Here is a 126882-nt window from a genome sequence, read left to right as displayed (position 1 = left end):
AAGGTTGTGGCCATGGGAAAGAGAAATTGGGAATGAGGAGACAAACTGGAGAGCGAGAAAGAGATGTAGGGAACAGGTCAGGTAGGACAAATGGAAGTTTCATGAGCGCAGAAGGGATGGTTGTTTCAGTGAGATTCCACAACTGGGAAGCAGTGGAGTGGTTCTTTTTATGTCCTGTTGATTATGGCCAGGTGTTTGTGGTTACAAATATCATATTGCGACAAGTATGAAAAAGTGCAAATACATAAAAAAGTGAAAATTTGTGAATGGATTTGTAAAACTGGCTAACAATTCACTCAGCATATGATCATAATCATACTTGTTCTCATTGACTTATGTTTAGCTTTTAATGCAAAAAGGTTACTTATTCATACACACACACCGTCGGAACTGCTTGTCCCATACGGGGTCGCGGGGAGCCGGAGCCTACCCGGCAACACAGGGCATAAGGCTGGAGGGGGAGGGGAGGGGACACACCCAGGACAGGACACAAGTCCGTCGCAAGGCACCCCAAGTGGGACTCAAACCCCAGACCCACCGGAGAGCAGGACTTGGTCCAGCCCACTGTGCCACTGCACCGCCTACTTATTTATACACACACACATTGTCTGAACCGCTTGTCCCATATGGGGTCGTGGGGAGCCGGAGCCTAACCCGACAACACAGGGCATAAGGTTGGAAGGGGAGGGGACACACCCAGGACGGGACGCCAGTACGTCGCAAGGCACCCCAAGCGGGACCCGAACCCCAGACCCACTGGAGAGCAGGACCCAGCCAAACCCACTGCACCACTGCACCCCCTACTTATTTATAGGAAATAATAAATATTATATGTAATACAATGATTACATTAACATTTAATCAATGCATTTCATTGAAGTTGTACATGTAACTGTGTTTAATTAATCAAAATGTGATCATCTTGGTGTAGATTAATCATAATTTATGGAAACTATGTTTTTTCAGAGCACAGCAAATTTACTCAAATGTCATTATTTCAAAGGACCTCAAGAGGGCGCAATGAAATCATTCAAAAATACACGTTATTTCTCACCCTAATATTCATCCATTCCTCACAAAACTGAGATAATTGCATGAAATCAATGCCCGTTTTCACCACTTCTTGCGTAAAAATATAATCTGTTCCCAGATGAAAAACATGTCATGAAACATCAGAGAAGGCCTTAGGTGGCAAACTCATGTGAGGAGGTTTACTTGGACACGTTATTAGTGATGCAACCTGGAGTCAGTAGGTGTTTCAGTGTCAAACACCTTCATCTACGAGACCTGGCCAGGGTTGATCAAACACCAGGATGTGCTATTTTGAACCCACGGCTCACCTGTCCTGATCTGCCACCATCTAGTTGCTTTCTCTAGAGCCTCAGTAACAACTCTGGTGGTCCTCCTCTCACTGCCAGTGACACACAACATACTATAGGTCATATAGACAGATATCCCTGCAAAGTCCTGCAGCCTACAGTGGTGGACTCACACCTTGTCCGACAGTCCTTTGGACAGTGCTGCTCCACCAGTCACCACGGGGATAACAATAAAGAGCTATAAACCCACCCGGCACTGAAACATGTCTTTGGCTTGTTGGGGGAAGCTGGAGTACCTACAAATTCTGCAAATATCTCAGACACAACTACAATAAATCTTTTTTTTTATTTACTTTAAATTTTTACAGTTATTCTTATGCTCACAGACAGCCAGTATAGTTTAAATACTGGCCTTTCACTGTCTTTCCATGATTCTGGAATAAATAAACATATTCTGATCCATTGTGAAAACTTGCAGATAATCAGTTTTTTCACAGCTACACTGTCAAAATCTGCCTTAAAAATAAAAGACTAGATTGTCTTAATCTAGAGGACGTCCAAGAACACGCTGGCTGGACATCATTAAGGCCGACACAAACATTCCCTTGAAAGAATTAAAAGACATGGTCAAAAATTGTAAAGCATGAAGAATGATGATCCATAAAGTGACCGAAAGTCGGCCCCGACTGAACAGTTAAACCATCATCAGATTTTTCAGATATTTTTCAGATATTTTCAGATATTTTTCAAATGCATCCTTGGTAACAGCCTTTTGTGTCACTGTCATGAACTCAACATGCCCAGGTTTGTATCTCTCCTCCTGCTGTTACACCCTTGACTACAACACTTACCTCCAATTGCTCCCAGAGAAACAACCCAGCTGTAAGTAGTTTCCCACTGTAAGTTGCTTTGGGGAAATGTGCTAGCCAAATGAATAAATGATATTTTTCAAATGGTATAGAAATAGTACCATGATACCAAAACTATACATTTTTTTTATAGCTGAAGTAAGCAGCTATAACGACAACCAGGTTCTTCATGTCTTAACATTTTTAGCTGGTGATGTTAGTGTTTCACGTTCTTTTGTCCCTCAGCTCTAGATGCAATTATATCAGCCTCTGATTTATATTACAGTAACTAAAAAGTCTGAAGCATTCATTCAATACACGGACATTTGACATTATGACATTTTTCTATCATATATTTTATTTTGCAGGGAGCAAATATGCAGAATAGACTATTAAACTGCCATGCTTAGATCTAGAAAGAAAAAAAGACACATTATTACTAAAAAATACTTCACTACCTAAATCTTTACTAAAACAGTTTCTCTACTTTGCCTAGAGAGAATTTTACTTGAAGTTTTCAACAATGTTGTTTTTGGAAAGATAGTAACTTGGTTGTTTCAAGAACACTTTTCTAATTTTATTTAATGCATTGATTTGTTATTAGCAACCACTCCTAGGGTTGTGGTTCTCTGGATCCTATCCTGGAAAGAAAGGGTACGGGGCACTGTGGATAAGACCCCAACACACCCACGGCTGTCATACATGCATTCATATACTGTGAGCAATTCAGAATCACCAGTTCAACTGAAATGTATGTTTTTGGACTGTGGGAGGCAACCAGAGCACCCAGAGCAAACACAGAAAGAACATGCAAACTCCGCACAGACTGAGAGCATTCAAATCCATATCCAAACCCACAACCTTGGAACAGTAAGACAACGTGACTGCCTGCTATGCCCCGTGGTACTTAAATTCTAATAAACATAGATTACTTCTGGTTAAACGTTATCAAAACAGACTGAGTAACATTATTACTCATGATTACACAGAAATTTTTAAACAATCAACAACCTACAACACAATGACAATGCCAGTGACAGCACAGAAAGAGAAAGATCTTCAATCACCATTTTAGAAGTCAAGGTAGAGCGCAAAAAATGGGAGTACGATTAAATCGGAAGAAAAGTAAAATCATGACATTGCCCCACTTACAATGACACGTTCCTCTTAACCCGAATGCTACCGGCAAGAATATGTGTCAGAAGGTCTGTGCAGACATAGCAGGGCCAGCAGGTAGTCTAATGGTTAAGATTATTAACCTTGTGATCTGAAGGCCCCTGGTTCAAAGTCTGCTTGGTCTGTATTATTCTCAGCTAAGGTACACACACACACACACACACACACACACACACTTTCTGAACTGCTTGTCCCATATGGGGTCACGGGGCAACTCAAGGCGTAAGGCTGGAGGGGGAGGGGACACACCCAGGATGGGACGCCAGTCCGTCGCAAGGCACCCCAAACAGGACTTGAACCCCAGACCCACTGGAGAGCAGGACCCGGTCCAACCCACTGCACCACCACGCCCCCTTTGACTAAGGTATTTACAGTGAATTGTTCCAGTAAAAATTACCCACCTGTACACAGTAAATGAGTACACCATTGTAAATGTGTTCCATTTTAAGTCACCTTGAAGAAAAGTGACAGATAAATAATAGCAATGGTAAGGATTTGTTTCTACATTTAACTGACCCTTTTCTTCAGAACAACTTACAATGTTAATCTACCTATAGTTACTCATTTATAGAGCTGGGAAATTCTTACTAGAGTAAGTATATTAATAAAGACTAGAAGACCTAGAGGTGAGATTCAAACCTGTAACCTTTGAGTACAAAAGTAGCAACTCTAACCACTGTGCTACCAGCAGTCCTTTTAACATAAAAATTACATGAGCTTATATTGAAATGAAATCTCAAACTTTTTGTGGAGCTGGATTCATTTGTCAGGTCTGTTATAATACTTGTCAAAATTGCCCTACTTTACCTGAACTCACCCCCTTTGATGCAAGGTTTGGGACAATGAAGTGGTTAAAAGCCATTTCCACAAAAAAAATGTGCAGGAATTGATTTTTCTTTCAAAGGCAACATAGCAGTGACAAGTAGCTCAGGTGACTGTGCCCAGAGCTTCTTTCCTGCACATTCAGCCCTTTTTCACAGCATCCCGCCTTTCGGTGTTGCAACGGTCACCATGTTTCCTTTTTGTGCAACTTCAGAGAACGTGCATTGTGCCACATCCGTTTTCCTTTTGCAACAATGGAATCTCCAGCACATGATTAAAAACTGTGTCACAATTCTAAGGCAGAAGGTACTATTAAAAATTGTAACTTTGATCCACAGATTTTGTCTCCAATGGCAAAGTAATGTAATGTACTAATGAACTACTAGACAAGAGAAGCAAGTTATATCAGCTGTGAGGCTTCAGATTTCTCACTTTTCCATTTTGGCCTTGTGTACAGATCTCAGAATTTGCAAGCACACTACACAACCTAAGATCATCTCACAGTTCTCCAACTTTCCTTGGATGGGTGATTTGCAGTTACAAGCCTGCAAAAACAGAATTATGGTAACTTGGTAACATTTTTATCGTTATTGTTATTAGCTAATGCCATAATGCGGTGATGCAGCTTAAGTCAACAGAGCACTTGTGGTGAGGTAGACAGCGCAGTGATTTTCCATCAACAGTATTCAGCCTTTCGCTGTGGGTGGAGTTCACATGTTTGCATGTTCACCCGACAAGCACAGGCTCCATCCAAGAAGGTACCAGTGGATGACAGAGGAATGAGACTCTACTAGTTTTTGATCTATATTTTTATGTGTTCCTCTCCAGTTAGGCAGTCAGGAAAAAGAGTAACGTAGCAGAATATGATGGTAAGCCCATAATATTTTCGGTACATGATCATCATCTAAACTGACTTTTTTTATTTATTTTGGGAGAGTGAACGTAATCTACCGTCCAACACAGCACCGGACCACGTGCTGCGCTCGTGCCACCGAATCCCGTCGGCTAATACGGTCGCGAACCTTTCGTGTGCTTTGATTGGCTGACGCTGCTCACGTGATTTCCCCGAAGGTCCCCTCCCCCCTCTGTTCAAAATTGCTTTCCAGTAAATCCTTTAAAGAGAGGTGACTCAAAGCGGAACAGGCTTCCTTTTAATCACTGTGCGCTAAATAATTGCTGTGCTTTGACGTGTGATGTGTTTTTCCTTTCATACAGTACTCGATGTCTTGTGTTAAGTCTTAAGAGCTTGATCACTAAGACGACGCGTTGTAGAAAGCTACAGTGACACAGTGCTCAAAGGGTTAACTCGAGACAACGTAATAAAGTACAAGTACAATTTATACACACAGCGTGGCGTGAAGTGCAAATCCACGTAAAGCACATTTTGGTTGCTGTCGCTCAGTGTTAATGGACCTTTCTCTCTTTCCAAGAAGCAAAGACTGCGCGTGTGCCCTCATTCAGACACAATATCTGTACGGAATAACCGTAATACCTCTATATAGTTATTATATAGTTCTATGTAGTTACAGAGACTCGCCTGTGTGACCTTAACGTGCCTTATATGCACCGTAAAGTTACAGGTGGCCACAGTTTGTCTGTAATCACTGTCTTTTTTTTCTCCGTAGGCCTGCGCGTGCGCGCTGCGTGATAGGAGTGCGCAAGTGAAAAGTATTTACGTTTTCTTTCATAAAACAATTTTTTGGCGAGAGAAACTGACGAGTTCCGGAGACAAGTCGAGTCGCCGACTGCGACTGAAGCCGCACATTCCCAGCAGTGCGCTTTTTCACACTTGTACAGCGGCTGTGTACGTTGCCGTAACAGTGTAAATCGCGGTGGATTATGGGGTGTCACGAGCTGATAATAAGTGATAAGTTAAGTGCGCTGGGTGTGTGTTGCTGAAGCGCCGCAGTTAGTAAGGGTCCTCTGCTCCGTACAGCCGGAGCTCCGACTGCCGCTTTTTTTTTTTTTTTTTTTTTTTTTTAAAAAACCTCCTCTTTCTATTGAAATTCATGGCGAGCACACTTCATGTACGACCACAAATCTCAGTTGTATTACAGACAAAAGACGGAGTGGCTCAAGTGAAAGCAGGGTGTTTTAATCATGTGCATTTTACACTAACCCCGTGTTCATGGTGAAACGGGGAAGCGACAGCGGTGAAAGACGTAGTAATCTTTTTTTTTGTTGTTGTTTTTTTTTTTAAATTTTTTAAATAAAAGATAGTGTTAACGTTTCATTTCTGTTTTATGGAGAAAAAAAAAAACCATTGAAAAAGTCTCGGAGACAAAACAAAAAAAAAAAAAAACCCGGCTGAGGTTTTTTAGTGAAGTGTTTTTTTTTTTTCGCGTAATGCTTCCTCTTTTGCGTTCATGTGAATGTTGAGACAAAGGACGGTGCCACACTCCTCCCTGCAATCTGCCGTGCTACTTCACTTCAGATTAAAACATACACGTATGCACCTCAAGTCCTGAAACATCCAACCATACATGTTAACTGCTAATTACAAGAGTTTTTCCTCTGAAGTGTGTTCAAATTATCTTCGTTACATACCAATATCTTCGTCTGCATTAGTGGCTGTTTTCTATAGGCGCTCAATTTAAGGACATTGACTGTTGGGTGTTTAAATCAAGAAGGATGAGACCCCTTTACATGATAAATACACACGTCATTTCATATGCCTTGTTTACTTTGTGATATGTATCTTATATTATTATTTTTAAAAAAATTGGTAGGAGGGTCTTGGGATTTGTCCATCCTGTGTTTTATGCACCTACTTGAACGATGAACCTCGGTGCAGCAAGTGGTAGGTAACAAACTAGGTTTACTTGAGTCACATGTCTGCAGCTTTGTCGCTTTCTCTTAATGTAATGCATAAATTGAACTTTTGCTGAGATGTACGTCGCTTTGGACAAAAGCATCTGCTAAGTGAATAAATGTAAATGTAACGTAATGATGTGGATTTTACAATGTGTGGTAAAACTCTGAAGTTGTATCAGTTTCATTTTGTTTTTATACCATGAATTTTTCTTTCCTTATTGTGTATTGCCTAATTATAATCACGAAAGATTTTTTTAAATGATATTTCTTCTTGGTGAATAAGATGTCAGACAACACATAATGCAAAAATCTTAATGTAACATATTTTCAGCATAAATCTGATTCAAATAATTTGACAGTTCATGGTGCTTGAAATATTTTTTCACCAATAAAACACTCCATATACAGTTGTCTTTAGTTATAAAAATACTCCAAAGAATATTATGAATATACTACTTTAAAAACAAATAAATAAATTTCCAACTTCCACCACACTTTGGTGATCTATTACTAAATTAAATAAATGCAAATATTTCTAGTACCATATGTTCCAAATCCCTAAAAAGTATGTTTAAACATGACTCACTCACAAATGTTTAGATTCACATTTTCATGATGTTATTAATTCTATTAGCAACAGAGCCACATTAGCTCATGATCATATTTTTTACTGTTTAAATGTTTCACGTTTGTTTTACTCCATTCGACCGTTAAAATGTAGATCTGATCAGTGTTGATGTGTCATTAGTATATCACACAGCACTGACAATTGGCTCTACGGATGAAAATTGGAGGTTTAATAGTATTTACCCTAAAGTATATTACTTTACATGGTATTACGTGTGCATTGCACAGGACTAAACTGACTAAATATCAGACAAACTGATATTTTATCAAATAAACATCAAGAAATCAGCACTGATATGGTTTCATCACCATCAGTCCTACAAGTCTTTAAAACTGAAGCAAAACATATTGGGTACTTTTGGGTATATTGGGTACTTTATATTTTTAAATATTTTTTATCCCTTGCTCACATACTCTATCTTCTCATCTGTGTCTTGTCACTGTCATTCTGTCTGTGCTGTGGTAGTTCCTGTCACCAAGACAAATTCCTTGTATGTGCGAACATACTTGGCAATAAAGCTCGTTCTGATTCTGATTCTGATTCTGAAACATTTAAATCATTCTCTTGGCAATTAAATGAGTGCACAAATTTCAATCTTCAGTTTTTCAGTCATATGTGCCATTCAAGACTAGGTTGTGAGAATTACGGATTAAAGCAACATATTTTTTGCTAAAAGTTTGAAGACAATGCTGAATAATGTAGAATGGGTAGGTAACCTCTCAATGGTTTGTCTGCAGTCTGTGCATCATTCAAATGGACCTAATGAAAAAGCTTTCGGTGAGTCATCAGAACAATGAACAAATCCCATTTTGTGGTGACCAAAACATAAGATGTGTGTATCTATGTCCATGGGAACCATGACTGGTGTAATGTGATCAGCTGAAAAGCATACCTCAGGCAACCAGATGTTTAAAAAAAATAAAGTCAGCTGTATACTTAAGTCTGAAGAGAGCTACCTCCTGTTTTGCAGTTTTAAAATTGAATTGGTCATTTTGGAAAACTGGCCATATCTATTAGCCTTGTTTGGAAGTTTTCGTAACCAAACGATTACAGGACTATAAAAAAGCAAAGAGAAATAAAGTTACCTTCTCTCAACTTACTCCAAAATAAATCTGATGTCATTAAAATTTAAACGTTATTCATTGTCCCTATTATTAAATTCCATGTTTAAGGCACAGAAAACATTGTCCCGTTAGCTGGAGGATCTTATATATTTTGTCCTTTTGCTTCAGCAGAAAAAACAGAATATTTGTTGTTATATAGCTGGCATTTTTATTCAAATAAATGTATACTTTGACTCCTTCATAAAGTCACTTAATTGGAAAAACTAAGGTTCAGTGTCTTGTCCATGGGTACTCCAGCAGGTTGCCTCTCAATGCTTGAAACTTCAGCCTTCACATCACAGATCTATAACACTAACCATTATCCTTCTTGTTCCAGTTGATCACATGTGCTTGACCGGTGAAAATAGCATAATGTAAACAGAAGTGTCTTCAGAGTTTTGGGCCTGAACATCAGAAGAAGGCCTCAGCATCAGTCTACTCCCCCCCACTCACCTTCCCTGGCCTCATCACCAGTCTGTGCTTTTATGCAACGGAATGAATGTAAATTTAATCCATAGGATTTCAAATTTCAGGTGTATAGGCTCTGGTGTTCACCTCTGTTTGGGAGCAGAGCAATCAGAGCAATCATTTGAAGGGTGAGCAACTGTTCAGACTGATCTCAGTTGCTTCCTGCCTTTTGTGCCTTGTCCAGTCTGGTACAGTGACTAATCGGATTCCAGACGGGCCGGCACTCTGTATGCCTTTGAACAGTGTTTGCATTTGTAAATGTCTAAGGAGAGTGATGCATTACACAGTGGTTCCTGGCTCTGAGTTCATCTAGTCTGGCACATCACTCAGTAACAGGAACAGGATCCATTTCGGCTTTCATTCATTAGGAACCAATACCCCCCGGCTCCTCTTGTAATTTCCTGCCCCGAAGACCCAGTAGTGGGCATGTGTCACGAAGCCCTCAGACCTCCATGCAGACGCTGCTGGCCTCAGCATCAGTTCACCCCCCACCCACCTTCCCTCACCTCATCACCAATCTGTGCTCCCTGTGTGGCTCAGATGGGGGGTGAACAGTCATGCGGTGACTGTATTGCCTCATGAGGTCTGTCTCCATTTTGACCATTTTCTCTCTGCTTCTCTTTCCTCAGAGATGATCTGTTATTGCAGACCTCAGCAGGCACGCCTTGGCCCAGATGGAGGACATGATGGGGTGAGTAATACTGAGTGCAATGTGGCTATGAACTGTATAAATTAAGTAAATCAAGGGTGGCCTTCAGACAAGCATGAAAGAGTTAATTGAAATTGATTTAGAAATGTGGGCATCAAAGAGATGTAAACTACAATGTTTAGTCTAATCTTTTATACCCCCTTCCTCAAACATAAGCAAAAAACTAATGCTGAGGTTGTCACTTTGCCCAAGATCTCGATTTGGTGGTCTGCCTTGGTCCTGGAGAGCTACAGTGTGTTTTGATAATAATAATAATAATAATAATACACACCACCTCAGGTGAAAATGAAGGGCTAGTTGAAATGTGCTCTCTAAATCCTGCTGGACGGTAGCCTTCCGGGATCTGGCTTGGTCACCACTGCAGTAAAATGGACATCTAGATGAGAAATACTTTGACCACCGTTAAAGCAGTTTGAATTTGCCATTCACATTAGAGCTATTTGTATTTGCTGCTACTGGTTCTGTCTTGGTCTGTAATTGTCGGCGACCTTGTTACAGACCAAAAAAAACAAAAAAACAAATGGGCGAAGGAGTGCAATCCTGCAGTCGCATAAAAAAAAGAGACAAATATCCCATAATAAGATGAGGGAAGTGTCTTTTTGTCTGGACCTTAACAGCAGGGATTTTGGAACTTTTTTGTGCAAAGGTCAGACCCAACTTCATGTGATTACCTGAAAGCAACTCACATGAAAGGATAATTAATAATCTGATATTATAACAAGGTAATGGGCACAACCCACCATTGGGACACATAGTCTTCCAGTCTTTAAAGATGTTTCTTTTATCAACCAGTATCGCTGTCCCCCCGCAGTGTGCTATACCTAATAAAACAATCAGTTTTAGATGGAGTGCTAACAAGATAAATATTGTAGCTGTAGTGCATATTAAAAATGACTGGAATACAGGAACTGAAGGGGAAATTTTTGGAACTGAGATATACATTGTAAGAATCATTAATGACAAGAAACACATCTGCCTCCCTGCATTTCATATAAAGGTGATGGGACTAGGCACCATAAATGTTGTGTATCTGCAGTTGAGGAAGCCTGGCATCATAGTTATGTTTCACATATTGACAAACCATATATGGGTTAATTCTTACATTCTTTTCCATTTAGCCTATATTGTGTTGAAACGTCAGCACAGTTTATCAGTCTTGATCATGTCACCAACATTTCATGCCAGGGGAACTCTGCGAAATAGCAGCAACAAAAAAGTGTCACATCTGACTGTCACCTGACCACAGAGACACTATCTGAAAGTACAAGTACCTCATTGCGGCTCTTCCAAAATGCGTCAACACAGGTCTGTGGTCTGCGTCTGCATCCCTCGCCTGCAGGAACTTCCTTTCTTTGGAGAACACAGTATAAGCCACTGTTGTTCCTGATGACATACCTTATACTGAAGGCAAACACAGTGGAGTGACCATGCTCCATAGTGATAAAACAAATATGTGGGAGCGAAAAACCTGGACCTTTGCTATTTTTCAGTAAGACTCAAATTTTACCCTTTCTTACCATGCCTGTCAGTGTATGCGAGGATTTCTAAGAGGAAAAAAAAAGTTCTTCCAAGGCAATTTATTTTGTGAAAACAGAGGGACAAGCGACGATAAAAAGTGCGATAAAAAATTACTTGAAAATAAACAAGCACAATTAAGAAATAAAATCTGTAAATAGTGAAAATGAATTGAACAGAATTTAATATATTTCATTGTATATGTATTTCTACATATACAATGAAATATATTAAAGTCTGTTGAATTCATTTTTCAAATTCTGTTGAAAAGCTGGATATCTTACATCAGTTAACTTCTAACATCACTCAAATCTAGCAACTATGAAAAGTACCAGAATATTTTAAAAATATTAACATAATTGGTCATATTAGAAATGTTACCAGATGAAGTTATACACACATATTGGGAGAGGGGCAAATTAAGATTTCTTTGAACACTAGGGAAAAATAACCCCGTTATGCCTACGAAATGTAGCACTGTAAAAGACTTATTTCAAATTAAGCACATTTATGGAAACTGAAACTAAGTGACAGATTACAAAAACACTTGAGCAGGAAATAAAAGAAAATGTATGTGTTGATGAAATGTAAATGTGAATTGTCAAACAACGAGCTGACAATGTAAAATAACATCCCCTTAGTCCTTGATCAATCCCCCAGTATATGCTCTCGGTGACAGATTACATTTCATTCATTTTCAGTCATTTTATGTCCTTTATTAAAATAAAGTCCCCTACCAGGCCAGTAATATACATTAGCCTGCTTTGACATTAGACTGCTTTTTATTCATTAGACATTGTTGGCATTTCTCTTTGAAAACGGTCAAGGGTTACTATTACAGTTATGTTCTAATAATATCTCAAATATGAGGTATTATTTTACCGTGAAACATTTCTGTTAATAGCATTACTTTCCCAATCAATGGTTTGTGTTAAAACCTAGGTAAATGCTATGCTGAAGTCCTAAAGTTCAAGTTCATTGTCTCTTGTTACAAGTCTATACCTGATATGATTATTGAAGGATGTTGAATGATATGAAATTTAGGATGGAATCTAGAGCCACAAGGCCCTGCTCCTTTACTATGCTTAGTCTAACATACGGTTCTTCCATTTTGTCTCCTTCTACATGATTTGTTAAGCATTGTGTCGTACCTGGCAGTGCGCGTGTAAATTTTTCTTCACTGTTCTCAGGCATGGCTTATATCTGTTTGGTCTTGTGTAATGATTCAGTGTTTTAGAGCAGTCTTTGTGTCTGTCTGTCGTTTGCTCCAATGAGTCGACCTTTGAGTCATCGGCGTTTCTTCCGTCAGTTCCCTTTATCACTTCTCCGTGGCTTCAGCTTGCGTCTTTTCCCTGTAGTCTTATCACAAATGACTCTTATTTTTTGGTTCCATCTCGCCTAATCTGTTCACATACAGTACTTGATTCATCCCCTCCCTTCTTTGATATGATGCAGTTGTCAGCCGACTAAATGCTTAAACAAGAGCTTTGTGTGTCAGTTCGAGGCTATAATCAGTCTGGCCCTCTCACTGCCCTGGTTTCTATGACTCTCTGCCCCATCTGTTTAAACCAACTGAATGAGCAATATGACAAAGCTGATTCCAATATCGAGCTGATTCTAATTATTCTCTGACTTGTAATTACTGTACATACGCCTGGGTTTATTTTTGTTTTCCCATAGCATATTTTTACCACAAAAGTGAATGCTTTCCTGCATTATCAACTTTGGCTCTCTTGTTTGTTGTCTTGGCTCAAGTTTTGGAAAGAGTTCCAGGGGTGAGGAGTCCTATTTATTACTCACTTGGTAGTTTTACTGATTTCTAGAAAGTCTGAAAGGAAGCACTGCGTTAACAGGAGTTAACTTTTCCATCTTTCGGCGCTCTTCTGTAACAATAACATAATGACAGGCGGCACAGGGGCACAGAGGGTAGCACTGGTGTCGTCCAGATGCAAGTTTCCAAAATGTTTATATGTTTTCCTTGCATGTCTATGTGTTTCCAATGGATTTTCCAATTTCTTGCCACAGTGCAAAGAAAATGTGTGTCTTGAGGATTGTGTGTGTTATTATGTACGTGTGACTGAATGAGTAGGTGAAATCCATTCAATTCCACCACTGTAAGTGCTGTTAAAACGTATGAGCAAAGTTACATATAAGCTGTACGCGTTTTTCTAGTGAATCACCTGGTGCAATTGTGGAGGCACACAGAGAGAGACATTCGGATATTATTTCAAGTCAGGTCATGCTGAGGGTATGTAGCCTTTGTTGAACAAGAACAAAAATTTGTGGAATTGATAAATAAAGTGATGAAGTATTACAGTCCATAATTAAAAAAAAATCAAGGTCATAATGGAAAATTTTCTACCAAAAACTTCAGTTTTGTTATCATAAATATTTATTTTTTAATCATAATTATTTCTTTAGTTTCTTAAATGTCTGTAACGTAGAATCTTTTCTTGGACGTGCAGCGCGGAGGATATTGTTGCTGTCTCATAGCACCTCGGCTGATGGTTTGAATCCAGCTCATTCGGTTTGGAGTTTGCATGTTCTTTCAGTGTTTGCCTACGTTTCTTCCCGTAGCTCAAAATATGTGTTTCATGTGGAATGGTCACTCTAAATTGCCCTTAAGTGTCTGTGGCTATCTGGTATTGAGTGGTGTTCTGTCAAGGGATTTCTGTGAGTTGCCTGGTACCCTGTGCTTCGGAGATAGGCTCCTGACTGCTGTGTCCTTGACTTGGCAAAGTGGTTAATGAAAGTGAGTGTAATTTTATTTATATTCAAATTAATACAGTGAAGCCAATTTTATATCACATAAAATTGGACAAACTATAACAAGCTGTGTGCTGCAGTGGCATAGGTTCCCCATAGATGCCATACAATGCTGCATATTGCAAGTTTGCAATCTTGTGTCATGAATTGTGTGACTAAAATAGCTTCACAAAATTCAAACCATAATTTCATATTTCTCAGGCTAGTATGCTTTCCTTGATCACTACATTGTCAATGCCCTACTTTGGAAATTATATATGGATCTAATTATATGTGACTGCATGGCAAAAGAGCAGAAATAACTACACACACCATATTTAATGTGGCTGTGTATTCTGATGCAAGAACTCTTTATGTCACAAAATGTTACTGTTTTCTACTTTAGTACATTTAAATGTTCACGAAACAAAATTCATAAAACTCCTGCTATGGTCTCGGGGCAGGAAATGTAATATTTAGGGACTGCAGTACCTTTGATCAAGGTTCTTATCTGTAATTGCCCTGGTAAAAAATTCCCATTTCTATAAATCTGTTAAATGTTGTCATTGGGTTTTAAATCACAAACTGTTGAATATTATTAGTGTTATTTTCACCCTGTAAATAAATATCCTCTAAAATCATCTGAGGAGATGAATAAAATAATTTGAGGAAAATAACAATGACATTCAATTTCTTACCCACCTTACCCATTTTCATACTAGTAGATGACATGAACAGGTTTATAAACCAAACCAATATATCGGTTAATAATTAAATATGTATGTTTGCATAAAATGTTTGATTAGTGCTTTAAGGATTATAACAAATGCCAGTACGTTATCATCCAATATTATGTGTAGCTTGTGTAGTCAAGTCTGATTTTGAAGAAAACAGGTTAAGAATTGTTACTATTCATATCAGGTATGTAAAAATTATTTTAGAAACTTTTGCTACTCAAAGGAACTAATAACAGCTAAAGGCTTTCACTACCGACTTGGCTACGGTTATTTTTATGAGGTAGATTGTAACTGTGGTGCTGCACAACATAAAATATGTATTTTCAAATGATTTTGGTTTATTTATATTATTTGTTATATTAGTCATGTCAAAAATCTGTTAGAAGGCAGTTTTTTTATTAGCAATTTCTTACTCATTACTGCCAGCTGATTCTAAATGTGATGATATGAAGAGAGAAGTCAAACTTATTGTAACACAGTAATGAGTCTCTGTGGCCAGACATAATACTGCTGTCTGAAACCTTTGAGTCATCTTGGGTTCCTTGGGAAGAATGGATAGAAGAGGTTAATGAAAGAAAGATGGTAGGGAACAAGGAACTGTTGTAGCAGTGCTGCTTGAAAGGCCGGAGGGCAAGGTGTGTGCTCATTGCAGTCGGCTGCAGGGGCTTTGCAGGAAGGTCATTGTAGTAGGAGTGTGTAGTACGTTGGCTATAACTGGTAGTGAGAGAGGAGGACGATGAAGGTTGTTACTGAGGCTGCAGAGAGGGTACTGAGATGGCTGTGGATCAGGAAGTCCACCCTGGTTTGGTTGCCAAGAAATCAGTGTCTGATGCTGAATGAGCCGAAACACCCAGTGCCTCAAGGTTACATCACTGATGATGCACCCAGGTCCATTGTAAGGTACACAATATGAATCTTATTGATATGCTTTTAGTCCTAATTGAATTTAGTGTCTGATAAAAATATCTACCAGGAAAAATATGCAATTTCTTACAGTAAAATGGCTAAATAAATTTAGATTAAAAGACAGCAGTACTGGTGTTTTCATTATATTTATAAAAGAAAGGAGATTTAATACTTGCCCTTACAAAAGATGTTGCCTGTCTGCCAGTTGTAGATGTTTTGACTCGCTCTCAATCATCAGAGCAAAATTTGATGATCAGAAAACGCAAACACCATGTGATTTGTCGTGTTTTTTTTTTTCCATTCTCTTGGTTTTATCCATAAATACTTTAATTCAGTTCTTAATTATGTAATTTCACATAATAAGCTACTCCATTGCTGTGCTGTTTGAAATATGCTGAATTATGTGACAGCACATCCTGATCTTCATGAGGCTTCATAAATGAGTTATTCACACGTGTCCTTGTGCCCGTATCATTACTTGGTAAAGCTGACAGTGGAAACAACAAAAATATATGAATCTGAATAAAGATAACAAGCCTGATGAAAAATGAAACAAAGGTTAGAAGAACATCAGTGGCAATACACTGGCTTATGAATACTACTGGGACCAAAAATCTGTTTGTTACATGTTTTGTTCATAAGTCCAAAGTCACTTTTACCACTATGTCACAATCAATAAAAGCTTAATAACAGACATTCCTCAGTTTATTCATAGGCTGACTTCTGCTAAAACCTCAGATAAAACTACAATGAATAACTTTTAAAATTAATTTTATGAAGAGAATTGGCAAAGCAACATAAAAACAGAAACAGCCAATCAAGAAATTGCAAGTATTTCCACATATGTAAACAAGGACGAAAAGTCAAAAGGTTACAATATTTCACATATGTGATCACATTGCCCTGTCTAATAATTTCCAGAAGGGTGTCCAGACATTCCCGAATCTCTGTGAATGCAGATCGAATGTTAATTTTTCTAGCTGAAGGAAGTTAAACATTTTGGTGATCCACATATTTACAGAGAGAAGTTCAGGTGCAGACCACAACGGTAAAATACATTTCCTTAGCAAGTATATAAGCGTAATCATCTTAATTTCCATATCTTAGTCAAAAAAAGAATTTGGGTTGTGATTTAAGAAGAAAATACATGTGAATGAAACAAACTTTTTGTGAATGGTTGAGTGAACCCTAGTCCTGCACACCTCAGTCCTATCACATCCATAGAATAAATTTGTCAAAAATCCTGGAATGGCCTTACATTTAAAACACAGCTGAGACACCCCTGGGAACAAGTTGTGAAGGTGCAGTAAGGTAGATTCTGTGAATGAGATTTAAGTTTTGTTGCTGGAGGCATGGGAAGATGCAGGTAGAGAAGAATTGACTATACAGATCAACATTCATAATCACTGTAGACAAGTTAGGGTCGTGTTCCCGTGTCTCCGCGCATCATAAGACCCAGTATCAAAGTTAATGACTTTCACTTATTCCATGTACATCAACCACAAATTCATCAACCAGCATTTGTTTTTCAGTGGTCCAGATTCTATCCTAGAAACAAGGCAGGGACAACAGTCTGTGCATCTATAACGTAATTTATTATCTTCATGAACCTGAAACGACATTAAAATTGCATCTGCTTTAAAATTACCAAAAAAAACCTCAGTTAATCTTAATTCATCCTATAAACATGTGCAATGTTCATCAGGATCTGGCCACTTTCAAATTTCTTTGTCTACAGTCAATAAAACCTTAATAAGAGAGATATAACTCGCTAGGTAGGTTCTGTAAAAGTCTTGGATGTAGCTGTAATAAATAAAACCATGCTGTAAGAGAATTATAGTAACATTTCTCTCCACTTTGAACTACATTAAAACTAAACTAAAATGATGAAATGCATTGTCTCCACAAACTTCAATTGCATGCTAACTGTTTCATCCCCATCACACAAGAAGACCAGTAAAGAGCTGTAAACGCAGTGGAAGCGAGGTGAATTAATCCAGTCTCACATTCCTACTGTGTTTTACTGTCAACTAACAGCTGGACATAGAAACACAGGTGATGTTCACTCTGCATTCTTTTTTTGATAAATACACTTGTGAAAAAAATATCATTACAGACAAACTTTAAAAATTCTGATCTTCAGAAATCCATGACTGAAACTTTCATGACACTAGAACACATTGTATTAGTTGTGTAGCCTAGGGGAGCACATCTGATGACTGAATATGTGTGAAAAGGTTAGATTCCAGAGTTCATGTCGACTTAAAGAGGGAAACCTTGGTGATAGAATGGCTCATCCTAGGAGGAACGTATTAATGCATTCCTCTCTGCTCGTGGGGGGTTGATGCTTAAGGGTTTCCTAATATGGACTATGTTTTTCAGAAACGCCTTTTCCTGATTTTTTTTCTGGCGAAGAGGGTTGGGCCACCTCTTTTTAACCCAGTGATGACACAAGAGCGACTCATTTCCTCGTGCATTGGCCCAGACTAGTTCTTACAGGAACTGCAGCCGTTAAATTGGAGAGCTCTGAGAAGTCATTCAAGCTCTCTCCCTACTGTGAGCAGGAAGGCCACGAGCTCAGAGGCGTGGCTGCCAAAATTATTTTTTTGAGCACTTAGTGATTATCCCATGCCTATATTTATTTGTGTGCAGCGCTGCCACTGGGGCCCAGTGTGCCAGTTCATAGCTCCTCTGCTGCCCATCCTGTAGGCGGGACGGGAGCGTAAGCTGCAGTGAGAGGTGGAGGGTGGAGGTAGGTTGGTGGTCTCCATCCAGTGTGTGCGGTAAGTAAACCTGATGGAACAATGGTGTTTCAGGGATTCCTGCTCCTTTTCTCTTTGTGGTTCAGGGCGTCTCTGTACCACAGGCTGCGTGTGCTGTTGCAGTGGGGGCTGGGCGGGAGGGGTGGTTCGAGAAGCTCAGGAGAACCCTGCGAGCCCACGAGGGTCAAGATAGCTAGAAGAGCTTGGTCGTGCACCACAGACAGGCTCCTTTTTTGTAGTGCACGTACAGTAGTGGAAATAAAACATGGAAAGTGTTCACAGATTTTAAACAATAGACACCGGGGTTTCCAAAGCTATGTCTGTTGATGCGCAATGTCTTTTGGGAACAGTTGTTTTCTTTGGGAAATACTACTTCTTTGTGTCAGTGCTATAAAATCCATACTTTTTTTAAATTCTAAGAAACGCATAATTTCTTTCACATTACAATTACAACTGAATCGCAACTGCAGCAGACGGCATACTGTTCGTTGCCTTGCGATGTGAAGGATCCCAGTTGTAATCCTGCTCCTGCAGTAAAACCCTTGAGGAGGGTATTAACCCTGAACTAGTACAGTAAGTAACACCTGCAGTGTAAATGTGTACATTATTGTAAAGCTCCTCATGTAATATTATAATTACTTTGCTTTGGATGAATTAAACGGCTAAAACGAATAATAGTTCATTTCAAATGTTTTACAACATATGCGATTTTTGTGTATGTTTTACAGTGTAAGGACTAAATGTTAAACCACTATCTTGACCATATTAGTATGGAATTTTGTATTACTTTCCTTTTCAAAATCAATCTTTGGTGTTATATTGTTCACAAAATGTAGGACATTATTTAAAAGCCCATGGCTCCATAATTTTAATTATTCCCAACTTTGAAATATTTTACTTTTGTTGTGAAAATGCCCCTTATTTGGTCTCTATCCAGAGTCTGCAAAAGAGCATGGAATAGATTTGTTAAGTGATTAAAGACAGACATCCCTGTTTTATTGTTACTTTTTTTCTTAATAAGCTTCTCACATCTGTCTTGTAATGCTCCCATTTTCCTTGCATTCATCTCTCTCAGCCACCGGTTCTATGCAAACGTAGACTGATGAGCTGCAACAGACTCACTTGGGAAATGCCCTTGCATTATGTTCATGGATGAAAGCCCAGAACCTTTGGCTTGGCCACCTTGATGGGTTTGCGTCTGGGATTGTTCTACCCTCATGGGACTCTGACTGGACTCCGAAGCCTACAGTATGCTGGACAATGGGTTTGCCCCGTTTTTTCCGACAGTCTGGCAGACTCTGGCGAGCTCTAATCAGGTGCATGTGTGCGTGAGGAGTGTGGATGGAAAGTGTTGAAGCTGTCGAGTGTGAACGATTTTCCTCTAAATACGTTCGGTGAGATTGGTGACTCTCCCTCGCCGGACGGTGTGAATCTGTTCTGAGGAGGAACCGTACTGCTTTCGGCATCGTGGCCTTCAGGCCGAAGGAAACAAAGAGAGGCGCCTTCTCCACTCATCAGCAGCAGCTCACACAACCTGTAGTGTACCATCCAACTTTTTCTTTTTTCTGTGTTTATCACAGCTCATGGTTTCCAGCACAATTTCCACAGTACAATAAGGGCATTAATACTGCTTTGGGTAATTTTAGGAAGAAGGTAGTAGCTTCCAAACGTGGTCAAATGCCACGTGAAGCCTTGCTGAAGGGCTTACGTAGGTTTGCTTAAGAAAATATATTTGACAGTACATCCACTTCCATTAAAATGACAAATGGATGCACTTTAATTTCTACTTAAGCTACACAAAATTTTTGGTGCAGTGCTTACGCTTGAGGCATCTTCTCAAGTTTTTGGAAGAACACATTTCATTACCTTGTGAATGAAACTGAATCATGAATGTTTATAACTGTACTGTTTTGCTCTTCACATTTTACTCCCTTTATACAGCTGGGTGTTTTACTGTAGTGATTCAAGCATGTTCTTTCGAGGTGCTGCAGAAGGTCCCCTCCTGGATCTTACGCTAACAACCTGCTACAACAGCCTTAAAACAAGACATTTAACCGGTAATTTTCTGCTTGCAACCCTGTGCTTAGATGCTTCTGAAAAAGATCTGTCTGGGTTTGTTTAGAGGTTCAGAGGCTTCTGAAGAAGAGTCCCTGTCAAAAAAAGCGATACGCCCGCTCCACTTGGCGTGGTTGGGAAATATGAGGAAACACTGCATTTCCTTTCTCTGGGTGAGCGTATGAGGGTGCTGCCCACCTTACTTGAATTTTATGGCCCAATCCCACACCAGTAATGGGTCCTTACAATATAGACTAAAACCTCGCACCTCCAGCTTGTCGGGTAGCTTATCAGACTAGTGTTGGCTGTTGTACCACATGGCAACAACAGTCTGTAAGCTGGCTGACATGCTGGGCACCATCGTAGCACACAGTTTACTCTTTTCCTCAAATTTTGTCTTCAATTCCCATTTTCATTGTCTCAGCCTTGTATAAGTTCCTCTTTGCCCTGATGCATGAAATCCAAACTGATAATTCACTATAAACAGGAAAATGCTTACAAATTTGGTGGATGTATAATTTGTTTTTGGTGTTTGGAACATTTGTGATTGTTTGCTTTCCAGTACGGTGGATGATATTCCTGTCCTGATTTTCCATGCAGTGTTACATTTCTGTAACCCATTTGTGCTTTATAGTTGTGGCTTTTGCTTCTGCTTGCTTTTCATAGGAATATGAAAAAGCATGAGATTGCACCATCCCCAGGGTGCTACAGGAACCGCAGTACAGATGCAGGAACATGCTTTCTTCCTTATTGTCTGATTTGCTGGTTTCACTGTTGCCAAATGCATCATGTTGTCTAAAAAAATCCCATAATTTGAGATCATTTTTCCTTATAAAACATACAACAGATGGTTTGGCATCACCACAGTCTGTTATAGGGAACACCCTTGTCTGGTACGGATACCTGTGGAGAAACTTATTTGGACATTCCGGAAAGCACGCTAACATTGAGAATTTATTAAATTAAACTCAGTTGTGGAAGAACCTGTTTTGGAAATACGTTTTTCTCGGAAATTAGTGGGATGATCCATTGCACACAGAAGTGTTCTTATTTGCAGCATTTGCATAACAGCAGAAATGTGTGAGCAACGTGCCTTTGGTGTGTCTGAATAACGCATTCTTTAAAATGTATCAACGTATTTACCAAAATAAATTACTATATTATAAATAGAAGCCTCAGTTGCATTTTTTTTTTCTGAAATAAGCACACACATACATAAAGTCCAAAGGACTGACGATAAAGAATGACATTTTACAAAACGAGGGATTAGCCAAAATGTTTCAAAGTCAAGACTGTTAATTGCAGCTCTTTGGCACTGCACTTTATGCGCTTCGACAGAACACTACCAGATTGCAGCGGAAGACAGCTGCTAACTAAATAATTTAAGAGGGTTTTAATGCAGTATGAGATCGAGGCCTGCTACTGACAACCACATGGTTTACACTGCTACTCTCCCTCACATGTATGTCTTTACTGCTGGGGCTGGAGCTGTGCAGGTTTTATTTCTTCCTAAGCACTGAAGTTGATTTCACTAAATAGTCCCATAATTGATCTCAATATGAGACTTGTAGTGGGAACAAAAGCACACAGTGCAGTCCTCCACTGAAACATGGAACGCATGCAGGCTCAGACCCTTCATGTAATGTTCAAAGGTTGATAATTCCAATATTCACTCACATTAAGAAAAAGATTTCTAAAATTCTGGGGAAAAAAAGGCTTCGAACATCTATCCATTTTCATAAAGCACTTGTCCTGGTAAGGTTCATGGGGGGCCGGGACACCAGGTCCATCGCTACAGGCTGTGAACACATTCTTATTTTAATAAACTAATCCATCTCTCCATCATTCTCAAAAATCTGATTTAAATAGTATCTTTAATTATTCCCTACCATTAAAAAAATATGACGGCATGTATCATAATCCACATTAGATGTAAATTCCTTCATACCACAGTGATTCTATACAAAATACAGGGAAGATGTACAAGATGGTTTTGAATCCAATTGTTTACAACTAATGGCTATTTCTACTGAAAATTTCCTGTCCAATCCAGCCCATTTAAATAACGATTGCACAAGTACTAGTCATGTGCACCTCATGTACACACATCTTGCTTTTGAACAGGGTAATAAGTAGATATTTTGTAATTTCTGTACAAGAGGATGAACTACACCTAAATTTCTGACACATTTGGGGGGTGAAACAGTAACCTGAGCAATGCAATGAGAAATGACCACACCCTGACTATACCACAAGTATGCATCATACACTCTTTTTCCCAGGGAACTGATCATCAGTTTCAACACAGTGATTTACGTCCACACAATTACAAAATATCTGCTTTCACAGTGTGCCTGCTTTCAGTAGAATTTTTGCCAATATTCTGACAATGTGTGTGTGTGTGTGTGTGTTAATTTTGTGTAGAAACAACAGAGGACCACTCTACCTGGTTTTTTCCCCACACAGGTGGACTGTTCTACCCAGAGAAAAAAAATGACAAAGTCAACTACCTGAAAAGCATTTAATTACAACAAAAACGCCCTTTACTTTTTCTTTCAGAGACCCTGCGGATGGCTCAGTGCAAGCTTCAATGAAATATGCAGTTTGCAATACATATCTGTAGCTCATCTTCATTGTGTTAGACCATTACATGAATATCTCTTTGAAAAGGGCTCATCAGTAAAAGGAAAAAAAAGAAAAAAAAAAAAAAATTAAAATGAACTCCACAGGACAGTGGTGGAAATGGTTTGATTTGCTGGTACAGCACTAGTAAGAACAGAAATATCCTGCATGGCTAAGGACAAACGCTGGCAATAAGGATTTCACAGAAATGAACTGCAGCTGCTCCATCAAAACCATTTCTAAAAAACTATGTAGTATCACAATGACCATGCATTCAGTTAATTTCAACTGAAAAACAATTACCTTAAAGAGCAACTGAGAAATGGACACTTGGTCATAGCTAGTACTTCCAGTTGCTAAAATAGTAATTTTCTATAACCTGCATGACATCACCCTCGAGGATGAATATTTCCACCGTGCTCCTAGGGAATTATGAAGGACTCTATTCCACAAGTAGCCTGAACAAGTATCATAAAGAGATGAATCAGATTTTTTTGCTTAGCAAGATTTACTTCACATGGCTTTCAAAATATCTTTCTTGCAATCTGTTACACAACAGGTCACAGGTGCCTGTGGCTGGAAATGACCTGCTCCAGTGTTGTGAAGCTGTCAAGGAAACCCTCTTCAGAGCTACCAAACTTGGTATACTGATGAAAATAGGCCCTGAAAAACCAGGGTTGACAGCTAAAGCCCTGCACCAAACCAGCAATGATCTCCTACTGTTAACTCAATTCAATTCAGTTTATTTTTATAGAGCGCTCTTCTCATGCAGTGCTACAGGAGTGATGCTGCTGTGCATTTTTGCAGCCCTAGTCTAGAGCAGTATAAAAAGAAGTGGGTAAGATGAACAAACTGCAGCAGTTTATTTTGTTCTTGCTTTTAAAAATTTTTTTATGTGCAATAAAAGAAAAGTATATTACCTTTGGGCCAGTCTGAGTTACCCAGTGTCCACATGGGGGAGAAGGTAATCATAACTCTTTATTGCCAGTATTTAGCATACTGGAACTGGTTGTGGTTTTGCAGCAAAACACGAAACATGATATAACCAAATACAGATGATGGACAAGACAAAAAGACAGTTTGTCATTCTATGCAATACAATGAAATTTAGTGTGGCAACCCTCAGAAGAACACTTGAAATAAATACATGAATTGAATTGACGACTGTCATTGTACTACTGTGCAATACAACAAAATTACAGTGGTACTCCCTGAGTTCTTTACACAGCCACATAAAATAACAGTGTAAACACAAACACTTAAGGATAAAAATAGAAAATTAAATTATTTAAACAAAATAATACTGTAGACCAGTGAGACAGTAGGACAGACAAAGACAAAAGAGACTATAAAGTGCGTGTATAGTTGCATTTATTACGTGTGTATTCGGGGGGGGGTTTTTTTAAAAAAAAAAAAAAAATCAAGCAGAGTTCAACTGTTTCACAGCTATAGGGGAGAAGCTTTTTTTCATCCTTGTGGTGTGTGAGTGAATTGTCCTGTATTGCCTGCCAGAAGGGAGCAGTTTAAAGAACTGGTGTGCAGGGTGAGTGGAGTCCCTAATAATTTGGAGGCTCTGCTCTGACACCTGAACGGATTAATGTACATATGTGTGCCAGTGATGTTTTGAGCTGTCCGGATGACCTGTTGCAGAGCTTTCTGGTATTCTCTTGTGCAGCTGGTGTACTATGCTGTAATGCAGTACATCAGTGCACTCTCCACTGTACATTGACAGAAATTCATGAGAAGATCCTGAGGCAGTCTCGCTCTCCTCAGTCTTCTCAAGAAATAGAGTTGTGCCTTTCTGATGACAGTAGAGGTGTGTGTGGCCCAAGAGAGGTCTTCTCTAATGTTCACCCCCAGCAATTTGAAACTGGGGACTCTCCACAGCCTGGCCATTTATAAGCACAGGACTAAGGTCAGGTCTCCTTTTCTTCCTGAATTCCACCACAATCTCTTTTGTCTTACTGGTGTTACGAATGAGATTGTTGGCAGAGCATCAGGCTGTCATGTTTCATACCTCATTGCTGTATGCAGTCTCATCATTGTTTGTAACCAAACCAATGACTGTCGTATCATCTGCAAACTTCATAATGGTGTTTGTTGAATGGAGTATTTTTCTTGTAATCTGTAACACAAAATTCAAAACTACATTCTAATATACAGTTGTATTTCAAACAACATATTTTACATATTATATTCTAAGCAGCATGTTGGTGCAACAGGTAATGCTCGTGCCTCACTGTGCCTGGGCTGTGGTTTCAGATCTAGGGTTCGATCCCTGCGCAGTCTGTATGAAGTTTGTTCTCTCCGTGTTCATGTGGGTTTTCCACAGTGAAAAAGACGTGTGGAAAAAGGCAACAGCAAACCACTTCCACAGCTTCCCCTACCTTGGAACCTACAGGCTGGTCACTATGAGTCAGTCCCACCAACCCCACCCTTATATATTACTGAAAGATTAGCAGTTGGTGTTCCAGTTCGCTATTTAATTCTTTGTGATGGGACTTTGCACCCATTATTGAACACCAAGAAAGAGCCATTTCACTCTCCTGCACAAAACACAGACACATTCTGCATGGACAGCAAAGCTGAAAAAAATCTTGGCCTAGCTGTTCTTGTTGGTCTGCTTTAATGCACTCCTGATTAAATTATACTCCAGATGTATTCAGTGTTGGTACAATACCATTAGTCTTTTTTAGTCAACGATAATGCTGCACTGCAGTCTCCATATTGAGTTGCTATCCACTCCAGCTGCATAAGGCACCACTGCGATATGGCCTAAATGAGGAGGAGGCAGACTTTTGAAGCCAGGATGCTGCATGTCCTGATGGGATGCCACATCACTTGTAATCCAACAAGACAATGACAGTGACAACAGGTAAACTCACCAAACAGTGCCAGAATCACAAGTGCAATGTTAGCTGTGGGTCACAGGTGCCTGTAGCTGGAAATGACCTGCTCCAGTGCTGTGAAGCTGTCAAGGAAATCCTCTTCAGAGATGCCAAACTTGGTATACTGATGAACATAGGCCCTGAAAAACCAAGATCGACAGCTAAAGCTCTGCACCAATCCAGCAATGATCTCTTACTCTTGATTCCAGAGCAGAAGTGATGCTGTAAACACAACTCTACATTGAGTGTGGGATTACATCAAGTTATGAAACAGCATTAAAAGCATATTTCACTGAAGTACACTCACTTCAGTCTGATAGCAAGGCATCCATAATTTATTCAATCACATCCTCAGACATTTACATAGTAGTGCTTCAATTTAAAAACGTTAATGTCTTCCACATCATTCTAACAAATAGAGAAGCAAAAATTATATCACTAAGAAAATTAAATATAATTAGTGCTCCTGCCACTAAAAAAAATAAGTAATTTGTTTACCAATGAGTACATAGGCACCTCAGTTGATGCCTGTACACAAACTAGCATGACCTATATAAATGTACAGTACAAATAACTGATCTTGGTAATACCACAGTAACAAATGCTCACTTTGAAGCAAACATGTTCCATGCTTTTCCCACAATATTATCCAAAGGCTTAAGGAGGGACTGGCTGTTGCTGACCAGGGTGGCAGATTTCTCATAGCCATTGAAGGGAACTGGTGAACGCCATGTGCTGAAAGCGGTCCCTGCTGGTAGCCAGGAGGAGTACAGTCCCGGGTGCAAAAAGGCTTCTGCTCCAAACACAAACACAGCATTAAACTCCAGCTGTGAAGTTCCTGAAAACCACCAGTATTTACCTACATACTTATACTGGATTTTCACATGTACATCTATAGCCTCCCAGCCAGCCATCTATGACACAAAGATCTAGAAAACAAGTTTGCCTCACCTGGATCAGCACCAGACACATCCTTCCCTCGCAGTATCAGCACGTTTGCAAGTGACTTGTTGAAACCCTGTTTCGTCTTTTCTGCCATCCGTTCAAGTGCAGGTTGTCCATTAAGTGGCACACGGACCTGCCAATCAATTCCTACAGGGGCAAAACATATACAATAACTAAATATTACAGTGTACCACAGCTAGTATACTGGCCAGAGGTGCCACCCTGCACTTGAAGTACCAAGGTGTTTATCCTAAATTGCTCAAGTAAATATTACCCAGCTGTATAAATGGGTAAATCATCAAATTGTTTTGGAGGAATTTCTCAGCTAATTCAATAAATAACCAGAAATAACTAAATAAAAGTATGAACTATAATACTGACTTCATTCATCTTCAATTTTTCACTAAAACTTCAACTTAGCTCCCACTGTAGGGGAAATAAAAAATTTCCAACTTGCCTTCCTCCATCCTGGCATTAGCGACAAGCATCTGCCGCAGATGCTTAAGCAGTCCTGGCCAAGTGAAGGAACTGTAGGCCAGGGAGGAGCTAGACATCTGGGGGATGGTGCTCAAGCTCAACAGTTTGTACTCCGAGTGACACACTAGATTTTTCAGCAGCTCTCCTGGGTATAAAAGTAAGCAATGTCAAGGACACAAAGAAGCAGGTGTTTTCAGGCTACAGATGGGATTGTGAATTAATTTGAGTGTCTGTATGTTCAACAACTCAACAAGTCTGTACAGCTGATGTCTGTACAAAGGTCACAGGTTCAAGTCTCACCTCCAGCTGTAGTACAAGATAATGACCCCAAATTGCTCTAATAAAATTACCCAGCTGTATACAGGGGTAAACAACTGTAATATCTTGACATTGTAAGTCACTTTGGAGAAAAGTGTAAGCTAAACAAATAAATGTAATGTAAATGTACACACCCACTGGATTCCTGGTGTAGTGACCCAGTGTTCCTACTGTATCAGCTGGCTGCAGCATGCTGCCCAGCTGGTGAGCGATGATCTTATTGACATCACAGAAGGAGATGTGCTTGATATTCATGAGCTTGGCACAGATTTTATGAACGGTGTCATTTTCATGGACAAGTATGGCATCAGACCACTGGTATAGATGAGACAGCGTCAGCACAGAGTTATAGTTCTGGACAATCACCTGGAAAGGAAGAGAATGAAACTGCAAAATAACTGCCTCTGCTGAAGGTACTACAATACAACGATGTAGGTTTCGGAGGTAAATTTGCTGATAGAAAACTAAAGTACGTCCCTTTAATGTGAGCTTTTCTTTTTTTTTTTTAAAAAAAAAAAATACTGCCATCGTCTGGCCACTGATAACATAGCAAGACATTTCCTTAAAAAATGACTGACAGCTGGTCGCAATCAAAATTAATCTAGTGAGGTTTTTTGCGCCATATTTTTATTCACAAATTACATACGATGCACCCTTGTCCTTCAGACTGGTATCAAATTAACAAGTGGTTGAACAGAGATATAAAATTTGTAAAACAGTTGACTTGGGCTCAGCCCTCCTGCTATGTGAAAAAAACTGGGTAAAATTTTCAGCCCCCCAGGCAAGAAAAGCAAGCATGTGAATATGATAGTGTGTGGAGACAATGTCTGCTCTAATACTACTATTACTTTCAATGCACGTATCACAGATGGGTCGATGTCATAAAAAAATGTTCCATACCACACGTGACCTTACATAGAGCAGCTGCAATCTTGGACTTCTGTCACTGTTTCTTCTTCGTCGTTTCTTATGAATTCTGCTTTGGGAGCAGTCAGCTCCATAAGGTCCTGATCTGCTAATTGCTCAATGTTGGTTTCGAGCAACTCTTCGCCTTCCCTTTCATTCATATCCTCAAACTCTTCCCCACCCACCTTCCTCGCCAGTCTCCACAACGTTCAAAAGCATCAAGTTCACTCGCTCTGGAGCGTTTTCCGAAGCCTCTTATAAAGCCAGAAAAAAGTCGCACATTCTGGCCAAACTTTCTTCCAGCAAGAGGCTACTGTCTCTGACTTGATAGCTTTTGGGGCCCCTTCAGCGATATTTACGGCATCAGCAATAGTGTACTCCTTCCACATGTTCATTATGTTCTCTTTGTCGGGGTCTTCCTCGATACCATCAATTATCCTCTTCATCGAGTATCATGTATAGTGTGCCTTGAACACCCTTATTACTCCCAGATCGAAAGGCTGGATGTGAGACGTTGCGTTGGGGAGCATGTACACGATTTTTTTTAATTAAACGATAAAATGCATTAATATTATACATATACACCATTCAGCCAAAACATTAAAACCACTGACAGATGAAGTGAAAAATGTTGATTATCTCGTTAAAATAGCATCTGTCAAGGGGTTTGATAGATTAGGCAACAAGTGAACAGCCTGTTCTTGAATTTGATGTGTTGGAAGCAGGGAAATGGGCAAGCGTAAGGATCCGAGTGACTTTGACAACGGCCAAATTGTGATGGTTAGATGACTGGGTCAGAGCATCTCCAAAACGATAGGTCTTGTGGGGCATTTCCAGTATGTAGTGGTTACCTACCAAAAGTGTTCCAAGGAAGGAACATCAGTGAACCGGAGACAGGGTCAAGGGCACCTAAGAATCACTGCTGCACGCGGGGAGCGAAGAAAAGCCGGTCTGTTCCGATCCTAGAGAAGAGCTACAGTAGCACAAATTTCTGAAAACTTTTATGCTGGCCATGTATAGAAAGGTGTCAAAACACACAGTGCATCACAGCTTGCTGCGTATGGGACTGCATAGCCACAGACTGGTCAGAGTGCCCATTCTGACCCCTGTCCACTGCTGAAAGCGCCTAGAACAGACATGTGAGCGTCAGAACTGGACCGTGGAGAAATGGAAGGCGGCCTGGTCTGATGAACAACTTTTTTTTTTTTTTTTTTTAACGGTCACGCGGACGGTCAGGTGCGTGCGTGTTGTTTACCTGGGGAAGAGATGGCAGCAGGATGCACTACGGGAAGAAGGCAAACTGGCGGAGGCAGTGTGATGCTCTGGACAATGTTCTGCCGGGAAACCTTGGGTCCTGGCATTCATGTAGATGCTACACCCCAACCAGACCACTTCGCTCATCTACTTCTGCCCGCTTGGTGGTCCCGCGCACAAAAGGTAAAGCACGGAGGTTCTCGGTTCTAGCTGTTGTAGTGGAATAACCTCCTCCTCAGAACTGCTGAAACTCTGTCCACATTTAAGAAGGGTCTGAAAACTTAGTTCTTCCGGACTCACTTTGCCCATGATCTCTTAAGCTCATGTAATGTGTAAAAGTTCATGCACCATAACTTTATGATCATGCCCAGATAAGCCTTTACACAGTCGCTACTCCTGTGTTATACGGAAATGTTTGTGTACCTTAAAAAAAAAATTGAAGGAAGGTGATCAGGAATCATCTATTCTGAGTTTTATGCACCTACTCATGCGATGAACATCGGTGCATGTAGTGGAAAGAAACTAACTTTATTTAAGAATCACACATCTGCAACTATGCCTCTCTTTCTCCTAATGTAATGCACAAATTGTACTTCTCTGAGATGTACGTCGCTTTGGAGAAAAGCATCTGCTAAATGAATAAATGTAAATCTAGTGTTACTTCGACATGTACCACCTACCTAAACATTGTCGCAGACCATGCCCCATTATGGGGACGGTATTCCCTGATGGCAGTGGCCTCTTTCAGAGAGAGAATGCACCCTGTCACACTGCAAAAACTTAAAAAGTTCAACGTGTTGATTTGGCCTCCAAATTCCCCAGATCTCAATCCGATCGAGCATCTGTGGGATGTGCTGGAAAAACAAGTCCAATCCATGGAGGCCCCACCTCACAACTTACAGGACTTAAAAGTATCTGCTGCTAATGTCTTGGTGCCAGATACCACAGGACACCTTCAGAGCTCTTGTGGAATACATGCATCTATGGGTCAGAGCTGTTTTGGCGACACAAGGTGGACCTACACAATATTAGGCAGATGATTTTAATGTTTTGGCTGATTGGTGTATTTTATACATTCATGACTTACTAAACTTTTTTACGTTTTCGGTTGCTACGCACGTCGACTGTAGCGCTACAGTGTCCCGCACAAGGCCTCAAAGCTCCCAAAAAAATCCCAATTAATTGTTTGTTGCCGACCCGCGAACAAATCAAAGCCGCAATGCGGGAGGGTCAACTGTACATAGTGAACTGGACCATCATGTGGTATGTTTACATTTATTCATTTAGCAGACGCTTTTCTCCAAAGGAACATACATCTCAGCGACATACTGTTTACAGTAGAGACAATGGCTCTCACCTCTCCAGTACCGTAGGGCCAGGTCAACTGATTGAGTATGAAAGAGTGAGGGTAAGAATCTCTCAGACACTGGGTAATGTAGGTGCCCATGCCAGAGCCCGTACCCCCCGCCACACTCATCATGGTGAGTATACCCGCCAGCCGGTCACAGCGCTCCACCTGTCTCCGAATGAGGTCACTCACAGCCTCCTCGTGACGAGGTCCGTGAACACAGAACCTGCAGATAAAATCACATACTGTTGGTCTCCAATATGCAAAACATGAGATAAGGAAGAATAGATCCGATGGGCTGCCATGTATTTTTTTCACTTCAGGAGGATATTAATGACGGCGTCATTAATTAATTTCAAAGCTGGGGCAGCACAAGGTGTAGCGAATACAGTCTTTACTTTGTAATCTAAGGACTGCACCATGATTGAAGCTTTTTCAAAACCCACTTGGGCAAGAAGTCTAAAGCCTCAATTATTGGGCCACCATTACAGATGTCCTTACCCATTGGCCCAGTTGTTTCCTGAGCCCTGCTTCTGGCAGAAGTACGACCCATCTTCATACTTCCATGTGCTGGATTTGGCTGCTGTTGCGACAGCGTGAGTGATGACTTTGGGCTCCATGTCAACAAGAACTGCCCTTGCATAGGAAGCTGTGCAGAAAAATAGGTGCACTCACAGGTGTAAGCAATTATGTACATAGCCAGACCCAAAAACAAACACAGTGAAAGGTGGACAGGTATATACTGCTGTTCCCAGTCTACTACAAAGGATATACACTCAGTTATGCACATGCTAAATTAAAAGACAGAGACTTTTTCTCTTTTTTAAAATCACCCATTGCGATGCACATGGACACATCATCAGAAACATAACCTGGGGCCATAGGGTGATTGAGGACTTTCAACGTAAGACACCAGACACTTTTGCTCAAGTGACACAACCACAGTTGATCAAGTCCCAACCTGTATCCAGGTAGCCCCACCTTGAACCCGCAGCTCACCTCTCCTGATCCACAGCTATCTAGGTGCTTCCGTCACAGCCTCAGTGACAACTCTCATGATCCTCCTCTCACTACCAGTGACACCCAACATATTATAGACCGTATAGAGACTTCCTTGCAAAGGCCCTGCAACACACAAAACAGCACACACCTTGTGCTTCAGCCGTTCGAGCGCCACTACTACACCAGTTTCTCATACCTCACCATCTATCTTTCGTTACTCTCCTCCATCTGTTATGCGCAAGGAACTGTAAGCTCCAACCAGATGGCATGCCTAGAACGAAGGTAGGCGGTTACAGAATCCAGAGACATCTCCGAGATCAGACATCTTGTTGCTGTCAGAAGTGACAGCAACAAGATCACTGATCTCGGAGATGTCTCTGGATTCTGTAACCGCCTACCTTAATCAACCATCAGTTGTCAGTGTTGCAGCATCACCAAGGATGTTGAATAGGCAAGATGTGCTGATTTTGTGCTGTTTCCTTCCTTGACAAATGCTATTGTCTATTTTCCCAGCCGCCACGTTCCTATTATCCCCACACCGATGGATTTTGGCAGCACCTTGAGCATCTGGTTGTGGTAGCAGCAATAGCGGCCCTCGCTCGGCGGTCTTAGGCAGGTGCTGATGATGCCTCCCTGTTATGTGCTCCTCTCTTCAAACATAATGGACATGATGTAAAGTCATCTTTCCTCCAGCTGTACAGGTTAGACAGAAAAGGGAGTACATTGCGAACTGTCTGGATCAAATCCTGAATGTCTCCAGAGCTCTGCCCACAAGACTTTACGTTCAAGTGCTTGTTCCCACCTTCCTTATCCACACTCCATACCGCTGCATGCATCCCCGTCATGATCCGTTCATCCTCCATCACTGAGCACTCCTCCTGCATCAGCTCGCACCTCTACTTGGCCTGGGCCTTGCTGGATCGCCATGATGAAGACTCTGCTGCCCAAACCCGCCTTTCCAGTAGCACTGTGTGCAGCACAACACCCTATCCCAGAGTAGCAGGGCAGTGTAACACACACAGAGGTAATTCAGAGCCCCGATACCGTGACTACCTGAACTACTTATAATTACAACTGATATCTGTACCCTACGGCACGTGCGATCTGAAACACAGTGCGAGCTCGCGTGCACACACACACACACACACACACACACACACACACACACACACACACAGAGAGAGAGAGAGAGAGAGAGAGACCCGCGGGGCGCTGCTGCTGTACCTTCATTGTGCTCCCTGAAGAACCTCTCCAGGCTGCAGTCTCTGTAGGCTCTGCCCGGCTCTCCGCGACACTGTCTCTGGGCTTCCAGTGAGTCGCTGATGAGGACGCTGAAGAGCTCCTGACCGACCTGGTTGCCACATTGTCCGAGCTGTACGGTTACGATGGACATGACATATCATGTCATGTCTGTCTCCACACACACCGCAAGCTTTTCGTCGGATGAAATAATGACGCGCAAGGAGTTCTATCCTTCTACAATCTCGTTTCTCTGCTATTAGAACAGTTCGACGCTTTTACAAACACAGCTGTCGCCACTAACAACCCTCCCGCTGGATTCAAACTGTCACGCGCGCGCCGGAAGCTCTTCACTGCGCAGACTCTGCACAACATCGCGCACGGGCGCCCGCCGTTCTAGCACAGATCTCAATGCGTAGAGGATTGACCAGTTTTCTGCTTGCAGCCTCGAGGATTTTTGTCTTGTTGAGAAATTTTATAAAACTTTAAGGCGATCGGGCCGCGATGGTGACATTAATAATTGTTACGGCATGTTTGGCACCGTTAATTGAGCGAATTAAGTAATGCTCACTTTTAAATGATTATAAAAACATGTCTACAACTCAACTGCATGACATTTCCTGCCCAGGCCATGGTGACATCCCGTCTGGATACTGCAACTCCCTCCTGTGTGGCCTTCCTACTACTGCCATCAAAGCTCTACAGCTGATACAAAAAACTGCTGCACGAAGTGTTTGACTTGCCAAAGCGTTCTCATGTATCTCCTCTACTCATTTCTCTGCATGGTTTCCTATGCCCGGATCAAATTCAAGACCCCAGTTATTGTCTACAAATGCATCAATAGAACTGCTCCCAGCTATTTACAGGCCTTAATCAACCACTACACCCCAGCCAGACCCCTACGCTCGTCTACTTCTGCTCGCTTGGTGGTCCCACGCACAAAAAGTAAAGCACGGAGGTTCTCTGCTCTGGCTCCATTGTGGTGGAATGACCTTCCCCTGTCACTCAGGACTGCTGAAACTTTGTCTATGTTAAAGAAGGGTCTGAAAACTCACCTTTTCTGGACCCACTTTGCCCATGATCTCTTAAGCTCATGTATGGTATAAATGTTCAAGCACCGTAACTTCATGATCATCCCCAGATAAGCCTTTACACAGCTGCTCCGGCATTGTATGTGAATGTTTGTGTACCTTATTAATAAAAAAAAAAAAAAATTGTAGGAAGGTTATCAGGATTCATCTATTCTGTGTTATGCACCTACTCAAGCGATGAACATCGGTGCATCAAGTGGATGGTAACAGACTAGGTTTACTTGAGACTCATGTTTGCAGCCATGTCTCTTTCTCTTAATGTAATGCACAAATTGTATTTTGCTGAGATGTACGTCGCTTTGGAGAAAAACGTCTCCTAAATGAATAAATGTAAATGAAAGTCCTGCAAAAAGGCGTCGACCGCAGGCTGCCCATGTAATACATTTCCATCGAGGACAAGAGCGAATTTTTCAACAGAATTTACTGCCTGTGTTTATTCCTTCTTCATTGCCTCTGTGGGCAATCAGCTATATTAATTCAGGCAGGGCACAATATTTTGTAATTTTCAGACCCTTTTAACACAGTCTGAGATTAAATGTTATTTAGGTTTTTAAAATGTTCTATTGTTTCCATGATGAAAATGTTATTCTGTCATTTTAGGTCTGCTAACGAACCTAAAGTAAGCTCATATTTGGTATTTTACCAGGGTAACAGGTGGTGTCTGAACTCAGATTGCAAGTTCGAATCCCACCTCTTACTCACCTGCAGTTCAGTTGAGCAAGGTACATACCCTGAATTAGTCATCTGTATAAATGGCAAATCATTGCAAGTCCTCTTGGAGAAAACCAACATCTAAATTTAGAACATGAACATATTGAAATTATTACATTTATTTACTTAGCTTCTCCAAAGCGACTTCCAATGAACTCTATGTAGTGTTATCAGCCCACACACCTTATTCACCACACTGCTAGATACACTGCTTACAATGGGTCACTCATCCATACATCAGTGGAACACACTCTATCACTCACGCTATGGGTGAACCTGAACAGCATGTCTTTGGACTGTGGGAGGAAACCAGAGCACCCGGAGGAAATCCACGCAGACATGGGGAGAACATGCAAACTCTACACAGACTGAGCAGGAATCGAACCCATGCCCTCTCGCACCACCCAGGCATTGAGACAGCAGCGCTACTCACTGTGCCACTACCATAATTATTACTCTTATTATTATAGTAGTAGCAGCAGCACGGGCCTAACAGGGAAGGCTGAGACTTCCTTAATGTTGAAGCAAGCCTAATGTTTCCTCTCCCCCCAAATAATCTCCATAAAATATTATTGCTAATATCCTTTGTCCTTCAGTATCTGGCAAATTGTTACGCTGCTGCTGAATGGCTTTACTGCTAGTTTCACTAATGCCCAGGAGAGAGGTGGTCACAAAGTTGTTCTGGGAAATGTGTTTCTCCTATACCAACTTTTCCAATTTCATGCCCTTTTCCTTTGTTACCTTCTGGCTACTTTAACAATGTGTTCTTGTAATTTTTACTCATGGTGATTGGTGCGCGTTTTTCTGTGTTAGAACGCGTATTATTATCCGTTAAATTATGTGAAGTAGTAATTTTGTAGTTTAAATTCCCACTCCGCGTCTTCTCATCATCCTCAAGACTTCCGGTTGGTTGACGGTCTTATGCGCATGCGCACTATTACAGCCGGTTATGGCGGCTGAAGCTGTGCCCATGAGGTAGAGCAGCGGACAGCGGTATTCATTTCACCGGAGTGCGAGGTGAATGAAATAGTCACGAGCCATGGCTGGGGTGTTCGACATAGACTTGGACCAGCCGGAGGAAATCGTGTCTGACGACGAGCTGGAGGAAGTAAGGGGCCGTTTGTGTAATGGCGTGCAGTGCGCGTGTCTGTGGAGGCCTGGTGCGCGCGCTCTGCTCCTTCTCTCTCTCTCTCTCTCTCTCTCTCTCTCTGTGTCGGTCGGTCCCACTGGAGAGTCCCGTCAGCACTCCGCCGTCGTCTGTGACGTGTAGTTATGTGACAGAGTGTGTACTATTAGAGTCGGCTCGACGCGGGTGCTGTTCTAAGTAAACAGTTCCTTCGCTTCGGGTTACTTACTCTTGGTACATGATGTTACTTAAGCTACTCAACTTGTCTTGATGATGTGACCAGGCAGCTGTACCGTACGAAGGTAACTTTTCTTCCACTATTAGTTATAATTTAATTCGGATAGCCCTGTAGCCACCATTAGTTAATATGAAATAGCTGTACGACCCGCCCATCCACTACTGATTTATATTAGTTAACCCTACTCCCCCCCCCCAATACAGTTGGCACAGGAAGGCTGTTCATAACTCTGTTTGTTCATACATCCAAAGTCCCTTATATCACTGTGTCAGAATCAAAGTCCCTCAATTGATTTATTGATTTCGCGGACACCTTTCTCCCAGCCACGTCCACTGATGTTGAACGTGCCTTCACGGCAGCGGAAGGACTTTCCATAGACCTATGATTCTCCCACCTGTTAGTTTGTCCCCGTTTGTACACGAGTAGCCACCTCTGGAGTCGGATGAGAAATGCAAAGATGATCGGAACGATGTGATGGATGGGCCTGTGAAGTCGGTCCGAAAGAGATGCGTTTTGAGATGCTGCTTCAATCAGTGCCAGTTGTCAACCAGTTCATCCCATAGACACATGCTGTGCCTGTCAACTTATTGATCGCCAACGTTCAGCAGGACCAGGCAGAATCTGTGCAAGTGTGTTGAATTAATCTGATCCCACACACCTATTCTGAGTGCAATCTACTGTCGTCTAACAGCCGGGCATGTAAATGCCAGACGCGTTCACTGGAACACACAAGTTTAAGAAAAAAAGATAAGTGAAGGAAATATATTTAACTGCAAATATATTTTAAAATCATATCTTCAGAAATTCATCACCTGAACTTTCCTCCTAAAGGATCCAGTGTAGTGTGGTACTTGCTCATGTGCTGTGTCACTTTTTACCTTCCACTTTGCTTTCTTCCCTTTTTTTGTGTACTTTTTTACTTTTTTATTTAATTGTTGTGGTTAATCTGTTTGAGCAATCTCTGGCACAAGGATTTCCTTTGGGATGAATAAAGTTCTATCTTGTTTGAAGTGGCAATACATCATTAATATTAAAGTACACACACATTTTCTGAACCGCTTGTCCCATGCGGGGTCGCGGGGAACCGGAGCCTGACCCGGCAACTCGGCGTAAGGCCGGAGGGGGAGGGGACACACCCAGGACGGGATGCCAGTCCGTCGCAAGGCACCCCAAGTGGGACTCGAACCCCAGACCCACCGGAGAGCAGGACCCAGTCCAACCCGCTGCGCCACCGCACCCGCTTTAATATTAAGTAAAACCCCTCAAAATATTCCACTCTCGCTTTCCAAAAAGTATAGACATTTTGTGTGGGCTTACAGGTACCAATTATTTATTATTTTAGCAGATGCTCTTATTCAAAGCGACATGCAAACTAGTATTTAGCACACAGTTGTTCAGAATGGTAGATGTGCTAAGCTAAACTCCCAACAATCATTTATAGCAGAGTAATATAACATAGACTCCCACACAAACACAGCCCGGGCAGTTTCAGATTTCCTTATTCACCCGAAACGCCCCTTTGATCTGTGGGAGGAAACTAGAACACCTAGAAGGGTACCGAGCCGAAAGTTAATGTATTCGTGAATTTTATTTTTTTTGTGTGTGTGCTTTGTGTACATTGTTGGTATTGCAGTGAATTGCACATACTAGTTGGAGGCAAAAAAAAAAATCCAATTGTATGAAACACGGATACTGTCTTTCTGTTTTTAAGACCGTTTTCAAATGAAACACAAATAAGTAAAATAACTTTGCTCACTTGAAAATGCATCCCTCTGTGTGTGTGGCAATGTATCTGTAGGTGAAAATATTTTATAGCGAGACAAGGTCACAAATAAGGAGTGACATATTAGTGCAAAACAATGTATGGTACAGATCTGCTGTATGTTCATTCATAAACAACTATGTGTAGGCATGTACCACAGTGATTTGGTTGTGATCTTGTAATCGGATGGACCCTGGTGCACTTTTCGGTTCCTGCAGTCATAACCTTTGTCCGGGTACTTATACTGAATTGATACAGTAAGAAGACTCTGGTGCTTAAATTGACAGATTATTGTAAAGTTAAATACTTGACGCAAATAGCCTTCACAAAGATCTGTTAAATAAAGGTGGTTTTTGTCATGTAGTAGTTGATTTTATCCAAAGCAAAGTATATATTGGCACAGTGAGTAGCGTTGCTGTCTCACAGCACCTGGGTAGTGTGAGAGAACGTGGGTTCGATCCCCGCTCAGTCTGTGTGGAGTTTGCATGTTCTTCCCGTGTCTGTGTCAGTTTCTTCCATGTGCTTTGGTTTCCTCCCACAGTCCAAAGACATGCTGTTCAGGTTCACCCATAGCGTGAGTGACACAGAGAGAGTGTGTTCCACTGATGTATGGATGAGTGGCCCATTGTAAGTAGTGTATCTAGCAGTGTAAATCACCTTGGTGAATAAGGTGTGTGGGTTGATGACACTACATAGAGTTCATTGGAAGTCAGTTTGGAGAAAAACATCTGTGAAAATAAATAAATGTACAGTATACAGTAAAACAAAGCAATGTTTCTCCAGGACCATGGTGCTACATAGAAACAACTGTTACCTAAACAATAAATATAAATTTACATTTATTCATTTAGCAGATGCTTTCCCCAGAGCGACGTGTATATCATAGAAAATTTAATTTCTGCATTACGTTAGCAGAGTGGGAGAAAGAGAGAGAGAAGGACATAGTTGAGATGTGTGTTTCTTAAGTACAGTTAATTTTCTTCACCATATGCACTGGTATTCATCACAGGAGTAGCTGCATAAAACTTTACCAGAATATTGCTGATTCGTAATGGCCTTCCTAGGAGTTTGTTTTTTCCCCCCAGATACATTGAAACATTTACGTTACATTGCAGGAATGGTCCTGTAAAGGATTGATTTGAGCATGATCATGAACATGTATACCTATATTTTTTATATATATATATATATATATATATATATATATATATATATATATATATATATATGTGTGTATATATATATATATGTAAACATAATTGCATTTGAGAACTAGAACAAGAGGTTCTGTCATTTATTGAAATCTTTTAATATTCCTCAAGCCAGTCCACACACACTCTGAGTGACATTTTATCTAAACATTATTTTATTACTTTTTTTCAATATATGCTTAATGAAGGACCTTTTTGTGAATAGCTCAGCATTACCCTGTAGACTCAGAACGTGTGCTGTGTTGGGGGTCGTGAGATCATCATCAGAATCAGCAGTAAGGGAACCAAGATGAAAAAAGAAATTGTAAAATAACAAATCTTGAATACTATTGATTATATTAAACTTGCAGCTAAAACAGCCATATTGGATACTAATGTTAGAAAATTTATAACATTGTAAATATTGTTTGTGATGAACAGCTTCTGTAACATGAATACCTGTATCATTAATAAAGTTTCCCTTGTGATTTACGAGTCAAAGGTGACACTGATGTTCTAAAAATTGTCCATGCTCTTGCACAATTAATCACAATTTATGGTCCCAGTTTTAATAATTTGGGTAAGTGATAGAATCAGTAACGTTTGTTGCAAATGCTATATGTTGGTGTTCTTGCTGTCCAAAACACTGTTTTGGTTAAATCTTTATTGTAACTGATTTTAAATGAAGAACCAATTATATTTTTCTCCCATGTGAAATAATGGGAAAGAGTGCCCCGGGTAACAATTTTACGGAAAGGGTGATTTGATGGAACACATTAACCCCGTAAGGCGAAACATGCATGTATTCATCTGATACCTATAATTAAAAATATACCCCTGGTGTAGATGAGCAGTATGACAAATGGAGCAAATATGTTATCGCTAAGGAGAAAATCAAGTGTTTAAGATGCATGCGTGATATTGTAGCATGACAAATCTTGTCCGTCCGTGTACTTTGCGTTCGTTTTGTTTTTGATTCGAAATTTAAAAACAAAATGTGAATTACAATGCCTTCATTCATTTTTTGATTTAATATGAAAAGCAGAGAAATGAGAACTGCGTTTTATTGTTTCTGAGCGCACACACAAAAAGAAAAGGACTTGTTTACTAATTTTGTCTTTTCATTTTATCATACAAAGTGTAGAAATCAAAATCTCACAATACTGCATATGATGAATGTCCTAGAATGCACAATATTACCAATCTAACAAGTAGCCTAACTTAGAACTAGAAGCTAGAACTTCAGTGTTTTTTACATCTGCGCTTAATTAGCAATAAGATTCTTAAGAAGTAGCACCTGGAAAATCCTGCCGATTTTTGGTGGACATGTCATCCTCCCTTACTGTCACTCCTCTTTTGAAAAGCACCTAGTGATCCATATTAAACTCATGAAAAACTCGGAGCAACACCAGTGCATTCGATGAAGCTACTGATGGATTATGTGCAGTTTGTTAGTTTACATGTGGGTTGTTCAAGAATACCAAAAAACAAAATAACTGCCAAAAAATAAAACGGCAAGAAACTATAAATGAGGCATATTTTATATTTTGAGCAAAAAATGTTTTTTAAACATGGTTCATTCATAACTTGTTTTTCATTTTTAAAACAAAAAAACGAATGAAGGCATCGTAATTTGCATTTTGTTTTTCAATTTCAAATCAAAAAACGAATGAGCGCAACGTACATGGACCCTTGTCTTCCCAAAATATCTGTTTTTTTTTTTAAACAGTTTTAAGAGAAAACAATGTGTGCGTGGTTTTGTATATTGGACACTGAATCATTTAGCACAAAGTTCGGTGCTTCACTCCGTTTATATTCTTAATCGGAATTTATCATCATGGCAAAGATCCCTTTCATCTCTTAAGCTTTTTCACTGCATGTCAGAATATCAGACCCACATATGATGAACATAGTACATGTGTGGCATTGATGTGGTCTGATGCGCGGTGTTACTTTTGTTTTGCAGACTCAGCACAGTGAGTGCATGGAGCAGTGCAGTGGTTTTGAATTGTGAGTATATGCATCCGTGGAGTTAAATTTACCAGTAATGACTAATTTCTGTCTGCTGCTAAGCAGAAAGTAAAAGGAAACATGGAGCATTATTTCAGTAATGCTTATTTTCTCTTTCGCTATAAAGTTTATTACTTTTGTATTCATGGGTCAGCGAAGCAGTAAAAATGTTTTGTCATGATATTAATGATCATGGTAACTTTGCTGCCATGAAGATGTATGCGCTTAAGATTATTATGATGTTTCCCAGCCCATTTTCACGAACATTTAGGTACTCTTTTACAGTTTATAGAATTTTATAGATTCCAGTGACATCTAACTTAGGTTAGATTGTTGCAGTGTCTATCATAATGCTTGCCTGTTTTATCACTCATCGTCTTAATGACTGTGCTGTTACGGTATGTTGTATTTCTAGTAACATGGATGACTGTGAGAAGTTTGAAATCTCGGAGAACAGCGTGAACAAAGGAACTGAAAGCATCCGGCCAGATTGCTTTGAGCTGCTTCGGGTGCTCGGCAAGGGCGGTTATGGAAAGGTGAGATGAGCGCTCTTGTTTTGAAACGCTAAAGGACTCTTTCACTTATTGAAAAGGGATACATGAGTTTCCCCCCCCCCCTTTTTTTTTTTTTTTTCGCTCCCAGGTTTTTCAAGTTCGAAAAGTCACTGGAGCTGCATCTGGCAAGATATTTGCCATGAAGGTCTTAAAGAAGGTGTGTTTCCTGCTTTGTTTATATAGTGTTGCTTGAAACTATCTGGACTCCTTGTGTTCCTTAGTTTTACCATGAAAAAGTTATTTAATCAAAACCTTACGTGTGTGTGGTTATCAGTTCCATATTTTGGTTTGGAGTAAATCATGCATGTAGCATAAACACAGAACTAGTGCAGGTGCAAAGATAAGTGAACTCCAAGTTGCAAGGTAAGTAGAATCAGGTGTGTAAATCAATTTATTCATTTAAGTGTATTTAAATATTTTATAGAAGAATAACCATCCCTGTATGGTCCATATACTTTCAAGCAGCACTGTAGTTTTTTTTTTTTTTAAACTACAGTTATACCTCAAGATATGCCTATTCAAGATAAGGCAGTTTGATTTCACAAGGAGATTCATTTAAAACCTCTGCTTAAACCTGCAAACTATTTCTCTGCGCTTATAAGGACAGATTTTTTTTTTTTTTTACACATTATAATGCTACTTGCACTATACTAAACTCCTATAATCATTCACCCCTTTATGCAGCAGAGCAATGTAATAGTCTCTCTCGCTTACACACACACAGATTCCCACACGAGGCAATTTAGAGTGCCCATTTCACCTGAAACACATCTTTGGACTGTGCAAGGGAATCCAAGCACTTTAAGTGTACATAATAGCTCCAAAATAACCAAATGAGCACAAGTAAGCAGCCATACAGTATTATAGTAATTACAGCGTAATACATTTATTCATTTAGCAGCCGCTTTTCTCCAAAGCAACGTACGTCTCAGAGAAAGTTTGTGCATTACATTAGGAGAGAGAGACAATTTGACACACACACATACACACAGACTGAAACTACTTCTCCTGAAATGTGATTAAGTGAACTTAGTTTGTGTCTTTACACTTTATGCACTGATGTTTATCACACAAGTAGGTGCATAAAGCATAAAACTCAGACGAATTCTGATCACCTTACTACTTTTTTTTTTTAAAAATAAAAAGGTACACAAACATTTACATACAATACAGGAGTAGCGGCTGTGTAAAGGCTTATCTGGGCATGATCATAAAGTTACGGTGCACGAACATTTATACCATACGTGAGCTTGAGAGATCATGGGCGAGTCCTCCGTTCTTGACTTTTCGTGTGCGGGACTACCAAGTGAGCAGAAGTAGACGAGCGAAGGGGTCTGGCTGGGGTATAGCAGTTGATCAAGTCTTGTAAATAGCTTGGGAGCAGTTCCATTGATGCATTTGTAGGGAATAACCAGGGTCTTGAATTTGATCTGGGCAGCTATAGAAGCCAGTGCAGAGAAACAAGTAGAAGAGATACATGGGAACGCTTTGGCAAGTCAAACACAACTCGGGCAGCAGCATTCTGTATCAGCTGCAGAGGTTTCATGGCAGTACCCCCACCCTCGTCAAACACTTCAGCTCACGTCCACCCTTCGCAAGATGTGGAACCTCCCTGAAGATGCTTCCAACATGGGAAGCGAAATGTCGGAACCAGTTTCCTATATGACGCGGTCTCATCCAGAAGACTTAGAACCTCAGTCAGTTGACACTGGCCGTGGAAGCCTACGTGTTTTGAGAATGTATTTTTTGTTTACATTCATTTTAAAATTAGTTTTAATGTAGCTCAATGTTGGTAAAAATATTAAATGCAAAGTTTTGGAGAAAGTATTTTTGTTGTGTGTAGTTATGTCCAGGATCTTTACAGGAGCATACCAGTCAATATCTATTTTATGAAGCTTTCATTGATTATGTAGATAATAAAATTGAAGGTAGCTAGAAGCCGACAATACACATGGTTAAGTGAGCAATGAATAGAAGATGAAGCATTTTGATTTTGCCTAGCTTTGAGTTTTAATGTAGTTTTGGAGTTAATTACTAATAAAACTGTTACACTGGAAACTTGGTAACGTCACATCGCAAGTTGCATCCACTCACATTCCGTTTGCACTCCTGCATTGCTTTTAATCTATTATAGTTTTGTGCAAGGTTTTTCAGCCCCAAACCCGTTACAATTTCACAGATATCTTTTGTTAAAATTTTACTGATTGTGACATGGTAAAGGCAACTTTCAAGTTACAGACAAGTTTAAGAACAGTTTTTCTCTCAGTTGTGTTTGTAAGTTGAAGTCCAAGTGTATCCTTGCAGCCCTAGTCTAGAGCAGTATAAAAAGTGGGTAATATGAACAAACTGCAGCAGTTTATTTTATTCTTGCTTTTTAAAAAATTTTAAAGTGCAATAAAAGAAAAGTATATTATCGTTGGGCTAGTCTGAGTTGCCTTCTTCCCCGTGTGGACATTGGATAATCGTAATTCTTTATTGCCGGTATTTAGCATACCAGAACTGGTTGTGGTTTTGCAGCAAACATGAAACACAATATAACCAAATATAGACGACGAAAGACAAGACAAAGACGCTTTATTGTCATTGTATGCAAAACAATTAAATTTTGTGTGCCAACCCTCAGAAGAACAGCAGCAGAAAGAACACTTGAAATGAATAAATTAATAAATAAATGAGAATTAGCTGGAAACTTTGGAGTCCCCAGTCTTTAGCAGCTTTGGGGGGGGAGTAATGATAGTACTTCTGTGATCAGTTTTTTCTGGTTAGGCAGGGAGGGTGTAATGGAGACCACAGCTCTGGGAAAGAAGCTGTTCCTCAGTCTGTTGGTGCGGGATTTTATTGTCCTGAACCATTTGCTAGGCGGCAGTGGTTCAAACGGAGTGACTGGGATGTGTGGTGTCCTTGATGACATTGTACAAAAGACAATAGGACAAGACAAAAATATGCAAAAAATCACAAGTAGTAAATAAACGATGGCATTGTGGCACAGCTTGTTGTCTGATGGCAAAATATACCCCCATTCTTTCATTGTACTGTTTGTATAAAAGAAAATGTGTTTATCTTTGTGCTTTGTGTTTGTCAGGCCATGATCATTCGTAATGCCAAGGATACGGCTCACACTAAGGCAGAACGCAGCATCCTGGAGGAGGTCAAACATCCCTTCATTGTGGACCTCATTTACGCCTTCCAGACGGGCGGGAAGCTGTACCTCATTCTCGAATACCTAAGTGGTAAGTGACCAAGATGTGATCCTTAAAAGTTGTATTAAGAAGCATGTATTTTTTTGGTTTCATCCACCTACAAATGTCTAACCAGTGGAAAAATTTCTAAATAGTCCACTACTGAAGGATTCCACTTCAGAGTTTATCTGTCCTTTAGAATTTAAAGCAGACTTATAAAGGGCACTTTACAGGTGCTTGAAATATGAAAATGCCTAGACAGGTTTCATATGAAATGTAGATTGCACACTGTAAATAAAGTGCAGTGTATAATTGCCAGGTTTTTGGGTCAAATTATGGGTCAAAAATAGTCCTTTTTTGTAAACTAGATTTCTTAAGGGTGCCCCTTAATTCACAGGTGGGGAACTCTTCATGCAGTTGGAACGAGAGGGGATTTTCATGGAGGACACTGCATGGTAAGGCTTGAATGCAATCAGGCAAATGTCAGGTACATCAAATTCTGAAGTTCAGAATTTGATTGTTGGAGCAGAAACATCTTGAAACTTAGAGCTCAAGTATTTTGCAGAGCTTTGCTTTATCGGACCTTGAAATATTTTAATTTTCTCCCTACACCTAAAGCACTAAATTAGCCATGAAAGTAGACATTCACAAATAGGCTCTGAAAAGACTTTACTTGCAGCTTTTATCTAGCAGAGATTTCCATGGCTCTTGGCCACTTACATCAGAATGGCATCATCTACAGAGACCTGAAGCCAGAAAACATCATGCTCAACAGTCAAGGTAATTCATCCTTGTCTTTAAACATTGTGCTTTCCCTCCTCTTTTCCCAAGACTGGTTAATACACTTTGTACAGCTTAGGTAGATAGCTTATACTGTAAATACTACACATTCATTATGTAAAGGTACAGTTGTTGAAGTTTACAAAACAGAACAAATAAACAATCAGTAGGGAAGAACAAGAAATGGGTCATCCCACAGTGAATGTAACATTTGCAGTAGGAGCAACAGGTAGCGTAGTGGTTAGAGCTGTTGCCTTTAGACCCAACAGTCGCAGGTTTGAATTTCACCTCCAGCTGTAGTACCCTTGAGCAAGATACTTAAGGTACACCATATATTGCTTCAGTAAAATTACTCAGCTGTATAAATGGGTAAATCACTAAGTAACTTTGTCAGTCGCTTTGGAGAAAAGTCAGATAAATGCTTAAATGTAAATGCTCTCAAAATATTAAACTGAGTAAGCACAGAATACAAAATGCTATGTATTATGCATGTGTGTATGTATGTAATCAGAATGAGTTTTATTGGCCAAGTGTGCTGACACACACAGAAGGAATTTGCTGTGGTTCTCGATGTTTCCAGTATTTACAGACAACAATCAGCTGACACTGTAATCAATCTTTGTACAAAGGAATAGTGAAAATACAGAAGTAACTAAAAATTGTCACAGAAACACTGCAAACAAAATGATTAAGGAAGCACTTAAGGATTTTAATAATAAGGACATGGTACCAGAGTAAATAAATCGTTATTTTCAAAGTCAGCCAGGCATTCCCACTACTCCTGTAGTATGTTTGGTCAAGGTTGTTCTCGTGAATTGATACTATAAGGATACCTTGCTGTAAAAATGGATAAATGTCACACCGCCTTGGACAAAATGTTCACCTTTAATAATGGTAAATGCTGGATAAACTGTAGCTCAGCTACTTTAATTCGCATCATTGCCACGTGGCCAGTCTGCTTGGATTTACCTTAAGCCAAAGCTGATTGCAGAAGACCTTTTTTGATTTTAATCATGGGCTATGTGTTGCAGCTTGGGTAAATAATTCCTACAATAAACAATTCACACAAGGAAGCTATTGTGACTTTTTTAAAATTTTTGTCAGCACAATTAAAACATATTATATTGTAACACAAGCATTTCACTGTAGTTATGACATACTGGTTACCACCACAGAGCTATCGAACATACCTTCCAGCTTGCTGTCATCCATATGCTTGCGTCTCACACCTTAAATCAATGTCTCACCTGCACAAGAAACACCAACAAAAAGGATTAAATTCAAAATTGGGTCCAGGGGAGCTTTTAATTTGTTTTTGGGATAAAAATTCCCCAAACGATTTCCTGAAAGTTGCCATGTAGTAAAATGTTGTTTTCACTTTTCTGTTGACTGTTGTTTTCTGTTGACAACTGTTCATGCCCCCCCCCCCCCCCCCCCCCATGACAGGTCATGTGAAGCTGACAGATTTTGGCCTTTGCAAAGAATCAATCCATGATGGAACAGTCACCCACACCTTCTGTGGAACCATAGAGTACATGTAAGTTTCACAATCTACTTGTTTTTGCTTCTTTTTGCTTGAGACGGGGGCGCGGTGGCGCAGTGGGTTGGACTGGGTCCTGCTCTCCAGTGGGTCTGGGGTTCAAGTCCTGCTTGGGGTGCCTTGCGACGGACTGGCGTCCCGTCCTTGGTGTGTCCCCTCCAGCCTTACGCCTTGAGTTGCCGGGTTAGGCTCCGGCTCCCCGCAACCCCGTATGGGACGAGTGGTTCACATGGTGTGTGTGTGTGCTTGAGACAGAATGTAAATACATAATCTCTATCCTAGGGCTCCAGAAATTCTGATGAGAAGTGGACACAACCGGGCTGTGGATTGGTGGAGCCTGGGAGCCTTGATGTACGACATGCTGACGGGCGCGGTAGGTGTAAGATTCCTGAGATCAGGGTTCATTACATCTTCTGTTTTTTTACACATTAGCTGTGCATCTAAAGAGTTGTGCTTCCCATTTTAGAAATGCACTTTTATATTGAAGCTTTGCTACAGAGAATTGTTCCTGGTCTGATTTCGAGCAGTACAAACCTTTAAAAAGTAGTTTGAGCCCAAAAGATCTGCTTGAATCAAGTTTATTTAAAAGCAGATGTAGGAATTCAGTTGATGATGATGTTTTTCCCCTTCCCTAGCCACCTTTCACAGGTGAAAACAGGAAAAAGACTATAGACAAAATCCTAAAGGGTAAACTGAACCTCCCACCCTACCTCACACAGGAAGCCCGGGACCTTCTAAAAAAGGTATTGAGTACTCTTTTGCAGTAATAGTTATCGGTGATTCTATATTCCTGGTGTCTGTTACAACTGCTTTTTGTCGTGCGCTGTGTCTGGTTTCCTGCAGAGTACTGATTTAAGAACTCGAGCTGAGGCAGCCATTGAATACTAAGCCCCTCGTTTTTCCAAATTCAGGTGCTAGTTTGGACCCGAAACTCAGTATTGTGTGTTTGTTTTCACCAGTGACTCTGGGCCAGCGTGCCTGTGTCATGTGTGACTTAAGGACTTAAGTGTTGAATTGGATTTTTCTTCCCTTTTTCTTCTGGCTCAGAACTCCCATCTAGGTGAGCCTTTGGACATTCATTGGCTGCTCCAGATCCAAAAGCCTCCTCCTTTAGCTTGGTTTTTTTTTTTTTGTCGCAGCTAGACTGTTCAGAATAATTGAATATTTCGCTTAGATTTATCTGGTGAATGAATGAATTCAAAATTTTTATTAATCTTGGAAGGAAATTCACTTTGATTGCAACAGAATACAATATGCAGCATACATGCACCATTCTGTATGTGTGTGCATATTGACACACTTGTAAAGTAACCAAACATATAAATATGTTTAAAAAAAAAAAAAAAGTGAAATGAGTTAAAAATGTTAAGTGAATGGAGGAACATTTAAATGGAAAAGAGGAGATTGAAGTGAGATTTGCAGGATGTGGTGGGACACAGAGAAACCTCAGTGCTGCTAGGAATTGAATTAATTCCATGATTCAAATTATGTTGACTTGGATGTGTTAGAAGTCACATATTTAGTCATTTGTTTAAATTTATAACAGCTGTCATAGAGCTAGTTGTCTGGTTATAATATTCCCCCTCTCTATTTTCTGAGAGCCTTTGAAAAAACTGAATTAGTTTAAAAGTTCACAATCTGTTAGCCTGTAAAGTACAGCTCTCTTAATTGTCAAAGGCACAGTAATAACAAAATGCACCAACTCTTCAACTTACAACTGATCAAGTCACATTTACCACTAAATCACTGTTGCTCAAAGGATAAAAAATGTAATCTGGAAAAATACACCAAAATTCGTGACACCATAAAAACTGTTTAATACAGACGCCTCCAATTCGGCATTTAGCTTATCATTACATTTTGTGGTTTTAATACAGCTTTTCAGTCAGGTGTCATTTGAAACAGAACCCAGCATACGTTTTCAACTGCTATTTGTGGGGTTTGACACACACACACACACACACACACACACACACACAAGCTGTAATTCTGCAGTTGTGCTCACCAGTTCTTCCTGTCTCACAGCTGCTTAAAAGAAACGCCTCTTCGAGGCTGGGGGCCGGACCAGGTGATGCCTCAGAAGTGCAGGTAAGGGCCACACAGTGATGATTGTGGGATGTGGGACTGATCTGCCATTTAGTCCGGTTGCAGTTCTAAGCACGTTCTCCTTTCCCAAGTTGGGACACGGTATTTATGGATCACTCGGGAATATGCTACTTCTGTTATACATTCTTATATATTACCAGCTTAATCGTCACAGAGAGACCCAGAGGTCGGCATGGTGCCATCTCATTGTAAGTGGTGTAATCATGAGTACCCCCCCTTTATTTTCAGAGCCACCTCTTCTTCAGACTTATCAACTGGGAGGACCTCCTTGCCCGCAAAGTGGAGCCCCCATTTAAGCCAATGCTGGTAAGCAGTGTTGCGATGGGACCCTTGAGGACAGGCTGTCCCCACCAGCTCAGAGCCCTGTTGAATGGCTTGTCCCCTTGTGCCCCTTCAGCAATCTGCAGATGACGTGAGCCAATTTGACTCCAAGTTCACCAGTCAGACTCCTGTAGACAGCCCTGACGATGCAACGCTAAGTGAGAGCGCCAATCAGGTCTTCCTGGTGAGGCTCTTAATTCATGTTTCAATAACATACAGGATTTTCAAACTGAAACAAGCTTGTTTTTATTAATACACTGGCTTGTCAATTTATGAACACTTTATAGCTGGGACCTGAGTTATATTTGTCATTTGATTTGTTCAAAAGTCCAGCGAGCACATCACATCGATAAGAGTAACAAATTAGGTGTCCCTCGCTTTATTCACGTGTAAAGGTCTATAAAAACTGATAATTGTAATTAATTAATTTGAATGTTCAGCATTCATCAGCATGTAGCTGTTTTGTTTGCTTCATTATCTATACAAATCAGTTAAAGTTTAGTAATATAGATGTAGCTCTGTTTACTTACTGGTTAGGTTTTAAAAAAAAAAAAAAAAAAACCTTAGCTATAATAAAACATGCTTTTAGGCTTCAGAATAGTTGGTTCCTGTGTGAAAAATGTCACCTACAATTAATTAAAATGCCAATCTTAAAGGTGTTTTTTTTTTTTTTTTTAAAATGCATGGCAATAACACTAACATATTTTGGGCTGTTTGTAACAAAATACTGTGTAAATGGGTAAAAAATTGTAAATAGCTTAGTATTGAATCTGCCAGTTCAAGTGTTTATATTTACTTGAATGATTGTGAGCAGTTAAAATTGTTGGTGTGAGGAAGTAGGAAGTGTATACAGTCCATGGTTTTGTTATGGAAGAAGTATTAAAAGTGCGGAGTCCAACCACATCCATTTGAACCCCTCTTGTACGCTATTGGTGTTTGTTTCCAGGTAGTGTAGGGGTTAATACTCCAGATTTAGACAGAAAGTAGCTGAATTGGCACCACTGAAGGACAAAACCGTTTTGGTTTGGAGAGACAACGTGAGTATATGTGTGTCCAAATGTGATACATGCAACGATGCTGCTGTGCAGGACGAAATACCTGTTAAGTGACTATGAAAAATACCGCTATACTGACCATCAGCCCCACGTGTGGTTAAAAAAAGTGTGTATATATCTTTTCACAAGCCTTTTTAGCAGTTTTTCATTTTATAGGACATTTATATGAGGGATGAATGTAGTGTTCAATAAATTGTAAACATTCTTTAAAAAATTGATGGCATCAGTGTTCATGGCACAAGGACCCAGCATACGTTTACATACACTTTAACCATCTCTGATTTTGTCATGCTGTATTGTATCACAAATACATTCAAAGAAAACTTTTTGTTCCTTTATGTGTTTTTTCTCTGATTCTCAGGGTTTCACTTATGTTGCCCCTTCTGTATTGGAAAACATGAAGGAGAAATTTTCATTTGAGCCAAAAATTAGATCACCTCGACGATTTTTGGGGAGCCCAAGAACTCCAGTGAGGTATATATATGTTTTTTCATAATAATAATCGTTTGTTTTCAGGTACAAACTTTTTTTTTTTTTGCTTTGTTCAGGCTTTTGAATATAATTTGGTGAATGCTGACAAACAAAAGTGCAATAAAGCTGTCAATCACGTGGTTGGGATGTGATGGAGCTGATCAAAATCTGCATTTGTCGAATGTGGATTTAAACTTCATAAATCCACACATAAGGTTTTTAATGAAAAAGAAAAATACCTTTTATAATCTGCATGCACATATCAATTAAAAGATAAGAAATTTATTTGGTTTCAACTTTACACACAGGAGTGTTTTTTAGCAATTCAAAAAACATTGGTTTATGTTCAAATTAAAAATTAATAAAAAATGTAAGCGTTCATTTATATCAGTAAGAGTATTTCTGTTTAACGTGAAACAAGCTGCATAAATGTGAACTTACGCAAACCATCTTGCACTATGCAAAAGACCACAATGGCATACACGGTGTGCAAAGTGCTACAAAGTAGGAATAATGCATTTTGCTGTGTAATCAATATGCCAATATAGGCGCAAATCATTGAGATGTGATTTGCATATAAGGGTGTGCATCAGTGCACATGTAGTGTTGTATAATCACTAATTGCCACAGTCTCACTCAAGTGCACCTAGACTTGCGGACAGCAACGCATACACATATAAATTAAAGCTTATTAAAACTCTGTTGTTTTCCCTACCTTTTTTCCCCACATTGAATTCATATCTGCCATATCAAAAAACGTTGATAAAACTTGACGGTTTTCACATCTGCCAAAAACGTTTTTCAAACTTCATCACATCCCTAAATTTAGTTTAATTCTAATTAAGGTGTCGTTCTCAGTTGATCTTGTAAAGAACGGAGACTGTGGGACCACAGTATGCGTAGGTAAAGGCATTGTGTGTCCCTTGTTTGTCTGTAGGCTGTGTTCTCGCCCACTGGCTTAAATCATAAACTACCAGGCTGCACATTTTCATTTTCTTAGAATATGCTGGTGTGGATGTTGGACACATGAACATTGCAAAGGGCTTATTTTTGGTAATGCAGTAGTCTACAATTGTTCATGTTTCAAACCAGTTAGGTTGTGTTGTCTCTTCCTGTTTCATTTATATGGTGTTTAAATGGGTTACATAGCCTAAGCCTGTTTTAAAGGCTTCGTTCCATGAAAAGCACACTCCTCTGGTGTTTTTGAAAGCATATTATTTTTTTGCAGTACAACTCAGCTGCATTTATATAATGTGCTTTGCATGTTAATACTTCTGTGAAAATATTTGCTTATCTGCATAATCCTTATCTCCGTTTGTTTACATTCCTGACTTTTGTAGCCGAGTAGTGGTTTATTCTGCCCAAATTAGAGAAATAGTTAGTCATCATTTATGAAATAAACAACAGTAAAAAATAATGCATGTTTTAGTCTTGCAGAAAAGACTATATGAGATATCTGGTTTCCAGGCCTTGTTCTGCTGTACATCTGTATGGTTTTTCTCCCCCCCCCCCGAGCTCAGTTCATTGGCGTTTAGTGAATCACATCGCTGAAATCTTGTTGAACTCAAAGCTCAGGACCTGCTATAATTATCTACAAACTGACCCCCCCCAAAAAAAAAGTGTACATTGTCAGTTATGATATATTAATTGCAGTAATTAATTGGTATCTTACTGTTTGCCTTTTGATCAGTTAATCACTTTTTACATTCTTACATTAAAATTGAAACCAGGTATGAATATAATGGCAGTTCCTTAAAACATTAATGTATGGTATCAGTCAGCAGCTAAGGCAAAGTTTTTACCCTGAATGGTTCCAGTAAATATTACCCAGCTGTATAAATGCATCAGTAATTGTAAGTAGCTTAACTTTGTAAGTTGCTTTGGAGAAAAGCCTCATAACTGAATCAATGTAAATGTATAGTCAAAAACAGAATACACATGGAATACATAAGAGGATTGAAACTACTTTGGTTTAAATGTAAAATAGTATTCTGAAAGTCAGCGCTTTAGGATTTAGTATGCAGCTGTGTATTAGATTTGGGATAATTATTGCACCCAAATAAGTTACCATTTGGAAACCACAGGTGATGTCGCACATTTGCCCTCAGTACTCGACCTAAGAGAACAGTAATAATGTAATAATCATTGCGTGTGAGTTTTATCATCTTTTATTAGTGAACACATAGTGGTACTTGTGTGCGCCTCGAGACCTTTGTCTCAATTAATTCAGCTGGTTCTGTTCTGCTCCTCAGTCCTGTGAAGTTCTCTGGTGGCGACTGCTGGACCCGATGCCTCAAGCAGCCCACTGCTCCATCGCTGCTTTCTCCCACAGAATTGGCCATGGAGGTGTCTTCTGTGGAGAATATGGAGGTGATGGCCAGTACTGAGGCAACGGCCCCACTGCCCATTCGCCAGCCTGGTGGCATTGGTTCCACACTGAAAACGCAAGCATATCCCATGATGGCCAAGAGGCCGGAGCACCTGCGCATGAATTTATGACCTCCCACCAGGCCTTTTTGTTTTTTTTTGTTTTTTTTTTTTTAAACCCACATCATAGGAAAGCCTGGCACCTACTCAATTGCACATGATCTCCCTTTCCTCAAGCAACTCCACCTCCCACACCATGTGGATGATGGCCAGGCATGCGACACTGAGCCAGATGCAGGTGGCTGCAGTGTAGTCTTGAACTTAGAACACATGCACGTTTCAGTGCCTCGCGAGCTGGATTAAGTTGGACTGCGCTTTACTCTGGATCCTAAAATACTTCTAAGAACTATATGCTTGGACTTACAAAATAATGTGCACCAATGTGCAAACTAAGAATTATACTGTGTGCCATTTCAGTTGATGAGTTTCTGCTGAACTTCCATGGCACAGATGAATATTTCACAGTATTGCTCTGGATGCAGTGCTTTTACATTCAGAATGAAATGATGCAAATCATTAATTTGAAATTGTAACCAGGATGATACTAAATGGACTCTCTGCTCAGGGGTTTCCCCTGAAAGTTGTTTGTGTCTTCATTGTTTGATAAAAAAAAAAATGCAGCCAAAATGCTATTAAGACAGCAACTCAGTACATTATGGCCGCAATAAAACGAGAATGTTTAATTTTTATATATTCTCACTTTTAATCTTGCATTAATTTGTACCCCCCCTTTATTTCTCTGGATTTTTGTTGAACCATATGACTTGGGTGATGGGATGGGTTGATAAAATTATTGTACTCTTGATGTGAAGACAAACATTAATGGTATTATTTTCAGTTGTATGCAATAAAACTGACTTTCCATTATATTAATGGTATAAGCAATTAATAGGAAGGAATAAGGAAAGGAAAACACCAATAAAATGAGTTTAAAAATATGCAGTTGAACATCTACAAAAACAACAGGCTTCTAATTGAAGGCAAAAGTGATATGTGAGTCAGCTACTGATGATTGTAATGGAGCATATGTTAAATGTAAGATTTCAGGAACAAGGAGGGAGCTTTTTTTTATATTCTTACTCAGCATAGTTATTAAACAACAAATTCCTATGTAAGATATTAAATGTTATTTGCATTGAACAGTGCACTGTTAGCTGTTTTCATGATAGTAACCAGTATAATTTGTGTGTCTAAACCAAACAAATGGACAAATGGCTCTGCAAAGTACAGGTAGTCCCCAGATTACGAACTAATTCTGTCTTCCTCAGTCTGTCTTTGCTGGGTTTTGATGTAAGTCTGAACAGTTAGGTATGGTGGGTATCTAACTTTGTCAGAAGTTTGTCTATAGTGTTATCGTGTACCTTTCGATGCATAAAAAACAAACTTTGGATACACTAAAACATCTTTAATATAAAAATACAGTAATATGGTGTAATGATATAAATGTAACTACAGTATTTATAGAGACATGGAAAGAGATAAATGTTACTACTGCGATGAACAGAGGACACGGAGGAAACTGAACCCAAGTTCAGGATTGTTTATTCAGAATCAAAGGATTAGACATGTTCTTGTAGTTGGGGATAGGCGAATGGTCGGTCGATCGGCAAACTGAACAGAGGCGAGGATCCAAAATTGTGGTTGAGGGACAAGGCGGTCAATCGTTATCAAAGAGACGTGGAACAGGACTGGAGAACGATGAGGGATAGGATGTGGAAGAGCAAAGCGAGGTAGGTTTAAGAACGCAGAGGGGGCGGTTGTCTAGAGTGAGATTCCGCAACTGGGAAGAGGTTGAGAAGTGTCTTTAATAGCCGAGTGTTCCGACTGAAGCTGCTGGTTGAGGGTGGGCTGTGGTCGCTACAACTACAGTATTTATAATAGCGAGAGAAAAAGTGTGTGTGTGCGTGTGCGCACGCTCATGCAAACCATTAAAGAAACTTTGCTTTTCCAATGTTCGTTGGCGTTTCACCTTTTTCCAATTGCTTTTATTATTTCCACTTTAGTTTCAATCGTGATCATTTTCTTTTTCTTAGATGCATCACCATCACTTCCATCACATTTACATTTTGGTGCCATGGTTAGGAGGGTAAAAACAAAATAATTAAAGCCAAATACAGTAACGCAAGACACTTAACAGCAACGTGGTCCGACTGAAAGGAACGAAGTCTGTCCTACCTCAGGCCCACTCACCCTGCCCACAAGCCAATGAAACACTGTAACTGCAATGTTTTGATGCGTGTCGCAAAGTACCACCTGTTTATTACAAACCATTGTATGCAACTCGAATTTTGAATGTAATAGGTTTAATTATGAAGTTATTTGATTGTTACTAAAAGGTGACAAAAAAAATTAACTTCCGGTCAGTAAGGGGGTGGTTTGTAACTATGGGTTGTACGTAAGTCGGGCATTTCTAAGTCAAGGGCTGCCTGTATTTCACTTTTCGCTGAAGGAAAGGTTTCTTCAGTGTGACTTTACGATAATCTTGTCCGACACATTTTCTCAAACTTCTTCAGTTGTGGTGTATCATGCCTTGAGTCAGAAATCTCAGGAGATATCCAGAGCATCATAGAAAGCATCACAATTACTGGAGCGTTAACCACAACTAGATTCCTTAAAGCTCTCCAGCCCACAGAGCTTGAATATGGTATTTCCCAAGCTCTGCATCATATTACATGTTCTACATGTCCAGACCGTGGTGTGAGCATAAGGAACATGTTTTGAGCACTTGGTTTTATCCATTTGTATACAGTGGCTTGATCTTTTTTAAAACTAAAAGACCTAGTAAAGGGTGTGAAAATGGGCAAAATCCTAACATTTTTTGAGTCTTTCACATGCTTATGCTTCTTGTTCAGATGTACTTAGACGGTTGCAATCAGTTATTCACCTGCAACAGGCCTGTATTCACTTGCAGCTGTGTGTTGTCTTACCAATGTACCGCGGTTAAACAGAGTATATTATATTTCATATTCAGACCTAGAGCTAGGTTTTTAGATGTTTTTTTTTTTTTTTTTTTTTACCACATTTCAGTTTTTTCAAGTTATTGGCTGGCCCATTTTCAGGGGAGTAAAGAAAAACAGGCAGTGAATGTTTTTATTTGCTTAGTCTCTGTATTTCATTTCTGAATTGCCAAAGTAACTTTGAATTTTTGTTTTTATTCCTACTGTTTGTTCTTCTTTGTTTTTCCAATGTTTTAATGCAAAAGAGGAGATATGATTGTATTCTGTGAATTTTGACTTAAATTGGGAATTCTTCAGTTTTACACAACTGAGAAGAAGCATCATAAAGCTTCCTTTCTCCTTTTTCCATTTTCAGTCAGCAGCTTCTTGAGTGACTCAATTCCTTTCACCCTTTCTTATCCAAATCTGAAATTTGTATATTCTAGTTTGATCTCAGCTGTTTGGTGTCTAAACTCCAGGCACCTGGGGTTACAAAGTTCTACCATGCTGTGCTCTGTTTACCATTTTAGAGATGTGCAGAAGTATTCCTTCACAAGCTCAGTAAGCTTACAGTTCTTGGCCAGATAGTTTATGGTTGTACTATTCCTGTTGGTTCTACAGTGCTGCTCAAAAATATGTGAACCCTTTTTGTCCCTTAGAGTTGCCACAAAATGGTAGTAGTGAGACCAGTTTGATCAATTTGAAGAGCGCTTAGCCATCAGGTACATTGCTCAGGTGTCACCACGGGAAAGTAGCTCTTCTTGACCCCCGAGCTAATGGTTAAAGCTTGCCCTATGTTGCTAAAGATCTGTTTTTGATCATATGATACAAAAAACCACAAAAGGCGTTATTTAATGAGAGGAGGTCTTTCCATCTGACATAATAGGTGTGTAATGACTAATTCCATATGTTGCTTTAGAGGATATTATGCATGTAGGAGAAACACGGAAGTACTGCAAGTGCCAAAATAAGTGAACCCCAAGTTGTATGGGTTAAACCAAGTAGGTAAGTAGAATCGGGTGTGTCAATCATAATCATTTATTAATTTTTTGTTTATTTTAAGATTTTGCACAATTAGAGAATTACTATCACTGTGAGGTTCAATCAACACTGCATTTTGAGCAATTTTCATGCAGATAAGTTTTATTGTGTTAGAGTGGCACTGAAGTGTTCGTTGGTGGTTGGTACAGTTTAAAGCGATGTTCATCATCTTCTTCTTATGCCTTCCACCCCTCCTGGGGAATTGGCCACCAACAAAGGTTCTCCAGGCGTCCCTAAGAGCAAAGATGTCATGAAGTTTCCTTGTTGGCATTTCTGTAGCTGGAAAGTTTTTACGGTGTGGGGTAGCTAGCCCCATGCCCAGCCCTCCTCCTTTCTCAGCCGGGCTTGGGACCGTCCTTGGCGATGTTAGATGTGCATCATGCTGATGTATAAATGTTGACAGCTCAGATTTTGCAGTTTTCAGAGGTCACATGTTCTGCCTGCAGAGAGTACGAGCAACAGGCAGAAGGTCTAAATGAAAGACTCTGAACATCAGTTACGCGTAAACAAGACTCAACATACTCAGCCTGTTAGATGATGGGCAAATGTAAGTATTTACAAACTTCCTTTGTACACTAGGTTTTCTACTTACAAACACAGTTGGGCCCAGATATCTGAACTTAATTTGAACAAACCAACCAGTATATGACAACGAATAAAATCTTAATAGTAAAGACATCCTTTGACTTATTCACAGGATAGGTTTTGTGAAGAAGCTCACATGAAGCTGCTATGGATGAAAAATTCACTGTAACATGTTTGTTTATTCCAGTTTCATCAGCCCGCTCATTGTATGCAAGGTTGCTGTGTTCCAGAGGTTATTCTGGAAACATAGGGTAAGAGGCAGTGTACACTGTACACATTTATCATCTTCTGTTAAATAGAAACAACAAGTTCAATATTTGTCAGCATTTGCTCACTTTCAGTTTGCTTTATTATCAAGGCAATGAAGTGTAACAATACAGACATACTTTGATTTATCCATGGGGTAGGTTTTCAGAAAGTCTTGGATATTGCTATAATAAAGAGTACTGAATTTTACTGTGATTCCCTGATGTCCCATCTGGGGTGTTCACTAACTAGCCCTGCCTCCAGGAAAGGCTCCGGAACACAGCAACTGAATTGGACAAGTGGTCAACAAAGTGAGTGAGTGAGAATATAAAACTCTTAACATTTTTATTAACTTTGAGCTGTTTTAAATTAAAAGAAATTTAGTGATAATAAAAACACATTGTTGTGACAATCTCTTTATTGCTATTTCTTGACTAATTCCTCCCATAAAAATGTGCAATATTTTTCATATTGTTACTGATCTCCAAAGCTCAGAAACACTGGGGAAGTAAGTTGAATTAATACAGTCCCTCATTCATATTCTGTTGGAGTTAGTGTTACTTCTGACTAAGAACTGTACGAGGAGGTTGCATTGCAGGTTGCAGGTTGAATGTTCAACTTATGGATTTTTAACAATAGAAAAATCCATAACTTGAACATTCAGTACACACATATCCAGAGTATTTGGAGTAAAGCAAAGAGTTTTTTCTAAACACTCTTTGGCCTTGACTTTTGCATTTTGAAATCACTTGCATGAATTTTATATTGACTCACAGAGAGTTTGACCATGTGGTGCCTTTCATTTTCCTCCCTGAAAGTTCTTGCTGAGGAACTGCAGGTAACTTTTTAAATTATTTGCACAGTAACTGTCTAGTACTATTCAGATAAAAAAAAAAAAAACTAAATTCACTTTCAGATGTTAAGGCACTGGAACTTTAACCATTTAAATGGCTTTGTAAGCCACTAATACTTGGTTTTTAAATACTGGCTGGGTAATTTCTGAGAAAAAGTAAAGTGATTTTGAGTTGATATCAACTCTTGGCAATGAAATATATAGGCTGGCTCCAGAATGTTCAGTCCTCCACCTGTTTTCTTAGGATTGAAAGGGGTGCATCCTTCTGTTTGCTGGCCATCTTTTTTCCTCCACCTTTTCAGAGCATTACAGACTTCTAGGGGAACCTAGCCTTTGCATGATGTGCCCAAAGTATTGTGCCTCCAGTGAGACTTCTGGGCTGAGAGTACGTGAACCCTGTAGACATGGTTTTTATTGTTGTGTAAAATATTGAAATAAACTTAAAATAATCTAAATCTCAAATCTTAAAGAGAACATACACACACACACATTTTCAGAACCGCTTGTCCCGTACGGGGTCACGGGGAACCGGAGCCTACCCGGCAACACAGGGTGCAAGGCCGGAGGGGGAAGGGGACACACCCAGGACGGGACGCCAGTCCGTCACAAGGCACCCCAAGCGGGACTCGAACCCCAGACCCACTAAAGAGAACATATAAAATTAATTAATGATTCATTTACACACCTGATTCTACTTTGTTTAACCAATACAAATTGGGGTTCACTTATTTTTGCACTTGCACTACTTCGGTGTTTCTGCTACACGTATGATTTCCTCTAAAGCAACATATGGAATTGGTCAGTACACACCTATTATCTCACATGAGAAACACTGATTCTCATTAAATAACCATTCTGAGGTAAAACTAAGGGACACAAGGGCTTCACATACTTTCAAGCAACACTGTACTTGCTACCTTTGCTGCAATAAGTTATCGCACTTGTTTGTTCATTGTCCTTCCTTCCCTCCTGATCCCTGGTACCCCTCGTCTGTTACACCTTCACCCAAGGCCATCTATTAATCAAATAGTTTAATGAACACCTCCGTTCAATTGTTTAATTTTTCAGCAGGTTAACATTCCAGTAAAATAAGTTTTTACAAAAAACTATTAGTGAAATTAGGGGGTGCGGTGGCGCAGTGGGTTGGACCGCAGTCCTGCTCTCTGGTGGGTCTGGGGTTCAAGTCCCGCTTGGGGTGCCTTGCGACGGACTGGCGTCCCGTCCTGGGTGTGTCCCCTTCCCCCTCCGGCCTTACGCCCTGTGTTGCCGGGTAGGCTCCGGTTCCCCGTGACCCCGTGAGGGACAAGCGGTTCTGAAAATGTGTGTGTGTGTGTGTGTATTAGTGAAATTTTGTTTACACTTTATATGTAGTCTGTGGTGTACATGTGCTGCAACTTACACTGATAAAAAGAGCATAGGTCATCTGCAAATTACCTTTTTTGCGTTACAAAGCTGAGAAGGTGGACTTAGACTGTTGGAAATACGAGTGTTAACATGCACTGTATTGTGGAGGTGTGGACATAGATTTATATGGTGCAATAGTTGGCAAAAACTGAAAGAAAAGTGGCCTCCAACCTTTGTGCAAATATTTTGGCTAGGATCTTAACGTCAAGAACATGTCACAAAGATGATCCGTGGTCTAAAGGGTCTTCATGTTCTTTCAATATAAGGGATATAGAGGCCTGATAAAGAGTAAGATGGAATGTCTTAGACAAAATGATTCTGTAAACACTGATGTTAAAAGAGGAGTCAGCTGTGCTGAGAAGACCTTGGAGACTTTGTCTGGAAACCCATCTGGACCTGGAACTTTTGTAGACTGAGTTCACGTAATGGCTTCAGAAATTTAAAATTCTGAAGGAGTTTCATCAGGCTAGCTTTGAGATCTACTGACAAAGCAGGGACCTAAAGAGTGTAGAAATGTGTCTAGGGATTTATTGTCAAAAACGGATTCTGAGGTGTATACTTTAGTGTAGCATTGCTAAAACTATGTGTTGAACTTGCCAGGATCTGTGATGACTATCTTTGAAATATAGATTTGGGACATTTGCTGAGATTTTATAGATGTAAACCAGTTATTGATCCACATCGTCCATCTAGTCTCTTTCTTTCATGCTATGGGACCTGCCTGTCTCTTTTTACTAATGTTTCCCATTATCACTGATACCTGTTTTTCTCCTTATTCCTCAGCAGCTAATGCAGTCCTTGTTTATGTTGCAAATTACATCCCTCTGGGGTGAAGTTTGCATATTCTATGTGGGTTTCCTCTGGGTGTTCTGGTCCCCACCCACAGTCCAGAGACATTGCGTTTCAGGTTAAGTGGTGACTCCAGATTGCCAACAGCATGTGACTATATGACATTACATTTACATTTATTCATTTAGCAGACGCTTTTCTCCAAAGCGTTGTACATTTCAACAAAAATACAAATTTGTGCATTACATTAAGAGAATGAGGTGGGTGTGGTGGTGCAGCAGGCTTATTCAGTGCCTTGCTGTTTGGCAGGTCTGGGGGTCAAGTCTTGTTTGGTGTCTTGAGATGGACTGGCATCCAGTCCAGTGTTTACCTCCCCCCCCCCCATTTCAGCGGCTCCAACTCGCCATGACCCTGTTTGGGACAAGCGGTTGTTGACAATGGAATGGAATGTGTGTGTGTGTGTATGTGTGTGTGTGGGGGGGCTACTATGCAATGGACTGGCACCCATCCACAGTGTTCCCCTGTTAGCCTTGCATCCAGTGATCCAGGATAGGTTCCAGACCACACCAACCCTGACAAGGACAAGCAGTTAATGAAAGTAAGTGTCCCTGAGTAGTGATGGGGTTTTTCTATTTAACCAACATAGTACACCATATACAGTATTTTGAGATAGCTGGTAGAGTAATGGTTAGCGCTGCTGCCTTTGGATCCAAAGGTTTCAGATTTGATTCTCACCTCTGGCTGTAGTACCCTTGAGCAAGATACTTACCCTAAAATTACTTAAGTAAAAATTACCCTCCTGTATAAATGGGTAAATAATTGTAACCTTAACACTGTAAATTGTTTTGGAGAAAAGTATGAGCTAAATGAATTAAATGTAAATGTTTTACTTCTAAGTTCGACATAGCGTGATGTAAGGCTAAAGATTGAATATAACTACATCACATAAACCTAGTGAATGTGATACCAACTGACGTTTTCACAAAAAAACTGAATAAATATAACGCTTATTATGGAAAATACAATGTAATTTCTTCACTAAGTCAGGGGTGCCCCGTGGCAAGGGTGAGTAAAATGGGTGTAAAGTGCGACTGTACTGTACTCGGAGTTAATACTCAGATGTAGGTATTACTGTATTGGATCTTTCTCTCTCACGCACGAGTGTGTGTATGTATGTATGTATATGTGTGTGTGTGTGTGTGTGTGTGTGTGTGTGTGTGTGTGTGTGTAATCCTCGCTTGCTGCGCTAGTCGGAGCTGTACTCTGCTCTACTGTGCTGTGTACTGTGCCCGCGCTGCTGTGCCGAAGCTCGCGGCTCTGGAATGGCGGTACTCAACAGCGCCTCTTACTACCGCTTAGCGGCAAAAAAGGCATCAATTACGGCGTTATTGGGCCCCTCATGACCGCCGACGAGCCAATGGCGTCCGGGAGGCAGAGTTGTCCCTGTCGCCGCCATTAAAGAAAGGAATCCATGAGTTTCAGTGGACATTTGCAGGGACAGAACCGCATGATTGTTAAGACGTCCGCGTTCATTTTTGAATATAACCTCGCAGAGTTCTTTATTTTCAGCATCCCTTTTTAGATCCTTCTAGCCCAATTCAGCGAAGATGGATTTTAATAATAGACTGCTTTAACCAAAGGGGGAGGGGAGAATTGTTTCTTTGCCCTCTTCCCCCCCCCCCCCCCCCCCCCCCCCTTCCTTCTGTCCAGATTTTAGTTTTATTGACCATTTTTCTACAAATATCTCAACATGGCTCGTCGCGGTGCAACTTGTGGAGATGTTCCGTTAAAGGCTTTTTTTGCTGAGGCGAACCAGAGGATCGGAGGGCTTGTCGAACTGGGCAGTTAGTGGCACCCTAGTAGTAGCTGCTAGCTGAGGAACATTAGCTGTTTATAATCGTGTTTTAATAGTTTCTGGGCCGCCGTCGCCGCGATGGACTGTGCGAGGAAACAGTGAAAGGATGAGTTCTTGTTTCGTGCCGAACGGCGCCAGCCTGGAGGACTGCCATTCCAACCTCTTCTGCCTGGTAAGGCTGTAATTTAAACTACACGAAAATAAAATTGCTTTTTGACATTCGCGCTGTGTTTCCCTCTTCGTATTCGCAAAGAAGGCACGAGCATTTCGTCGCCTCTTTCGGCCAGGAAAGTTATGGCCCTTCGACGCGTTTCTTTCCTGCGAAATTAGCCAAGTAGCAGAGAAGTTATGTAAGATGAAGGGAACGAGACGGGCTGCGAAGCTAACAGCTTAGCCGAGCGCGAGCTTCGCCCCGTGCTCCGCGCAGACCTCAGGGCCATTAAACACTCGAACAAGTCCCGTTCCCAGGCGAAAACACTGCTCTCAAATGTCTCTCTTGGCACTTCTCTGCGTTCGCCGTAGTTCTGTCAGAGTGAAGAGAGCCAGTGTGTTTAGCCGGCGGCGCGTTCTGGGAGTCGAAGTGCGGTTCTGCTGGACTTGGCGGTGTTGTGTTCCGTCTCTGTGCTGCTCACTCAGCGTGTGTGTTGCGTTCCGTCATGACGGTCATGGCAGCAACTCCGACTCCTGCCCTGTCCTGCTCAGTCAAAAAGAGCTCGTAATAGTTAGTTCGGCTCTGTGTGTGTGTGTGTGTGTGTGTGTGTGTGTGTGTATATACGAGATGTGTACAGTCACACTCGACTCGGGACCAGGTTCACACTTGGCCATCGAGTCGCTCGACACACACCGCTGCCATCTTTAAACCGATGGAAGACAAGTGTGTGTGTGTGTCTCTCTCTCCTGTCTCTGTCTGTGTCAGTCAGTCACACAGTTACCTTTCTCAAGTTTTCCTACTAGTGTGTGTTCTCGGCTAACTCTGTACACCTTCCAGTTCCTGTCTCCGACTCTGCAACAAATGAACGTGTTGAGTGTGACATGTCACACACTTTTTGTTCTGTCACCACAAGTGACAAAGTGACAATGTTTCTGGTCTGTTTTACTGGAGCCTTTTGTTTCCTCGTGCATTTCTGCAGCTGGCTTTGCCTGGTGCCTTTCCCTACAGTGACACCATCTGTAACTCTTAACAAGCAAGCAATGAGCCACAAAGTTTTTGCTTCTTCTTCTCCCCCAGATATATTCCTTGATTTCATCATATTCTTGTTTCACATTTCCAGTAGCTGTGGACCTCCTGCTCTGCCTCTGCATTCTCATAACGGGATGTTTTTTGGAAGGTTAATTCCTAAAGGTGGATGCTTCGCGTTTCTCCTCTGGCACCTTCTCTCTGTGGATGAAACGTGACTGAAGCGTGCGCTTAAGTGACGATCGGCTTTTCTAGAGTTTTCCCACGGCGTCAACGAGAGCGAGCGGTCAAATTTCCACACGACGGTGTTGCACGGTGCCGTCTGCATAACTTCTTCATATTTCTAAAGCTGAGGCACGTGGGATAGTGGCAGCCGCACAACACGGGGGGGGGGGGCGACTGGTTGTCTGTCCAGGTTTGCAGCTTGCAGGGAGCTTTTCGAACGGCGGAAGGAATCCTGTTGATTTGTGAGCTTCACCTGTTCCCTGTAACCTGTTGGAGAGGCAGAAAATCACGCGTAGTCAAGGGACAAGGACACTTGAGATGTGAAAATGTAAATGAGAGGCTTACGAGGGGCAGCTGAATTGCGCTGAGAGATTTATGTGTCCTAGAAGGAAGTCTGAATCCCCAGAATTTCTCATTACTGCACTTACAGTCTCCCTGTATGGCTTCAGCACTGGTCTCATTGTTCTTTTTGCTGAGCTTCCTCAGCATTGTTTCAGGAAAAAGAAAAGGAAATGTTCTGTTTTCTTGCCTTTCCTATAATAGTTTACCTGGAAATGTTTGTGCAGAACAAACATTAAACCCTGGACTCCCTTTCTGAACTCTTGTTACGTCTAGACTGAGTTCAGTAGAGCTTCATGCGTGATACAAATTAACCTTTTCACAGTGCTGTCATCTGATTGATGGTGGGATGCATATAAAAAGGCTTTTAAGGGTTAAAAGATTTTCTTTTTTTGTAGCTTTTGAACAGGTTCATTTCTTTGCTGTGAACAGATCAGAATTTCTGATATTAGCTCTGATGTAGGTTTGGAACTAAGTTCATCCCGAGCTGTAGGGCTCTCAACCCGCCAACTGCCAGTGGTCACTTGATGATTGCATTGTAGAAGGACTTCAGACTCCTATGTAAAGCACTTTGAATGTCTTTTTTTCCTCATCTTCATAAACCAAAGTTGTGACATGTCATTTTCACTGCATTTTCAAGAGATGAATGTTGCCAGGTGAGGCCCTTGGTGGCTGTGTTCAGTACCGCCTTTTGCAGTCATGTGTTCTTTATGCATTCTCCATAAAGCAGGATTAGGAGACTGTTTGTTTGAATGCCACCTTGGAGGACTGTTTTATTTGCAGGTGCAGACGTTTCCTGAGGCAGAAGCACAGCTTACACTTTCATCCTCTCACTCTGTCTCCGCCCCCCATCGCCCCTCCTCGTTTTCGCTCTCATGCTCACTCTGTCTCCATGTCTCTCAGGCTGACCTGACAGGGATTAAATGGAAGCAGTACGTATGGCAGGGTCCGGCCTCCACCCCCATTCTCTTCCCTGTAACGGAGGAGGACCCGATCCTGTGCAGCTTCAGTCGCTGCCTGGCGGCAGACGTGCTGAGTGTGTGGAGGCGGCACCAGACACCCGGCCGCCGGGAGCTGTGGCTCTTCTGGTGGGGGGAGGATCCCAATTTTGCTGAGCTCATCCACGACGAGCTTACAGGTAGGCTCCCGTTGTGCCTGAGGGGTGCAGCCAGGTTACCATGGTGATCTTCATAACTAAAATCAGAAGACAGAACATGGGAATGAAATGTTTTTGTCAGCATTTTCTACTTCATTGTGCTTCTGTGCTGTCATTCAGTCTGATTGATGGTGGAATGCATTTGTCATACAGGAGTATTTTAGATTCATATGAGAAAGCTTTTTAAGGGTTAAAGGATTTGCTCCTTTTCCTAGCTTTGAATGGGTTCATTTTTTTGTGATTGTTTGCTGTGTGTGTGTGTTTGCTGTGGACAATTCAGAATTTTTAGTATTATCTCTAAAGAAGGTTTTAAACTTTTCCCCCAAGCTCTATATTTCTCCATTCAACAGCAGTTTTTGTTTACCTTGTTAATAAGTGGTTTATACAGTTCACTGTGTACCTTTCTGTGAAATGTGGATACTGTCTACTTGTCAAGGTCTAAAACTGAAGTCCTAGATTGATAGACCCAGCACTCCAAGTAGCCTAACTCAGTGAAGGTAGAATACATCACTACATATAGGGTCAGTGTCCAATACTGTTTGCAGAAAAAAAACTCGCATTGGCTGCTCTGCTTGGAATCATCTACCAGACCCATCCAAATTGGTTGCCCTTTGGAACTATCTGGATGTTTTTTTTCATGAATAGCTCCTAAACGTGATCTGAACCTAAGTTGTAAGAATAGTGTAACAACACATACATTTTACATTTCCATGTCTTTACTGAACAAGTGGTATAAACAATTCATATCACTGATTGAAAAAAGTATGAGAACCTCTAGGATAATGACCTCTTAAAAAGAGGAGGTAGTTGGAGGCTTGAATTCTAATCAGTTAGTTGAGTCTTCCAGTTAATTCAGGTGTCTGCTCAACCTGCCCAGCTGTATTAAAACCCCACACAATTCTGGCTACGGCAAAATTCTGTTGAAGCGCAATATGGCTCTCTGAAGAGATTTCCAAGGACATCAGGAGAAGAGTTGTTAAAACTCGTAAGACTTGGGCTTCCATCAGGCCACATTCAGGCAGACAGTTCACAAATGGAAGAATACACCTCTATTGCTACTCTTCCTGGGAGTGAGCATCCTGCAGAGGTCAGTGCAAGAATATAGTGTACAATTCTCAAAAAAGTGACAAAAACCCTCAAATGACATCTAAGGGTCTGCAAGCATCTCTTGCACTTGATACTGCATGTGTTCATGAGTCTACTGTAATAAAAACACTGAGCATGAGTGGTGTTCATAGGAAGTTACCATGGAGGAAACCACTACTCTGCAAAATACTGCTGCCAGTGTTCTATGTACAGAGGAGACAAACAAACTTCCTGGTGAAAGTACACAGAGATATGTTTGGAGAAAATGCTGCATACCAACACCCAAAACCTCAAGAAAAGCAGAACACCTTAGACCTGCCAGTTCAGACCTGTAATCCAACAAGTCATCAGTTAAGCAGCAACAAATCATGGACATGCTTCCTGGGGATATTAAGTGGTACTTGAGACCTTAAGAACTACTCTTGTCATGCTGTGAAGCCACTTCTCAGGGTTAAATTGAATATAAACAGGGCACTTTTCCTCTAAACTAGAAGAATCCCTGTTTAAGAGCAGCAGTGATTGAGTATTGTAACAAAACGACAAGAGATGAGTAGTCATTTGAAGAACACATTCATATTCCTTCATCAGTGTTGAAAGATATCTTTGGATCTGTGGGAACCAAGGGAAAATGCTCAGAGAATTCAATCTGCCACTGAAGTCTTCATAAACAGACAAGCCAAGAGTAAACTTGATTTTTTTTTTTTTATTTTATTTTGAATCAATTTTTTTAATTCTAAATTAATAAATTATTTAAAAAGCAGAGAAGCCAGTTGGGTTAACATAGAAGTACTGCTCTTGTTCTTTGAACGCAGTAGAAAGCAGGAATCCTGATAAACAAAGTGAGCCTTTTGCAGACGTTTCTTAAAGTATGTAAGGCAGTGAAACGCAAATCTCAGGTCATTAGGGAGGGAGGTGGTAATAGCTTTCACAATGTAAATGATTACCTTTCCATTATTGTTTGTTTGGTTAGCGCATGCCCTAGTCCAGAGCTGTCGAGCACATTCGTACAGTTGAATGTTGACTAAAGTTGCACTCCATTTGCAGCAGTGTTCCAGCCAAGATTTGTACCTGTTACCCTGCAGTCCAGAGTATCAGTCTTGGTTCTTGGCAGCCATTGTGCTGGCAGGTTTTTCTTCCTGTGTTAACAGTAGATTATTTAGCTCCATTGTATTAAAATGTATACTAGAAAAACCCCAGCTCATTTTAAGCAGTGATTGGAAGTTGGTCAGTATAGATTTTTAGTCAAAAGCCTGTTATTGCAAGTTTTTCATAGACTTTTTCTTCTTTTGAAGTTTGTTCTTACTGAATGCTAGTCCTGACTCTGGTGAGCCATTGAGTGTTTTGACTGTATCACCACATGGAGCAAGCTAGCATTCCCAGAATTCTCAGTTCACATGTTTGAAAGCAGATGCTTGGACTTTCCCATGGGAATACTGAGATGTGATCCTAGCAATGCTGGGGCAAAGTAGTACAAGGGTTTTGTTGGAGGGTCAAGGAGGAGCATGTCTTTGTAAACATATTCCAGCCATCTTACAGTGGTTTTGGCAGTAAAATGACCATACATGTTTGAAAGAAGGATTTCCTATCCCCGCCTCCAAAGCTATTTGTTTGGATCTCTCAGCTCATCATGCAGAACACTAGCATTTTAGCCTGTATAAACAAGTAAAGAATTTGCCTTAAACCTATAGCGAGCCACTAGAACTTTTATTTAATCCTTTCTGCCTGTGTGCAGGAGTTTACAATTGTTTAAATAAATGAACACATTAAAGTAATTGCTGTGTGTCAGGATTTATTAAAGCCAGACATGTGGCAAGTGATTATGTCTGTGATTTTGGAAACTTGCAGTAGATGTGGGATTTCCCATTTTAGAAATACTGGTTAAATTCAGCAAAGAGTATAGAAGTCCTCCCGTTTTTTTTCAGTTTCAAGTTATAAAGTGTAATATACAAGTTGTCATGTAACCTTGTGATTCTTCTGTAGCATTTTATTCTAGCTGTAGTTGTACAGTAATGTGATATTTGTGCACTTACGGCAGTCTGTGTTGTAGCCGTCTCCTTGGTGGGGTTGAGATTGTCATCTGGTTGTTCGGTTCGATAGGATGTAGTGTCGTAGTGTGAGCACTACCCCTCATTTCTCTTTTCTTATACCTCTCGTAAGCATGCTCTGCAGAAAATTCAGAGCCAGTGCTTTTGTAACTTTCTCCAGTATTTTGCCCATCATATTTATTCTGAGGCTTCACAAGCGCTTCCTTGGTCTTGATGACATGATGGTCTGATATACTATTTCAGTTGTGATTTAATAAAGTTAAAAGTAATATTCTCCATACATGCAGATGGTAGATGTCATCTGCATTAATGCAGATGACTCCAGAAAATAAAATACTTAGTCCAATTTAGGTTAATTATCATCATGTTTGAATCAATTTATGTCACTTCATGTTCTAAAGTTTAGTTATTCCATTTTGAAGTTAAAGCTGCTGTATAGTATGAAAATCACCATTTACGCAAAAGGGGGGCAGGGTTGCACGAAATTGCATTTTAAGACTCTTATGCATTCTCAGCTTTGTGAGCCAAGCCCTGTTTTTGTTTTTTTGGTTCAAAAATGGATTTCTTTGCATGAATAACGGTTGTGAATGCATCACTCAGTAGTGGAGCTACATCACCTTTCCTGGTGGACTCATGATAGTCAGTACAGAATACATTTTCAGCACCTCTGAGTTGTATAGGTTATATTACTGGTATTTGTAAATCATTCTCTGAATTAATAGAACAATTTAAAGTGCATTTTTTGTAAATACTTATTTAATATTGTTTTCTGTCAGAACAGGTTTCTAGTATCCCATATGGCGTATGTGATAAAATGCTTATACTCTATTTTTGCCTTTACATGGTCTACATCTCTGCCCAGGTGTAATTATCATATATGTAAATAACCTTATTTAGCTTAGACTGCTTTCCAGATTTATCCATTTATATGTTTACTACAGACAAACATGAATTATTAAACTGTGAAAGTGTAAGGTCACTGTTAAGACTTGAAGTATCACATTAAGGTACCAAGCTGCCTGCTGCATTCTTTCATGGTGCTCTTTCTCTTCTGCACAGCGGGTGAGGAGGATGGAGTATGGGATAGTGGTTTGTCCTATGAGTGTCGCACCCTGCTCTTCAAGGCCATCCACAACCTGCTGGAACGCTGCCTTATGAACCGGAACTTTGTGCGCATTGGCAAGTGGTTTGTCAAGCCGTATGAGAAGGACGAGAAACCAGTGAACAACAGGTAAACATGAGCTCTTTTACATTTTCCTAGAAGTACTTTAGTGCTTGGCTGTGAAACTGAACAGTGTGTTTGAAAGAAACTGTATCTTTGTTCTTCTAAGTTGGTTACCTTCATAAATTCACACTTTAGTTTGAATTTTATATGAACAGTTCTTCACTTTACTTCTTTGTACTGACCCTTTTTAAAATGATGGGTTAAGTTATTTGAAATATTTCTGGCTAGGTAGTGTGGTTTGAAGTGTAAAAAGTGCTATTATACTGGCTCACTGCTCCAAAGTGGTGAATTTGAAGGGCCTCTTGAGTCACATTTTTGACTCTGAGAAACTGAGCCTTTGCTGGTGTGATGATTTTTCAAGCTACACTTCACTTGCAAAATGAGTACTGAGGAATTGGAAAAGTTCCTTCACTGTAGTTACAGACCAGTCCCTAAAATCAGTTGGACTCATTCTGTGTGGCCATAAAACAAAAATGAAAGGATTAGAACTTCTTAGTAGGAATTCAGTCGTGGTGTTTTAGTCATACTGCAGTATTAGAGATAACGAGGTGTCTGAGGTTTTACTGTGACTTGTGGGTTTTGCAGCCTGAACATAATGTAGCGACCCGTGTTACCGTGTGTTTGAGCGGGAGAACGCAGTAATTGTAATTGATTGAATTTGGGTGACATACTGGGAATATAAGGGGTGATTGCATCTGCCAGAGGAGGAAAAAGAGGAGAAAGCCTTGGGGGTGCTTAGCAGGCTGGCTTGAGACGCCGGTCCTTGGATCGAGAGCGTTCCCTCCCTGTGCCGGTGTTCCAATAAACGTTCGAAATGAACGTTGCCTGTGCGTCCTTCGCCTCATCTGAATCCAAAACGCTGCGTCCACAATACGTTATTGTGTGTGAATGAGTATTTAGCTACTCCATAATTGACACCTTACTCTGATAGTTTAAAGCTTGTTTACCTTTGTGTAATGCAGTAGAATGCATAAAATTGAGTTATCTTTCTCTTCATATTTAAAACCAATTAACTGATTTCAAGATTCCATTTGGGGTAAAATTGGGTTGATTGTCTCAATCTTTATGAAGGATTTTTCCTCTTCCCCCCTGGATGTGGAACATGAAATTTCTTTTCATTGGGATCTTGGTCACTTGTAGATTGATTACTGACATCAAAAACAGTTTGATTTTGACAATGAAGTCACACTGCTGAAAAGTACTCAAGTTTTGTTTTTGACATTTTAATTGTCAAAATTAAAGCATAGTGGTTAGAGCTGTTGCCTTATGACCCAAAGGTTGCAGGTTTGAATCCCACCTCAAGCTGTAGTAGCCTTGAGCAAGGTACTTACTGTAAAGTGCTTCAGTAAAATTACTGATCTGTATAAATGTCTAATAATTGTAGGTTAGGGTTAGCTAAATAGCAGAAAGCATTAGCTAAATGTAAATGTAGTATACAAAGCCGAAGACTCATCCATACAAGTGCTGAGGATATTCTTATCCACTGCCTTGACTTTAAATTTACCATGTACCACTTCACCCCCAAATTTTTGTTAGGTATTTAAGTTGTACAGTCTGATTTCTTGTAATGCCCTGTTGTTCTTAAGGGCTTATATTGTGTAAATCTTTTTCCTCATTGGCAAATAAAGTCACCCCCCCCTCCCCCCAACAGCTAGCAAAGATATATCAATCATCATGTATCGCAAAGTGCATTTCGAACTTATGAAATCATTGAAATTTTGGATGGCCTTTCTCCCTGCAGTGAGCACCTGTCCTGTGCCTTCACCTTTTTCCTGCATGGTGACAGTCACGTGTGCACCAGTGTGGAGATCAGCCAGCATCAGCCTGTGTACCACTTGAGTGAGGAACACCTCTCACTGGCTCTGCACACTGGCCGGCCTCTCCAGGGTGGGTACTTGGGGCTGCTCAGGGCCAGGCAGCCATGGCTTTTCCATATGGTGCAGTAAATACAGAAACAAGCCTGCTTTCTATACAGCTTTTCCATAATTTTAAGTGTGGTCCATTTTCACTTCTTTGCACCAATACTGTCAATTCTTTTAAAGCGCTTATGCTGATGAAGCTTTGACTTGGACTAACTTGGTTGGCTGCCTCTTGGATAGATTCCTTTGTATGAAGCCTGTGTAATTGGGTACAAAGAGGTTTACACAACTTTTTTTGTATTAAGAAAACATACACATTGCCGGTAATTTACAAATGACAGGTTTGCTAATGTTTGCATGTGTTGAGAAGGAATAATAGTCTTGTAAACTCGTAAGCAGCCGTAATGGCTCAGAAGAAGCAAGTTAAATTGTTGTTCTTAAATTCTGACTCTTGTTGTACCTCTGTTTTATTATTCGTCCCCCCCCCCCCCGCATCACTAAATAGCAGTATTTGTACGTGAACAGCCTATGAGGGGGAGGTAGATTTTGCAGCCGCTGGAAGAAGGACCTTGCTGACTCTGCTCTCTGCCCCCCCAGTGATTCTGAGTCCTTTTGGCCTGAGCGGCACCCTAACCGGCCAGTCATTCAAGCTGTCTGATCCCTCCGCCCAGAAGCTGATAGAGGAATGGAGGCAATTCTATCCCATCAGCCCTGGGCCAAAAGAGACCTCAGAGGACCCAATGGAGGATCTGGACTGGGAGGATGACTCCCTAGCAGCTGTGGAGGTCCTTGTTGGTAAGAACCATGTCTCATTGAGTCATGCTTTTGGAGAATACCAGTATGTTGGGATTTTCAGGTGGATTTGTTTGTTTCAAGCTAACAAAATTCCTTGCTGATGTTTTAATTGAACAAGGCAGTCCACAACTAGTAGGTACAACCTGCTTCTAGTAGCTGCTCATGCATGTCCAGTTTTTGTTTCTTTTCAATTTTGAAGGTTTAGATTTGATATATCATGTGTACGTTGCCTCCCCCCCCCCCAGTGCCTTTTTTAATTATTTATTCACTTGGATAGTAACATCAGGTGGTCATTGTGATCTTTCAAATTACATAATGAAAATATTGCATTCTAACAGTTGAAAATGTGCCTTTTCACAGCTGGAGTTGGAATGGTGTACCCTGCCTGTATGGTGCTGGTCCCACAGTGTGTCCTCCCTGCCGTGAGCCCTCTGGCATCCTCCCACTCTACAGCTGTCCATTTGGGTGGCCACCAAGTGCCCACTTCTCACCGAGATTCTGTATTGTCATCTGTCACCCTCACCCCCCCCACATCCCCAGAGGAGGCCCGCACCACTGGTACACCCGCAGATACTTGGCAGCGTAGAGGGATCAGCTGATGTTGTGGTTTAACTGCTGCTGTTTGGATGACAGCGTGCTTCATTTCTTTCTCTACCAGTAGCGTCTTTGTCGCTTCCAAAGTGGATGAAACACCCCTCTATGTCGGACCGCTTGAGACTGGACAGCACAGCTCAGTACAGCAGCAAGGTTCCACACCAGCTAGAAAGCCAGATGGTGGAACACGTGTGGCAGGAGTGCAGTATTGATCAAGCCCACAAGAAGTATGCATTTCTTATTTATTAATTTGATTGATTGTCTTTGGTTTAAAATATGTTATGGTGAAAGCTATTGTTTTTAGTTACAGGACTGTAGGAGGGTTAGCAGTATTTCACATTGTTGTTTGTCAATGTACTGATATTTGCAAAACATTTTTTTTTGTCATGCATATGTTTGAAATTGATTTTTCACTGTCACATCCCCTATATCACCCATTGAGAATAGTTTTTTTTGGCTTTTGTGCTTCAGCTTTAAATCATTTTCATTTCATAAGTCATGATGTCTTTTACAATTTTAATCATGACAAGCTGAAATGAATAAGCCACTGTAATGGGCAGTGAGGCTGAGTGCAGGGATTGTTTGCAGCAGACAACTTTATTAAAGTTGAGAACCAGCCTCTTTTTTAAAAAAAAAAACAAAACGTGTTCCTTGATTCCTCAGGAGGAGACTCTCCTCTGTGGCCGACAGTGCCTATGTAGAGGGTGCCAACAGCCAGGGCTGCTGGGATTTCACTGAACTGACGCACAGATCAAGCTGCAACTGTTCACGGTACTATACAATGTCAATGGCGTCTTTGTCAAAGCTCTAACTTAATTGGATTCAGGATTTTTGTACGGACCCCCTTTGGCCATTTCTTTTATGTTTTGGATAACTTTTTTTATTAGGGGGTAACAAGCCACCCAACGGTTGTTAAGTCCAACCCATTAGTTTTGTGTCCCAAGCTACCCAGTGTATGCAGATAAATTTTCTTAATTGCTAATTTTAGTTGCAAATGTCCAAAACTTGTTTTGCTCAAGAAAATTTATTCAACCGACAGACTTGAAAGGTGTTAAATCACAGTAAAGTGAACAAATGTTTTTTCAGGCAAAGATGCGTAAAGCAGCGAGCTGGATATTCCCTTGGTCACCCTCAGTCAGCTGGCCAGCTACCCCCACCACCCCCCAAGCACAGGGCAATAGAACGGCTGGAGAAAAGTGAGAAGCAGCAACGGAGGCCTCTGCTGCCCTTCCATCACCGCAGTTCAGACTGTGAAGGTGGAACCTTGGAGGCCGATGGTGCAATGCACCACCTAGATGGAGGGTCAAGAGGGGATCCTTGTTTCCCTAGTCTCCACCCTGGTGATAGCGTTCACATAGAATCAGTCTCGCAGGTTTCCAATGTCCCGCAAGATTCCGGAGCCTCTCCACAGCCCCCTTCACTCAGCCCTCATCCCTATGAACGTAGTGAGGGAAGGATGGAGGTCCCAAAGACCTCTTCTAGGCAAGACAATCCATGCCTCAATGATCCAGCTGCCAAGCAGGCTGTGTCCCGCTGGCCACACGCTCCCTCTCAGCCTTTCCTTTCTGGCTGCTCAGAGTCTAGAGACCCCACTGTGTATGTGGGGGCAGCTGTTAACCCTGCTGAAAACTATGTCCAGTCTCCATGGAAATATTACTCTCTGCCACAGAGGAAAGATGGCAATTTTCCCAAGCTTGAGCTTCCTGTTGACAAGCTAAAGGAGGACTGTACAGGACTAGGTCAGCAGGATGGAGTTTTGTCTGTCACTGAGTGAGTATCCCTTTGGCCACTGACTGACTGACAGGCTATGCAAGTGTTTTAAAGAAAATGTGCTAAGTGATACTGTATGGCAGAAGACAACATCCAGCCTTACCAGTTTCTTGTCTGATGTAATAAAATGTATTTGGATTTTCCTAACATGCAGATAGGTACATTGGGTATTAACTGTGATCCAGCATGAGCTGGCTTTATTACTGCCTCTGTAAACAAAACGCAAATGTTTGTGTGCTTATAAAGACTTTTGCCATAAGTCGCTTTCATTTATGTGTTGTAACATGAATTTTTTTTGTCTCCTTTCCACTGGAACCTTCACAGTAACAGTAAGTGTCTCATTTGTTTTATCTACAGGCACATGTCAACCTCTAAACAGCCTTTGAAGGTGTCATCTGATTGGGTACAAATGTACCTCCAAAGGAAGGCTAGGTACCCATTAGGCACTGCATCTGTTCACGAGCCCAGTCGGGACCCCTATACCTTTGTGGATGGGGGTTTGCAGTTCACCTTCTCTGATAGGAAGGAAAAGCTGGGAGGAGAGGGGGAGGTTGGGAAGAAGTACAAGGTAATGCTCAACTTTTTTTTTTCCTTTCCTCCCCTCCCCTGAGCTATCCTGCCAGTCCTTTTCAGAATGTATGGGGTGCATGAAAAAGAGCATAAAATGAGGTGAACACTGAACTGCTTTTTTAGGGAAGTGATGAAGGAGGTGCATCTGAAGATGGAGTGGGTCCAGTGTCACTTTTTACTGGCCCTGGAAAGTCAGGTAAGTCTCTATGTTCTTTCTGAACAAGCACTAAAATCTGGTCGTCCATACGAGCTTGTATTTTTTATGTCATACGTTTTGTTCTTGGTTTTGTTTTCAGTTTAAGGATCATCAGTATAGTAAGTACACTCAGTCTTTAAGTGTCCCATACAAACAAACAACAACTACAAAAAGCACCATGTGCTTATGAAAATGTGCACCCTTTTTCTTCATCATGTCGCCTTATTATTCACTACAGTGTCATGTTTGCACATTGTCACAACAGGTATTTTATTCTGTATAGCATTTTGTATGTGACATTTTGGATTAGGTGTATATGCTTGGTGTCTGAAACTCAGAAGGTCCCCCCCCTCAGTTGTGTTAGCCTGGCTGGCTTCCTTTGCTTTAACAACACATTTCTGTATTTCTGTAACAAAACGAGCTGTATAATTCTTGCTTCCTATCACATTGTGACAGTCTTAGTCAGTCACAACCGTTGATTGTGATAAATACAAATCACAACTAAAAAGCCACATGCAACATTATTAATTCAGTTACCGGATGCTTTTCTCCAAAGCAACTTAGTGTTAAGCTGGTTACCCCTCTGTATAAATAGGTAAATAATTTGTAATTTTTCAATTCATGGTAAGAACCTCGATCAGTGATACTGCAGCTGGAGCATAGATTAAAACATGGGGACTTTGAGTGCAAGGCAGCAGCTCTCATCACTGCGCTACTTGCTCCCTCTTAATACCTTTAGAAATAATTCATAAACATGTAACTGCTAATTCAGTTGTTTGAATAATGGAAAGAGCGTTAACATACAACTTTTCAGTGTCATAAATAAAGCTTCATCTTGTCAGTAACACACAGCACCTGTATTGGCATAACATCTGCTTTGCAAAATCAGACAGCCAATGATCTTTGGAATTTAATTTTGGCTTGCAGATGTTTATCACATAAAGAAATAATGAAAACATCTCTGTCCAGGGTGTACACTGCCTGATATCCTATACTTAAGGGAGAGGTTGTGGACCATTATAAGCCTGCGCCGGAGAAGTAGTTTATCGATAATGAATGAATGAAAATATAACTACAAAAGACATGCCAGGAGTAATTTTTCTTACAAATATTTTAAAATATGCCATATTTAGGTGTCAGTTTTTTTCACCCAGTGATAATGGTAATTCAGTCTCCTCAAGATGGAAATTGCCTAACAAGGTTATTTCACAGCATGACTGAACCTCATTGTGTGATGAATGGGTGTACGCATTTTTAATGGTTTAGCTGTGAGTTTCTGAATACTTGTTTGGATTGTCATATTTCAGTGGAAATAATAGTTTGTGTTCTCTCTTCTCTGTTTGGGTATACAGATCCTGAAGGTGAAGCTACCCAAAATCACATGGCTTCCACCAGCCTGATACGTGAGAGCGACCTGGCAGTTTCTTTCAAAGATCTGGACAACCTTTTCAGTTCAGACGAGGACGAAATTTTGGTTAGGAACCCTTCCAGGAGTGATGTATAATGAATGTCATTATCTGGGTTAATTTTCCTTTATTTTTTCGTAGAATAATGTGATAATCATGTCTTTCCAGTATGCGAAGGGGGAAGCACCCTAGATTGTTCCCAAAGAAGTGTCCCTATTGACTGGATGTAGTTCACTTGGTTTTCCGAGAATCTGCTGTGGGGTAGGATGACTACATTGTTTTGTCTTCCTTCAGTCTGGGTCCAGGAAAGCCACCAAGGGAACCAATGAGAAATATGACAACAAAGAGGCCAAACCAACAGTGTATGAACCCTTCTCTTGCATAAGTAAGTTATTCTCTGTTGTTCATTCCACATTGATAGAGTGAGGGTTGGGTATTCAGCACTGCGCAGAAAGTACTAAATTTACCTCACCTTAAGAACTGTTTAAAAGTGTCATGAAGTGCTCTCTTGGATTTGGCTACTGAGTTCTGTGCATTTGTTGCTGTTAACATACTTGTGATGTTCCACTTGTGGCAGAGATACTCACCTGTTGACTCAGTTCATACAGGTTTATCACTGGTAGCATTGCCTCAGAGACCTGGAACACTACATGGAAGTGATTGTCTGTGTAATTACATTAAAGACACTAGCCTACAGACCATCTCTCTTGTGCCCCTAGGTTCTGCTGACCTTCACCAGATGTTTCCTACACCACCCTCCCTAGAACAGCATATCATGGGCTATTCCCCCATGAACATTAGCCATAAGGACACTGGGGCCATGGATACAGTTGGTCTCACCCTACTGGATGGTTCCCTGCTGCCAAGCAGCCACTTCAAGATCGAGGTGGAAGAGGGGCTCTGTAGCCCTAAGCCATCTGAAGTCAAGGTAGCATCTGGGTTGTGGGTTTTTTTTTTAGTCTTTGGTCCTCCAGGCCATGCAGGAATGCACAGAGTAATAAATACATTTACTGTATATAGACAGCACTTCTATGACAAATTTAAAAATAGGTTAAGTACTTAAAGGCTAAAGTGCGTTGTTACACTGCTGGCTTAAGTTGTACAAAAAGGATGTTCTCGGTACTTTTTTGAAGTTCTGAATGCTTTGTGGTGAGCACAGTATTTTACAGGAAATTGAGACTATGAGGGATGTACTATACTACTCACACTAGAGGCTAATAACTGTCATGCACATCCCATTTTCCTCAGGATTTCTCATTCGTCTACAAACCAGAGACGTGCCAGATGTTTGTTGGTTGCTCCATGTTTGCCCCATTGAAGACACTACCCAGCCAATGCCAGTCACCTCTCAAGTTGCCCGAGGACTGCAAGTACCGGCCTGGCTGGCCAGTTGGCACGGTGGAACTGCCCCAACCAAAGCCAGCTGTAAGCCTCCTCAACAAGGACAGGTAATGTGTGTGTGTGTGTGTGTGTGTGTGTGTGTATGTGTGTGTGTGTGTGTGAGAGAACCAGTCTTGGTTACTTTTCTGATTTCTCCACCTCCAACTACTGTGAAAATCACTTTAGTGTTACAAGTTAATTTTTCTTTGAGCTCGCAGAAGATAATTAGGTTAACTTTCTTTAATATTTTATCCCCTTCTTTCACTTGCTCTAGCCTGTTGGTCTTTTTGCTCTAGCCAAATTTTGTTTGTGTCTCTCTCCTCCTCAGTAACATCCCAAGTGTGGGCAGTGTCATGGAGCTAGACTACACCCAGACCTACACGCCATTCATGTCCAACAGTGCACCTCCCAGCAACGGTGGCCCCAGTGTCTTGCCCTCCCCTGCCACACCTCGGTTCTCTGCTCTCACCCCAAGAACTCCCCGCACCCCTCGTACCCCCCGAGGGCCCTGCAGTGTCCAGGGCAGTGTGAAATATGAGAACTCGGACCTCTACTCACCTGCTTCCACACCCTCCACCTGCCGGCCACTGAGTTCTGTGGAGCCGGTCATGGCACTGTCTGTCCCCGAGGCCCACAGCCTTTACGTCACCCTCATCCTATCAGATTCCGTCACGAACCTCTTCAAGGACTGCAACTTTGACAGCTGCAGTTGCTGTGTGTGTGCCTGCAGCGTAAACATCAAGGGTGCTGACGTGGGTGTCTATGTTAGTGATCCAGGTCATGAGCCACAGGCACCTTGCACCTGTGGCTTCAGTGCTGTAGTCAACCGTAGGTATGCCATTGGTTCAGGCCTCTTCCTGGAGGATGAGCTGGACATTGTGGGGCGAGGCTCGTATGCTGGACGTGAGGCAGAGAGGCGCTTTGAGACCCTACAGCATGCATTTACAGGCCTGAAGGAGCAGCTCCCTGATGACCTCATCATCCTGCTGCAGGACCTCTGCACCAACCCATTCTCTCCTTTTGGGGGTCTGGAGACCACTGGTCAGACGCTATGGGGCCCTGGTGCCGGCCCCCCTCACGTACATGTGGATGAGCTGGACTGCCTCAGCCACTGCTACTTGGCTCTGGAGCAAGGTCGCCAGTTTATGGACAACATGTCTGGGGGCAACAAGGTGGATGAGACCCTGGTAAAGGAGTCCTGTCTTCACCAGTGGGCCAAAAATTCTGGTGAGATCTGTTGTAGGAGCCTAAATGGCAGGTTATGGAGAAATGCTTGAGTTCATATAGCTGTTTCGGTTTTGAAATAAGAGCATTAATATGCCTATTTCTAAAAGTGTCTCTATTTATGTTCTTTGAAATTTTAATTGACATTTTTGTCTAAATCTTAAAGCCCCAATTTTGAAAATTTACTGCTGTTGTAACACTATGCCAGAGAAAAAAATGCTTACCATGATAATCCAGGCCATGATTTAAGTGCAGGCAGGGGGGAAAGTAGCCAGTCTTTAACGGTTGAGGTAGTACCTTTTATAGAGAGACTGGCTCGCTAAGTGTAATTAGTGAGGAATAGGTACACGCCCCGGTCATTGTTTAAGCTGGGGAAATAACAAGGTATCATTCTCATCAGTGTGTTTTTTTTTTTTTTTTTTTTTTTTTTTGGGTGGATGATTGTTGTTGTAATACCCAGGTTAATTTAATCAGGCCGTGTGACCTCCCCGAAGTTAACCGAGAGATCAGTGCGAAAACACATATGATTGAGGTGCTGTTTAATCTGGTTTCTCCTCTTTCCATAGTCAGTGCCAGTGGGTTGTTCTCTCAAGATGTGCTACGGACGCTGTTGTCACTGCAGCCTGTGCTTCAGGATGCCATCCAGAAGAAGAGGAGCCTGCGATCCTGGGGTGTGCAGGGTCCTCTCACCTGGCAGCAATTCCACAAGATGGCAGGCAGAGGTTCCTATGGTGAGCAGCCCCATGTGTGAGCATTGCATAGTATTGGACTGTACTGTCTACAGATATTGAGGCCAGCTGTCTCATGGCACATGTGTTAAGTAACATGTAGAAACATTCTTTTCATGCAACTTTGGATATATGTCCATCCCTCACATGGCAGGGACCCAACCGTACAATGTGAAATTGCTACAAAGACTTGTGAAAATATATTCTTCTTACAACAGGTTTGTAATTCAACACAAATGGATTTCTGCCCATTACACGGTCATTGTACATCCACATGTTATTCACGTGATCCTGAAAAACATAACAGTACAACCACACGTGCAGTTTGCCCCACACAGATGATTCCTGATGTCACATCTGCCGTTCCAGGTTATCGATTCATAGTTATTCACCACCACCAACACAAAGTAAAAACTGAGTAAATACTCATGAGAACATTTAAGGAAATTGCAGAATACAATAAGCTATTTAACTGGTGTGTATAGAAACTTTATTATGCTTTGCAAAAGGATATGGAACTACTTCCTAACACATTGACAGTTACTAATAACAGCTTTCAAATAATGTCAGTATCAGAACTGAAACAGCATATTCAAAAGTGTTAATTACTTTAGCCATTTTCCCCCTCCCCAAAGAGCTTATGGTGTTAAATTACAATTTTTTCCGATTTACTAATTCACAAAGGAAATTTGCCTAATGGGGTGATTTCACAGGAAAGGTTAACTCCATTAGGCGAGGGATCAGTATGTAAGATATGCTAGACCCAGTGGTTGATCCCTCAAACATGGTTTAGAAGGCGGTTGTAATCCCACTTTTCTGCAGGAACTGATGAGTCGCCAGAGCCTCTGCCCATCCCCACCTTTCTGGTGGGCTATGAGCGTGACCTGGTACTGATGTCACCCTTTGGCCTGCCCTATTGGGAGAAGTTGCTACTGGAACCATTTATCTCCCAGAGGAATGTGGGATATGTAGTCTTGTGCCCTGACAACGATGCCCTGCTCAATGGTGCCAGAAACTTTTTCAGGGACCTCACTGCAGTGTATGAGGTAAAGGGAGATGCTTTATGCTACTTGTTCCAACATCAGCCTGAACATTCTGGACAGTGGGATAGTTATTTTCTGCCTGCTGCTAGCTTAGTGGGTGTGTCTGTGCAAACCAGTGTGTACTGATCTTAAATTTATCTCTTGTGCAAGAGGCTCTTTCTTCCAGACCCATAGTCACAAGTCTCGTTCATTCTTATAGCTTTGTTGTCAAACATAAACATTAAGCTTCGGAAATCAACATATACCAGCAGAATACCTTAAAGTGAATAACTCTTATAACCCTAAACCTAAGTGGTTTAATATACAAATGTTTTTTTTTTCTCCCCCCTCTTTTCTTTTTCTCCCCTAAGAACTGGCATGTGTAATCTGAAACCTAGTTTTATACACCCTGATTGTATTTTAAAAAATGTTACTTTTTTTAAAATTTAGTCCTGCCAGCTCGGCCAACACCGACCAATCACCAGATTGCAACCAGATGGCATCATGCAGGTGGGCAGCACAGCAGAAAAGCTGTCTGACCAGCCCATGAGCACATGGCTCCTGAAGGAGATGCCAAGCAACAGTGATTCGTATGGCAGACTCAAACTCTATGCTCATGTCCTCAAGCACCAGCTCGGTCAGTGATCAGACTGTCTGAATTAGTCCAGCAAATTGGGATATCACGTTAATATGCATAATATGCATCAACGTTGTACTGTTGCCATTGCATGCATGAATAAGTAAGCAGAAGGTCATATTGACTTTTCCTCTTGTTTCCTCTCCAGCTCCATATCTGGCTGCCCAAACACTAGACAGCTCTTTGTTCACAAAGCCCAGCTCTTCCAATCCCTCAAGCCAGTCCTGTGCCACACAGCAACCAGCTGCTGTTGCAACAAACACAGTTGGTGTCCAAGGCTCTACCTTGGCCTCCAGTAGTACACCAGGAAGCAGCAACAATGCTCCATCCATCACTGCCAATGGCCTGCCTTCCTCCACCCTGCCTTCATCAAGCCCACATAGCACTAGCGGGGCTGCTAAGGCCAGCTCCTTACCAGTGTTTGGGAACGTAGGTGTGCAGGGTAGCACATCCCAGTATGGGCAGCTGGGGCAGAAGCCTGCTTCACAAAACTCAATCCTTACAGGGGACCAAGAAACGGGCATCAGCCAGACACTAGGGCCTTTGGAAGCTCCAGAGAGGTGTGTTTCATTCATGTTATATATATATATATATATATATATATATATATATATATATATTTGTTCCAGTGTCATTAGTGTCCTTTGTCACTGCTTTGTTGTATGTGACCTGCTGTCAGCTTGTGCAATATCCCTCAGGTTTAATGAGGTTTTTAATCTATCTTGCAAGACATCTATGTCGTATCTGTTTTGGCACCATTGTCATGACTGCTTCTTCAGTGTACAACAAATGTTTAATTATCATCTTGGATCATATTAATATGCATGTTAACTGGACTGTCATGTACCTCCATTTGTCTGCAGTGATGCTGAGTCCCATTTCTTGTGACCCCCCCCCACATTCCTTCCTTACAGCACAGTAGAAAGGGAGAAAGTTGGTATGCCCACCGATGGTGACTCTCATGCCGTCACATATCCCCCAGCCATAATGGTGTACATTGTGGACCCATTTACCTACGAGGAAGCAGAAGGGGACACATCCACCAGCGTTTGGACACTGGGCCTTCTTCGTTGCTATGTGGAGATGCTTCAATGTGTTCCTCTGCACATGAAATCTGCTCTGTCTGTACAGGTAGGACAGGTCTTTTGAGCATGCATCTGCAGATGATTTAAACACCTAGATGCATGTGTTCTTACACAAAAATTGTAAGATAATTTAGGAAATCTTTGTGAAATATTGGTTTATGGGGATCTCCCCCCCCCAAAAAGTGTATTTAACAATGAAGTAGCTGATTTGCAATGGCAAGAAGGCTGTAGGATTTCTCAAGAGAAGCTACTAGCTTACCTTTAAAAAACCTCTAACTGAATTGATACTGTAAAGAAATCAAAGGCCCAAAAGGAAATGTTTGAATAAAATCTTCAGTTAATGTAGTGCCCATAAATTTTTACATTGTGTGTGATGCTAACATTGTACTATGTTGTTTTGCACTTTGGAGAGAATAGCTAACATTTCTGTGTGTCTGTCAGATCATTCCCTGCAAGTACCTGCTGCAGCCAGTAAAGAATGAGGGACACCAAGTGTATGCCCAGCATCTCAAGTCTCTGGCCTTCTATGTTTTCTCACAATGCCGGCGCCCCCTGCCCTCAACTACTAACGTGAAAACTCTGACAGGGTTCGGTCCTGGCCTTGCACTTGACTCTGCTCTTAAAAACCTTGAGGTAAGCACTGCAAAGACTCCACTCATGTGGTATACCATTCAAAATCTCTCTTCATCCTTAATGCTTAAGGATGTGAGTGTGTTTCACTGATGCATGGATGAGTAACCCCTTGTAAGTAGTGTATCTAGCAACGTAGTCACTTTGGTGAATAAGGTGTGTGGGCTAGTAACACTACATAGTATCTGTTGCATAGTAAGTAGCTTTGGACAAAAGCTTCTGCTAAGTGAATAAATGTAAATGTGCTTTAATTGGCCAGGAAGTTTAGGAGATATGTGAGCCACCTCATATACTGTACAAAACAGTCAAGAGAGAATATAGCACCTAGTCCAGGTAAAAGCGGACAACAGCTGAATTACAAGTGTAGGTGGATATACACATCATGGGGTCAATGTGTTGTGTAGTGGTTCAGGCTGTTCATTTACCCTTTCTATACTCCAGGTTCAGATCCTGTTCCAGCTGTTGTACCTGTGAGGTGCTTAGACACACTGAGAATGTCAGAAAATAAAAGAATAAAGTAATAAAGAATGAAAACTCATGTTGCCATTACTCAGTCCACTTTGAGTGATAAAATGAAGAAAGTTCTCAAAGTCCACATAAATGTGGACAGTTGGGGACATTTAAAATACATACAGGGTGAAGGAAGGAGGCATTTGCCTAGTGATGTCTTTATGAAATTCTACAGGCACACAATTTGGCAAACCAAGGTAAAAATTGAAAAGCCTGCTAAACACATTTTGGTTAACACAGCAAGTCCAAATCCAGAGTCCAGCTTGTCACCTTTGCTGTTGCGCACAGCTTCTACGACCCCCGCTTGCCACTTTACTAAAATCGCTACTTTTTTCTTTGAACTGAGATCTTAGTTTTTAAATGTAAACATTTTTTTTGAGGTTTAATGGAGGGTGGGAAAGGGACATTTTTGGCTTGTAGTATTTTTTGTTGATGGGAGTTTTTTTTTGTGCTTTGGAGTGAAAATGGATTACTTGTTAGCAGTATAGTATTGCATAGTCTTTTTTTTTTTTTTTTTTTTTTTAAACATTTAAATTAATGTAAATGGAGTATCCGTTTAATAGAGGGTCAAATCCTGGACTCTGTCCGATAGATGTTTGATTCATTTTTGGCTGTGACTCGCTAGTTTCTGTCTGTCAGATCATTGAAGGAGATTTTTCAGATAAAATTGCTATGTTAATTGAACTAATGAGTAACCCATATTTCACTTTTTCACTTAGTAGTGACCTCTGTCTTCATCCTGTCATGTGCGCGTTTCCAGAGACCAGAGTGCATGCGACTCTATACGCCACCCTTTGTACTGGCCCCAGTGAAGGACAAGCAAACGGAATTGGGCGAGACATTTGGCGATGCTGCCCAGAAGTACAACGTGCTCTTTGTCGGTTACTGCCTGTCACATGATCAGCGCTGGCTGCTCGCCACTTGCACCGACATGTATGGCGAGATTCTGGAGACCTGCATCATCAACATAGATGTTCCCAACAGGTAGGTCTGTCCCAGTCCACTGCATGTGTCACTCTTTTACTGCTTCTAGCCTTTTCTGTGCTTACGGTAGCTGTGGCTCCCGCAGAGCAAGAAGAAAGAAGGGCTCTGCCAGAAGGTTGGGCCTCCAGAGGCTGTGGGAATGGTGTCTGGAACTCATGCAGATGACATCACTGCCATGGAGGGTAGTGATTGGTCGTCTGGGAAGGATCGGCCATGGCGAACTACGGGGTGAAGAACGTCATTTGTTCTGATATGGATATGTGACCAGCTTTGTTTAAATTTTAAATAGTCTGCTGTAACAGCGATTGTCCTTTCTGTTGGCTGTAAACACTGCTTGCTGTTCCTCCTCCTTCTTAGACTGGAGTATTTTGCTAAGCAGGAGGAATCTGCAGTCTCTGAGCCGCCGTTTGAAGGAAATGTGTAGGATGTGTGGCATCTCAGCTGCCGACACTCCCAGCATCCTTAGTGCTTGCCTTGTGGCCATGGAGCCTCAGGGTTCCTTCATGATCATGCCAGGTACTAAATCTTTTTCTTAAAGTGCTGTCCTGCTGAGGGCAAAAATGTATCTCTTCAAATGATGGCCAGCACTCAAAGCTGTGTGTTAAGCTCTATTTCATTCTTTAAGTGAGGTGACCTGTTTTAATCCACTCGCCACAGGATTAATGTGTTTTTATGCTCGACAGATTCGGTGTCCACAGGCTCTGTGTTTGGCCGAAGCACTACACTAAACATGCAGACATCCCAGCTACACACACCTCAGGACACATCTTGCACACACATCCTAGTGTTCCCCACCTCCGCTGTTGTCCAGGTCAACAGCTCCAACTACAATACAGAGGAAATCAGTTTTAACCCCATCAATGGTAAGTCTAGAGCATCCAGATGCTTTTGTTTTGCCACTGGACAGTATCAGTTGCTTTGACTAAATGTGTAAAATCAGTTCACATTTTGCTCCTTATGTTTAAATGAATGTTTAAATTGATTTATAATAATGTGAAAGATTCGTGATTTAAAACTGTTTGATTGCATTTCATTTATGTGCGCATTGGTTTCTCTCTCTCTCTCTAGATGGGTCGGATGCAATGGGGATCCTCGACTTGCTGGATCAAGAGAACCTGGTTGATCCTGACATCATTAACAACCTTCCAAACTCCCCCACAACTTCTCCTGTTCACAGTCCTGGGTCCCACTACCACCATGGAGGTGATGGGAACAAGGTAGTCTTCTTCCTGTCCGTGTTCTAAATAAGAAAAATAATGGCCAGCTGAATGAATGAATGAATGCTGAAATTGTAAAGGTAGCTGGCTGCACACTGATCAAGGTCATGGACTTTGTAACTTGACACAGAATCCTTGAGCAAAATATTTACCTCAGTTACTGTAGGAAAAATCATAGCCCTCTAAATTCCGTATACTCTCAAACTAAATATTAGCTTTCCACTGAAATATTTTGCCAAAAACTGTACATCAGGGTTTCTTCAGTAAGACTGATCAGTTGTAAATGTATGATTTTCACAAAATGTATTGAACAGATATGCAAGATTCAAGGTGGTAAGCATTGTAAGTTTGAAATTAAGCTGACACCTTTTCCAGGCTGCTTGTAATGTTAGTTTTGTACAATAAGCTAGGTACAATTTTTTTTTTTTTTTTTTAAATAAACCCATCTATTGGATATTTTTACTCATGTATGTCAGAGTAAATGCATGTCAAAGTTGTATCAATTTGCATTTGACAATTTTTATATTGTGTATACAGATGCTCCTTGATTAATGATTGGGCTATGTCCCGATAAACCCATATATACCAAATGCGTATCGCTATCGTAACTTTGAAAAATTGTAAGTTGAACCATCGTAAGTAGAAGAGCATCTGTACTTTATAACTTACCCCAGTAGCTTTGACCATTTTTGCAAAAGCCACAAACAAATTTGTTGCTATTAACCTTAGTGTGAAACCTTTGAAGGGCACCAAAGCACACATGGTAATTCAAACCTGGGGTCCTTCAAGCTTGTAACACGTCCTTGACCACTATGTTTACAACCATACTGTCACATGCTGCACCTTAAATGCTACAATTTCCTTAACTATCCGACCACTGTTAAGTGTTGTAGGTAGTCCCAGCAAATTATTTTATTCTTCTCATCTATTCAAGTGGTTAATATTGTCACTTGATGCTTGCAGTCAGTGAAATTTCTTTAATTTTTTATTAACTCCCAACTCTTGTTCAAGGGACAGTGTATGGATCGGATGGAGTCCCATGATGAAACCCTGACCATTCTCCAGCAGCCCATGGCTCTTGGCTACTTTGTTTCCACTGCCAAGACTGGTCCACTACCCAACTGGTTCTGGTCCACCTGTCCACAGGCACAACACCAATGTCCCCTTTTCCTGAAGGTAACTTGTGTCAAACTTCAGGCTTAACTTAAAGCCATGCGCTACACGTGTGTTTACTTACTGGCACGTGACAGTGAACCATTGGGTGTGACCGTCTTATTGAGTTGCATCACCTTTTCAGGCCTCCCTCCACCTCCATGTGTCGTCCACTCAATCTGATGAGTTCTTGCACAGCAAACACTCACACCCGCTGGACTCCAGCCACACGTCGGATGTGCTGAGGTACTTTTCTTTGTTCCGCAGTAATGTACCCATTTGATGCGAATCATTTGAGGGTTGCTGGCTGAAACATCAGGCGGGCTACAGTGATGGCCATTCCTCTTCTCCCCCCGCAGGTTCGTACTGGAGCAGTACAATGCCCTCTCCTGGCTGACCTGTGACCCTGGCACACAGGATAGGCAGTCATGCCTGCCTGTGCACTTTGTGGTGCTGACACGCTTGTATAACTTCATCATGAATATGTTGTGACCTGTGGAGCTGGCCGACCTGCTGGGTGGGATCCAAAGGGATTTTACCTGAGAAATGATGACCGAGCAAGACTGTGCAATATCCTTGTGCAGGGGCAGCCCATAGTGTCCTGTAGGTGTCTGCGGTAGATTTCCTAGGATGAACTGTCATCTGCTATGGTGGTCACCATGGTAATAGAGGTTGTCCATCAATAACCAGTGTATGTCTGTCTTTTGTAAATTATTGACCCTTTGTGAAGACCTGAATTACACTTGGATAAAATTTTATTCAAATCAAAACTATGTATCTTATTTATTGTCAGTTTTATAATTAATTTAATTTGTCTTCCTCAACCTCTTAAAACAAATTATTAAAGGTTTACATTGCAGTACTAATTGAAAGCAGACAGTTTGCAATGGGTGTTACATTTGCAGTAGATTGATTTTTGAGGATTTTTCTTGTAAAAGAAAATGATTTATATAGTTACAGTATACAGATGGAGTAGATGGGGGTTAAATGCTGTTTTTTGATGGGTTGGGGTCAAACAGCTAAGCTGTCTCTGCAGGGAACTTGTACAGCAATGTCATTCACTGTGTTCAAATAAGAGGTACATAGTCTAATATATATATATATATATATATAAGTATATATATATAGTATTTTATATCACACATTTAGACAGAGGCCACACACTTGTGTGTTTTAATAATTATATATTTAAACTGCTGCTTTGTGACATGCAGCTGCTGTTTTAAAAATAAAGTGTGTCAACTCTCAATGTGTGTGAGCTTGTGGAGTTTATGGAGTTCTAAGATGATGTACGCTGCTGGTTGAAAGTATGGTAACCCCATGTGTCCCTTAGTTTTACCACAAAATTGTTAGTTAATGACAAGCAGTCTTTCTCTAACATAATGGGTATGTAATGACCAATTCCATATGTTGCTTTAGAGGAAATGGTCTGTAGTAGAAACACAGAAGTGCATGTGCAGCAATAAGTGAAGCACAAGTTGCATTGGTTAAACAAAGTAGAATCGGGTGTGTAAATCATAGCCCTTTATGTCTAATATTCTGTACAAGAATGAACATGCCTATAGGGTTCACATACTTTTAAGTAACACTTTAAATAAACAAAAGAAAATGCCTGCGAAGTTCAACATTTATTCCTCTGTTAATATTAAGTAGTATTTAGCTGTTTTTCAGAGGTAATGTACAATGCTGGATATGGTAAACTGCCTATAATCAGTCACTCATTTGTACACCTGTTCAATGTAACACACACTCTCCAAAGAGCAATTTAGTGACAATTCACCTGAAACCTGTTTTAGGACTTTAGGAGAAGATGGCTTTGTGAAACTTCCCCCCCTCCCCAACAGCTCAAACGAAAGCACGAAGGAAATAGCTTTTTTTTTTTTTTTTTTTTTTTTTGTCCTGTGTAGCAAGGCAGCTTCACAAACCTGGAGGAAACCCAGATGAACACCTGGAGATCATACAAACAACACAAACTGGGTCGGGTTTGAACCCACAGCCCAAGAGCTGTGAGGCACCAGAGATGATATTCCTGCTCCTTTATTCCCACAATAGGAAAATACATGGGCTAGTTTGTACTATTAAAGTGTACGCTGTTTATTAAGGTTTAGTACCAAACTATTACTACTATGGCTTCATGCACCAAAAGTGAGTTTTGTAGATTTTCCATAAGAAGGAATAACAGCTAGTGAAATGATTTCTATGTACATTCTTTAAATATGTATGACCCAATTTGGAGTAATCGGACAGCAGACTAACTACTATGTGAATCATGGCTGGATCTCTCCGTCTGTTGGTGAAATGCACTTTTGTTTTCACTGTTGTGCGTCGCTTTGGAGAAAAGTGTCTTCAAAAAGAATGAATGTAAAATAACTACTTTCAACGTCAACAGATCAAGCAGACTGCTGTTGAACCAAAAATATGGTTTACATGTAGGGTACTTGCAATTAGTGGCTATAAGTCATTATTTAGTCTTCTACCATCGTAGTATATAAAATTACATTGTGAGTCTTCTCCTTTGCTCAAGAGAAACTGTATATACATTAAAGGTGCTCTGTTGCACATGAGATAAAAGGGACATCTGTCATCTCATTTGTTTGGGTACAGATAGTTGAAGCATGGTGGGGCGTGGTGATTCAGCAGGTTTCACCAGGTCTTGCTCTCTGGTGGGTCTGGGGTTCGAGTCCTGCTTGGGGTGCCTTGCGATGGACTGGTGTCCCGTCCTGGGTGTGTCCCCTCCCCCTCCAGCCTTGTGCCCTGTGTTGCCAGGTTGGGCTCCAGCTCTCCGCGACTCCGCTTGGGTCAAGTGGTTTCAGACAATGTGTGTGTGTGTGTACTGGAAGCACTGAAGAAGCCAGTTAAGCTTTTTTAAAACTGACACAGTTCAGTCAATTGCACCATATGATGATTCATGTTCATTATTGTTGTCTGGGAAATGTATTGCTCAATAAAAGTAACTGTCATTGATTCCTCTCAAATAATCCACACTTTTGCCACTAATTCAAATGTGTTATGAACCACATAGATAATTAGTGGCATTACATCTAATATATGTTATATATATATATAAGCATTTCCCATTTGTTCGGTAAAAGACAAGATCATGCATGTTCTTGCTGGCATTTTGGTATGGTGGTGCAACAGTTAAGCGCCTGGGGTGACACGTGTTCTTCATGCGTTTGCATAGGTTTCCTCTCACAATTCAAAATTTGGTGAACTTTCAAATCCAAATGATCTGTGTGTTACGTTGCTGTGCTATATTAAACAGTGATCGTATGGAGTGTAGTGTATTTGGGTTATAGCGTCATATTTCGAATTGGTAATAGAATGGAAATTTAGTTCATAAGAAGATATTTACAGAATTAGTGTAAATGTAATAATAAAAAGTTTGGTTCATTGAAATTGTGTTTGTGTAAAAAGTATTCCGTTTAATAATAGTGAAAACAATTTGTTCCCCAAAGATAACTCAGAAACGGCTTTATTTCTAATTCACAATTTCAGCAGTCCTTGCTAAAAAAGAAAACCAAGGAAGTGATGCTGCTGCAATGCATTTTTTTGGTTAAAGTAAACACATGGGAATACATTGCTGAATGCCTGGAGCAGTACTCCTTAGAGGGACAGTACACTATTCCAGAGGGTATGGAGAAGGTAACCAAGCTCATTTTGCATCAGTTGTCTCAAGACTTGGCTCTGAGTTGCAGTGATTTGTTTGTCAAGCAATTCCCATTGGTTTTCATCTTACTCTGGCAGTGTTCCTGATTTTGGTGCTGTGATCCTCTTTGAGTTCTATTCAAAATTTTGTACAATGTCTAAGGTTTTGTTTGTGACGAATACATGTACCGTGGTGCGGAGATGCAACAGAGCAACATGGATGGAGTCTGCTTTACCGTGTACCATCTATTGCTCCGGTTTCCAGAAGCAATCCATTTCTTTGATGCATGTATTAACATACTTCACAGTATTGTGCTCTTATAGGAAGTACTGCAGGTTCTTATATCATCACCAATTCCTTTTCATGTGAAACTTCTGTCCAAGGCCACTTACAAAGTTGGGAAATTTTGCATTAATGCAGCCAGGTATTCTTACTGTACCAGTTCAGGGTAAGTACCTTGAATCACAGGTACTATAGCAGGAGTGAAGATTCACACCACATTCTGCTTTTGATACACATTTTACATTTACATTTATTTATTTAGCAGACACTTCACCAAAGCGACTTCCAATGAACTCTATGTAGTGTTACCAGCCCACACACCTTATTCACCACGGTGACTCACACTGCTAGATACACTACTTACAATGGGTCACTCACCCATACAGCTGTGGAACACACTCTCTCTGTCACTCACACACTATGGGTGAACCTGAACAGCATGTCTTTGGACTGTGGGAGGAAACCAGAGCACCCGGACAAAACGCACACAGAAACGTGGAGAACATGCAAACTCCAGACAGACTGAGCAGGGGTCGAACCCATGTCCTCTCGCACCACCCAGGTGCAGTGAGACATCAGCGTTACTTGCTGTGCCGGCCATTTTAAAGCAGACAAGTTATTCATCTGTAGACTATCTCCAGCAGACCCATTGCTACACCATCTATATATTTATCTTAATTACTGTTAATAACCACGATGCTCTCCAAAATCAGTTCTGATTAACGATTCCCTGTAGTACTTGAAACAGTGTCAATGAGTGCAGCGACAATTGCCGGTACATCATATTCACGGGGTTCATCTGATGTTTTTACAACCCACATGGCTGGTAGACAGAGGGCCCCGTCTTCTGGTGGTGTCCAGCTACACGTGGATGTACGTGTTCTTTCTTTTATTGTTTGTCTTTCATGTTGTGTAGAGAGGTGTTGTTTGGATTTGGTTGCCAAAGTGATTGTTAATGAGTGGTTGGCAGTGAGCGAGTTCGAATTTGTATAATGTAACGACCTGCATTACTGTGTTTTGGTGGAAAATGTGTTTAATGTAAATAGTTGCATTATGGGAAATATGGAATGTGGGTGTGCAACCACTGGGGGCACTTCTGGGGTGACCGTGTTTGCAGATGTGTTGGAAAAAAGCCTACGGGCGCCAAGCAGTCTGGGAAGGCTGCATGGAGGTGTAAGTCCTGGAGAAAAATGGGTCCTCGGATCGAGAGCATTATTTCCCCGTGATCAACCGTTCAAGATGAACGTTCTCTCTGCTTACTTCTTGCCCCCATTCAAACACAGGGTGTTGCGCTCCCCAGTAATTTAGGATGCGATTCGCAACTGCCACTAGATGGCCACACGCTAATATTTTTAGAAGAGAAGAGTAGTTTGTCTCAATGTGTACGCATTTTGTTGATATTTAATTAAAAATAACGTTGTTATTGGAAAAAACTCAGAAGTCAGTCTCGTTATTTGCGAACACAAGAAACTGCAACGGTGTTAGTGGTGGCACTACGCTGTAAAGGCTTACAAGAAAAGGTCGTCATCAATAGCCATTTTTCAGCTGAAGGACAGTTTCCATTACTGTTGTCCGCCCACTCGTGAAGAATGAAGTAGAACCCGGATGCCGTAAAATACCCTGTTGTATAAATGGGTACAATTACTTATTCAGCACTGTAAGTTGCCGTGCACAAAGAACGTTAGCTCAATAAACGTTGATATCCAGATGACGCTGAGTTTCTGTAGACATGATGATTATACGGGGTAGTAGTTAGATCCCAAAATCACCATCTTGTGTCCAACACCAGAGACCAGTGATTTACCGCACTAACCTAACGTAGTGCTGCTCAATTTCACCCAAAGTACTCAGGAAGTAGAATTATATATTAACATATATTTTGCACTATTTTAAAAATTTTGAGCACTGACTGCACTTTTAAGTAGTCACCTATAAATGACTACGTGTGGGTTGTGTTTGTATTTTCTTATATTTATTGTTATTTATTTATTAATTGACTTTAGTGTAGTGTAGATTTAGTTTTGTTGTGTTTTAACTCTGTATATGTACTTTATCATTCACCTACTCTACTGAAACAACAATAGGGAAGACATGTTGCGAAAAGGGAATCACCCAAAAATGGTAGGTAAGGTGTACGGTAACACCCCGGGAACAGGCCAGGGGACCGTCCATCTTGAGCGGTAAATGTTACCGGGTAAGCTGTCCTTTAATTATTTATTAAGTATGGTTTTAAGCCTTGGGGTATGTCCTTTAGTGTTTTAAAGGTTCTGCCATGCGGTTCTTATATTAGTTGGTCTTATTGATTTTAGTATTTATTTTAAATGTTATTGTTTCCATGGCAGTTTTTAGGATTCATTTATTTATTGAATAAAGATTCAATCAAAACATCAGCTACTAGGGGCAAAGGGGGTAAAAAAGGTTCAGGAAGGATCTCTGATGGGGATTTTTATTTTATTTTTTTTTACGGGCCTCTACACAAGTAAAACCTAGAACAGTATTGAAGACATATGTAGGCTTTAGTTTCCACAGTTAATATTCACAACGTCAACCTGGTATTGTACTAAATGATGGACACCATGTTTTCTCTTACTTAAAAAACTATACATTTATACTGTATAAACAGCATAAAGATCTTTAAAAGCGAGGTTCCAGGGTACTATAGATTACACTTTGTTTAAATGTTGAATCATTTACAGAGTATAATAGTTTTAATTGTTTTTTATCAGTGGAGTCTTAGTCGTGATGTCCTGTGTAAGCCAGATAAAATCAGGTTTCTTGCAAGATAATTTGCATTAATGGATATGCAATGTGGCTTGCAAAAAAATTATAATATTACTGCAAATAAGACAACATCAATCAAAGAAACCAAACTGCACATTTAGCCAGTGTGAAGAATGGTTTACGATGATGGATATTTACATTGGAGATGAGAAATTTTACTTTTCGAGTGTTAGCGTAATATGAGTCCCGCCAGGGTTAGTGCAGCACAGTTTGAGACTGTTTTTTTTTTTTCTTTGTTTAATTTGAGACTGTTCTTCAGTGAACGAACGCCATGTTACGCCCAGAACACACCAGAGCTCCGCGCGCAGCCTCCATAGGCGGGAAGCTCGCGCGGGATTTTGTGCGGCGCGCGCGGCGAAACAGGAAGTGAGCGGAACGGACAGAAAGAAGGAGGGCGGGACCGCGCAACGTCCAAATGTTCCCCCCGGCACCTCTGTTAACCTCGTAACTGGCGAGCGTTTTGAAAGCAGCCTGCAAGCGTAAGTACTGAGCAGAGAATAGGAGTGACATTACCTTTATTCACTAGACATCGCGTACCGCTTCGCAGTCCCGGAATAATGTGTTTCGCGCACATATATGATATGAGTGACGTGTGCTGCAGTGTCGCACTCACTGTGTCACTGTCACTGTGACTGTGCTGTAGCTAATCATGTCCGATCATGTGGAGGAGCGCATGGGAAGCGAAGTCGGTCGCTGAGTTGAAAACTGAGGTGAAACCAGACGTTGTGACAATCACGTTGGTCTGCCTTGGTGTAGTGTCAGGAGAAGTGCTAGTAATATATACTCTGTAACTTATGTTTCCAGTTGCCATGGTTACACTGAGTCGCATGTTGCCTTCAAAGGTTCATTTAAACCTGTTTCTTGCAGGTATTCAAGTGATCACTATCACCCCCCCCAAATGACAGATGGAAGGTTAAAGGCCGATGATTGCTGGGACATGCTGAGGACCCCACCAGGGTGACTGAGCTCCTGCCCTGCTGTTTGTTGTCGTCATGGCGAAGAAGAGGCACTTGGCAGAGCTGGTGGTGGTGTGTCAGTGGGCAGCCTGCTCTTTCCAGGGCAGGGCTATGGAAGAGCTCTCGGACCACATGTCCCTTCACCTGAAGGAGCACCTGGGAGATGGGGACACCATGGAGGAGCTGGGTGGGTGAAAACGGAGTGGTGGGCGAAATCCTTCTGTGTCCCACTCTTGGTGCTTTGGGGTTGCAGGGAAGAGCATCGTGCCATGGTTGGATTCATGACCCTCCCCCCTTCACAGGAAGTGAAATGCGGGGCATATGTGTGGAAACTAACCCAAATTATTGCTTCCGACTCCTCAGCACCGCACAGTAGGCCTGACCTGCCTTCATGGTCCAATGCTGGAGTGTGCGAAGGCACTTGATTATGGGAAAGTAATATTTGGACTAACTGAATGTCTCATGGTACATCTAGAACATAATTAAACTTCAGCATGACATTAAGAACATGAAACAAATATTGTAGTAATAATAATAATAAATTTTCCCTTTTGTGATTTATGTTGAGCAGTTATCTAACTCCGGTATAAGACATGTCTTCGATGTGAGTGTTGATCAGGAGGACTGTTCTGTCACTCTTTCAGTTGCTTGAAAAAAAGCATCTGGTGAACCTTATGCTTTGTTGACTTCATAAATTCCACGACAAAAGTTTTACCTAATCGTGAAAAATGTAAGTTTCTTGAAAAAAAGAACAAATTCCTGTTCTGCCTAGAAATTCTCTGATTGTCAGAAGATGTTGCAATAAGGCAGTGGTTAGGCACTGGCTCAGGTTCAAATCCCTGATGCTGCTGTAGTGCATTTGGTTAAGGTGGTCCTCATTTGTCACTTAAAACTAACTGAATATTGAAATTACTTTATCCATTATTTCTTTTGGGAAAATATTCAAATTCATCCAAAACCCTTCCCAAATTCACCCCAGAATGAGCCTTAATGTTGCATAATCTCTCTCACACACACACACACACACACACACACACACACATACACAATGTCTACAACCAACCGGAGCCTAATCCGGCAACACGGTGCAATGCTGAAGGGGAGGGGACACACCCTGGACGGGGTGCCAGTCTGCCGCAATGTTGCCTAATGTCATTACGAGAAAGTTGAGTAACACATTAAGTGTTACTCATTCTATGTTATACTTCAGTCACAGCTGCAAAGCTTTTTAAATTGTGCACGTCTGTTACACTTGTTTGAATTGCACGTGTGTCCGTGGAGCTTTTCTTAATCATACATGTCTGTAGAGCTTTTCTGAATCACATCCGTGGTTGTAGTAGCAAACATTTATCACATTGATCTACATCTGGGAGTTTTTTTTTTTTTTATTTAAATCTACATTTGAAATAGAGGCAGGAACAATGAATTGTTATTTCATTAAATATTGTGTGGACATTTTTCTTCAAAATGAATGTGTAAATTACAGATTTGCTATTTTGTAGTTGATATTTTTAAGGTTTACCGAGTCTATAGGGTAATGGTGACTTATTTCTAGAAATTTCACAAAGGGTCATGTATGTACAATAGCTAAAAAAAAAAAAAAAAAAAAAGATTTCATAAAGTAAATTTATGTAATAGGTTGCCTAGACTGGCTTGAGGAAGACCAATTAATAATGAGAGGTCTTAATAATTGCATACCAGTGAAAACCTGTGGTGTACTTCATCTGAATTTCTACAGGAAGACTCCAGCACTGTGTAAATGGGGAAATCGTTTTGCAGTTGCTCATCTAACATTGTAAGTCTGTTTGGACAAAGGTGTCGACAAATAAAGAAGGGATGTGTGCTTGAATGGCCTTTTTTTGAGGTGCTCCTGCTCTATTATGCCTCCTTCACAGATGACTATGCCTGCTTGTGGGAGGGCTGTGAGTTCCTGGCCATGGGTAGTCCAAGTGAGCTGGTGGTTCATGCTCATTTCCACATCTTCCATGCCAAGCTGAAATTCATCGGTGCTCAGCTGCTGCAGTCCCACCCAGAGCTGCCCAGTTGCACCCAAGATCTCCATGGTAACAACCTGATCCCAGAGTTGTCAGAGAAGCTGCTGTGTCAGTGGGAGCACTGTGACGTGAGTGCAGTTGATCTCTTGAGCCCAAGTTCCCGATTCCCAATTCTGGTAATTTGGAAGATTTACATGTGATTCAGAGAAGGCAGCATTTTGATGTTGCCACTTAGTCTAAAGTGGGATTGATGTTTCATATGCAGAGCACCTTTAACAATCCAGAGTGGTTCTACCGCCATGTGGACATGCATGCACACTGCACTGAGATGCAGCCTCTTCCTGACCAGCAGCAGGCACTATTCTGCAGTTGGAAAGGTATGTATCAGTAGGGACTGGGAGGATATGTTCCGTTGAAGTGCTTCTTTATTCCTGCACATCTGTGCGCTGCTGCCATGGGGTGGCATGGTGGCACAGTGAGCAGTGCTGCTGTCTCACAGTGCCTGAGTGGTGCGAGAGAATGTGGGTTTGATCCCCGCTCAGTCTGTGTAGAGTTTGCATCTTTTCCCTGTGTGGGTTTCTTCCAACAGTCCAACAACATGCTGTTAGGTTCACACATAGTGTTTGAGTGACAGAGAGAGTGTGTTCTGTTCCAGTGACGTATGGATGAGTGATCCATTAGTTATGTAGTGTATCTAGCAGTGTAAGTCACTTTGGAGAAGAAGGCGTGTGGGCTGATAACACTACATAAGGTTCATTGGAAGTCATTTTGGTCAGGGTTGTGGCTGTGGGAGATTCTGCCAGGATCACTAGGTGCAAGGCTGGGGTGGGTACACCCTAGATGGGATGTCATTCTATTGCTGGGTAGCCACATACACCTTCACACGCTCCTGGCAGTTCACAGTATCCAGTTCACCTCAACAGCATGTCTTTGGGTTGTGGAATGAACCAGAGCATGTGGAGGAAATCTACACATACAGAGATAATATGAAAACTTCAAACAGACTGAGCTGGATTCTATACCTGAACAGCCCAGGCACTACCTGCTGTGCCACCCTGCATACAGTCATCTACCCATTTATTACAACTGGGTAATTTTTACTGGAGAACTTCAGGCTTAGTACCTTGATTGAGGATAATGCAGCAAGAGATGAGATTTAAACCCCAGTTCTTTGGATGCAATACAGCTCCTGTAACTGCTTTGGCACCTGCATAAATGGGTCTGTTTTACACTAGTGACATAATGAGGCTGCCTTTCATTTTCTCAGACTGTGATGCCTTCTTCAAGATCAAGTACCGCCTTCGTGAGCACTTGCGCAGCCATACACAGGAAAGGCTGGTGGCCTGCCCCACCTGTGGCTGCATGTTTTCCAGTAACACCAAGTTCTTTGACCACATCCTCCGGCAGACAGAGCCTGAAGGTAGTTAGTTGTGGATCTTTTCACCAACTGCCCTAGACTGGTAGATGTAGAAGCCATAAGGTCATCTGCATTGTTTACCAGGCATTTGATATTTTTTTCCGATGTTCTTTTGAAAAACGTACTATTTGCGATCGCTGTCTGTCAGCACATTGGGTGACGCTTTGAAAAAAATAATTAGTAAATACTTCTCGAAATACTTGAAAGGTTGTAGTCAAGGATCAACGCTGTTTAAATTCAGCATCAGTAACATTTATTTTTATTCTCACCTTAATGTTCTGGTAGTTCCATATCCCCATGGATGCACATAGTGCTGAATGTTGACGAATTACAGCTTTTGAGAAAAAGCAATAGAGCGATGGTCATCTTAAGTCATTGTAGTCGTGTGTACACTACAGCAGCACTTCGCTCCTTAAGTAGAGGTTGCAGCATCAGGAGGATTCAAATGATGTTTACACATCACGCTGAGACATACCCAGATTGATATTTTGGGGGATCTAACCCTGTTGAACATTTCTTGACATTTGCAGAGTCCTTTGTGTGCGAGCACTGTGGCAAGCGCTTCGCAAATGAAAGACTCCTAAGAGATCATGTCCGCCAGCATGGTGAGTAGACCCCCCCTTCCCACAGGTACATGTACATTTAGTCATGTATTGGACACTTACCTCAAAAGCGATGTACATCTGACAAAAAATACAATGTGTGCATTAAATCAACAGAAGGAGAGATTTGGATTCAGACACATGATTCTGAGTACAGTTAATCACATTCCACCATATGAACCAGTTTACATCACACAAGTAGCTGAATATACTAGGCTTTCCATTATTAAATAATTTAAAAATATTAACATAACAAGCATACATATGTTTATTGAGCACTTAAGAGAACAGGGCAGAGATGAGCGTGAAAGGTGAGCTTCGAGACCTTTAAATGTAGAGTGAGGCACGTAGGCCTGTTCATTCTCAAGTACACAAGTGTGTCATTACTCAGTCACTTTCTGAAAATCAGTTTCTGTTGGAAAAGTTTGTGTACAAAATGGTTGGGTAAGAGGTTAACTGTTCAATATCAACAGAAATTGAAGAGACATGAAAAGCACTGCAACATGAAAAGCACAGCAAAATGCTTTAGTTTACTAAAGTATGCGTGGAGCGGCAGTGGTCAGGAGAACGACGGTCAATTCTCCAGTTGATGGTTTTGGCAGGAAATGCACCGATTTTATGTCCGTTTCCTGCGCTTCTCCACAGTGAACCACATAAAGTGTCCTCTGTGTGACATGACCTGCACCTCTTTGGCCTCCTTGAAGACTCACATCAAATTTCGGCACTGCGATGAACGTCCCTTTTCATGTGACTTCTGTGAGAGCAGGTGCGTGTTGTGTATGAAATAACAAGGCTGTGTTGCGCCAGATGCTTAAGTGCTGTACTGAGGCTGCATATTTAACAGGCGTTAAATAAGATGATTTAGATATTTTTGGTGTTGAATAAAGGTGATATAATAAACAATAGTATAAATGTCATAGTAGTGTCAATGAAGATCAGCCCACATTCATAAATTGGCATAGGTATTTTTGTGGTACTTTCATTTTTGTCACTGTTCTGGTGTCTTTCAGTTTTCAGAAATGTTTATTTCTTCCCCATGGACAGCTTCAAGAACCAGCATGATCTGAGGAAGCACATGGAGACACACAATGAGGGTGCGGCATTCCACTGCAGTGTGGCAGGCTGCGGTTACTCCTCCCGCATGGCCCACACCATGAATCAGCACTACAAGAGGGTACATGAGGTCAGGCTGCAACAGGAGATAACGCTGCACCACAAAAGATGAATGTCATCACCACTAAAGCATGCTAATAATATTAATAGTAATACTTAGTGGCTTGTGTGTCTGGGTTCAGTAGTTATTGCTTTATAGAAGTAAAGGCTGTCAGTAGAGGTCAGGCCGATGCTACAGTCTGGAAAAATCTGTGAAAACCACCTGATGTTTCTGTATTTTTCATAGGGGGACATGGTCTCTAAGTACAAATGCCATCTGTGTGAGAAAAGCTTCTCCTGGTGCTACACATTGACCCTCCACTTGCGGAAGAAACATGACCTGAAGTGGCCCTCCGGGCACTCTCGCTTCAGGTGGGGTGTGTGTGTATGTCTATATACTAGGGGTTGCACGACTTCAGATTTTTTAAAGTAGACAGTTATGTTATGAAAGTCGAGTCGACGTTGACTAATCACTGATGACGTCATGAATAAAACCACAGAAGAAGGGAAGGCTTTGCAAGAATGACAATATGTAACTGTAACTGTATAAAACTTGGGTCCGTGTACATTGCGTTCATTCATTTTTTGATTTGAAATTGAAAACAAAAATGCAAATTATGATGCCTTTATTCATCTTTTGTTTTAAAAATGAAAAACAAATTATGAATTAACTATGTTTAAAAACGTTTTTTTTTTTTTTTTTTGCTCAAAATGAAAAATATTTAAAATATGCCTCATTTAGTTTCTTAGTTCTTGACTGAGTTATTTCGTTCTGTGGTATTCTTGAACAAGCTGTATGTAAATGAATTGAATCCACGCATAATCAATCAGTGGCTTCATCGAACATGCTGGCTTCGCTCCGAGTTATTCATAAGTTACTATGGATCACTAGGTGCTTTTCAAAAGCAGCAACAGAGTGACAGTGAGGGAGGATGACAAGTCCACCAAGAAAATCAGCAGGATTTTTTGGGTGTTACTACTTAAGAATCTAGGGGGGCGCAGTGGGTTGGGCTGGGTCTTGCTCTCCAGTGGGTCTGGGGTTCGAGTCCCGCTTGGGGTGCCTTGCGATGGACTGGCGTCCCGTCCTGGGTGTGTCCCCTCCCCCTCTGGCCTTACGCCCTGTGTTACCGGGTAGGCTCCGGTTCCCCGCGACCCTGTCTGGGACAAGCGGTTCTGAAAGTGTGTGTGTGTACTTAAGAATCTTATTACTAATTTAGCAAAAAAAATTCTGAATTTATGCAGCTATTCGTGTGATGAACATTGGTGCACATAGTGGAAACAAACTAACTGCACTTAAGAATCATACATCTGCGGCTCTCTTTGTCCTAATATAGTGTACAAACACTCACTCACCCATTCACACAGTAAGGGTAATCTAGAGTCGCCAGTTCATCTGAACACCTATGACTTTGGACTGTGAGAGGAAACCTATGCAGGCAACATGCAAAATCCACACAGACTGAGGGGATCGAACCCATGTTCTCTCACACCACCCAAGCGCTGTGAGACAGCAGCGTTACTCGCTGCCCTAACATGCCACCTGTTCTAGGTTAGGCTACTTGTTAGATTGGAAATATTGTGCACTCTAGGACATTTATCATATTTGGTATTGTGAGATTTTGATTTCTACACTTTGTATGATTAAACCAAAAGAGAAAATAAAAGAACAAGTCCTTTTCTTTTGTGTGTGTGCTCAGAAACAATAAAAAGACGTTTTTATGCTTTCAATATCAAAACAAAAAACGAATGAAGGGATCGTACACGGACCAACTTGGGCGGAAAGCAAAACTCACACACGATCTGTGTACTGCAGCTAAAGGTCTAATATCTTTGACAGTCACCAGCAAATTGATGATTTACAGCCGTCTTTTCTTTGTTACGGCAGGGCTTTTGGGGAAGTTGCTAATTGACTGCTGTCGAGGATTTGGATCGTTCCTTTGCTAGTGTTAGCAGATGCGTTTGTGTGCATTGCACTTGTACTTTTTTGTACTTCAGGACGGACGTGCATATTTTGCAAGTGACAGTAGCACAGGCTTCATCTTTAGTGAAGTATTTCCACACTCTTGATGAACCGCTGCTGGTTTGCTGCAATGACCCACCAGGCCCCTCACCTGATGTCTTCTCGGAGGCATCCATGTTGTTAGTGTCATAACTACGCGATCAGCGACAAGTTGTCATCACAGAGCAGTAAAGTCGACAAATTTACTAGTCGACTAGTATGTCCAACCCCTACTATATACGTTATATATAAATATATATTTATATACATATAAACTTGAGACTTTTCTCAGCATGGCTCACGCGGTGTGTGTTTCGGATGTCTTTTCGCTCTTGTGCACGGGGCACCGCACTAACAGGGCTCTGCACTTCACCTAATGTTTTCTCTTAATTGCAGTTATAATCCATCCTTGCATTTTTACTCACCACTTGTCCTGGTCAGAGATCCAGGGTTCTGAGCCTACCCCACACACGGCCACGGTTACTTGTACATTCACACACTAAGGGCAATGTAGCGTCACCAGTACAGCTGAACTGCATGTCTTTGGACTGTGGGAAGAAACCGGAGCACGAGCAGGGAACCCACGCAGACTCAGGGAAAACATGAAGTCTTTACTGCATGCATGCATCAATCCGGATTCAAACTTGTGCCCGAATTCGGGTGCTGTGAGGCTACTTATAATGTCATACCTTAAATTATAGCAGTGTACTAAGTATAAGAATTTGCAACATTTCAAATTTGACATACTGTGTATCTCCTATGCTTTCTGCAAATAATAGTTTTTATGTAACAGTTAACGTTACATAAAGTGACACAATTCCTACTCATCCTTACTGGTACCCTGAGACCCAACTCTTAGTTTGGGTTTCTGCAGAAACTGATGAAACAGTTAAAATATGAAACTAATTTTTCCAAAAATGAAAGCATTGCTAAGCCAGTAAATATTTTAGAACTTGTTTAGCACTGTAAAACATTTAAAATGTATTATTTCTCAATAGTGGTGAAGGTGATAGCAGAGCCCACAAAAATGTTTGGTATGTCAAACTTGTAGATACAAAGAGGATGAGGACGGGTACCTACGACTGAACATGGTGCGTTACGAGACAGTGGAGGTGACGGAGGAGATCATGAAGAACATGGCCAAAAAACGGACTCCTCGGAAGGCCTCTGGCTCTGGCAGCCAGGTGAAGCGCCCCGCTGTGCCTGCAGGCAGCTCCCATGGCATGTCCCCACCCTCAGCATCCTGCTCTGCCACGCTCCCCTCTGAGGTTCCTGCTCCCCAGAGCCCAAAGGATGCCACCCAGCCAGTTTACTGCTCCTTGAGCACAGTCACTGAGCTCGTCGGAGACGCCGACACCATCCAGGAGGACATACAGTCTGGTGCCACCTTTGGGGCCGTAAGGGCTCTGACCGAGGTGGCCAGGGGCCTCGGGATGGACGTAGTGTAGCCAAGGTTGTCCTTCCTGCGTTCTGCTGGGTCCAGTTCAGATGCGACACCTCCGTAATTTTACCATCAAGGTTCTGACAAACCTTGCAGTAACATTGAGAGCAGTATCACCTTTTCAGTCACATAGACTGCATTAATTCCAGCGATGGTGGACTTATAACCTAATTTTGCTTATAAGGTATCTTGAAAGTATTCTCACTGGAAGTGTCTCTCTAATATTAGCTGACTTTTGAAAAAGCAGCTATTGCGCAAAGGTTTTGGGGCTTTGGTGTCTATTTTTGTGAGAGAAACACCGGTTAATAGAATAGAAAAATAAAATGCTCATCTTATACACAGCGTAGATTTTACATTCAGATTACGTCCTGTGAGTTGGATACAATGACAGTAGTCTAAATTTTTTTAGTCTTCACTGTATTTGTCCAAGTGACAGGATCTTATGTCCACGTGACATAGTCAACAGCTTTGTTTTTGAGTCAATTTCTCTCATGTTGAATGGACTGTAGGGAGTGAAAACCCACCAGTGTTCAGCTGTGTTGTGACTGTATGAAATGTGTGACTATTACCAAGCTTTTACAGCTTGTTTTATCCATGTATTTTTTTATATACCTAGTTATTAAATGAACTTTCTACAGATTCTGATCTAGTGTATCTACAAGTATTTTGAAGTTCATTATCAACTTTGAGCCATTTTCCTTTTGCTGCTTTGCAGGTTTTATTTACTATGAAGTCAGGTTTCACAGCAAAAGGTGTTTGCAAATAAGATGTTAATTTTTTTTCCCCAGATTATAAGATTGGAGAATTCCGAGTGGGAAAACAGCCAACTTACATTCTACAGTGTTTATACTGTGTATGATTTGGTAGTTTACACTTCATCAGGTCAGAAAAATTACTTTTAGCATCCTTCACTTTACCAGAACATTGAACAGTTCTCAGTATAAAATTGAGACACATAAATTGATTTGGGAAAAGGTCTGAAGACACTGGAGGACACAACTTTTTAGGCTGCTAAAGGAAAAAAATCATATTCTGGGGGCTGGGTGCTTATACTATAAAAACAAGGTAAAGATGTACAGTGAACCAGGTGGATGCCTCCCTCCTCACCCTCATGACTTTCAGTAGGTCATCAAAGCAGTTCCCTGTGGTGTGTTCAGGTATGCTCATTTATTTGTACTGACAGAAAAGTGGAAAAGACTGAGTTACACCAGTAAAGGAAGTGCAAAATGCACATATTTTTCTCCTGTTCTCATGTTTTTTTTTTCTTCAGTTGAATGTCCAGATTTCACAACTGAAACGTTCAGTCAACTGGCAGTTAAAGTGGAAAAAAAATGGTTGAATTATTGGAATATTTGAAATTGGAAAATTGTCAATACTTTTTTAAATATAACTGTGCTTTTAAAAACTATATAAGATGTCCCTCATTTTATATTCCTCTAAGCCAATTTTAGAACATTTTAGGGGACACACAAAGTGAAATTAAAACAATGGCATTTTCCTCACTATCCAAAAAGTACTTTTTAAAACACTTGCAAGTGAATAATTAATTATGGAAGGTGTGGAATAATGTTTGGAATACAGTGTAATTAATTTGAGCAGCTGTAAAATAAACATACTGCTCAAAAAATGTATTGACCCACTGGGACTTCACATATTATTGTGCTACAGCAAGGAACCATAAATTTCAGTCACTGAACAAAAAAGTACCCTATAATGTGAAAGTTAAAAAATACTATATATTAATAGTACATATAGCTGTTGAACTATATATTGGGTTTCTGGTTTAAAAACCCATATTTCGCACATATGTGTTAATCTGAATTTCAGAAAAATTGTTACATTACTTACATGCTGAGTGGTGTTTCCAAATCCATCAAGTGAAAAAAATTCTTTATGAAAAATGAGCATCATCAGGATTTAAAAACAGCACACCAGTTTCAAAAGAGCAGAATGAAACGCCTTTATTTCAGTAACTAGGAAAATCACACACAAAAAGTGTAAAAAGTGAGAACCCAGCAGAGCCACATCACTGCAATCCACTTTACAAAATGTCAACAGGGTGCTGCTGTTATATCACAGAAATAACATTTTATAAAATTTAAGTAATATAAATCTTTTATACATAATTCTTTGTAATACCATACTGCACTTTTATGGTGTTTATCTTAAAGTCAGTATACGGTAATCTCCATGAAATCTGACAATGTACTCATAATACATAATTCTGAAATATTTCCCGCAATCAAACCTACAAACCCCTTGTCAGTCAGACATTTCTTATACATTCAGTGCAGTTTCATGTATTACAAATTATAACAAAAAATTGCATTAACTATGTGATTAAAATAATCTGAAGTCCTGTAACAGACAACAGTTCTAAATAACTGATCATTTAAAATAAAGAGGGTTAAAGAACATGAGTTTCTTAGGATTTAAGTACAAAGTGCAGTAAGAAGCATAAACAAGAAATGTTACTGCTAAAAAAGCAGAGACCCTGAAGAAACAGGCAGTGAAAATAAGACCGTTTGCTGACAAAGTTGTTCAATGAAGTCTAAAAAGGAAACGCATGCAAGAAAAAGAAAAATGTTGAAAACAGCATCAACACAACATGAGAGGAACCTCCTTACCTCAAAAACACCTTCCCATTAGGCATTTTAAATACATAATAGCAGAAAGGAATTGGAACACTTTTCCTATTTTGGTGTTAAATGTTAGAATCCAGTTGCAGCTACTTTTTAAATAATTTTTTCCGTGAAGCAGTTTTAAATATGGAATCACTTGCAAGGAACAAAGAAGTCAAGGAAGTGCGTTTACTCACAAAGACTTGGCCCAAATCTTATATCACCTCAAGCTGCATTGAAAAACATTTTGTTCACAGTCTGCTCTCACATTTACTACTTCTGTTTGTTGTTTGTTTCAGTGTATTTTCCTGACAGTGGTACAGTCCCTTACCATGAATACCACAGGATGGGTCTCCAAGAGTTCAAGATGACTAGACACCACTTATACTCCCTATCCTGTTTCCAACAAATGTTTTTCTCTTATTTACCCACAATAAAATGCTAATTAACCATTTTAAGCACAAAAAATATTTTCAAGTGTTCACTCAGTGTTACTCTCTCAGGTGACAAAAAAAAAAAAAAGATCTGAATATTTAAATCAGGTGTTCTTTAGTTACGTAATACAAAATATTGAAACAAATAGCACAACACTTGACAGACTGTTATCCTTCGTCAAAACCCCACAATACTGAACATCTTTCGCTGCTCATGTTACAATCTGAGATAGTGAGATAATGAGAAACTCCCAGAGCTGTGTTTACAGAGGCACCTAATGGTTTATTTTCTCTGTGCGTTTTATTTAACCATGAGAGCAGACCGGAGTCCCTGAACAATGAAAAGAATTAATAAAGAATCAATTACTGACATACACAAGTATTAAACAGGCTGTTCTGCGTGATTCAAAACATCTCATGATGCCTTTGAAAACTGAAAGGAACTGAAAACAAAGGATAAATTAATATTATTCTGTTTTTCCCATTTAATTACCACCCTCCCAATCATCATCAACATAACTCCAAAGAGGACAAGTAAACAGAAAATGACTGGGAATTAAACAAATTAAATGCAAATTAACATTACTTTCCTTCATGCTGATGTCTGCAGTCTACAGCAGCTGTAAGGAGCACAACTGAACTCCAAGAGGCTAAGTGGACCTGCACAGCTGTCCACAAAAACTTAGTTCAGGAGCTGGAGTGACTTTGTTCGTGGCTCCAGAGGCTGAAAGCACTCCTAAAGGTCCGGCGGCACAATTTACACACGTACTGCCTCTCAGCCGCAAGGGCTGGTGGCGCGGGACTGTGGCTGGACATCGCGTCCACCTCCTGACGGGACACCTGAATGTTCTGCTGGTGTGTCCTGCGCAGGGGGTCTCCACCTGTAGAGTTCTGCGCTGTGCTTTTGGCAACAGAAATAGGCGACTCTTCCACATTTGTGGCGAGAAGAGGTGGCGATGGGGAAAGGCGGGAAGGCAGCTGACTGTTTTCTCTGGAACCAGATGCATCCGGATTGGATGCGTGGGACTGAATGTGGCTCCAGAGACGAAAGTTGGTCCTGAAGGATTTCTGGCAGATGTTGCAGATAAATGGCTTGATGTAGCACAACAGCTCTTGGTGGTGCTCCAACTCCCTGAGGGCACTGAACACTTTGCCACACTTCTCACAGGACCACAGGCTGGGCTCTACAGTCCTGAGGTTCTCAGGTGGCACTCTTTCATTGACAGCTTCCTCATATGGCTCTTCTTTTACCCTCACCGGCTCCTGACGCGAAATGACCTTCTGGCCCTCCGGGTCTTCAGGAGATTCAGAAACCATTGGCAGAGAGTAATCTCGAGCCTTTTTTCCAGAGCTTTCTGGAGCCATCGCGTCACCAGCAGCATGAGCGCTGTGATCCCGAAGACAGGAAAGCTGCTGCTTTTTGTTTACGGGATTTTGTTTGTGAACCTCCATCTGATGTCGCCACATACTGAAAGGGGACTTAAACGTGCGCATGCATTCCTGGCAAGTCCGTTTTTTGTTCTCGCAGTGAATCTCATGCTCCTTCACAGCACAAGAATTAGAAAAGTTAAGACCACAGTATCGGCACACTATTCTATACAGACACCCTTGCTCGTGTTCTGTCTGCTCATAGAAAGAGCTCAATTTCTTCCTGCAGAGCCTACAAGGATAGACCTCTGATCTTTTGTCCCTTTGTAACTGAAGTTCTTGGTCCTTCTCTGGAAGAATTTCCTCCTTATTCTCCAGCGTATAATCAGACTTCTGACCACAGTGTAAACGCAAATGCTGCCTTAAGTGAGACAGGAACCTGAACATTCTTCCACACCAAGCACATGCGTGGGATTTCGACCATGCTCTGAAGCTTCTTTTATGACATACTGGAGACTGCAGACTTCCTAGCTTACTTCCCCAAAGTTTTACCAGTACATTTCTGTTCAGTTCACGTTCCTGCACCATTCCGATCAACTTTCTGTGGGGCCTGTCTTCTGGGGTTATAGAGGAGCTGGAGGGTGGAGGTGGAATTTCCATGATTCCATGTTGGGTTTGACAGTGGGTCCACACTTTGAAGTTGGTGTGAAACTGTTTGTGGCAGATGTCACAGGCATAAGGCTTTTCTGGGTTGTGAAACATGTTCATGTGCCGATGAAGTGCAGCGCTGGAACGAAACGTCCTCATACAGTTCTTGCATTTGGAAGTTCTAGACTGCTGGTGTTCTTTTAGGCTGCTGTTGCTTGATTTGAAGGTGATGCCAAGACTCTGGTCTTCTGACAGTTGTTCCTCATTAATACTTCGGGATTTTTTCAGTACACCTCCTTCGTTGCCCAGTTCTACCTTTCTTCTCTTTCCATAATCAGTAAGAAATTCTTTGGGCTCACTGCCATTGGTGTTAAGTGGAAAGTTTTTAATGCTGGTAGGCAACTCCTCTCCAACGGTGACACGTAAAATATCTGAAGGCTCAGTAAATGGGCTAATAGGCTCGGTTTTCACACGGACGATCATTTTATTCATATCCAAATCACTGCATGTATTGCAACACTGCGAGGGGAAAAGCAACGTGGGAATGGCTTTGGAATTATTACTTTTAACCTTAAAAGTTTTAAGGTTGTCTGGCTCACGGTTAGATGTTCCTTGTCCAAGCTTCAAAGCAGAGTCTGCTTTTTCTTCACCTTTGTTAAGGTCCATCACAGGTGAATAACCAGAGACAGTGCTGTTGACCGATAATGATCTACATAACAGACTTTTTATGAGTGGCCTTCTTGTCTCTGTCTGTTGAAGATCATGGGTTTTGCTTGGATGTCCATCTTGACAATTCATAATCTGTGGCTTTTCACTAAGACTTTTATCTTCAGACATCTTCTGAGGAAATGAAGCAGACTGACTAAACTTGCCATCAGAACTCCTCTCCTTGAGATCTGTGACAGAGTTCCACTGTGACACTTCTGCATTCCCCAATGTTTCTGGTCCTCGGTCACCTTCTGGGGTCTGGCAGGTTCTGCTGGAACACTGTCCAGATTCTGCTGCTGGAGACTCTGATGATGGAGTCTGATTTGATGGAGATTTCCCCAGAAAACTTTCTCCTTTGACATGAGACAAGCTTTCATCAGTTTTATATATATTTCTCTGGTAAACAATGACATTTTCTGGAAGGCAACCACTGTCATTACCCTCTGCAAACACTGCCTTTCTAGAGATACTGTAAGAAATCTGAGGTTTTGTTGTCATTATATTAGTCAGAAAAGAGATTCCTAAACTGTACCCTAACTCTTGAATTGCTGTCAAGCTTTCTTTGTCCACGAACAGCGAAGAGGAGTAGATGTAATTCAGCACATGCTCCAAAACATCTGGCTCACAGAAGTCCAGGTGGACCACTGCATGGACATCAGAATCTGTTCTGGCGAACAGAGCCTGGAAGTACTCGGAACTTGCAGCAAGAACACTCCGATGAGCATGGAACTTCTGGTCAGCTACGATCAATGTTACGTCACAGAGGTGACCGCTGAGCCGCTGCTCATTGAGCATGCTCAGTAGGGAGAAGGTATGCACAGGGTTAATGTAGTGCACCAGGTTCTCCATTCTGCCTGTATGGAAAGAAAGAGATGCTGACATAACATTCGTGTAGATTATTGACACAGCATCAGACCCCCTGTTCCTCTCCATTATAGAAGTGTTGCTTTTGTGAAAATGATTTTCAAAATTCACCATCTTATTTATATCTGAAATAATTTTGATTTAACCAGGATCATATCTGTGAAATCAGTGGTACCACAGATTAACTGTATCAGGGCAAGCACTCCTATTCAAGGGGCATATGTTGAGTGTTACGTTTCATTATTATTTATTCATTTAGCTCATACTGTGTCACAGAATGAACAAAACCTGTTTTCTGAGAAGCTCCATTATAAAAAGCAAACGCAGCAAGCAAGAGCCACATATGTGGAGTTGCAGAAGTAATTACACATTTACTTAGAACATCGCTGATAATCAAGCAGAACAACGAGAAGAGATAAAAACGTTGTCGAGTTTGGTTCTTGTCATACAGATGTTCCAAATTCTGTCCCTTTGGAAAAGTTCACTCACTTTTGTTAACCAGTTGTCCTGGGCTGTACACATATTTCACACTTTTTGTGTAATCCACATTGTTGTTGTTCCCTGACATCTCTTCTGTTTTCTTCATTTTGTGTCATTTGCTTAACACTTCGTTTTTTTCTTACTATTATTAATAGTTTAATAGAAGAAAAAAATGGTACAATCTGCACTTCTGTCTTTGAACACTGAATTATTCTGTCTTTAAAATAATTCCAAAACACTTGACAAACAGTAAATGATTGGCTGCCTTTGTTTTTATTTTCACCAACTGAACTAGTGAGAATCACATGTAATCACTGGACAAACATTATTACACAGGTCAGGTGTCATGTCATTTCATCATATGGTCTCATTCAGTAATAGGGTAAACGAGCCAAACGTCATCATGCGCAAATCCTCCCATTCTAAAGGTATGTCTGCTGAGGATAACAGTTGTATACACGAAACTTCAGAAACACATAGGCAGAGGGTCCAAAGCAGCAACTGTCCATCTTAGCCGCTCCCCACGCGCGCACTTCCCACAGCCACTCTGGCTCAAGCTGGAAACGGCGTGTCGCTGTCGCGCATGCGCATGCGCATCACGCATTGTGAGCAGCTTCCCTCAGACTGCTGGCAGAAAACACGCTCAGCAACCTTTTTTAGAGACACTGCTGAGTCGAGCAACACAAAAAACCAAGATTTACGTCAGGACAAGACACGTCGCTCACAGCAACTGTTGAGATAAGGAGAGATAACCACTGTTACCGTAATATGTCGAAGCATCAGTTTTTCCGCTCAGTACGTGGGTGACTTCTTCTAGAATTCCATTGGGCGCGTGGCAACCGTCATTCCATCCATCTTGAATTTGACGTCATCCCACACCGAGGATGAAGTCATGCCAGCGAGCGCTCGTCACGTGCGCCCAGCTCTGATAGGTTTAGTTCGGTGGGGGCGGGGCCCAACATGCTGACTGACACAGGAAGCTGCAGGCGAGCGCGAGTGAAGGAAATAAACACTTTAATGACAGTCATGCTGTCACCGCAGTGTTTATGTTGTCACGTACATCCAGCCAGCTTAATAAACTCATCAAAATTGTGTTAAACGTTTTCAAGCATATATGGACAGAAAATGCTCTCGACAGAAAAATATTTTTAAACTAATGTTACTGACCTAAACAAAACCCACTCAAGCTACCATTAATTTAGAATTTAGTGGAGTGTTTGCGATCCGGACCTCTCTTCATTTATTTACTTTCTGTAAACACCTTTTTTTCAGTAAGTAAAAAAATCTCCAGCTATTATTATTTCATGATTTTTATTTACTTCAAACAACGTTAGAACTAATTCAATATTACTACGGAGTTTGGAGAAAAATGGTAAATGAACAAACCAAATGCAAATGTAATCAAAACGTAATTTTTACGAACTCCTAATCAATCTCGACAGCTGAGTGATTGATCACAAAAGCCTCCGCAGTCTTATCAGCTTCTGGCCACTTAACTATTTTCTATACAGTCAAAAAGGTTAATATACAGAGACGTCCCCTGATAAATTACGAATGTTTGCAACTTTCTGCAAAAGTGTTGAATAACACTGTAATATGTATAAACTGAAAAAAAAAAAGATTTTAAAACATTTTCATTACCTTCCTACTGCTATTTCAAACTAATTTAAAATGAATGGAAATAATTTTCTCTCCACAAAAGACTATTTAATGCCAGCTGTTGGCTGATTTACACACACACATTCACACACACTCTCTCTCCTGTGCTGTTTTGGTGGAGATCTGTTTCACTTTGTAACAAACAGAAATGTTCCAGAGGCAAGTGAAGAAAATGCAATGGAAAAAATAACCAACCTGGGAAATTTTTGTATTTTTCAAAACTTGTAAACTGGAATGTGTTAAGAGAAGTAGGCAGTGTATAGGTCAAGTTAATTGTACCCCCATGGAGCCCCTGTCAGGGAGTGTCTTGTGTCCTGTTTCATTAGCTTTTGTATTATTATATTAGCTGTTTTTTTGTAGTAGCTCTGACTAGTAGAATATTTTATTGATTTTTATATTTTAGAAATTAAATTTGGCATAAGTAAGACTAGCCAGCAGAGCTTGAACCAGCAACCTTCATCTTACAAGTAACATGTCCTTATCTACTATGTTGCTTGCTGCTGTCAGCATAATGCTTTACATGGCAGACTGTCATAAGGATGTGACATATTACTAGAACAAAAATACAGTGTACTGGATATATGCAAATAAATACAGTTATCTAAGAAACTTGTGTTTTGTCAAGGGGGTGTTTCAATAATTATTAGTAATGTAGTTACATTTGATAAGCCAGTAGTGCTGCTGTCTCACAGCGCCTGGGTGGTGCAAGAGGATCTGGGTTTGATCCCCACCCACTTTGTGTGGATTTTGCATGTTCTCCCCATGTCTGCGTGGGTTTCCTCTGGGTGCTCTGGTTTCCTCCCACAGTCCAAAGATGTGCTGTTCAGGTTCACCTATAGTGTGTGAGTGACACAGAGAGAGTGTGTTCTACTGATGTATGGATGAGTGACCCATTGTAAGTTGTGTATCTAGCAGTGTAAGTCACCGTGGTGAATAAGGTGTGTGGGGTGATAACACTACATAGAGTTAATTGGAAGTCGCTTTGGAGAAAAGCATCTGCTAAATATGTAGCTGTAAATGTAATAAAAAATATTGTAATCTGCACCCAAAGCCGATACAGAGGAAACAAAAGGATAGCAGCAAACAGTAAAAAAGAACGGGAGAAGGCTAGCAGGTTAATATTTTGAGAAGTGTAGTAATTTTGTTTAACGAACATACAAAGAAAGACGGTACAAAAACAAGTTTTTGAACAATTCTGAATGGAAGCAATGGTTTTCAGTTGCCAGTCATGTGGTTTTCTTGAATATGATTCTATTGTAGGTGAGTGAGTATGAAAGCCCCGACAAACTCTTTCCTTTGTCAGAAACAATCCAAGCAGAAGTAATTCTGCTGATCTTTGATATGAGCTTTGATTTTCCATCCACTTTAAAAGGGAGTGTCTTGTTACCAGCATTACATGGATCTGTGCACCGAAGAAAAATGACAGCTCTTTCTTATGAGGACTAATGGCTAACCCTGTGGTAAAAGTGATTTTGAAAACCCTGATGTTTAAAAAAACACAAAATGAAAGATATAATGGAAAAAGAGTGTCCACCCTTACAGCAGCGTTCAAAAGTTGGGACTCACCCAGAAATGTTCATGTTTTTGAAAGAATTCATTACATTTATTTGATGATTTCCTCCAATCAATTCCAATGAACTCTATGTAGTGTGATCAGCCTCAGCCACTGAGTCACTCATCCATACATCAGTGGTACACTCACACGCTATGGGTGAACCTGAACAGCATGTCTTTGGACTGTGGGAGGAAACCCACACAGACACAGGGAGGACATGAAAACTCCATACAGACTGAGCAGGTATCAAGCCCACGTCCTCTCGCACCACCCAGGCACTGTGAAATAGCAGTGCAACTCACTGTGCCACCATGCCGCCCCAATTCATGCTTTTTTTTTAAATTAAGGTACTCTTAAATGTGGTGGTGTGGTGGGTTGGACCAGGTCCTGCTCTCCAGGGGGTCTAGGGTTCAAGTCCTGCTTGGGGTGCCTTGCGATGGACTGGCATCCTGTCCTGGGTGTGTCCCCTCCAGCCTTACGCCCTGGGTTAGGCTCTGGCTCCCTGCAACCCCGTATGGGAGAAGCAATTCAGATGGTGTGTGTGTGTGCACCCTTAAACTGGCCTAAAATTATAGGCAAGCTATCATTACTAATGTTACACCTGGCTATTACTGCTTGAAATTATCAATTTATAATGTATTATTTACACATGACTGCAAAGCCCCATTTTCAGCAGCATTGAAAATGTTCATTGCAGTGTCCTAATGGTCCAAGTGGTAGAGAAACCGTTGTAATTCTGTTAGCACAGCCAAAATCCACTACTCTGTTCAGTAAAACAAATAAATTGTCTTTTGTTGATGGTTCCGACACTCCTGAAGTTAATTTCTGGATTTAAAAAAATGGCTAAAACAAAGCAGCTTCCTCAAGAAACATGTCAGTCTATTACCATTTTTCAATACCGAGGTTATTTAATGTGTCCGATTGGAATGAAACTGAAGGTTTCATACAAAGGTGGCCAATACTGTCTTAAGAGAAGAGGACAAACTGGATCAAACCAGGATAGAAAAAGAAGCGGAAAGCCCAGATACACAACGGCACAAGAGGATAATTACATCAGAGTCTGTAGTTTCAGAAACAAACACTTTACAGCTGCTCATTTGGCTGCTGCCTTAAATAGTACACACCAAACGCCATGCTGAATACCGAATACACGGTGAGAGCTGAAATCACAAGTTTGCTCCCTGGAGTAACCTATGGAACTGGAATTAACTTTTTTGTGGAGAAAATAAAGTAGTAAGATCTGTTACCACCAGTAAATTTACCAGTAAATTTCCAAATAATAAAAAAAAAATTTGGATATAATCTTAATATTTACCAGACCCATGTATGTACGACACTCTACTGTAAAACACCAATATGGAGGGCAAATGCAATTTTTGACTTTGATGTAGCCACAGCTTTCAGTGTCAATTTTACCGCAACCAGCAAATGGAACAGTGTACTTAATGCCCTCCAGAGCAGAGGCACGTTTCTGATTTCTTATCTGTAAAAATTTAATTAATAGCTAACATACTATATGAGTCATTCTGTCGAAAATTCCCAACTGAGTGCAAGATATGTAAGAAAACATACACTGACCTGTGCCACATACAATGTGTTTGACTGAGCATTTTTGTCTGCTTCAATTCAGAGGTTAATGTTCATAGTCAGGGAGATTCTGTATCTCATCATCAATTTCATATGTTTCTACTGTTCAAGACAAGGACCTCCACGTTCATATGTATGCAAGAGTGGATTTCGAGATCAAAACCCAGGACACCCTGGCTTAGGCGGTAAAAGAAAGAATAAAAGAAATAAGAAAGATGTGCTTAAATTTACTTTCTCTCCATTAATAAATGTGTTAAATATTTTCATGTTCATATTGCACATAGAGTGGTGACAGATGATACATTTTTCTCTGGGAGAACATACTGTGTTCAGGGATCCTACATTATCTGTACTCCCCACTATTTCAGGTAAAACACCTGAAATACACAGTTTAATGTAAAGCTCAGAACAGTGGTATCAGATGTACATTTTTCACATTTTGTTACCTCAATTACTGTAAGATTTGAAGTAACCAACACACTTTCAACCCATTATAACACTTACCGGAAAAGTAATTACTGCATGTATTTTTATGTCTTCATTCCTTAGAGTGTCTCAGTCAGGAGAAGACTTTTTGGCAGAAATAAGTGTTGTGTGTCGCTTTCGACACATCAGACAGCTTCACAGTGCTATGGTGCTGTTCATTTTTACTGACAGTATAGCTTTGTCTCTTTAAGTTGACTGAGGACTGTCTTTGCACTGTAATTTTGGATGCCCCAAAGTCTAGGTCTTAACTGGTCCACTCAAGGAAATTCCCTTTGTCCTTTGTAACCTGCTCAATTGGTGCTTTGTTTTTGTTTTTAAGGTTGTCATTTGGGGGGGTGCAGTGGTGCAGCGGGTTGGACCGGGTCCTGCTTTCTGGTGGGCCTGGGGTTTGAGTCCTGCTTGGGGTGCCTTGTGATGGACTGCATCCTGTCCTGGGTGTGTCCCCTCCTGGGTGTGTCCCCTCCCCCTCTAGCCTTCTGCCCTGTGTTGCTGGGTTAAGCTCCAGCTCCCGTGACCCTGTATGGGACAAGTGGTTAAGACAGTGTGTGTGTCTGTGTGTGTCTGTGTGAGTGTTGTCATTTGGGAGAGTGCGGTGGTGCAGTGGGTTTGACTGGATACTGCTCTCCGGTGGGTCTGGGATTTGAGTCCTGCTTGGGGCACCTTGTGATGGACTGGCATCCTGTCCTGGGTGTGTCCACTCCTCCTCCAGCCCTATGCCCTGTGTTGCTGGGTTAGGCTCCAGTTTGCCACAACCCTATACAGGACAAGTGGTTTCAGACAATGTGTGTGGGGGTTGTCATTTGGAAAGTATATTTTCTCAGTCCCACACTTTTGGCAGAACGTATCAGTTTTTTCATATGTACTTCGAGCTATGCGATCCTTCCCACAATACCCTTGTGCGTGCTTTTACAAAACGCCTAATTTTAATTCTAACAGCAGCAGTTTTCCAAGGGATACTTACATTTTCTGAGAATTTCCCCTATTTCTGTATCTTTAACTTCATTTCATGCAAGAAAAACTTTGTCTTCATCCAGGACTGTTAAGTGAATCGAGCATACATTGAACAAAAAAATGAAGGGTCTTTTTTGTAGTTAATGTAATATTACTATTAATTAAATTTGCATTATCGTATTTAAATTACACATGGAATGAGTACCCCAGCGTGTCCCACTTCCTAATCTCTGTTATTGCAGAATTTATATACCTTACTCTACATGCTGTCATGGTCGGGTCTGAGGGAAGCGGCGGACCCAAGTGCAGAGCGGTAATCGTGGTGGTGTCTTCGGGGAAATCCAAGAGAGGAGGTCAGAGGACGGGCAAAGGGTCTTCGAGGTGCGAACGTTGTAACAGGGAGGATCCAAAAAGCGAGGTCAGTACAAAGGCAAGAGGTCGATGATCAGAAAGAGGCAGTAGATCGGGGGAACAAGGGACGGGTTCGGGGAAGGCGTTCGGGAACAGGAAATGGCTAGAGAAGGTCGCTAACGAGGAGGCGGATCAAGGTTCCGCATCAGCTGGTGGTCTGACGCAGCCTTTCATGCTGTAGTCTGCGTTGCGTCCCAGGTGTTCCGTGTTGGCCCGGAGGTGTGGGCGTGGCACACACACACACACACACCACACAAACACACACACACACACAAAAACAACTTATATACTGTATTCATTTTATTATCTCCCTCTATAGTCTTCTCATACTTTTATGTACCAGCATTCAACAGCTACAGTTACAGCAGACTCACCTCAGTAACACTCTTCATCCATCTTTCATATCTGTCTGAACAATGGGCATGTAAATGTAGTGGATGTCCATGTACTTAACAAAAGACATTACATGAACCCAGTCTACAGTATCCATCCATCCATCCATCCATCCATCCATCCATCCATCCATCCATTTCTATCCTGCTTGTCCTAGTAGGGTTGCAGTGGCAGTAGGGAGAGCAGAGAGGCCCAGACGTCCATGTCCCTCACAACTTCCTCCAGCTCAACCCGGGGGGATCCCCAGCCGCCCCCAGGCCAACTGTGAGATATAATCCCTCCAGCGGGGCCTCGTCCCAGTTGGCCGTGCCTGGTATACCTCCAAAGGGAGGCGCCCGGGGAACATCCTTGTCAGATGCCCGAACCACCTCAACTGGCTCCTCTCAATGTGGAGGAGTAGCGGATCTACTCTGAGTTCCTCCCGGATGTCCGAACTCCTCACCGTCACGGAGAGAGAGTCCCAACACCCTGCGGAGAAAACTCATTTCGGCCGCTTGTATCCATGATCTTATTCTTTCGGTCATCATCCAGAGTTGATGACCATAGGTGAGGGTAGGGACGTAGATTGACCGGTAAATGGAGAGCTTCGCCTTATGGCTCAGCTCCTCCTTCACCACCACAGTCCGGTGCAGCGACCGCATTACTGCTACCGCTGCTCCTAGTCTGCAGCCAATCTCACGCACCCTTCTCCCCTCACTTGTGAACAAAACCCCAAGATACTTAAACTCTTCCATCTGGGGCAAATTCTCTCCCCTTACCTCATTTATTCATTCATTCATTTCATCTCTGTAGTGACAGACATGTTCAAGTCTACAGTAACCTTAAAATCCTGGCAGGTCAGTGCAGCTCTATATAACCAAAAAGTTATGAACGGACCTTTTTTCAATCAGTTTTGACTTCGCTGTAAGTGAAAGAATCTCGTCACACCCCCAGCAGTCAAGCAGAGGAGCAAAATGCTACTCGTGGGAATGTTGCGTCTTCCCAGAGTACACTTATGCTGTACATGTACGTATATCAGTGATATTTTCCTAGACTTCCGACAGGGCTACGCTCAGTGGGCTTAAACTGCTATTTGAATGCTACTGGAACTTATACAATATAAACACTTTACAGTACTTAACATTGTAATCATTTAAAATTCCCTGTAAACATCAATGCTGTACTTTTAATCTACATTAAATAAATTCATTAAATCTCCAAAGTGTTATGATCATGAGCTAGGTTGTCTCCTGTGAACTGTACTCGTGTGTTTCTTCAGGTTGTTAGCAGGCTGACGACACATTTGACCTGACAGCTGGCTTCAGCAAGTCAGGGTTAGTGTTGTGGTTAGATTCCTATGCGGACTGAGGGGGAAAATGTACTGAAGAAAAACCAACTACTGTCAGCTCTGTCGCTTGCCAAGGTGAGATGCAGAGAACAGCTTTGATTCACTGCCATCCTACTGATCTCTATACATACGAAGCACGTTTCTTCTTTTTGCTTTTGGTAATCCGAGTTGCTTGATTTATTTTCACTGCATTATTTCTTTCTCTGCCATTTCAGCACTTGCACCTGGCACCTTACACAGATACAGCTCATTCTGCAGCTGGCCACATTAACTTTTTGGGTTTGGTCATCCACAGGATACATACATTTTACATATTACCTGTCCAGTCCAATTATGGAACATATCAGGAAAACAAGCATAAGTAAATGTCTAGATATAAAATATCCTAAACTGTCAGCAAAGCAGGTAACTGGAGTAAAAGCTGTGCACTCTGACCTTGCGGTCTATCTCAGCTACTGCAACTGGCTCATCTTCTGCCAGCTCACCTGGTATTGTCTTCTTTTGTCTAATACACACGTCAGGTAGAGCACTTTGCACCTTCACCTCACAGCATCCTTCTCTTGGCTCTTCTCATTATCCCACACTACAAATTTACCTTAGCAACAGATTTTTTAGGAATGAATTATACATGTTATGTGAGGAAAGCCTGTATTAATTAATAAGGATACTTTTAACTGTGGTAAACCACTTATGTGAACTTATGAATGTATAATGTGCTTTATAGACACACTCCACTTCCATTGCATAATAGAACTTTTATATACTGTATTTCTTATTGCCTTGTCTGCTTCTGATGAACTACCGTGTTTTAATTCTATGTACATCCCACTTTCAGTCCTCAGTACACTGTGAAAGGTCAGATGAGCATGGAAATGAATACAAGGTAGGTTTTATGCCCAGAGGAAGACTGCATTTATCATTGAAGCAGTCTGCTTTAAGACATGTTAATTCATGTTCATTCATGATCTGTGATTAATTTCTGATAGTGGAGGGGGACTTGGTGTCAGGATGCCCCCCCATCCTCCCCAGGATAGACTCAAGAGGGGAAAATGGCCTCTTGTTCATAAGTACAGGCAGCCCCCAGATTATGAACGAGTTCCGTTCCTAAATCTGTCTTTTAGTTGGATTTGTACCTAAGTCAGAACAGTTATGGTTCGTGTCTAACGTCAGTGAGTCAAATGTTTGTTTTAGTAAATAGTGCACCTTTCTATGCAGAAAAGCATTAAAGAAACTCTTCCAAATACACTAAAAACATCTTTAATATAACAATACAGTAATAATAATAATAACAATAAGAATATTAAATGTAACTACAGTATTCATAATAGAGACATAGAAAGAGATAATAATAAATGTTACTACAGTATTTAAAACCGAGAGAGAGGAGGAGGAGGAGGAGAGAGAGAGAATGCGTGTGTGTTTGTTTGTAGGTATAAAAAACATTGAAGAAGCATTAATTTTCTCTTTTCCAATGTTCGTTGCCATTTAACCTTTTTCCGATCACTTTATCATTTCCCTTTAGTTTAAATTGTGATCGTTTCCTTTTCTTTTTTTTTGCACAAGTAAGTGCACAAAACTCTGGAAAGACTAATCCTGATCACCTTCCTACAGATTTTTTCTTATTATTTTTAAAAGGTACACAAACATTTACATATAAGACAGAATAGCAGCTGTATAAAGGCTTATCTGGGGATGATCATAAAGTTACGGTGCATGAACATTTACACCATACATGAGCTGGAGAGATCATGGGCGAAGTGAGTCTGGAAAAGGTGAGTTTTCAGACCCTTCTTGAATCTAGACAGAGTTTCAGCAGTCCTGAGTGAGAGGGGGAGGTCATTCTACCGCAATGGAGCCAGAACCAAGAACCTCAATGCTTTACCTTTTGTGCGCGGGACCACCAAGCAGGCAGAAGTAGATGAGCGAAGGGGTCTGGCTGGGATGTAGTGGTTGATCAAGTCTTGTAAATAGCTAGGAGCAGTTCAAGTTTCAAGTTTATTGTCATAGGTACAAGTACGTGTACAAGTATCATGAAATTCTTCTTGAATGCTTCTCCACAGACTATGGACAAGACAGAGACAATAGAAATATTGCACAAACAAAACAATGACAATGACAGTGAGTAATGCTAATAGCAATGACAATAAATAACGGTAACAGTAATAACAATAATACCAGTAGACAGCTAGAGAACTCAGAACGTGAGAGTGAGAATGTGAATGCTTAAAGTTCTATTGATGCATTTGTAGACAATAACCAGGGTCTTGAATTTGATTCGGGCAGCTATAGGAAGCTGCAGAGGTTTGATGGCAGTAACAGGAAGGCCAACAGGACAGAGTTGCAGTAGTCCAGATGGGAAGTCACCATGGCCTGGACAAGTAGTTGGGCAGAGTCTGTTGTGAGGTATGGATGGATCCTGCGGATATTATGCAGGTTGTATCTGCAGGTCCGGTTTGTGGCGTCAATGTGCTGAAACTTACAATGTGAAGCTTTTCACTATTATTTACCCAACTGCCTTTTTCTGGAGCAATTTAGGAAAAGTATCTTGCTCAAGGGTACAACAGCAAGCGAGATTCAAACCTACAACCTTTGAATTCAAATGCAGCTCTAACCACTACACTATCAGCTTAGAAGCTTTTTTTTAAATTAACTATATACTTACAGGCAATTGACTGAAAAACATTGTACACTACAGAACAGACATGAAAACTGAACGTCCCCTTCAAAGCTACTTTCAAATTACTATGGAAACAGCATCAAGCCATGTCTCCATTCTGCAATGGATGCCAAGAACAGAAATAATGCCAAAAGGGCAAGTTGGCTTTTAAATCCTAGTCTGTCACGTAATAACTGTTATAAAATTGATATTGAGAACTGAAATGTTGATAGAAAAAGTGTAATAGAAATAAGCAGAAACCACAAGTAATTGCAGACTGCAGCCAGACAAAGGACAGTGACCACCTTCATCCAAGTAAATATAATTTGCCTAAAAATTTCATGGGCAGATTAAATATTAATATCTGCAAAGGCCACTGGTCTCCATCACTGAATTTCTTTGTTTAGAACATTTGGCAAAATTTGCTAGTAGAACAGAGCCGAAAAGCACACATTGCAGGTTCTCCTAGTATTGTACGTCCAGAGAGTAAAAATCATTCAGATATCCAGTATAAGCGATTACAGTATGTATGAAAAAGCACCTCACAGTTGCAAATGTATTTTGCACCAGATTATACAAATGTGTGAATTTTTATTCAACCAAAAGGATCCTTGATCTGTCACCATCCAACATGTTCAATTCAACAAAGACTATACGCACTCTTTTTTAAATGCTTTTGCATTTATTAATAATTTCAATAATTAACAGCAAGCAGAGCACAAGCACATCACTTTATTTTAGCAGGACCAAGATTTGTGTCATTTTGTTTTCGTTCTCATGTTCTGGGTCATTCTGTAACGGCAGGCGCGACAGACAGTACCGAGAGTGGGAGCTCAGCGCGTTCCACAGCCAAGAGCCAACTAGCCGAAAGGCTGCAAATGGACGGGAGGCAGCACTTCTCCTCCAGGGTTACTGGGGATAGGTCCTGGGCCGCAGCAGGGACTCAGGCATGAGCAAGAAGGGTTACGAAGATGCGATGCATACACAGACGACAGGCAAATATGCATAGCTACACCAGAAATGAGGCACATACAGTATAGTGTTCAGTAACTAGCTCAAATAGCAAGCATTCAAGTGGAAAAACGTGAGGGTCGCCATTATGGTATGTGCACCATGTGGGATCTATAGTGCCCCTGAGCGAGGTCCTGACCCTGAAATGCTTGAGTAAGGTATCTTGTGGTGTATACTGATATAACACGAATACACTTTTGATAAAGCGTCAGCTAGACAATGAAATTAGTTGCTCCTTTGTAATGAACATGAGTGTCAAAATAGTATTATAAAGGAAAAAAAACTAACAGTTCATTATAGCGAAAATACAGTGGTGTTCTTTGTGTTTTGATTACTTTTTTGTTCATCATTTTACTGGTAATTGGTGATACAATGTTAATAATACAAATAATACCGAGCTTGGTACCATCACAATGTATAGGTAAGGTGGAAGAAGAATAAAGGAAAAAACATTTTAAGATTGTGGTTCAGTTAAAAAAAGAAAAAAAAAAAAGTTGAGACATTATTTTCTAAGGTTGAACCTGTAGCATGCTTTCGCTAGGTCATACATTTCAAAAATGTGGTAATTGACAACCCTGCTGCAAACAGAAGGTTGTTTCCCAAAACGCATTAATTAATTGACAGTATATCATTTTCCATTTGAATTTTCCCATCAGTTCTTACACATGAATTTACTTACACAAGATGCATGTGAGGAAATGTATTCCAATGTGTGGCACAAATTAAAGTGTATCTGTAACTAATACTAAGTGTGACATCCAAAAACACTGCAAAAAATGGTCAAACTAAATGAGTACTGCTTCGTAGGAGTTCTCACACACGTCCTGTGTACAGTATTTACACTATAGGCTTGAATCGATTTGAGTGACATTTAGATCAGGAAAAATACACATATAAATGAAACCTTTCCATATTGTTAAGGTTCTTTTTCACCATGCGGACAATTCAATCTATAAAGCAAATTAAAAATGCACATGGACTTCAGAAAACAATCTATAAGGAAATAACGACAACAAGGGAGTAACTTTTGTCGGCACTCGCTCAATAAAACAGTGCTGGGCAACAGCAGTGGTGTGTACAGTGGAGACTAGGATGGCGGCAGATATATCGGATGCACACACGTAATGAGCACACAAAAACCGGACACACTGAATTCCACCGTAAACAGAAATTTGCACAAACATACAACTGCACAAGTGAAGGTTTGCCCCTCACTTTTCCATTACCATTTGTGTTGTGGAATTATTTTGACTTGAGAAAATAAGTTCGGAGAGCCTTTATCGATCGGCTCAGGTCAAAGGGATCAGGAAGACGGGAAATTACATTAGGAAATTACAAGCTCTGTGAATGTTGCCCAGTCACAGTCAAATGGCCACTTCTATTCATCTCACAAAAGTGCTGCGGGTAGCGTAGGACCTAAACATTACGTTTACATTTTTAAATAATTTGGGCCCACATTTATGTTTTCAGGTTGTTCTAAATAAATGTTGAACGTGAATGAATGCTGAATGCTGTTGAATTATAAACACAAGAGGAAGAACAATCAAGTGACAGCAGTAACATAATACATCTATGTAGCCACATATAAACACTAATATGAATAATAAAAATATATAATAATAATAATAATAATAATAATATAATAATGTATACTTTCTGACATAAAAGGACAGAGTGACAATGACAGTTGGAAAAGACGAGGTGGAAGAGACAACTACGTTCATCTATACAATATCTACAAAGAGAACTGTTACGTGGAGAAGCTGAAAAAGGAGGGAAGCTTCTAACCTTCAGGGAAGGAAACGAACATAGTGCCTGAGAGTAGAAAAGCTGAATAGCGAGCATGGATCCTAACCGTAACGGCGAATTTGTCACTTTTTCGCAAAACACCTGGAACTGACAACAGCATCTTAATGAAACCCGGCTTCAAATCAGACGATGAGTGTTATCAATAGCAAATACATTTTATATGGAAACGAACCGCTGATAAATGCTACCAGATAATGTGTGCCGGCGCAGACAGGACAGCAAACGCTCTGCTTTTTTTCAGTTCTGCACAAGAGGAGTCATTCTCGGAGAACATCCGCTGGGCATCTGGTCAGCATGTAGCCATGGAAACCTTGTAATAGAGAGAGAGCGAGCGGTGCGGAGCAGTGGGTGGCAGCTTGGCGTGTGTGCTTGACCCTGGAATTGGGGCCCATGTGGGGCGAGAGGCGGCGAGGCGGTACATCACATCGACATTACTGTGTTATCTAGAGCGAGACAGAGAGACGTGAGAGAAAGCGAGGGACCTAACGAGAGGGCAGAAGGAGCCGGGTTCATTTTGCAGCCTTTGTTTCCACCACAAGGAAAAGAACTAGAAGTGCGTTGATGTTACTCTTTCGCTTCAGCTAGTTTGTTGTTTATATCTCTTTAGCCTTCTTCTTCTCGCCCTTCCGCCGGGGTGGACTCTGGGTCTTTCTCAGATGCCTTTTTCTTGTTACCGGCCACCGATGACACCTGCTTCTCTTTGGCCTTTTTCACTGGTTTACTATGGCTTGACACTGGTGTTGATGTCTTTTT

At 41.0% G+C, this 126882-nt stretch overlaps 5 protein-coding genes and 1 pseudogene across 11 annotated transcripts; 3 read left to right on the top strand and 3 right to left on the bottom strand.

The window, feature by feature from the left end:
* Positions 1-24483: 24483 nt before the first annotated feature.
* Positions 24484-33936, bottom strand: tubd1 (tubulin, delta 1). 2 transcript variants are annotated; one of them, XM_018758740.2, is made up of 12 exons: positions 33592-33670; positions 33170-33353; positions 32926-33060; positions 32365-32490; positions 31867-32014; positions 31375-31591; positions 27992-28223; positions 27520-27684; positions 27069-27209; positions 26727-26910; positions 26115-26257; positions 24484-25354 (listed from the first exon to the last, which is right to left on the bottom strand). In XM_018758740.2, the coding sequence occupies exons 5-11, from the start codon at positions 31983-31985 to the stop codon at positions 26155-26157; spliced, it is 1161 nt and encodes a 386-aa protein (XP_018614256.2). In that variant the 5' UTR covers positions 31986-32014; positions 32365-32490; positions 32926-33060; positions 33170-33353; positions 33592-33670; the 3' UTR covers positions 24484-25354; positions 26115-26154. The 2 variants fall into 2 exon arrangements, with proteins under 2 accessions (XP_018614256.2, XP_018614254.2); XM_018758738.2 differs by lacking the exons at positions 32365-32490; positions 32926-33060; positions 33170-33353 and having other exon boundaries at positions 33592-33936.
* A 2420-nt stretch (positions 33937-36356) lies between these two features.
* On the top strand, positions 36357-54960 carry LOC108938263 (ribosomal protein S6 kinase beta-1-like). 2 transcript variants are annotated; one of them, XM_018758725.2, is made up of 15 exons: positions 36357-36516; positions 41691-41734; positions 42150-42270; positions 42377-42445; positions 45371-45518; positions 45865-45922; positions 46147-46247; positions 47694-47784; positions 48070-48160; positions 48423-48530; positions 49813-49875; positions 50122-50199; positions 50291-50398; positions 51631-51743; positions 53993-54959. In XM_018758725.2, the coding sequence occupies exons 1-15, from the start codon at positions 36448-36450 to the stop codon at positions 54237-54239; spliced, it is 1509 nt and encodes a 502-aa protein (XP_018614241.1). In that variant the 5' UTR covers positions 36357-36447; the 3' UTR covers positions 54240-54959. The 2 variants fall into 2 exon arrangements, with proteins under 2 accessions (XP_018614241.1, XP_018614242.1); XM_018758726.2 differs by lacking the exon at positions 42377-42445 and having other exon boundaries at positions 53993-54960.
* An 8748-nt stretch (positions 54961-63708) lies between these two features.
* LOC108938338 (mediator of RNA polymerase II transcription subunit 13-like) lies at positions 63709-90042 on the top strand. 3 transcript variants are annotated; one of them, XM_018758847.2, is made up of 30 exons: positions 63709-64048; positions 66521-66755; positions 70964-71135; positions 72871-73016; positions 73586-73783; positions 74144-74341; positions 74442-74604; positions 75041-75148; positions 75464-76147; positions 76505-76715; positions 76841-76913; positions 78266-78387; positions 78614-78704; positions 79039-79247; positions 79568-79767; positions 80028-80926; positions 81490-81654; positions 82474-82697; positions 83124-83310; positions 83459-83870; positions 84225-84441; positions 84837-85028; positions 86296-86519; positions 86605-86747; positions 86877-87035; positions 87203-87382; positions 87588-87736; positions 88754-88912; positions 89034-89134; positions 89248-90042. In XM_018758847.2, the coding sequence occupies exons 1-30, from the start codon at positions 63983-63985 to the stop codon at positions 89378-89380; spliced, it is 6420 nt and encodes a 2139-aa protein (XP_018614363.1). In that variant the 5' UTR covers positions 63709-63982; the 3' UTR covers positions 89381-90042. The 3 variants fall into 3 exon arrangements, with proteins under 3 accessions (XP_018614363.1, XP_018614361.1, XP_018614362.1); XM_018758845.2 differs by having other exon boundaries at positions 88748-88912; XM_018758846.2 differs by having other exon boundaries at positions 74445-74604; positions 88748-88912; positions 89248-89380.
* Positions 90043-95897: 5855 nt separating this feature from the next.
* LOC108938271 (histone H4 transcription factor-like) lies at positions 95898-106343 on the top strand. Its single transcript, XM_018758737.2, has 10 exons — positions 95898-96079; positions 96468-96743; positions 98452-98678; positions 98816-98927; positions 99818-99970; positions 100498-100572; positions 101215-101335; positions 101614-101752; positions 101969-102093; positions 104772-106343. The coding sequence occupies exons 2-10, from the start codon at positions 96593-96595 to the stop codon at positions 105166-105168; spliced, it is 1500 nt and encodes a 499-aa protein (XP_018614253.1). The 5' UTR covers positions 95898-96079; positions 96468-96592; the 3' UTR covers positions 105169-106343.
* Positions 106344-108733: 2390 nt separating this feature from the next.
* LOC114911580 (zinc finger and BTB domain-containing protein 21-like) lies at positions 108734-113127 on the bottom strand. Of its 3 annotated transcripts, none has more exons than XM_029255237.1 (2): positions 113047-113127; positions 108734-112952 (listed from the first exon to the last, which is right to left on the bottom strand). In XM_029255237.1, exon 2 carries the CDS (start codon positions 111916-111918, stop codon positions 108904-108906), a length of 3015 nt encoding a protein of 1004 aa, XP_029111070.1. In that variant the 5' UTR covers positions 111919-112952; positions 113047-113127; the 3' UTR covers positions 108734-108903. The 3 variants fall into 3 exon arrangements, with proteins under 3 accessions (XP_029111070.1, XP_029111071.1, XP_029111072.1); XM_029255238.1 differs by having other exon boundaries at positions 108734-112908; XM_029255239.1 differs by having other exon boundaries at positions 108734-111794.
* Positions 113128-126732: 13605 nt separating this feature from the next.
* Positions 126733-126882, bottom strand: part of LOC114911680 (microtubule-associated protein 6 homolog) — a 6319-nt pseudogene continuing 6169 nt past the window's right edge.

The sequence above is a fragment of the Scleropages formosus genome, chromosome 10 (genome assembly GCF_900964775.1).
Source record: "Scleropages formosus chromosome 10, fSclFor1.1, whole genome shotgun sequence".
Taxonomy (NCBI): domain Eukaryota; kingdom Metazoa; phylum Chordata; class Actinopteri; order Osteoglossiformes; family Osteoglossidae; genus Scleropages; species Scleropages formosus.
This window is presented reverse-complemented; position numbering and strand designations above follow the sequence as displayed.

Bases quoted from the DNA above. Each gene is read 5' to 3' on its own strand.
- LOC108938338 (XM_018758845.2), top strand. From the start codon at position 63,983: ATGAGTTCTTGTTTCGTGCCGAACGGCGCCAGCCTGGAGGACTGCCAT. The intron at 73,784-74,143 runs GTAAGAACCATG...GCCTTTTCACAG, and splicing joins AGCTGTGGAGGTCCTTGTTG to CTGGAGTTGGAATGGTGTAC. The intron at 89,135-89,247 runs GTACTTTTCTTT...CTCCCCCCGCAG, and splicing joins CACACGTCGGATGTGCTGAG to GTTCGTACTGGAGCAGTACA.
- LOC108938271 (XM_018758737.2), top strand. From the start codon at position 96,593: ATGGCGAAGAAGAGGCACTTGGCAGAGCTGGTGGTGGTGTGTCAGTGG. The intron at 101,336-101,613 runs GTGCGTGTTGTG...CCCCATGGACAG, and splicing joins TGTGACTTCTGTGAGAGCAG to CTTCAAGAACCAGCATGATC. The intron at 102,094-104,771 runs GTGGGGTGTGTG...TCAAACTTGTAG, and splicing joins TCCGGGCACTCTCGCTTCAG to ATACAAAGAGGATGAGGACG.
- LOC114911580 (XM_029255237.1), bottom strand. From the start codon at position 111,918: ATGGTGAATTTTGAAAATCATTTTCACAAAAGCAACACTTCTATAATG.
- LOC108938263 (XM_018758725.2), top strand. From the start codon at position 36,448: ATGGCTGGGGTGTTCGACATAGACTTGGACCAGCCGGAGGAAATCGTG. The intron at 41,735-42,149 runs GTGAGTATATGC...TTGTATTTCTAG, and splicing joins CAGTGCAGTGGTTTTGAATT to TAACATGGATGACTGTGAGA. The intron at 50,399-51,630 runs GTGAGGCTCTTA...TCTGATTCTCAG, and splicing joins GCGCCAATCAGGTCTTCCTG to GGTTTCACTTATGTTGCCCC.
- tubd1 (XM_018758738.2), bottom strand. From the start codon at position 33,760: ATGTCCATCGTAACCGTACAGCTCGGACAATGTGGCAACCAGGTCGGT. The intron at 26,911-27,068 runs GTGAGGCAAACT...TGTTTGGAGCAG, and splicing joins TGTGTCTGGTGCTGATCCAG to AAGCCTTTTTGCACCCGGGA. The intron at 26,258-26,726 runs GTGAGCATTTGT...TTGGTTTTTCAG, and splicing joins TGGAACATGTTTGCTTCAAA to GGCCTATGTTCATCAGTATA.